At 35.7% G+C, this 144,179-nt stretch overlaps 5 protein-coding genes and 1 long non-coding RNA gene across 16 annotated transcripts; 3 read left to right on the top strand and 3 right to left on the bottom strand.

Moving 5' to 3' along the window:
* The first annotated feature begins 25,817 nt into the window (after positions 1 to 25,817).
* LOC129754984 (activin receptor type-1) lies at positions 25,818 to 32,967 on the top strand. Of its 2 annotated transcripts, XM_055751265.1 has the most exons (10): positions 25,818 to 25,941; positions 29,079 to 29,178; positions 29,281 to 29,316; positions 29,582 to 29,892; positions 29,964 to 30,187; positions 30,250 to 30,464; positions 30,529 to 30,751; positions 30,817 to 31,004; positions 31,064 to 31,289; positions 31,351 to 32,967. In XM_055751265.1, exons 1-10 carry the CDS (start codon positions 25,887 to 25,889, stop codon positions 31,501 to 31,503), a joined length of 1,731 nt encoding a protein of 576 aa, XP_055607240.1. In that variant the 5' UTR covers positions 25,818 to 25,886; the 3' UTR covers positions 31,504 to 32,967. The 2 variants fall into 2 exon arrangements, with proteins under 2 accessions (XP_055607240.1, XP_055607241.1); XM_055751266.1 differs by lacking the exon at positions 29,281 to 29,316.
* Positions 31,839 to 35,441, bottom strand: LOC129754985 (uncharacterized). 2 transcript variants are annotated; one of them, XM_055751268.1, is made up of 5 exons: positions 34,965 to 35,441; positions 33,951 to 34,904; positions 33,627 to 33,887; positions 33,272 to 33,561; positions 31,839 to 33,118 (listed from the first exon to the last, which is right to left on the bottom strand). In XM_055751268.1, exons 1-5 carry the CDS (start codon positions 35,013 to 35,015, stop codon positions 33,079 to 33,081), a joined length of 1,596 nt encoding a protein of 531 aa, XP_055607243.1. In that variant the 5' UTR covers positions 35,016 to 35,441; the 3' UTR covers positions 31,839 to 33,078. The 2 variants fall into 2 exon arrangements, with proteins under 2 accessions (XP_055607243.1, XP_055607244.1); XM_055751269.1 differs by having other exon boundaries at positions 31,839 to 33,166; positions 34,965 to 35,440.
* A 12,949-nt stretch (positions 35,442 to 48,390) lies between these two features.
* Positions 48,391 to 49,077, bottom strand: LOC129754282 (uncharacterized). The gene is made up of 3 exons (XR_008738995.1): positions 48,985 to 49,077; positions 48,761 to 48,925; positions 48,391 to 48,606 (listed from the first exon to the last, which is right to left on the bottom strand). It is a non-coding gene; the product is annotated as an uncharacterized LOC129754282 (long non-coding RNA).
* Positions 49,078 to 49,243: 166 nt separating this feature from the next.
* Positions 49,244 to 51,640, top strand: LOC129754281 (N6-adenosine-methyltransferase MT-A70-like protein). The gene is made up of 3 exons (XM_055750245.1): positions 49,244 to 49,647; positions 49,714 to 51,193; positions 51,262 to 51,640. Exons 1-3 carry the CDS (start codon positions 49,428 to 49,430, stop codon positions 51,374 to 51,376), a joined length of 1,815 nt encoding a protein of 604 aa, XP_055606220.1. The 5' UTR covers positions 49,244 to 49,427; the 3' UTR covers positions 51,377 to 51,640.
* A 410-nt stretch (positions 51,641 to 52,050) lies between these two features.
* On the bottom strand, positions 52,051 to 54,039 carry LOC129750551 (uncharacterized). Of its 3 annotated transcripts, XR_008738408.1 has the most exons (4): positions 53,051 to 53,654; positions 52,919 to 52,988; positions 52,644 to 52,703; positions 52,051 to 52,498 (listed from the first exon to the last, which is right to left on the bottom strand). XR_008738408.1 is itself a non-coding variant. In XM_055745521.1 (3 exons), the coding sequence occupies exons 1-3, from the start codon at positions 53,976 to 53,978 to the stop codon at positions 52,370 to 52,372; spliced, it is 384 nt and encodes a 127-aa protein (XP_055601496.1). In that variant the 5' UTR covers positions 53,979 to 54,039; the 3' UTR covers positions 52,051 to 52,369. The 3 variants fall into 3 exon arrangements, 1 of the variants encoding a protein (XP_055601496.1); XR_008738407.1 differs by having other exon boundaries at positions 52,919 to 53,654; XM_055745521.1 differs by lacking the exons at positions 52,644 to 52,703; positions 52,919 to 52,988; positions 53,051 to 53,654 and adding exons at positions 53,661 to 53,821; positions 53,885 to 54,039.
* On the top strand, positions 52,400 to 139,557 carry LOC129750547 (snake venom 5'-nucleotidase). Of its 7 annotated transcripts, none has more exons than XM_055745511.1 (7): positions 52,400 to 52,961; positions 118,102 to 118,301; positions 125,679 to 126,015; positions 126,119 to 126,205; positions 135,915 to 137,239; positions 137,588 to 137,683; positions 137,750 to 139,557. In XM_055745511.1, exons 2-7 carry the CDS (start codon positions 118,173 to 118,175, stop codon positions 137,828 to 137,830), a joined length of 2,055 nt encoding a protein of 684 aa, XP_055601486.1. In that variant the 5' UTR covers positions 52,400 to 52,961; positions 118,102 to 118,172; the 3' UTR covers positions 137,831 to 139,557. The 7 variants fall into 7 exon arrangements, with proteins under 7 accessions (XP_055601486.1, XP_055601484.1, XP_055601489.1 ...); XM_055745509.1 differs by having other exon boundaries at positions 52,401 to 52,961; positions 118,098 to 118,301; XM_055745510.1 differs by lacking the exon at positions 52,400 to 52,961 and adding an exon at positions 107,152 to 107,670.
* The last annotated feature ends 4,622 nt before the right edge of the window (positions 139,558 to 144,179 follow it).

Genomic DNA, 144,179 nt, shown 5'->3' with positions numbered 1-144,179 from the left:
GAAAGCTCTAGGCCTCAAAATTGAAGGGAATCGATAGGAGAAGTGATTTGGGGACACTTGGTCGTGACCATGGCTAATCTGGCCGGTTCCGGAACGAAATATGTAAAAGTTATCGGATTGAGACTTGCGACATATTTATAGAAAGCTTTTGGCCTCTCTTATCGACTCCCTTCATGTTGAGGCCAAGAGCTTTCTATCGATATGTCACAAGTCTCGATCCGATAACTTTGACATATTTCGTTCCGGAACCGGCCAGATTGGTCATGGCCCGACCAAGTGTCCCCAAATCGCTTCTCCTATCGATTCCCTTCATGTTGAGGCCAAGAGCTTTCTATCAATATGTAGCAAGTTTCCATCCGATAACTTTGACATATTTCATTCCGGAACCGGCCAGATTGGCCATGGTCACGATCAAGTGTCCCCAAATCGATTCTCCTATCGATTCCCTTCATTAAGAGGCCAAAATCTTTCTATCAATATGTCGCAAGTCTCAATCCGATAACTTTGATATATTTCATTCCGGAACCGCCTAGATAGGTCATGGCCACGACCAAGTGTCCCCAAATCACTTCTCCTATCGATTCATTTCATGAAGAGGCCAAGAGCTTTCCATCAATATGTCGCAAGTTTCAATCCGATAACTTTGACATATTTCGTTCCGGAACCGGCCAGATTGGCCATGGCCACGACTCAGTGTCCCTGAATCGATTCTCCTATCGATTTCCTTAATGAAGAGGCCAAGAGCTTTCTTCCAATATCTCCCAAGCTATGATCCGATGCGTTTTATTTGCTATTTTCGGAACCGTTTATCCTTATATGTTTCAATAGCAACAAACGAATGTTCTGAAAAAATATTATCGGAATCAATCAGCAAAGAAATTTGTTTTTATCGTTCCGAGCGTACGACAATGAAGAAGATTTTATTTTTTTGTCATGAAAAGTTCAAGTTTTGACAATGTCATTATCATTCGATAGTAGGCGATTTTTGATTCACTGCACAGTGGTCCAAAATGCGAAAAACGTGATCGTTGCTTATAACTTTTTTAGGTCACATTTTAGCATATCGGTGTCTTCGGAGAAGTTTGTCAGTGAAATCAGCTCTATAATAAAACACTATTATTTTTCTGATTAATCCCCCTACAAATGAGATAAAATTTCTAACTTCTCTGTTATAGGTTTTAGCTCTTTGATGTCTTCGACAAACTTGTTAAAAATCAAATTTTCTACAACTTTGTCTCAGATGCCAAGTTTCTGAAATAATTATTATCCGAGATATCGGCCAAATAAGAAACTTAACCTCTAAAAATCAGTTTTTTAATAATAACTTTTTTCAGTAAATTTTAAGTTTAATAAAATGTTCCACAAAGTTGTTTGTCTTACTAAAATACACCACTTTGTTGAAGATTTTAAGTTTGTAAAATGTGATACTGCAGAGCTATGTTAAAAAGATTACCGAAAATAGGGCTTTTTCACGCCTTATTTTACAAACACCGGGCAACATCGGGCAGCCCGCTTTAGATTCAAAATAAAGTCGAAGATTTCGTCTACAAGATGCAGGTACAATCGTCAGTATCCACTTGTATCCAAGCGAGATACATCAATTTAACTTTTCCATGTTTGCATTAAAAACAACGATTTCTATGAAAGCACATACAGTGCATTCTACTAGGTACGTGTGTTTTCTTTTAGCTTTTCCCTGCGCGATGTCAGAAGCAAAGGTTTGGAAGCGCATTTATATTATTAGCATCTCCAGCTTGTAGAGGATATCTATTTCAATTGAACAGACAATAACCTGTACTAATAATCTGCTTCTGACATCGCGCAGGGAAAAGCTAGAAGAAAACACACATACCTAGTAGAATGCACTGTATGTGCTTTCATAGAAATCGTTGTTTTTAATGCAAACATGGAAAAGTAAAATTGATGTATCTCGCTTGGATACAAGTGGATACTGACGATTGTACCTGCATCTTGTAGACGAAATCTTCGACTTTATTTTGCATTTAAAGCGGGCTGCCCGATGTTGCCCGGTGTTTGTAAAATAAGGCGTGAAAAAGCCCTATTTTCGGTAATCTTTTAAACATAGCTCTGCAGTATCACATTTTACAAACTTGAAATCTTCAACAAAGTGGTGTATTTTAGTAAGACAAACAACTTTGTGGAACATTTTATTAAACTTAAAATTTACTGAAAAAAGTTATTATTAAAAAACTGATTTTTAGAGGTTAAGTTTCTTATTTGGCCGATATCTCGGATAATAATTATTTTAGAAACTTGGCATCTGAGACAAAGTTGTAGAAAATTTGATTTTTAACAAGTTTGTCGAAGACATCAAAGAGCTAAAACCTATAACAGAGAAGTTAGAAATTTTATCTCATTTGTAGGGGGATTAATCAGAAAAATAATAGTGTTTTATTATAGAGCTGATTTCACTGACAAACTTCTCCGAAGACACCGATATGCTAAAATGTGACCTAAAAAAGTTATAAGCAACGATCACGTTTTTCGCATTTTGGACCACTGTGCACTGGTGCCATCTGTCCACTGGGTAAGCAATCTAAATTACCTTTTCCCAAGAATGGACACTGGGCGACTGAAGTGCTCGAAGTGGTGCACACCGACATCAGCGGTCCAATGGAAACGAACTCTCTTGGCGGAAATCGTTTTTATATAACGGTTATCGACGATAAAACGAGGCGCATTTTTGTTTATTTTTTGCAAACCAAAAACAAGTTTGAGGTGCTGAAGGTGTTCAAAGATTTCCTTACTTTGGCGGAGCGTCAAACTGGTGCCAAGTTGAGGACAATCCGGTCGGATAACGGTAAGGAATACACCAATAGAGGATTCCAGGAATTTTTGCGTCAGCCGGAATACGACACGAGACCACATGGGACTATACGCCCGAACAAAATGGTCTCGCGGAACGTGCGAATAGAACAATAGTCGAAAAAGCAAGGTACTTACTTTTCGATGCCAAACTGTCGAAAGGTTTCTGGGCGGAGGCGGTATCAACGGCGGTGTACCTGATAAACCGTTCACCGACTTGTGGACACGCGTTAACTCCAGAGGAAGCTTGTAGCGGCAGGAAGCCAAACTTTCCCACTTGCGGATTTTCGGAACCAAAGCGATGGTTAAAGTACCGAAGCAAAAACGGCGCAAGTGGGACCCCAAATCTCGTGAGTATATCCTGACGGGCTTTGACGAGGAAACGAAAGGATATCGCTTATACGATGCCGTGGAGAAGTCTACGATCACAAGTCGAGAGGTCATCTTTCCGAACGAAGGAGCAGCGATTGGAACTGTGGCGCCAACATCGAAAAGCAGCGAGCGCAAGGTTATCCGATTGGAAAACCGAGCAACCCGAAACCGACATCCGTAGGCCTGAAGGCGATGATGAAACAATCAACGACGGATGTGGTGCCTCCGATGGACAGTTCGATTACGAAACTGACGACGACGTGGTTCATGCAAAGCATCGAGCGAATTCCGAAGTTTTACTGACGATGACGATGGTTCTCAGGTAGCGATAGCATCACTTCAACTCGACACGATGGATGATCCAATCACGGTTCAGGAGGCCATATCACGGGACGATCGAGAATCCTGGAAGCGTGCGATGAAGGAGGAATTCGATGCGCTGGTGGAGAACAACACCTGGTCCCTGGTTGAATTACCTAGAGGAAAGAAAGCAATAAAGAATAAGTGGGTTTTTAAAACGAAACACGACGAGGATGGCAACGTACAACGGTACAAAGCGCGCCTTGTAATTAAAGGTTTCTCGCAGCGACAGGGGTGGATTATATCGAGACTTATGCCCCGGTCATTCGATATAGCTCGCTGCGATACTTGTTTGCTTTGGCAGCCAAACACGAACTGGTCATCAATCAAATGGATGCAGTAGCAGCCTTCCTTCAAGGGGAGCTGCAGGAAGACGTTTACCATGGAGCAACCTGCTTGCTTCGTGGACCAACGGAAGCAGTTACTTGCCTGCAAGCTCAACAAGGCACTTTACGAACTCAAACAATCAAGTCGAGTCTAGAACCATAAGCTTGATGGTTCTTTGAAGCGTTTCGGACTTAAACCCACGAAATTCGACCCTTGTGTCTACACTGCAATCAAAGGTGGTAAGATACTAATCGTTGCTACTTACGTAAATGATCTTATCATTCTTAGCAACGATGAGGCGTCGACGAAGAAGCTGAAGGAGCAACTCAGCTCGAACTTCCGGATGAAGGATCTTGGTCCCGCAAAATGCTGTCTGGGAATTCAGATTGAGAGGACGAGCGAAGGTGTAGCATTGGATCAACAGGCCTACACTGAATCACTACTAAAACGATTCCACATGGATCAATGCAAACCAACCAGTACTCCGATAAACGCATCCGAGAAGTTGACGAAACTGATGTGTCCCAATTCGGAGAAAGAAGCAGCAGAAATGAAAAACATCTCCTACCAAGAAGCCGTGGGTTGTCTGATGTACTTGGCCCAAAGTACACGTCCAAATATTTTGTTCGCTGTGAACATGCTCAGCCGATTCAACACAAATCCTGATCTCAAGCATTGGAATGCCGTGAAGCATGTTATGAGGTATTTGCGTGGTACTTCTATCTACAAGTTGCAATACCAGAAGAATGCCGAGTCAAAAATCAGCGGGTACTGCGATGCTGATTGGGCTTCGGACAGTGGAAACATCTTCATGGTACAAGGCGGTGCCATCTCTTGGGCATGCAAACGGCAAGCGACGGTGGCGTTATCGACATGCGAAGCGGAATATGTGTCCCTATCGGCAGCGGTTCAGGAGCTGCATAGCGGTAGCGAAGAACGGCGGTTACAATCCACGCAGCAAACACATAGACATACGGCATCACTACATACGGGACACCCTGGAACGAGGTATCGTGAAGCTGGACTGCATTGGAACGGAGGATCAAATAGTCGACGGACTGACGAAACCTTTGCAGAAGCAGAAGTTTGAAGCTAGTCGTAGATCAATGGGATTATCTGCGGCTTAAGGAGGCGCGTTGGAATCGAAGATTAGCAAGCCTTGAATATTTAGAGAATAAGTTTTTCTTGTTAATAAATTAGTTTTCTTAGTAACCACCATCAGAACAAGTAGTTCTTATAAAGCTCTGCTGATACAAACAACACCGAGTTTTAAGGAATAATGGAAATTTAAGAAAAAAAAATTAAAAATCATAACAATGAGAAAATATTTAGGTACATGTGAAGTGCAAGAACATTAAAACCTTCTACTCGTCAGTAATTCAAATTGAAGAAAATGCCAACACCTCCGGAGAAACCAAAAACAATTCCACCTCGAATAGAAAGTTATGCGAAACATTTATCCCGAGTTTCAAGAGTCGAAAGTTGGTTTTATTTGCCGAATAAAAAATTAAATCAACCAACCGAACTAGGAAAAGCGATGCCAAAATTTTCCCGGCACCATGAATGAGAGGTGCAATTTCTTAACTTTGTCTTCGTTTGCTACCCAGCCACCGGCAGCAGTTATGGTTTCTAATGCAGTTTGGTGAAGGAAGGTGTGCATCGTAAAGTGCATTCAGTATGTGACCTAGAGGAACTTCATCCCGAATGCACCCATGCACTCACTCACACGGTTAGGTTAGTTTTGCACCGTTCTTGGCGACTGGAGATTGAAATAACCAGGAAAGAAACTTAAATTGGATTGCTGGTAGCTTCGGGATCTATCCGGCACTTCCTGTGCTGGGAAATTGGGAGGAAGTTTTCTTCTTCGTTCCATTCTTCAGACGGGATCATCATCTGGTTTGCTGGTCGATATGCGGTCTGTTCCTCCGTCGTCGTTGGGCTGCAGCCAAATTTTCCACCCCATATCCATTAGGTCCCATCAGTGGAAATATTAAATTTTAATAGATTTTCACCGGATCCGGCCCTAGCATGGCTTCCGCTTTTGCATCCGAACGAGTGAGTGAGTGAGACGCTAACTGACATACCAGGCGGTTTGTTGAGACGTCGTCGTCGTCGCCGTCGTATACCCTAAAGGCGCCATTCCAGGATCCCACTATGTAGGTGAACGTGTTGAGGAATTTGATGACGTACCACATTTCGGAGAGCTCTCGAATGTCATCAGACGCGAGACTTTGCCACTTGAGCCGGATTCCATCCGGGCAGCTCGGAACTGAAGGGCATCATCACCAGCATTGTCATCTCGCCGGGCTGGAAAATATCAACAGCTACTGCTCTAGCTTGCATCGTTCTTTCCAACAGGTGAATACCTAGTCTGACTACCTATGTCGAGTAAACATGTGAACTGGCTGATAAATTTACATGATTTTTTGAGCTTTTTTTAAGATGTACGTGTCGTTTTGATTCATTCTTTCTAGCAACTTTATTTTTAACTCACTAAGGAACACATTTTTAAGTATTTAAATAACATTTCCCAATGCTAGTAAAATCTAAAGTCAATTAATCCGGCCATAGCTTTACTATTACAATGGGAAAGTTAAGCCACCCAACAACAGTTTCTAATTAATGGTATCACTCCAGTCGAAAGACAGAAGCATCTACGCGAGGAAGCTCCTGGAAAAGCTTTTGTGTTGCTCGCCCCATCTGTTGCTTTAACTCGAGCCAAGATATGATCCAACAAGAATGCAATTTTGTTGCAACCATTTGGAGGATGCTGCTTCCTTTACAAAGTTGTCGGTCAGGTGTTGTTGGTGGGTTAGCTGTAGGTAATGGCAAAACTAAATAATGTATCCTACTTGCTACACCAAAATATTGCTTGCAAAGATGTGCTCATCACCACTTGCTTTTATGCTCCAAGACAGGGAATGAAGATTTTTAAACAATGTAAAAAAATGACAAAAAATATAAGTTTTTAAGATAAGTTAACCACCATTAATTGATTTTTGTAAATTTATTTTTCCGCAAATCGGTAAAAGTTTATATTCTTTGAGAAAGAATATCAGAATTGAAAATTGATAAAGATGGATAGAAAAGTGAGGAGATAATTTTACAGATGTTGAAAAGAGCGAAAGAGCATTTTTTTTGCGAAGAAAACTTATTAACGTACACCATACTTTACCCCGCAACATTTCATTATTTAGGATAAGTAGGACCTGGATAGAGGTGGCACTATCTTAACCTATACAATGAAATCTGGTTGGTCCGAAGTTTACATGTGGTCAACACGTATGATCCGGATGTGCATCCTTATTTATCAATTTTCAATTCTGATATTCATTCTCCAAGAATTTAAACGTTCACCGATATGCCGAAAAATAAATTTATAAAATATATAAAAAAAAAATCCTGATTTTGCAGTGTGAAAAAAATAGGTTGTTCTTACATTGTTAAATCTTAATTGTTTTTAGAAATTGGCAGTTTTTTAAGTATTGCTTCATTTTTTCTAAATAACGGGTTTCCCACATAAAAATTTCATAATGGTAGAAACGCTATTGATAATTACTCATCATATATTTTTTCCTTAAAATTACAGGAAAGAAGGAGCTCTAAACAATAATAAGCATTGCCGTATGAAAAGAGAAAGGGGGCATTATCTGTTTGTGAATTATTTTTGTATAAGAACAAGCTTCAGTAAAAATTGGTTGGCTTTCTAGTCAAATCTAAACAAAAGCGATAAGTGGCTCCAGAGAGTAGAGGGAATTTTTAACCCTCATGCGTCCCAGAAATTTTTACCCGTTACTCCATGGAGTATCAATTTGACAATGCTGACTAAAATCAATATATCTCTCTTGTTTCTCAACCGAAGTTCACAAAATTTATAGTTATATAAACCTCCTAATGTAACTCAAATATGTTTCTCAGACATTATTCAGCTAAAACACTTCAGTATTCCGTTATTTCAAGCCTAAGAAATTAGATCCGGATTAACATGCTTCGGAAAAAAGACTGTAGATCAGCTACGAATTGTCCAAAAACAATTTCACTTAGTGAAAGCTGAAGTAATAAGCGATACGTTGCACATAAGTCTGTATTTTCATTTTAAATTTTTTTTAAAAAGACAATTTTTGGCATAACTTGAGAACCAATTAAGCAAATGGTATAAAATTTGGCATGGAGTAAGGTACCCATCCCTCCTCTCAGTGGGGTGATAGGAAGGGGGAGGGGGGCTACCTTACAATTTTTCATATAACTCGAAAACTTATCAAGATATTGTAACCAAATTTGGAATGGGAAGGTATATGGATACGAAAAATATTTCAATGTTTATTAGGGTATTTTGATACGAAAACTATTTCTATGATCATTTGAGAACCCTCCCTCTTTTCAGTAGGAAGATATAAAGGGAGGAGGGGCCTCTTATAATTTTTTACATAACTTAAAAACTAATTAAGCAAATGGAACCAAATTTGGCACGGGAGGGTATTTTGACCCTTAAAATATTTCTATGATTATTTCAGATCCCTCCCTCTTTCCAAATATATAAAGAGGAAAAGGACCTATTTATATTTTTTTAAATAAGGCTGAAACAAATATCAATTTCTTCTTTTATCACCCCCCCCCCCCCCTCCCTTCGAAATTTCCAAAAAAAAACCGAAGGAGAAAATAAATAAAGTTTGAAGTATTTTACGTAAATTTCGATAAAAAAAACTCAACTATCCGAAAGATTACAAGACCAAAAAACAAAATTTGGGATGATGAAAGTTATTTCACCTTTTGTATTTTTGATTTAATAGAATTTTTCGATAAAAGAATTACTTGATTTGTAGGTTTTGTGCAATGATATAGTATGCAATTTTGTTGCATACAAGATTTCATGTAATTTTTTCCAATTTATTTGTTTTCACAAAAGAAGGATTTGAAATTTGTTCCGGCCTAACTGGTGAACTTATTAAGCAAATGGAACCAAATTTGGCATGGAAGAGTATTTGGGAACGAGACATGTTCTAATGGATGTTTGAGACCTCTTCCTCCTTCCAGTGGGGTTCTTCCTAGAGAGAGAAGTGTTTCATACAATTTTTACTGCATAACTGGAGAACTACAACAGCAAATGGAACTAAATTTGGCATGGAACGATATTTGGGCACGAGAAAGGTTTCTATGAATATTTTGTATACCTCACTCTTTCAAAGAGGTGAATTAAAAGGGGCAGGAGGGGTCTCCCTTACAGTTTTCAGTATAACTGGGAGCTGATCGAGCAAATGGAACAAAATTTACCGGATACGAGAAATTTTTCTATGATAAATTGAAGTCCCACCTTTTTTTCAGCGGAAAGATATACATAGATACAGTGGGAAAGCGGAGCTTCCATACAAATGCATTTTTGCATAACTCGAAAATTATTCGACCAAATGAAACCAAATTTGGCATCAAAAAGTATTTGAGTACGTAAAATACTTCTATAAATATTAAGTTCTCACCCCTCCATTCAATGGGGAGGACGGAAGGAGGGATGGTGCTTCCTTTCAAGTTTATACATAAATCAAGAATTTACTATGCAAATAGAACCAAATTGGGCATGGGATGGTATTTCAAAACGAGAAATATTGATATGGACAAAACATAACATGGAAAAACATTTTGGTATGATTCTATGATTATTTGACACACAGTCCTCCTTCCAGTGAGTAGGTACATAGGAGGAGTGAGGGGGGTCCATATGGCATGGAAAGATATTTGGTTACGAGATATATTTCTACGATTGTTATAGACCCTCAAGTTTTACAGTGTAGAGAGGGGAAGAAAGGAGGAGGCTCCATATAAGTTTTGTTGTATAACTTGAAAACTTATCAACCGATAGAACTATAGTTGATATAAGAGGATTTTTGGGTACGAAAAACATGGGTATGATTATTAAAGACCACGACCTCCATTCAGCATGGGATGATAGGAAGGACAAGGTGGGCTTTCTTATCAGTTTCTTAGCATAAATCCAGAACATATCAATCAAAAATAACCATTTTTTATAAGTTAGATTGTTTGCGAATTTTAGACCCTCTTTGTTCAGGGCGAAACTTAAAAAAACAGATTAAAATTATCAGATCTTTAACACAAATTTATAGATCAAGATTCAAAAAATTAGTTTAAGTCATCTTTGTATTGCAACCAATGCAATGTGAATAAATTTGGCATTTAGAAAATATTGTTTAAGATGTTTCCAAATGATTATAGATCTTCATTTGAATCTTAGTTAAATTTCCTTTTCTCCGACACTACCTTTTTCGACTCAGATGTCAAAAGTTTACATACAATGAATAAAATTTTCATGAGTTTTCAAATTTTTAAAACAAATTTGAAATATATTTGTCATTCCACAAAGCTTTTTACGCGATAGATATAATATCCGCGTTTACATGTAGGACTTGAAATATTTTTGTCATACAACGTGTAAATTTGCGAGAACTGTGGAAAAAAACCTTGCTTATGGCAAAAAACCGTGAAAATAGAAGTCATGTAAGAAAAACTGAGCAAAATCAATCCGCGTTAAAGAAAATCCTAAGTGTACTTTCTATGAATTACTTTGGTTGATGGTTTAGGTAAAGTTTGGCAACACAATAACGCTTTTTTATGAGTTTTCCAAATGTCCCGCTTTTTTCGGCTGTGTCCCGCTTTTTTGTCGTTAAATGTCCCGCTTTTTTCTGAAAGTATCTGGCAAGCCTAGCATAGATGAAATCTTTTTTATTGACGAAACGTAATATTGGAGTTTTTTTTGTCCAGATTAAATTTTTCCAAGTTATTTGACTACCACTTCCATATTCAAATCCATGAAAGCGGATTGGGAGAGTTATCAAAAAATCGTTAGGCTACAGATTTCTGAATCCGTTTGTGAGATCAAATTTCCTTCGTTTCAAGCAAATATAAATTCTATGATGAATCTGCTTAGTAAATAACTTTTTTTTAAATTGTAATTTCATTTTATTCTGAAAAATGGCTTGTTCTGTAAGCACTAAAATACCGGTAATATAGAATAAAACGATAGACAAGTGATTTTTTTTTAAATTTTGAATAAGAAAGACTGGGAGAACGATTTCTTATCAACATGACTAAGCATCAAAGTCTCCGACAAAAATTCTAAATTCTCGACAAAAATAATATTTATAATTTTGTGATTCGACCCACAAATTTTTTGTCGATTTTCTCTGATGCTATTTCCAGAAATTTCATAAAAAAATCATACCGCAAATCAATAAATTGAGTCTATTATTTTTTCTTGAAAATAGACAATCGATATAACAACAGTCATAAGATTTTCATGAATCAACTGTAAAAAGCGTATTCATAAAAATCCATAAAATCTGTAAAAAAAATTTTAGAATCAAGGATGATAACTGTAACTTGGAACTGTAACTTTAAAATTCTGTGAAAATATGAGTGCAACAATGTAGTGATCTTATACGGAACAGTTTTTTCATCGACTGTAGAAAAAAATCTGACAATCGAGGAAAAAATTTAAATTGTGTAAAAACTTTTTGAAAATGGGCACAAGAAAGATTTCAAGTATCGATTCAACATCGAACGCTGGAAAGACAATGATTTACAAATATATTTTTCTCACTAAAAGATTTTGCTGTGATTTAGCTCCATATTTCCAGTGAAGTAATGACGAATAGTAGCATCAGTTCAAACAAAAAATAGTTTCTCCTAGAAAAGGGCTCAAACCTTTTTTAAAGCACAGAAAGTTGAAGGTCTTTCTGTGGTTCGAGAAAGGTTAGAATTTTAATTTCTTTTAAAAAAAAGGGAAACAAACGATGTTTTTGTTTGTAAGAAAGATCAGTGAAAAAGTTCAAATCGATTAAAAAATTAAAATTATTAAAAAATGATCAAGATTTTATTATGCAGGCTACTTGCTAATATAATTCAACTTGTATTAAAAAAAAAAACAGTGTTAAATTTTTGTTTTCTTTAAAAAAAATGAATTCGTTTTATTTTTACATTTTACCATCAAAAAATTTGACCTGACCGAAAACCTGAGATCTGATGCTTGAGACTTAAGACATGACACCTGAGACCAGAGACCTGAGATCTGAGATCTGAGACCTGAGACCTGAGACATGAGATCTAAGACATGAGACATGAGACTTAAGACATCAGACATGACACCTGAGACATAAGACATGAGACATGAAACTCTCAAGCCTCATGTCTCTTGTCTCAGGTCTCATGTCTCTTGTCTCAGGTCTCATGTTTCATGGCTCAGATCGCAGGTCTCATATGTCAGGTCTCTGGGCTCATGTCTCAGGTCGCATGTCTCACGTTCTTAGTCTTAGAGCTAAGATATTCCCAACTTCAAAAATTTCTGTGTTTCCCGTTCAAAAGGACTATTTTGTGCCAAAAACCGTGTTAATTCGCTAAATCCGAGTAAAAAACCGTGTTAATTCCCGAAAACCGTGTAAAAAAAGCCGCGTAAAAAAACCTTGGTTTATTCCAATAAATACAAGCCTATAAATGAGCGAACATCTTTTTTATATATGTACGTTAGATCAATTTTCCTGTTATACTCTTCTACAGTTTTTGAGATTTCATTATTATATAATGAAAGTAGTCAAAATAGCCGATAACCGTAACCAGGCGGGCTAAAGAGCATATTTATGTTATAGTTCAGTTCCCTGCAATATTTTCGTATATGTTAATTGAAAATTCCAGAAATTTATGTGAGTCATACGTTAAAGCTGAAATTTTGGCGAAATTTTAAGTATCACTAGCTCTTTTGCCTAAAACATATTCAGGAATGCTATACAATACATATAGCCATATTTCATGGTTATATTTTGTTCGTATCATATTTCTAACAGATCAGTTTTAAGCTCTTCAATTTTCACTGTACAGGGCGAACACGAAATTATTGCGATATATTCAACAGGGCATAACTTTTTTACCTTTGGAAAAAATCAACCAAATTTTGCACAATTTCTCATCGATGTGTATTGTTTATGTAAGTGCTGTCAAACTCGAAGTCGTGTTTTTCGATTCAACGAAAATGGAGGTGAACCAACGCGAGTCGAGGGAACAAATTCTTTCCGAACACCTGAAATTTTCTGACCGGAAAAATATTAAACATTCACCATTCAACCACCTCCAGAGTGTTGAAGCGGTTCCAGGAGCGGTTGAAGTTGGACCAAAGGAGCTGGAAGAAAACCGGAACCGGAAAACAAAAAGATGGAGGGAAAGGTGAAGCGGATGATTAAAGCAAATCCAACGTCTCAAGCCGTGATTTGGCATATCGCAGATCTACGTCCAGAATGCAAAGAAGAAAGCTGGAGTACATACATACAAGGTACAAAATATCCCAAACCGGGATGAACGGCAACAATTAACGGCCAAAACTCGAGCACGGAAGCTCTACGAGAAGATGCTGACAAAATATGACTGCTGTTTGATGGACTACGAAACGTATATAAAAGCCGATTTTAAGCAAATTGCTGAGGTGGAGTTTTTTACCGTCAAGAGCAAGTTCGATTAAAGGACGACAAATTTTAAAAGAAGAAAATCAGATCTACAAATCTAACTGTCTTTGCCGTTCTTGCAGCAGCTCGACAAAGTTCCGCTATTTTGGCCAGATTTGGCATCAGACCACTATTCTAAAAGTGTCCTGGAGTGGTATGAGGCCGATTCTGTCCATTTTGTTCCAAAGGACATGAACCCGCCGAACAGTCCGGAGCTGCGCCCGGTGGAGCAGTACTGGGCAATAATGAAGCGGGAAGAGCAAGAAGACAGTCAAACACGAGAAGGACATTCGCATTCGCATAAACAGTCGCCTTAAACTTTGGTTGGCGCTACTCGTCAACTCTCCGTTTTATAAAATAACAGTCTTTGCGAATTGCACCACCTACTTTACTAGAAAATGGTACACTTGTAATTTTAAAAGAAGCTAAGTCTTCCAATTCGTTGCCTCAGACTATAGAATCTCTTAAATTGGAAAATTTGCTCCCACAGAATGTTGAAGGTGCCCTGGCCGAACCCTGCGGACTATGTGGGGAAAGGGAAGGGTATATTAGTCGCTTTAAGTGACTCACGTTTACTTAAACGGTAGATGCAGAGATCTCTACGATCCACCCATAAACGTGGGAAGGTTTAAGAGAGGTAAAGTTGGGAAAGGCAAACCCTGGGAAATGCTAGGCCAGCATTACGGGTGATAAATTTGTCCTACACCTCCTATGCTCCTAAAGTTTCCTACTCAAGGCCGGATTAAGGGGGGGCAAAAGGGGCAATTGCCCCGGGCCCCCCAGCTCAGTGGGGCCCCCGAGGGGAAACAAAGTTTTAACATTCCTTTAATCATACTGCTTCAATTTCTACAAATCTATTAAATAAACTAGAAAATCGGAATAACAATTTGAAATATAACAACTAAAAGGGCCCCCGGGAAATTATATCTAGAATAGTTTTTCTCGTGCATAAGTTAAGAGGGCCCCCTAGAGTTAGCAGTGAAGAAGTTCTCCTGCATTTTGCGAGCCAAGAATATCAAAATCTCGGTATTGAATTGTAAAAATTTCAACTCAAAATCTGGACAAAAATAATGTGAACCGAATTCGAAACAAAAATTAAGAAGAATATGAGGCAAAACACCTCAAATTACAGAACAGGAAAAATTAAGAAAAACATCTCCTCATTTTCATTGCAAACAAACGTCTTGCACAATGATAATGTTTATTATTATTTTAACTTTCCAAGTAATGCTTTCAGCACTAAACTAGCAGCTAATTTCGCCAAAACTGGCTCACTGTGCTAAGAGGGAACAGAGAAACTTTATTATAAGTATCCGGGTGAATACCTGGTATTATTATTATAACTTTTCACTTTTCGATCATTATTGTTGAAATTTCCGTTTGTTTATAAATTCTCAGCCCTTTTCCCTCCCAATTTTTAAAAATAAAATCTTTAAAAAAAACTGTAGTTGTATAAATTAGACCAATCAACAGTACAAAGTTTCTTTATTGAATTTCCATCCCAGTTTCGGTCTTAGACTGAAATTCGCATTGAAACATTTTCAACTGATTTATCTAAAATTTTATCATCTACTGAAGTTAATATCCTGAAGTCAGCACATCATTTTCCAAATTATCAATCTCGAATTATTATAAAAACGATCTCATAGTTAAGTTGCAAATATGATTGAGTGATTATCTTAACATGAATATTAAAATTTTTTTAATCTTATCTATTTCCAGATTCAATCTATTGAGATTTTCAAGTCTTGTGTTGTTTCTTCAGTTACTGAGGTTCAGTTTCACGGTTTTTCTGAATTTTGAGAACTCAGGATCTTTTTAGAAGTACTTAACTCATTTGGATTCCTTATCTAACTTTTTCAATGATAGCTGATTATGTGTTTTAAATATTTAATCTCTAATCTGATTTTTTTTAATCGATCATTTTTGCAATTATACTGCTTGGGCATCGAATGAAACTTTTATCACATTTAGAATAACAATTTGGTAACAATTTTTTTATCTGATGAGAATCATATTCATAAACATTTCATGAAAACGTTTTTTTGTGTTCCAAAGATATAAAATTGAAATTCACATTTGGTGCAATTCCTGTTTTGGCACTGAATGTATCTTTAAATTTTTTTTAAAATTTAATCGATATTTTGTTTCTCAAAACTTGATTTGAAATTACGATTAAGATTTGAGACACTGAATTTTGGTTCTGAATATAACCTGATTAAAAGTTTTGAATGCTTAAACTCTTATACATATCTGTATCTCTATGGAATTTTAATTTAATTATTTTGTTTATTTTTTTTTTAATTTTGTATTCAATGTTCCAAATCTTCATGATACTTCCCATTTGTCATGAGGTAAATATTTCTCGATGAACCACAAACCAGATTATCAATGATGAAATGAAAATCATTTAAAATATCTGTTCGGTAATGTTTCTAAATCATAGAATTTTAGTTGGGATGAGGATATTTAAAAAAAGAGAATTAAATTCAGTATTTTGCAGCTCAAATCAAAGCTTTCATTGTTTAAAAATGTCTTAACTCTTCCGCAATGTTTGCACCTGATTAATTAACAATTTTGATTTGAAGGTACCAGAAACTATCTTCTGTGCAGACCATGTTGCCATGTTAATTTGAAGGCTGTAAACTGAGCTCATGTCCAGTTCTTTTACACGTTTAAAATGTTTTATATTCTCTGGAATAGCATTTGAAAAAAAAATCGAATCATAGGGGCCCCCCGAGAAAAATTGCCCCAGGCCCCCCGATGGCTTAATCCGGCCCTGTTCCTACTGAAACTCCTAGCGCTAGTGAGGCTCTTTTTCAAAAATCTTGAAAAATTTTAAATGGTTTTGTGAAATTAAGTAACATAGGAGTTTTTAAACAAACATAAAATAATAACGATCTTCAAAAACTTTTAAAAGGCTCCGAAAAAAAACGAAAATGTATGTATGTATAAAAGTTTATTACTATTTTCCCTTATTATTCCCATACCTTTAGATTTTCAAAACAACCATTATACATAATTTTATTAGGTTTTGAAAATTTATTCGAAAAAAAGAGAAAAAAGACAGTCAAACACGAGAGGGACATGTTGAGAAAATGAGAAAAAACTGAGAAACTGTACCGGATGACACTGAAAAGACTTTGATCGAGGACATCAAGCGAAAATGCGTTTAATTTTGCGTTGCAATGCCTTTAGTTTTCTATAAAACTACCCTAAAATTTTGATTTGATTCTAAAATTATAAGAAAATTGGTATGTCATTTTCGGTGTCGCAATAATTTCGTGTTCGTTCCTTAATAAGTGAGAGAACAGTGACAAGATGATATTCGTAGAAACTGCACATTTGTCAGAAGTCATGGTTCTACCCTTAGCTTTCCAGATATTTTTTTTTCAGAACGTATCCAGGCCGAGCAAATTCTGGACTCTTTTCCTAAAAACCAAGCAAAAACCAGGCATTGGATTTCAAAATTTTCAATTTAAAAACAGGGCAATATACGGGCAAACCCGACAAAAATCCAGACATTTCTCATAAAAATTCAAGAAAAATGGTGACAGACGAACACATGGAATTTTTTTTATCGAGATACACTCATCTAATCGATTTTCGAATTTTCTCATCATTTCAATCATAATTTGTATTTGTTTGATTTTCTTTACAAATTGATAAATATTTGAATTTTATTTTGTTTTTTTGGAATTTGAACTTTTGTTTCAATGTGTTGTTCGAAATATTAAAAAAATTTTGTTAAAGTTTGTTCTACAGAAAAATCCCGATACCCGACAATGTGTCTGGAATAAGAATTAATGTATTTGAAGATTTATTGTAAATGTTGACCCTACAGTCGATGAAGGCTTCAAAATTGTGATAGAAAATGGATCAGTGGAAATTGGCTGCCTCTCTTAAGAAGCCTTAACTCCAAGACGTAAACGACTATCGTGGCTCCAGAGAGTATAGAGTCGTTTCAAATATCTTATTCATGATTAATTTTTACAAACTTTTTTAATTTCTGACAGTAAACAGAAAATAAAACACCGATGGGCAACCTATTAACAAACAGAAATCGAGTACCGGCTGACTAGAAGCAGCTTCCCCTTTCTAGAAGAGCAAACCGACAGTCCTTGACAGTCCGAATGCTACGTGCGTGCTGAATTGATTTTATTGGAATCACAAAGCTAAAGCGAAAACGACCTGATGAACTGCACGCAATTCAGCTGGACTGACGGACATGCAAAAAGGCACCATCTGGGCTGAAGTATGTTTGCTTTAGGAAAGCTCCAAACAAAGACAAGTAGGTACTGTGTGTATTTAGCACTCGATTATTACTGGAAAAGTGGTTCGAATCGTTTTCTGAAGATTTTCGTATAATGACGTCAATTAGATCTGGATGCTGATGACCGGAAAAGTAATGATTCAGTTGTTTAAAGTTGAAGTTAAACTACGTACAATTAAAATAATAATAATTCAATAACTAGCTTGGAAGAAAATAGCTTTCTAAAAGTTTTTGATAAGAAATTTCATGCAATGGATTTGCAAAAATATTTAACTTGTCTGAAGTCCTTGAAAACGTCGGTTGAAGGCGATTGACTCGCAAAAGATTAAAAGGAAGAAAAAAAAGTGAAATTCTTTATCCCTTCAGCAGCATCAAGTAGTGCTCAAAAGAAATTATAGAATGAAATCGAACTTTCTTTCATGTTTTGCTTCCTCGTCCTTCCAGCGGAACTTTTTTTTTATTTTTTACTAGTTTCGTTAGAATGTCATTTACTGCGAGATCAATGTAGAATGCAAATTGAGACGCTTTTTAGCCGAAGGATAAAAGATATCTATAGATGCTTCAACTTTCGCTGATTATGCTGATTGGAAACTAATGGATTCGATCGGATTGTTAAGCAAAAACTTTTGGTTTGAGTGATTTTTTTTTTACCTTTTTTACATTTTTTATTCGAATGCAATTATAAAGCTATATTAACGTTCGAAGTCTTTTTTTTATAACCTACAGAATTTTGAGGTTTCATATTTAAAAATTTGTATTTCAAATTTCAGATTTCAGATTATAAGTTTAAGAATTTAGGTTTACAAGCGAATAAGATTCTATTTTGGAGCACATTGTTTATGAATGTGAAAGGTCAAATCATCATCCTTAGGGAACTCTCGTTCTTCGGCACTGTGCAGCTCCATTATTATTTGCAAAAACCTCAAATGACAACATTCAGTCCCCGAAATAAGGATACCGTTGATAAAACCCATCCACTTAAATGTCTCCTCGGGGGAAAAGTCCGGCCATGATTCATCCGGAAAGAGAGCATGGCACCGGTTTGAATTTTTTCAACTGTATCCGGACCCAGGAGAAATTTTCAAAGGAAACTTTTTCGTCGTAGCATACATTTGGGAGTTATTTTTGTTTGGCTTTGCTTTGGGTCGGGATGTCTGTTGTTCAAAAGTGTCTTTAATAATGAAAGCTAAACCGGAATCTCTCTTGGCTGCGGCTGCTCCTAGCTTAACCTATTCTGAGTCAACTGATGATGCTGAAAAATCGGGCGAATCATTATCATCGTCGTAATCATCAGCATCAGCATCATCGTCGTCCTATCATCGTCATTAGCGCCGACGACATGATGAGGCTCGGATGCTTCATTAAAAAGTAGGAAATGAGTTTATTACAGCGGAAAAATGAGCCACGCCGGCCTCTGGGGGACAACACCACACCAAAAGCGCTTCACTAATGCTTCTGCTGCTCGTGGCTCCATCAGGATGTAGGAATGTGGATGTGGTGAGGAAACTTGATCTTATCGCTTTTAGAAAGCGCACCTGGATCTAGGTTATGGTTGCTGCAAAATATGCTGCTGCAACCCAGGATAATCTGCTGGTTTATGTAAGCGAGAAGGTTGTAAAAATAATGTAAATAAGATAACACGCTTTCCAAAATTTTACTCCTACCTGTTGAGCTTTTAACAGACGTTGGCTATATAGAGTTATTTTAAAATTCAACTGATAAATAGAGTACGACCACTCAAATCCGAGATACTCGGGGAACCTCGGATCACACGAACTACATTGACAAACCCTATACTTTTGCTATGGTATTGCATATCATCCAGGCGCATGGCTCGGTAAATACTTGGATTTTGCCGTTTTTCTGCTAGTTTAAACTTTAAACACACGGAAACGTTGATTTAATAGCATAAAAAACATCTCGGTGATTAATCACTACTTTTCAGTGATTTTGTATGAAAATGGTGGTTCGGAATACGCGGAAGCTCGGATTATCGGAGCTAGGATGAAAGGGGCTCTACTGTACTTGCAGTTTTAACGAATTTTATCTAATCAGTAACCATCACTTGCCTTACTTAAATTTGGCTTATTTTTTCGAGTCAAACCATCTGAATGCTTCCGGCTAACTGTTGTGCGGCGGATGTGAATTTACATATATCCACGACGAAAAGTTTTCCATTTGGGGAAATTCGTTGCTGCAAGGAGTAACTTTTGATCGGTAAATCCTTTTTTGGTGGCAACTTTTGCCCCCAAAAAGCATCCAACAAGCCACCCAAATCCGGAATCCGGTATTTCGGTGTCAAGTGCAGGCAAACATGAAACCAGGTGAACAAACTTTTCACCGCTGCTTGACGGAGTTTTGTTTGATTTGATCTTTCAACGAGTTTTGAAAATATATTCATGGAGAGGAGGATTCATGGTCAAATTCTAATCTCTCTCTATTGAATTGTCCTCAATTCTTATCGAATGACAAAAATGACAAAATCGAAAAAAATGACAAAAAATTACAAAATTGAATAACATAACAAAAAGCGACCAAAATGACAAAAATGACAAAAATGACAAAAATGACAAAAATGACAAAAATGACAAAATGACAAAAATGACAAAAATGACAAAAATGACAAAAATGACAAAAATGACAAAAATGACAAAAATGACAAAAATGACAAAAATGACAAAAATGACAAAAATAACAAAAATGACAAAAATGACAAATGACAAAAATGACAAAAATGACAAAAATGACAAAAATGACAAAAATGACAAAAATGACAAAAATGACAAAAATGACAAAAATGACAAAAATGACAAAAATGACAAAAATGACAAAAATGACAAAAATGACAAAAATGACAAAAATGACAAAAATGACAAAAATGACAAAAATGACAAAAATGACAAAAATGACAAAAATGACAAAAATGACAAAAATGACAAAAATGACAAAAATGACAAAAATGACAAAAATGACAAAAATGACAAAAATGACAAAAATGACAAAAATGACAAAAATGACAAAAATGACAAAAATGACAAAAATGACAAAAATGACAAAAATGACAATATGACAAAAATGACAAAAATGATAAAAATTACATAAATGACAAAAATGACAAAAATGACATAAATGACAAAAATGACAAAAATGAAAAAAATGACGAAAATGACAAAAATGACAAAAATGACAAAAATGACAAAAATGACAAAAATGACAAAAATGACAAAAATGACAAAAATGACAAAAATGACAAAAATGACAAAAATGACAAAAATGACAAAAATGACAAAAATGACAAAAATGACAAAAATGACAAAAATGACAAAAATGACAAAAATGACAAAAATGACAAAAATGACAAAAATGACAAAAATGACAAAAATGACAAAAATGACAAAAATGACAAAAATGACAAAAATGACAAAAATGACAAAAATGACAAAAATGACAAAAATGACAAAAATGACAAAAATGACAAAAATGACAAAAATGACAAAAATGACAAAAATGACAAAAATGACAAAAATGACAAAAATGACAAAAATGACAAAAATGACAAAAATGACAAAAATGACAAAAATGACAAAAATGACAAAAATGACAAAAATGACAAAAATGACAAAAATGACAAAAATGACAAAAATGACAAAAATGACAAAAATGACAAAAATGACAAAAAGACAAAAATGACAAAAATGACAATATGACAAAAATGACAAAAATGATAAAAATTACATAAATGACAAAAATTACAAAAATGACATAAATGACAAAAATGACAAAAATGACAAAAATGACGAAAATGACAAAAATGACAAAAATGACAAAAATGACAAAAATGACAAAAATGACAAAAATGACAAAAATGACAAAAATGACAAAAATGACAAAAATGACAAAAATGACAAAAATGACAAAAATGACAAAAATGACAAAAATGACAAAAATGACAAAAATGACAAAAATGACAAAAATGACAAAAATGACAAAAATGACAAAAATGACAAAAATGACAAAAATGACAGAAATGACAAAAAGACAAAAATGACAAAAATGACAATATGACAAAAATGACAAAAATGATAAAAATTACATAAATGACAAAAATTACAAAAATGACATAAATGACAAAAATGACAAAAATGACAAAAATGACGAAAATGACAAAAATGACAAAAATGACAAAAATGACAAAAATGACAAAAATGACAAAAATGACAAAAATGACAAAAATGACAAAAATTACAAAAATGACAAAAATGACAAAAATGACAAAAATGACAAAAATGACAAAAATGACAAAAATGACAAAAATGACAAAAATGACAAAAATGACAAAAATGACAAAAATGACAAAAATGACAAAAATGACAAAAATGACAAAAAGACAAAAATGACAAAAATGACAATATGACAAAAATGACAAAAATGATAAAAATTACATAAATGACAAAAATTACAAAAATGATATAAATGACAAAAATGACAAAAATGACAAAAATGACGAAAATGACAAAAATGACAAAAATGACAAAGATGACAAAAATGACAAAAATGACAAAAATGACAAAAAGGCAAAAATGACAAAAATGACAATATGACAAAAATGACAAAAATGATAAAAATTACATAAATGACAAAAATTACAAAAATGACAAAAATGACGAAAATGACAAAAATGACAAAAATGACAAAAATGACAAAAATGACAAAAATGACAAAAATGGCAAAAATGGCAAAAATGGCAAAAATGGCAAAAATGACAAAAATGACAAAAATGACAAAAATGACAAAAATGACAAAAATGACAAAAATGACAAAAATGACAAAAATGACAAAAATGACAAAAATGACAAAAATGACAAAAATGACAAAAATGACAAAAATGACAAAAGTGACAAAAATGACAAAAATGACAAAAATGACAAAAATGACAAAAATGACAAAAATGACAAAAATGACAAAAATGACAAAAATGACAAAAATGACAAAAATGACAAAAATGACAAAAATGACAAAAATGACAAAAATGACAAAAATGACAAAAATGACAAAAATGACAAAAATGACAAAAATGACAAAAATGACAAAAGTGACAAAAGTGACAAAAGTGACAAAAATGACAAAAATGACAAAAGTGACAAAAATGACAAAAATGACAAAAATGACAAAAATGACAAAAATGACAAAAATGACAAAAATGACAAAAATGACAAAAATGACAAAAATGACAAAAATGACAAAAATAACAAAAATGACAAAAATGACAAAAATGACAAAAATGACAAAAATGACAAAAATGACAAAAATGACAAAAATGACAAAAATGACAAAAATGACAAAAATGACAAAAATGACAAAAATGACAAAAATGACAAAAATGACAAAAATGACAAAAATGACAAAAATGACAAAAATGACAAAAATGACAAAAATGACAAAAATGACAAAAATGACAAAAATGACAAAAATGACAAAAATGACAAAAATGACAAAAATGACAAAAATGACAAAAATGACAAAAATGACAAAAATGACAAAAATGACAAAAATGACAAAAATGACAAAAATGACAAAAATGACAAAAATGACAAAAATGACAAAAATGACAAAAATGACAAAAATGACAAAAATGACAAAAATGACAAAAATGACAAAAATGACAAAAATGACAAAAATGACAAAAATGACAAAAATGACAAAAATGACAAAAATAACAAAAATGACAAAAATGACAAAAATGACAAAAATGACAAAAATGACAAAAATGACAAAAATGACAAAAATGACAAAAATGACAAAAATGACAAAAATGACAAAAATGACAAAAATGACAAAAATGACAAAAATGACAAAAATGACAAAAATGACAAAAATGACAAAAATGACAAAAATGACAAAAATGACAAAAATGACAAAAATGACAAAAATGACAAAAATGACAAAAATGACAAAAATGACAAAAATGACAAAAATGACAAAAATGACAAAAATGACAAAAATGACAAAAATGACAAAAATGACAAAAATGACAAAAATGACAAAAATGACAAAAATGACAAAAATGACAAAAATGACAAAAATGACAAAAATGGTAAAAATGACAAAAATGACAAAAATGACAAAAATGACAAAAATGACAAAAATGACAAAAATGACAAAAATGACAAAAATGACAAAAATGACAAAAATGACAAAAATGACAAAAATGACAAAAATGACAAAAATGACAAAAATGACAAAAATGACAAAAATGACAAAAATGACAAAAATGACAAAAATGACAAAAATGACAAAAGTGACAAAAGTGACAAAAGTGACAAAAATGACAAAAATGACAAAAGTGACAAAAATGACAAAAATGACAAAAATGACAAAAATGACAAAAATGACAAAAATGACAAAAATGACAAAAATGACAAAAATGACAAAAATGACAAAAATGACAAAAATGACAAAAATGACAAAAATGACAAAAATGACAAAAATGACAAAAATGACAAAAATGACAAAAATGACAAAAATGACAAAAATGACAAAAATGACAAAAATGACAAAAATGACAAAAATGACAAAAATGACAAAAATGACAAAAATGACAAAAATGACAAAAATGACAAAAATGACAAAAATGACAAAAATGACAAAAATGACAAAAATGACAAAAATGACAAAAATGACAAAAATGACAAAAATGACAAAAATGACAAAAATGACAAAAATGACAAAAATGACAAAAATGACAAAAATGACAAAAATGACAAAAATGACAAAAATGACAAAAATGACAAAAATGACAAAAATGACAAAAATGACAAAAATGACAAAAATGACAAAAATGACAAAAATGACAAAAATGACAAAAATGACAAAAATGACAAAAATGACAAAAATGACAAAAATGACAAAAATGACAAAAATAACAAAAATGACAAAAATGACAAAAATGACAAAAATGACAAAAATGACAAAAATGACAAAAATGACAAAAATGACAAAAATGACAAAAATGACAAAAATGACAAAAATGACAAAAATGACAAAAATGACAAAAATGACAAAAATGACAAAAATGACAAAAATGACAAAAATGACAAAAATGACAAAAATGACAAAAATGACAAAAATGACAAAAATGACAAAAATGACAAAAATGACAAAAATGACAAAAATGACAAAAATGACAAAAATGACAAAAATGACAAAAATGACAAAAATGACAAAAATGACAAAAATGACAAAAATGACAAAAATGACAAAAATGACAAAAATGACAAAAATGACAAAAATGACAAAAATGGTAAAAATGACAAAAATGACAAAAATGACAAAAATGACAAAAATGACAAAAATGACAAAAATGGTAAAAATGACAAAAATGACAAAAATGACAAAAATGACAAAAATGACAAAAATGACAAAAATGACAAAAATGACAAAAATGACAAAAATGACAAAAATGACAAAAATGACAAAAATGACAAAAATGAAAAAAATGACAAAAATGACAAAAATGACAAAAATGACAAAAATGACAAAAATGACAAATATGACAAAAATGACTAAAATGACTAAAATGACTAAAATGACTAAAATGACTAAAATGACTAAAATGACTAAAATGACTAAAATGACTAAAATGACTAAAATGACAAAAATGACAAAAAAGACAAAAATGACAAAATTGATCACAATAGCAAAATGACATTGAAGAAATTTGCAATTCTAGCAAAATTGAAAACAATAACGTAAAATTACTTTAATTACAAAATCTTTAAAAATGTTGCAAATGACAAAATTGAAGTAAGTGATTCAAAGACAATTTTTATTTGCATGACTTTTTTTTATTTTGTCTTTTCACAATCTGTCATTTTTTCTGTTGATTGATTTCAAAATGAAAAAGTAAAGAAAATTTTAAAATTTGTAAGAAAGTTCCTTTATTATACTTTCACTATTCATCCCTTTGAAAAAAAAAATTAATTATCAGAAATTTTAGATTATTTCGATATTATTTTTTTCAATTTTTACGTGATTTCCGTGTTTAGCAACATGCACCATTTCGAAAAATTGAGAGATTTTCTTCAAACTTATCGGCTAGCAGCACTGCTGTCATTCGGAAAGAGACAGAAAAAAATCTCTGTAAACGCTCTCTCACTCAAACAGCACCAGCAAACCAAAAAGGAGACGACGAAGAACGAAAAATTCGAACGAGTGAACCGCACAGTTTCAAGATGGTGTTTTCGAAGTTTGGTTTTATTTTGCTAATGGCAGCCCATTTCGCGCAAGGTAAAGTCCCAATTCCGGCGACATCCGGTGTCCGAGGGTGCAAAGTATCGAATCCGGTCGGAGTACGGTCGAAAGTTGTGTTTTCTAGCCTGGAAAAGTGCTATCGAAAGTTCCATTTGGCTCTAGCGTTCATGGTGGTGGGATTCATTTTTCTTCCTCCGCTGCTGGAGGGTTCGTTTTCCTGGGATTTGCGTATTCCCTTGCGTGTGTGTATGTTCGGAAAGTGCGGGGGTGAGAAAGAGATGGAAGATATGGTTTTTTTTAGAGGGAGAAAAGGAGGCCGAGATTTATTTTCAAAGAAAGCTGATTCTGATTAGATTTTCGTAATTGTAATCCTATTGGAATATACGTACAAATTTGTGTATTTTAACTAAATAGGAACAATCATCAATTCTGGTTTAATCAATTCGAAGATTCGAAACGCTTTCAAAGGGTTCTGATGTCAAATTCGTTTGTTTTTATTGATTGAGGCGTATTTTCAACCTCCCAGTAATGTCAGCAATTCTGCCTTGAATTCATTATTCAATTTCAAAAATCCTACGAAATTTTGCAAAAACTCTAAGGAAGATTTGAATCTGTAATGTAACTATAATATAATTACCAATGTAATGCCTAGCGTTTTCGAATTTCTTATTTCAAAATCAATTGTTCAAAACTGCCTTAGATTAGTTGTTGGCAATCTCACACTTTAATGTATTTGTACCAGTTGAAAATCACAGAAAACATGTTTTAAAAACAGCTTTCTAATTTTTTTTTTCAAATTTAAAATAGAAATGAAACTTAAACGCTTTGCTCAAAAAAGTTTGAAGCTGTAAATGCTCAGCTGGAGGATCTTGAAGACCGACCGAGCGGCGCGACGCATCAAAACAAAACAGGCGAAAAGATGATCATCAACCCATCATCATGCACGCTTCTATATGCTTCGTTCGGATCCAACCAAGCGAACTGTTGCTGGTCTCTCCTTCTTTCTCTTGCTCTGGTCGATCCGTCCAGACATGACTCCTCAATGTCGCGACAGTATGGAATCCCGCACCGGTTCAGCCCAGCCACAGCTTGTTGCATTATTGTATACGAACATACAACGTTCTCTGTTGTGTGTAGCAATCAGAACGCGATCACCCGTTGTTTAGTGAATAACGCACGCCTGATGGCTAGCCTGAAGCTGGACTTCCATTGGCATCAGGCATGTATGGAGTTACTGCGTTTTAAGAGCTCGCTCCGTATGGCAGGCGTCGATCAGGCGGAGCTGTTTCCGCTTCTGGCGTCTTCAAATGAACCATGTTGGTCATTCATTAAAAAAAAATGATGGAAATGGTATTGGATAGAATATTTGAAAGTTTTTGAATGGGTAATCAAGAGTTTTTATAAATTAGCTACGGCAGTGAATTTAAAAATAATATTCAGTGTGTCAGACGAGCTAAATCATCTAAATTCTTAATTAGTTTCTTAAAGAATTGAAGAGCCTTGCGCTTTATCAATCTTTGCGTCACAATTTTTCTCAAGATCAAAATGGGTTTATGGAACGTAGAACTACGACCAACAACCTTATGACGTACGTTTCAAAATTGGTTACCAGCCTTGACAAACGTCAACAAATCGATGCAGTTTATGTAGACTCGAGTTGTAGATTAACAAATTAATCATAGATAAAATTCGTCGGATAGTCGTTCTGCAAATAAATCATCAATCAATAAATCGTATTTCATAGACCAGACTGCTTATACGACTGAGCAACGTGAATTCGACACCTTTTCAAATCACATCTGGATTTCCGGAAGAGAAGTCATCTAGGACCGTTGATCCCCCTTTTTTTTATCAACGATTTATGCGCCATCATTGAATCAGAAAAGTAAATCTAGATAAGAGGATTCTAGAGCTGGAGTTAGGCTAACTTGCGCAAATGGAGTCGAAAGAACAGTTCGTGCTCAATAAAATCTTGCGTATTATCACGAGAACAAGGATCGCTCGCATCGTTCCATTGCTAAAACGTTGAGAATCGCGAGTGATTAAGCGGTTTGAGGAACGATTGACCACCTATCGGAAGCCCAGAAGTGAAGAAAAATGTTTAACGTACAACACCAAATATCACAACCGTGTAGTTGGGGCCTTTCACCAGAACCCGAACGCCTCCGTTCGGAATGTGGCTAAGAAGCTGCCAAGGAGTTGTACCTCAACATGCAGACGAAAGTTGAATGCTGCATCATGGACGACGAAACATTTGTGAAGGCCGACTTCAAACAGATCCCCGGCAACCTGTTTTTCACGGTCAAGGATAAGTTCAGCGTTCCGGAGCATGTCCGCACTCGGAACATTTCCAAATTTGCAAATTAATTCCTGGTTTGGCAAGCCATCTGCACGTGTGGGAAGCTAAGTGCACCTTTCGTGACCCAGGACACGATGAACGGAAGGGTGTACATGAAAGAGTGTCTCCAGAAGCGGCTGCTTCCTCTCCTGAAAGGCCCACAACGTCCCAACAATCTTCTGGTCGGATTTGGCCTCATGCCACTACTCCAAGGACGTGCTGAAGTGGTATGCGGACGATAAGGTCAATTTCGTGCCGAAAATGTTCAATCCTCCCAACACTCCGGAGCTCCACCCCATCGAGAAGTACTGAGGTAGTGAAGACAGTCGAGGAACTGAAGAAAATATGGGTTTACATGCAAAAAACGGATGATTCACAGATTGTGCAGAATCTTGTGGCCGAGGTTAAGGCCAAGGTGCGGTCATTTGCGTATGGACTGTAAATAAAATATGAGTAAAATGGTAAAATGAAGTTAAATAGTTATTTTTCAATCCCTGAAAATTGGATGGCAATCGGATGAAAACTCGAATTTTGCGAATCAATTTTGTGCGCGGCAATTTCATCGTGGACACCCTTTACGACGACGAGCGTTGATAGCGAGGAAGTTAACACTAGAAATGAACTAAACACGGTTTCTTCCTGAAGAACACAAAAATATGACAAAGAAGTGGAATTTGAGGGTTTCGTGCACAATTTAGTCTGAAAAAGGTTTTGTTGAACTAAATTTTGAGACTTATCTTTTAATCTTTTTTAACATCTGGACGAGCCAATAGAATTCACCAAATTTGAATCGAAAAGAATTCTCATCCAACTTTTTCCAATGTTTATCTTACAGGCGACATCGGCAGCCTCATGTTGGACGAAACGATGGATCTGGAAGCCTATCAGCCAAATCGCGATCTTCCAATACAAAACTCGATCGAAACACATCCGAGGTAAGTTTCGCTGTGAAAGTGTTTTCTGATAATGTAGCGTAACTGTCAATCCATCGATGAATGACCCTCAAAATACTCTATCTATCTTATCACACTAACAAGGAGACATTCAAAATCTAAGAGAAGAATGAAACGGAGGTAAAGCTTTAGATTTTAACATAACGAAAGTAAATGCACGTTTGGCAATGTTCAATTTTCAGTTCCAGTTTAACTGTGAAATTTATTTTATTCAGCGAATATGCTTCAATTTTCAATTCATGGGTTCAATTTTTTTATGCGTGACCAATTCAAGTTTAATTTGTTATTATTTTGTATGTCAATCATATTATCATGTTCCATGTTTCTTCGTTTTTGGATCACGTTTCTGTTCCAAAATACTAACCACAAGCTCAATAATCCGCAGGTATAAATGCTACAGTTGCGAGCCGCCTGACTGTGCGGACACGACGGCCCATGCCCACCTGTGCCAGAACGCCATCCAGTGCTGGAAGTCTCGGACACGTGACAACTACGGTCGGGAGAGTGTTTCCCGGGGCTGTACCACAACCCACGAACAGTTGCCACTGTACTGCAACCAAAACCTGGTGACCAGCAGCAACGGCAATGGTGGGCCGAAGAAGCGTCACACCACCGGGACGTACAACATCGAATGCTGCACCGGGGATTACTGCAACGATGGGAACTTCCCAGAACTGCCAACGCTGCAACATCCAGGTAATTTGAGTGTTTTAAAGGATGTTGATAACTGGAATAAATATAAACGGAATTTGTACCGTTTATTTTAGAGGACGTCAAGAAGCTTGAAACGCAAACCTATTATTTGAAGCTGGCGGGAGCCATTCTTGGACCGATAGTGGTTCTTTTCATTCTATTATCGATTGGTGTGCTGTTTCTCAGGAGGAATCATCACAAGAGGCTTATGGCATCCCGAAGCAAACATGATCCGGAAACGTACTATTCCAGTGATGAAATTTTGAGGGCAACCAGCGCCGGGGACAGTACACTGAGGGTGAGAATTTTAACATTATCGTAAAAGTGGGGTAGCTAATTTGAGGTACTTGATCTCTATAGGAATATCTTCAACACTCGGTGACGTCCGGTTCCGGTAGTGGTCTGCCTTTGCTGATTCAGCGAACGTTGGCGAAACAGGTGTCGCTTTGCGAATGCATCGGTCGGGGTCGCTACGGTGAAGTGTGGCGTGGCACGTGGCATGGCGAGAGTGTTGCTGTCAAGATTTTCTTCTCCCGCGATGAGGATTCCTGGAAGCGGGAAACCGAAATCTACAGGTACCTATTATTTTTTACATCTATCTATCGATAAAAGATAAATAATTTTAACATTCTCTTTCAGCACTGTCCTATTGCGCCACGAAAACATCCTTGGCTATATCGGCTCCGATATGACTTCCCGAAACTCCTGCACCCAGCTGTGGCTTATCACACACTACTACCCGCTGGGATCGCTTTTCGATCATCTGAACCGAACTGCCTTAACCCATCACCAGATGGCAACCATTTGCCTGTCGATCGCCAACGGATTGGTGCATCTACACACCGAGATCTTCGGAACTGAGGTTCGTTATCCATCAGTAGTGCCTTTTTTGTCTTATGAACTAAATTGAAAATCATCTTTCATCAGGGCAAACCAGCAATCGCTCATCGGGACCTGAAAACGAAAAACATTCTCGTGCGTATTAATGGTACCTGTGTAATCGCCGACTTTGGACTGGCCGTCACTCACAGTCAAACGACGAATCGAATCGATGTCGGTAATACTGCCAAGGTTGGAACCAAGCGATACATGGCACCGGAAGTGTTGGATGATAGGTTCGTTATACTTTCCTTATTTCTTCATCAACATTACTCTCATCTTTCAATGCTTTCAGCATCAACATGGAGTGTTTCGAATCTCTCCGCAAAGCGGACATCTACGCGATTGGTTTGATGTTCTGGGAAATATGTCGCCGAACACTGTCCAACGGAATTGCCGAGGACTACAAGGTACCGTACTACGATTGCGTCACGTCCGATCCGAGCTTCGAAGAGATGAGAAAGGTAGTCTGTGGCGATAATTATCGGCCGTCGATCCCGAACCGATGGGTTTCCGATACGGTAAGTTAGGCTTTTTTGGATAAGAGTAAAATTCATCTACCAACGATTTCCATTCTTGTAGCTCCTATCCGGTATGTCCAAGCTAATGCGCGAGTGCTGGCACGCGAATTCCAACGTCCGACTGCCGGCGCTTCGAATCAAGAAAACGCTACTGAAACTGGCCACCTCGGATGAAACGGTCAAGCTCAACTACGATGGTGAAATTTGTGTTTGATGGCAGTTACGATCAACGATATTCATCGTTTGCGTTCAATCATCATTCTCAACACTAACCATCACCATCCTCATGTTCATCGCAAGCTGAGGTCCAACATAAGGAACCCTTGTAGTGTTAATGACCAGAGATCGACCATAAATGGTAAAAGGTATATCATACTCACATCGTCATCATAATATCAATCAATGTTGGTGTTTCACGAAGCATGTGCGGTGAGTTCCAAATTCGGAATCAAGATTGCTCGCGACTAGCGCGACATGATGAGAGGCTGTTAGAGAGAAAACTTTTGGACAAGACATCGAGGTATGAACGGATTGAATGAGTGATTCCTTAGTGGTTCCAGTGAATTTATTACTGTACATATTTATACAACCGTTAAAATTAGTTATTTAGAGCAGTTGATGCTAAAATATCGATTGCAGATTTTTTTTAGACAGACTGACTTCTCTGCAAAGTGTCTAACATTGCAATAGTCTTAATTTTATGTTTTTTTAAACTCCTTCGAAATTAGTATTAAGTGGGATTTTCGGCATCTTCCTTCTGTCCGAGTTGTTCGCGTGTTTAACCGATAGACGGAGACAATTAATCATGAAAAAAAAATCAAACAAGTTAGTTTAGACTTTCATTCCCCCAAAGCCATACAAATCTGTCTTGTAGTTTAAGCGTAGCACCTAGTTTAGAGTATAGAAGAGCGACAGCAAAACTGGAATTCGTGTTTCATAATAAATCATCAGTTCAGTATTATTAACTGAATGCGTATAGGGATTATAATCAGAGCATACACAATGAAGTGATAGGTATTTACAGAACAAGATTAAAAAAAACAAACAATAAAACGAAAGCAGTCGATATTAGTACGCAGAAAAGACTCATGTCGTTTCAAAGATAACTATTACAGAGGATGGTACTAAACGAGAAACGTGATAAAGTCGCTCATGTTGATTGGTGACAAAGCCTACATAATAATGGCCTTATTTTGGATGCATTTTTTTCTTTGCAAAAAGATTCAAATGACTTTTTAAATTAAAAACATTCTTTACTGAATTTGGCTATGGAAAAACAAAATTGACAGCTTTAGAGTAATTCTCCAAGGAACCCAATTTCTACTCATAGTTTCTGAATCAAGCTGTATCGAAAAAGTAGAAATCTAACACAACCTTCGCCTCTATTTGTTCAACTGCGTGCAACTGGTTATCAGTTTTAGTGTTTATAGATTTAACATTTGACTAGCCCGTAAGCGATATATTTATACAATATTGAAATATCCAACAAAACACAGAAAAGCAAATCATTAAAGTATATTGTAGTCGTAGAAGTTATACGATAGATTGAAATGTTGTTTCTCGTTCGGTTATCAGAATCGTATCATGTGGATGAAAACATAAAGAAAAAGATTTCCTTTTTTTCGTTCTTTTAAGCAATTATAACAATAATAGACATATATTTTAGTTAATGATTTGAGATTTGTCGGGAGCGAAAACTTCTTTATCCGAACTGTCCATAGTTTCCCAGAAAGCATCGAAAGAACTTGAATTCCTGAAAAATTCCTCCGTTAGGGCCAGGGAGCTTCTATCATGAAGATGTCTGTGTTAGTGAAAATCCCTTCGAAGCCCTTGAGAAAATTCGATGTATGAAATGAAACATTTGCTCGAAATGTCAACTGAAACCAACATTTATATCTGTATTTGAAATTTTCCCAGGGTACTCAATTCGGCTGGGAAATAAGCAAAATTAAACTTGAAGCATTGAACTTTTTAGAACCTACACATCACAAATAACTTTGCAGCAGGGAATCCGCTCCCTGAATCCCTGAACTCCACTAGCCGTTATGTGCGAGCATTTTTCAATCTCAAGCTGCCGAAGTTTAGGACAATTGGTGGTCAGTATCACCAGATTAGTATCGGTCAGGGTTTTGCAATCCTCCAAACGAACACTCTTCAAGTGGGATGCATCCTGCAGCCAGCCTTGGATTCCATGTTTTATTATGACCCGACGGAGGCAATACCTTTCTAGCTGGTTCATCGTTCTAAGAAGTCCTGAAGGATGACAGGAAGGCTTTGTTGGAAGAAGTTAAAAAAAATTAAATAACGACACAGTGATAAGATCTTTCTTCTGCTTACAGGTCTTTCAAAGCCCTCCGTATAGCCCATCTCAAGATGGACAATCCCGCTCACCAGTCGTGGTATGGTGCGAAACATTTCCTCCGGATTTTCGACATCCTCAAGCGCCAAACTCTCCAACATCGGCGCGATATCTGCAATGAACTCAAGCAAACTGATCGGAAATCGACTGCCGGCAATTTTCACCTGCCGCAGCGTGGGGATTTGTATCGGCCAGCTCGGTGACTCCCGAAAGTAGCAGGTGCCTTGCAGGGTAAGATTCTACGATTGCAGAGCAAAACCTGTTCAAATTAGTGATAGGAAGCAGGGAAGCAATTTCCAAACCTCCAGAAGCCGTAGATTGGTAATGTCCTTGAGCGCGTCGCCATCCATGTAATCCAAACTGAGCGAAAGACTTCGTAAATTTGAACAATGGTCACATATCGTTGAAAACATCGGGGTCCTGACCATAAACTTGGGATGGAAGATCAGTTCCCGAAACGATCGGCAATGGTTGGGATTCCGGAAGAAGGACACACATTTGGTAAGTATTCTTTGATCATGTAGCTCCATCCGGTCTAACGTCAGGTGGAACAACTTCGGAAAACTTAAGTCACCCATAGTGAGGAACATCTCCGGAAAGGGTGACTCAATGGCTAAATTAGTCAGTTGATTTGAGTAGCTGTGAAGGAGTTCGCATGCTCTTTCATTTCTGACCGTGATTTGTAGGAGTCTAACGTTCGGAAATTTTGACTTAAGTCGCTCGAAGGCTTGAGTTTTAGAAGATGTGATTAGACAAAGGCATTCCAAGTTCGAGAGTACAACCGGCGTGTCTTCTGAGAACCAATCATTCGCAAGGTTTTGATCGACATGTACTGATCCATTATTCGTCCTAACGCATGGAAATGTCCACGTTTCTTTTCCGGCTTTCCAATTCAAAATGATTAATTTCTTCAAGTTCCTCACGCTACTGAGCAAAAGATTCATTTCTTGTGGCTCCATTCGCTCAACACCTGTCAGTAGCAAACTTTCAAGTCTATCGTTAGATTCGAGTAACGGAACCAAGAGACTCAAATCAATTTCGCAATTGTCGAACTGGAGTGAGATGTGACGGTAGCATCGAAGGTTTTGGCCCAATGTGTAGAACAGCTCCGGCTGATTGTGTGTCGTTACATTGAGGCTCAAGTAGATTCTGTCCATGAACAGTCCGGTGAAAGTCAGGTGATTCCACAGACGGCATACCTGAGACGCAATCAGTCGCGTTCGGAAGTCCAAATGATCAAACACGTACAGCAATAGCTGAAAGGAATATTCGGTTCGAAAGATTCTCCTGTTTTCAAGTTATTAGAGTTCGCTTACCTCATTTGGAAGATCCAAAATATTTAGAAGCTCACTATTTTCCCTAAGCATTTTCCTTTATTGCGCCCTAATCAAAAGCTTCCGAATGACTGTCAATGCTCGAAATTGTTCAAGATCAAGATGAATTTGACTACCGATTCACTACATAGCCATATCAGCTGAAGCTGTTTTGTATACGTCTTACTAAACATTATAGGCTAGACTAGACAGATGTACTCTGGATGGCGAGTACCTATACATTTTTGTTATGCTTTGAATGCGCATGGCTTGTAAACATGAGAGGAAGCATGTAGTAGGTATGTAGGTATATAACGGTGAACTATGAATGAAAAAGGAATGAATATTGCGTGTGATTTTCGCGTGCTTTCAGACCTAAGTCATCGAGTCAACGATGATCAAATGATTTCATTGTTAAATCGGTATCATTCCTTGGAGAAATTCGGTCTGCCTTATGAATCAAAAGTGCCAAAGCTCGTCATAATTGTCTACTGTAAGATATCTCCAAATGCATCATCGAAGTTCCTCGTAACCGTCAGATTTCAACAGCTTGCACCACATGGAGAAAGAGTTTCCTCGTTCCTCCTCCGTGTTTCCTCGTTCTATTGATTATTTACAGGACTTTAAAACTTTGAAATGACTTGAATGTGTAATAATTCTTCAACTAAGGTAGTCAGAAAACAATATTTATTACACGACGGTTAAATTACATGTTGTCGGTTCTTCACTTCTAAATTGACTGACGCAGCAACTCCATGAGCTTTACATAAGGTGTGGATGAACTCGGTTTGCCGTGGTATAGGTGATCGAAAAAACGTAAACATTGTGTGTATTACAGTGATGACGTCATAACATCATCGGGGCTGCAGTTCGTAATATAGTTTACTAGAAAAGTTGTCAAATTAACATGATTAAAGTACTATAATACTGAAAATAGTGAACGCTCGTATAAAAGGTGAAACATATATCCTTGTTGAGTGAATTTCCCATCTCAAAATGAGTATTGAATGGCTTTTTTCAGCGTTATTCGGTTGTTACAGAACGCGTTTTTTTACCGTGGATTGTTCCCTTGTCGTGGAATAACCATCTTAGAAGATATTGTTATCGAGGGCGATGACTTCAACTGATCCCCAAGTTTGCATTTCTCTGTAGAAATTCTTCGACTACTTGCTTCCGGTTCCTCACTTTAGCTCTGATGGATCGAGCAGACTCAGTTGGAGGGCAACGAACGGATGGCAAAGCTGAGAGAAAAAACGAAACTTAAAGAATATTGCGATAATGGCCTAAGTTAGAAATACTTACCAGATTTTATAAGAACCCTCCTTGCGTTTTCCATATAAACATTGACCAACTCCGTCAATTCTATATGCTGGGAGCACACGTATATGCCGGATCCATCCTTACGGCCACAGAACGCGAGCCATTTTTTGCGTACCGCGGGTTCCTTCGGTAGCTGATGAAAACTCACTGCTCTATTTTGCTTCTTAGCATCGACCTGCGAAATTTTGCAGGATTTTATTCAGCACTTGGTCATTTTTTCATTTAAAAAAATTTATCTAAATCAAAAACTCTTCCGTAATTGCAACCCAAACAACTGTTATGACGTCATTGATGCGAATCAGACCGCATTGCATGCACACCAGTCTGAAGATACTGATGTATTTGTGACAGCATCAAAATATCTCCGCACCTTATGTAAAGCTCATGGGCAGCAACTCACTTTCTAGCTGTACAAAGGTGTCCCTACAATAATGCATGTATGTGTGATGGGAAAGGTAGGAACAGAGAATAGAAACACTGAACAAATAATTCACATTTATTACACGTATTCTTTTTTTTTTTTTTTTTTTTTTTTGTTAGTAAGAAAGTTATAGGAAATGTTAGGGATAGTATAGACGCAGTAGTTAGTACTGCCATTGGCCATAACGTTTTGGTGGCACAACAATCCTTCCACTTCGAGTCATTTGAGGTGCATTTGATGGCGAGTCTGATGACTGACTAGAGAACGAGTGGAATGAATCATCCTCAGATTCGAAGTCACTAAACCCCAGGAAATCAGGATCATCAGTATCAGTAGGTGGAGGAGAATAAGAGATATTTTCAGGGATTATTTCATTGCGTACGTACGGAAGACTTACAACCTTTTGAGATGGAGAATCAACTGTTTTTGGGGATACATTTTCATCAAGTATTATTTCTTCCAAATTTACTTCGCTGTTAACCGTAGGCGATAAGAAACGACGATTTCGACGAAAATGATTTCCAAAGTCATCTTTGACAACATATGATCGATTGTTCACGTTTCTAGTTATAACACCATAGCGCAACTCTCTAGAGTTCTTCCGAAACATGACCTTCTTGTGGTGGATATAGAAAGATATTGAGATAAATAAAATCAAAATAAAAAAAAAAAAAAAAAAAATATATATATATATATATATATATATATATATATATATATATATATATATATATATATATATATATATATATATATATATATATATATATATATATATATATATATATATATATATATATATATATATATATATATATATATATATATATATATATATATATATATATATATATATATATATATATATATATATATATATATATATATATATATATATATATATATATATATATATATATATATATATATATATATATATATATATATATATATATATATATATATATATATATATATATATATATATATATATATATATATATATATATATATATATATATATATATATATATATATATATATATATATATATATATATATATATATATATATATATATATATATATATATATAATATAATATATATATATATATATATATATATATATATATATATATATATATATATATATATATATATATATATATATCACGAATGATATTGATGGATATATTCTATGACAAAAACATTAAACATTATTTGACGTGTAGCAATCAAAAGAACTTAACGAAAGAGCGTTAGGATTCCATAGAGAATACATTTGAAAGAAAGAGAGCGGAAACAAAAAGTGCGCACGAAGGAAAAGAATGTCGTGTTACGCGTCATTCTGTTAACGAAATTTACGAAGAACAGTGGTGTCGTGTTCGCGTTCTGGAAATTATCCGAAAATGAAAGCTCCGAGTACGACAATGGCGCATCTGGTGAAACCTACGTTTGGTAAGTTGGGGAAACTAGTGAAATAGTGAATATATTGTACAAAAGACCATGCAAAAAAAGATTTTCCGCAGCACCATTTCGGTTAAAGATTCGAAACAATCGGAACGAGTGCAATTTGAAAGCCGATGAAAGACTCGCGCTGGATGTTAAATGAATGATACCGATGAAAGACTCGGGGTGATTAACTGTTGATTCGATGAAAGACTCGAATTAAATGGCGTGTGATAATTTCGATGAAAGACTCGGAATAGTTACTTATGGATTGTAGAATTACACCGATGAAAGACTCGGGTAGTTGAATCAAGAATTGATAGAGTGGTCATCCGATGGAAGACTCGGAATTATTAAAGACGAATTCTGCCGATGAAAGACTCGGGCTGATAAACTGATAATTCGATGAAAGACTCGAAAGAATTTTTTCCGATGAAAGACTCGGGCTGATAAAATTATGATTCGATGAAAGACTCGAAAGAAATTTTTCCGATGAAAGACTCGGGCTGATAAACTGATAATTCGATGAAAGACTCGAAAGGAATTTTTCCGATGAAAGACTCGGGCTGATAAATTGACGATTCGATGAAAGACTCGAAAGAAATTTCTCCAATGAATTTTCCAATGAAAGAGTTGGAAATTGTAAAATCCCGCCAGACAGAACTTTTTTTTATTTGATTAGTTTATCAACGAATCGAGGAGATATTTGTAGGTTATCTGATGAAATATTCGGAACATTTACTGACTCATGGAAATATAATTCTGATTTTGTGGATTTATGAATTAATCAAAGTCTCGGGCTGAGACTACTGTTATTTCATGGCTGATCCTATGAAAGACTTGGAATGAATTAAGATCAACCAAAGTATTTTTTTTTTTCAGATGAAAGAGTCTGAACTGTAGAAGCTCGTAACTTAAAGATTACCATCATAAAATCAAACCAAGAAATAATATTCATTCTTGATTTGACTATAATATGCAAATGGAAGCTATTACATAATGATAGAATAGTTCGAAGAAAATGAATACCAATTGAAGAAATTTAGAGGAAAGACGGAGAACATATAACAGAATATATTCCAATAGTAGAGGATGGAAAAAAAAGAAGAAACAGTAAAAATAAATCAAAAGATAAAGAGGAGGAAAAAAAACAAAAGGAAAAGAGAAGAGAAAAGTCTCAAAAGATGTGAGGAAAAGGAAGAGAAAACAAAATTGAACATAAATAATATTCGTTATCGATAGAACTATTTGAGCTAAATAGATCTGATAGTAGATTTTACATGGAAAAGAAAAAAGAGAAAAAAACTGAGAAAAAAAAGGAAATGCCTTGGAATAAGAGGAGAGAAATGGTGCCGATAAATAATAGAAAGTGGAAATAGAAAAAAGAGAAAGAAAAAAAGGAGACACATAGAATAATAGTTCTATAACTGAGCAACAAAATTTAAAATAGAAAATCAGATAAGAATGAGATCTAATAGTTAAGAGGAAAGACGGTGAACATAAAAGTGAATATAATAATAATAGAGGATGAAAAAAAGAAAACAATAGTGAAAATAGAAGAAGATCGGAAAAGAGAAGCAACGAAAATACTGAAGAAATTAGATTCATACCTTCTAATTTCTTCACTAAAAAAAAAGAGAAAATAACAATAAAAAAAAGATAAAAAGGAAAAAAAAAAAATTTAACAAAATTAATATTTGATATTGATAAGAAAGAATAATCAACTTATGAATACAGTATAAATTTACTAATGAAATGTTTATATGAAAGAATTCGATTAATATTGTAACACCGATGAAAGATTCGGATCTTCTGGTCATCCTGTAGTATTGTCTTATATAAACTACAGCAAATGCTGTTTGTTTTGAGAAGAAGACGTATTTGAAAGATTTTAAGTTCCTCACGCAGAATTCAAATTGAGACTAAAGTTTTTTTTTCTGTGTCAGTAGGTTAATTTTGTAAATGAAAAAAGCGGGACATTTTGAGGAAAAAGCGGGACAGCGGGACATTCAACAAAAAAGCGGGACATGTCCCGCTTTTGCGGGACGGATGGCAACCCTATGATAACCTATTTGGCTTCACTTGAGTGGAAGACTGATTGAAGAAAGATAAAAAAAAATTTAAAAGAATAAAAAAACAAATTGAAATAAGAGAAAAGACAGAAAAAAAAATAAAAATAAATGGAAAGAAAAAAATATCATTTGAATATGAAATAGATTTGTAAATAGATATTTGAGAATCGATTTGATTACCAAATAAATAAAGTTTAAGAATCTTTACGAATATTGATATTAGAATAGGTAAAAAAATCATTGATGAAAGATTTAAAAATTTTGGCATATAATAACACAAGAATCTGACGAAATAAGAATATTGATTCAATGATTCAATGAAATTATCAATTCCGATGAAAGATTTCGAGAATGAAAGACTTGGATAAAAAGTTAGATGAAAGGCTCGAATGATATTTATTCTTGATTTGATTAAAATTTTTAAATTTAAGCTATAACATATTGATAGAATAGTTTAAAAAAAATAAATACCAATGAAAGACTCAGAAAATGGATGAGTTTGATTCAAGATTCGCATCATATATAAAAAAAGAAGAACAAGAAAGCTGAATCAATATCTAATTTGACAAGATTATTGTTAGAATGATTAAAAAAAACTCTCAGAGTAGAGGCGGGTAGTATTGTGGTGGATATAGAAAGATATTGAGATAAATAAAATCAAAATAAAATATATATATATATATATATATATATATATATATATATATATATATATATATATATATATATATATATATATATATATATATATATATATATATATATATATATATATATATATATATATATATATATATCACGAATGATATTGATGGATATATTCTATGACAAAAACATTAAACATTATTTGACGTGTAGCAATCAAAAGAACTTAACGAAAGAGCGTTAGGATTCCATAGAGAAAACATTTGAAAGAAAGAGAGCGGAAACAAAAAGTGCGCACGAAGGAAAAGAATGTCGTGTTACGCGTCATTCTGTTAACGAAATTTACGAAGAACAGTGGTGTCGTGTTCGCGTTCTGGAAATTATCCGAAAATGAAAGCTCCGAGTACGACACTTCTGTCCCACTATCAACAGTGACAAAGGCTTTGCATTTCTATCATAGTACTTCTTCTGGTTCTCACGCTTTTTTTTGTGTTTACGACTTATTAATGTATTATTAACATCAAGCTTGACCAACAGCGACTCATCAATCGGTAAACGGGTTTTCAACTGCCTTCCAAAGAACAGTTGGGAGGGAGACATCTGCATGCTAGCTACTGGCGTTGTATTGTATTCCAGAAGACGATATTGGTATTGTTCTACATCATCGGCCTCATAACACCTTTTTAGTATATTCTTGGCGATTGCAACTGCTTTCTCGGCAAGACCATTGCTCTGAGGATAACGAGGACTCGAAAACTTCAATGATATGTTGTTCCTGTTTGCATAAATACTTATCGCATTCCAATGAATTGAACGGCACGTTATCACTGCGAATTTCTGTAGGGTAACCATAATGATCAAACATTTTATCAAATATCTTACATACACTGGACATTGTTTTATCTGGCAGTTTATCACAACAAATCCAGCCTGAATAAGCATCAATAACCACTAACCAGTCGTGACCACCATATTCGAAGATGTCAGTGGAAACTTTTTGAAAAGGATAGTCTGGAAGTGAGTCTTGTTCGAGGGGCTCTTTCTGGTTGTTTCGTTTGAATTTTTCACAAATTATACATGTTTCTACTAATTCTTTCGGATCATTCGTCATACATGGCCAGAAGAACTGCATTCTGGCTCTGGCAAGTGTTTTTTCGATCCCGAGATGTGGTGCATGAAGCCATTTGCAGATAAGCGCTTGCAATTCGGTTGGAATAACTAGTCTATGGTTTTTGAAAAGTAATCCGTTTTCATAATGCAACTCTTGACGAAATTTATAGAAGAGTTGACCTAAGTCATCCAGAGCGTGAAACGAAGGCCATCCACATCGGACATATGTAACGATCCGCATGTACCGTTCATCCTTACTCAGAGTCTCTATATAGCGGTTATAATTCTCTTCGGACATGCATGCACGTTTAGTTAAACTGTGTACCATTCCTTCAAGCTGCGGGTCACTTTCTTCAGTAGTTTTTAAAGCAGCTCTTGATAAGCAATCTGCTACTAGCATATTTTTTCCTGGTAAATACACCAGAGATAATCCTGGATATTTGAGCAAAGCTAAAAACATTCGTTGCAATCGTGGAGTGACGTCATCTATATCCCGCTTAATAAGGCTCTCGAGTGGTTTATGATCAGATTCTACCACGAATTCTCTTCCGTATAAGAAATTATGAAACCGAGTGCACGCGAAAACGACAGCGAGCAACTCTTTCTCAATTTGAGCCCATTTCTGCTCACTTTGGGTCAACGTACGAGATGCAAACGCAACAGGACCATTATCTTGCAAAAGTACACATCCTAGACCATCTTTTGAGCTGTCTGTTTGCACCTTACATGGTTTTGTGGGATCAAAAATTGCTAGCACCGGTGCCTTCCCTAATGACTCGCATTTATCGCTGAACTCTTCATCATGTTTAGCTGTCCAGTTCCATTCGACTCCATTGTGAGTTAGGTTACGTAGATTGGCAGTACGCTTAGACAAATTTGGGATAAATTTTGCCAAATATTTTAGCAATCCAAGAAGTCTGGAAACATCTGTCACGTTAGTTGGTTTAGGCATGTGCGTAACTGCTTTAACATCCTTGTCTAAGGGAGATATTTCTCCTTCGCCAATTGTATGGCCCATAAATTTTACCCGTTTCTGACGGTACTGTAATTTATCTGGGTTAAATTTAACATTATTTTGCAAAGCTCTATCTACAACTCGAGACAAAATCAGATCATGTTCATGCTCATCAATTCCTGCAATCGCCATGTCGTCAAAATAGATCTCTACACCAGCTATGTCACCAAATATTTGCACCATCCGTCGTTGGAACATTTCAGGTGCGCTATTCAATCCAAATGGAACTCTATTCCATCTGAATCTCCCAAAAGGGGTCATAAATGTTGTCAAATTTGAACTTTGCTCATCTAGTTTCATTTGCCAAAACCCGCTACTCAAGTCCAATACAGAAAATACACTTTTACCTGACAAACGACTGAACAGATCTTCTTGCGTAGGAATCAAATAATGTTCTCGCTTAATACACAGGTTAAGGGGTTTGGGATCTAGACATATACGCAACATGCCGTTAGGCTTTTCAACCACCTGCATATTACTTACCCAATCTGTGGGGTAATCGACCGGAGAAATTATATTTTGCTTAACCATGTGATCCAACTCTTCCTTAACTCGGTCATACAACGCCAGAGGTATTCGTTTTTTATAATGTAATGTTGGGATAGAATTAGGTTTCATCGAAATGGAGTTTGTCCCGGGAAACTCTCCCAAACCCTCGAAGAGATCGATAAAACGGTTCACAAAATCATTCTTATTATTTGGAATATCTAAATTTTTATTAATATTACACAACCGTCTAATTAAACCAAATTCACTACAAGTATTAAGTCCAAGAAGGGGTTCGAATCCATCATCAACAATCAAGAACTGAGCAGACTGGGGAACGTTTGTTAAGGGGTCGAGACAAGTCAGTTGTGCTTTTCCATGGATGTTTATTCTATTACTACTATAATCATATACGGGACCATCTTCAAAGCACTTAATAGGACCACCTAGTTTCTTAAAGATGTTTAAAGGGACGCAATTCACATCTGAGCCGGTGTCCAATTTAAAATCGATGGGTAAATTATTAATATGATAAGTCTTTTTCCATCTTTTCACGGGGGTACATTCATGGACACTAGAGCTTACTCTGTAGGGGATAGGGGAATCATTTTTCACACTACATGCATTATAGACCTCATTTATCTTACCTGCGTCAGTCCAGTTAATTGATTGCACAGAATTTCTCCATCCACCGGGTGGAGTCGCCTGGTTGACCCTGTTGTGGTTTCCTCCAGATGAGAGTGCCTGGTTGGCACGGTTGCTCCTTCCTCCGGTTGGGGTCGCCTGGTTGACCCGGTTTCCATTCGTTTCCTCCTTCTTGCGACAGAACGCTTTAAAATGCCCGAGTGCTCCACAAGAATGGCACACGGCTTTTGATGCTGCACAAGTTTGACGATGATAACGAGTGTACGGCTTTCCACAATTATAACAAGTTTTTCGAGTAATCGAATCTACAGATTCCTGGTTGTTCACTTCTGCCTGGTTCTGCTGTACTGCCTTCACTTCTAACGGCCCAGCTTTTCGATCGAGTAGCTGCCTGTTTTCTGATGCCGCCTCAAAAATTTTACAAATTTCGATTACTTTCGGCAAGGGATCATCCTTTCCATCCAGTAATTTTAGCTGCAGTTTCTTGTTTTGGACGCCTATTATAATCCTGTCACGAATCATTCGGTCTGAATATGGCATCTGGCAACCAGTGCACTTAAAATCGCAAAACTGCACCTGTGTGCGTAACTCCGTTTCAAAGTCACCGAACGACTGTTTTTCTTTTTGTGTCACTAGATTAAACTTAAAGGCTTCCATTGCCACATTCCTACGTGGCAAACAGTAGTTGTCAAACGCCGAAATTACTTCTGTTAGCGTACGTGTTGCATTTCGATTACGATCGTCTATTTCACCAACACCATCATTATCACCAGCAACAGCAAGCCCAACACCAACACCCGCAACAGCGGCACCTCCATCATCAGCGTCTTCTCTAAACATGTCTTCCACATTTCCATCATTCGGATACAAAGTATTTTAAATCTCCACTCCTCGATGCCCAATCAGCCATAAGAATGTTGCAATCTTGTTTGCTTCACTTTCTCCCATTTTGTTGTTTGCTCTCAGGTAGATAGCAAACGACTGCTTCCAGCGGGGCCATTCTTTCGCGAGATTCGCCGTGTCCAGTGGCTGAGGCAAACGCATGTCGATTCCAGACGCCATCTTGAACACCAACGCGAACTTTTATTCCGCTCCCGAAACTAATTGCGTAATTCGAAAAACTTTTAACTGCACGAGTGAGATTGCGATTATTACGACTTCCGCATCCCACTTCTGACACCATGTAATAATTCTTCAACTAAGGTAGTCAGAAAACAATATTTATTACACGTCGGTTAAATTACATGTTGTCGGTTCTTCACTTCTAAATTGACTGACGCAGCAACTCACTTTCTAGCTGTACAAAGGTGTCCCTACAATAATGCATGTATGTGTGATGGGAAAGGTAGGAACAGAGAATAGAAACACTGAACAAATAATTCACATTTATTACAGAATGACTTGTAAGATGACCTGTACCCTTGGAGACCTTGGTTCTGCCTTATGATTCCTTCTTCCATCACGACAATAAGCCCTAGCTCATGCCCTAGCTGCGGGCCTTGCAAGCCCGTGACTACAAAAAACACAAGCAACGAACAACAAATTTCGGATGGAACACGCGACGAAAAGGGACTAGCAATTGGAAACTTGGCCAACAAATTGAAGAGCCGCAAATTCGACATCGTAGCGCTGTAGGAGGTATGCTGGAAGGGCTCCACGGTACGAACGTACCCAGGCAACACACACGAGCTTGGAACAGCTTTTATAGTGATGGGAAAGAAGCAAAAGCGCGTGATCTGGTGGTGGCCGATCAACCCACGAATGTGGTTGAGAATCAGGGCCTCGTCTTCAACATCAGCTTCATCAACGTGCACAGCCCTCACCTAGGAAGTACCGGTGACGACAAAGATGAATTCTATGCTCAGCTGGAGCGTGCATACGACCGCTGCTCAAAACAAATTGACAATTGAAAGGTTCAGTGCGCACCAGCTGATCAACGGAAACGGCCTCAGACTTATAGCTTTCGCCGCCTCCAAACGAATGTCCGTATGTAGCACCTTTTTCCAGCATCGCCTCCTACACAAGTCCACCTGGAGATCACCATATCAAACGCAATCACAGATCGACCACGTTTTGATAGACAGCCGGATTTGATAGACTTCTCGGACATTATCGATCCTGTCGAGGCGCCAACATCGAGTCCGACCACTATCTGGTGATGGTGAAGATGCGCCCAAAACTCTCCGTAGTGAACAACATACGAAACCGAAGACTGAAGCAACCTGAGGTCGCGGCAGACTACGCGCAATCGCTCGAAGCAGCGCTGCCGGCAGAGGGCGAGCTTCATGAAGCCCCTCTCGATTACTGTTGAGATCCCATCAAGACAGGCATCACAGTGCTTCGAAGAACGTCATTGGTCATGTGCAACGAACTCGACGGAACGACTGGTTCGACGGGGAGTGTAGGAGGACGATGGGCGAAGAGAATGCCGCGCGGGCGGCAGTAGTGCAAACAGGCACCTGTCGAAATGTGGAAAATCATCGATAGCGGAAGAGGCAGCGAGTCCGAACTTTCCAGGAGAAAAAGCGCCGGATGAGAAAGAAGAAAAAGGGCCGCTCCTTCACGCTCGAGGAGCTGGAGCAGCTGTATCGTTCTCAAGAAACACGAAAGTTCTATCAGAAACTCAACGCATCCCGCAAAGGCTTCGTGCCGCAAGCCGAAATGTGCCGGGATAAGGACGGTGGCATCCTGACGAACAATCGTGAGGTGATCAAACAGCACTACGATGAACACCTGAACGGCGCGCATGCGGGAGATCAAGACGGTGGGGGAAGGTACATCACCGACGTAGCCAACGTCGCGACGTACAGGAGCCACTTCCAACGATGAGTGAAGTTAAGCAAGCCATTCACCAGCTGAATAGCAACAAATCGGCCGGGAAGGATAGCATCGCAGCTGAACTCATTAAAATGGGCCCGGACAAGTTGGCCGATTGCCTAAACCGGTTGATGGTAGGGATCTGGGACACAGAACAGCTACCGGAGGAGTGGAAGGAGGGGGTAATATACCCCATCTAAAAGGAAAGCAACAAATTGGACTGTGAGAACGACCACGATCACTGAGCGATCACTGTCCTGAATGCCGCCTACAAAGTGCTGTCCTGAATCCTACTCCGTCGCCTAACGCCACAAGCAAACAGATTCGTGGGAAGTAACCAGGCCGGCTTCATGGAGGGACGGTCAACGACGGACCAGATCTTCACATTACGGAAAATCCTCCAAAAATGCCGTGAACACCATGTCCCTACGCACCATCTATTCATCGACTTCAAAGCCGCTTACGACACGATCGACCGAGCTATGGAAAACCATGGATGAAAACAGCTTTTCCGGGAAGCTGACAAGATTGATCAAGGCGACGATTTCTAAATTAATAACACCTTTGCTTTTAAATGTACCCGTAATATTTAATCTTACCTGTACAAAAAAGTCTGTAAACGGTGATAGATAAACAATATGAATAATTTTTACCTGGAAAATTTATGTTTTAAACCGCAAAGCGTTCATAATCAAAGTCGAACTACTGAAAGTGCACCACACAAGTCACCTAAAAAGTCGATCGCGAGATCGACGCTAGTCAAATTTTCCTACTGGGTTGGACGTGCAATATTTTCTGCTTTAAAATTTACTGGCAACATTCGATGCTCCACGCTCACGCAGGGCCATGTTAAACCATTAACGCTTGAAAAATAACCATAATCGAAGTTTTGTGGGTTAAGTCGTTTTATGAGTTTTCAGTGAAAACTCATAAAATGGGATTTCAAAGAGAACTTGAATAATGGTTATTTTTCAAACGTAATACCAAATCTGAATAATGGTTAAAAAACAACCGTTTTGGGGAAAGGGAACGTGATTCTTTCTTATCAGAATTAGAAAAAAGGATTTACTTAATAAATTTAGTAATTTGAAACGTATTACGATAAATAGATTTTTATTGTTATTTATTTAATTGGAATAAGTTGATTTAGAATAACAATTGTTATTAATTTAACAATTTACATCTGACTAGAAAATTATTCTTAAAATGGTACTGAAACTGGGGGACCAAACGAGTGGCAAACAGCCACTTGCCTTTCAACAGGAACGTCCATCGGTTCTTGAAGCTGATTCCAATTTGTTCTTGTGAGTATCCAGACCCAATATAACCTGATGCTTTTACCCATAGCTTGGATTATATCGAAACGGGTAACCTGAAAAAAAACGAAAAAAAAAATTACTGTAAAAACTGAAAACGCAATGAGGACATACGATTGTACATTTACAAAGTTATTCTGGGCCCCAGCTGTGTTTCAGACTCTCCAACATTCGTACACCAACATCCGATCGGGAAGTTGTACTGTTTTTAGTGGATCCTCCGATAAGAACTGGGCAATTCCGGTAGTGTTTTTGGGTTTCGGAAGAAGCACAAAATCGATTTCCAATTTTCTGTGGACCAAACATCACTGTGTTCAAATCGATTTTTGGTGGAGCTGATTCATATCCCTGGGGAGAAGCATTTACTAATTTAATTGAATCGGATACAATTCAGTAATCATTAATTTTTTAGGTTATAATATCTATCAGTCCTCTCAACCCATTTCCTAATTAATAAAATTTCCTACTTACATATGACTAAAAGTATAGAAAATAAACTCACCTTTTACGCTTTGAATATCTCTTCAAACTTGAGTTCCAAATCCGGATCTTTTTTGTTCTTATCGGGTGGTCTTTTCGGTACATTTTTCCGCTGCTGTTGATGATAGATATTCTCCGCATATCTCTCGATGGTTCCGCGTTCAAACAACGATTGTATAAAATGAAACTAAAATGTGAATCGTAAAAATTATGATGAACACAATGCTATAATAGAAAATAATTTACCTTTGGAACTTTGTTGCGAAATTATAGGAAGAAAAACGGAGCCCGATCATTTGAGTCACTAAAAAAACAATGGCGGAACGAAAATGTTCGCTTGTATATTGAAATTTTAACCATTTTTTCGGTTTTCCACCCAAACTTCGAATATGCTTGAAATTTAACAATTCATTCTGGTTGAAAAATAACAATTTTTGACGTTTTCAGAAGAAAACCATAAAACGGTTAAATAAAACTCGGAAATGGTTATAAAAAAACGAGCGTGCTGTCAAAATCAAAACGGCATTTTTTGTTTACCATAATCGGTCGCGTTTCTTGCGTCTTTTTGCGTATAAACAAACTGTTAATTCGGATTAATTTGGGCAAATTCGGGGGCCATTACCTTCGGGGTTACTTATGCTAACCGGCGGGACCATACCCCACTATCAACGGCAGCAGCAACACCAAACATGTCCTCCTGGGAAGACATCCAAGCGGTGAAGGTGAAGCGCAATACGCTTCGGGAGCGGCTGGAGAAGCGCAAGAAGGAACGCCAGGATTTGATGCTTGGCGGGGGAAGCAGCCCCGGTCCCAGTGTGGTGGGTGGTCTCATCAAAACGGAAGCTGGTGCCAGTGGTCTGGTGGACGACAAGAGCAAGGTGCTGCTGGCGGCAATTAAACTGGAACAAGGTAATTTCTCTTCATACTTATCGGTGTGTTATGTAGATTAATGCGATATTTTTTTGTTTTTTTTAGCTGACATCGACAACGAAATTGAAAAAACCTTGGTGCGAGTTCTGTCGGATCGGACTTTGATATTGCCCACCAACTCGTCTCAGATTGCACAGCGAGTTGAAAAGCTGATACTGAAACCGACGCCCAGCGATTCGGTTCTGTACTATTTGCAGAAATTGGCCGGACAAAATTTGGTCAGCATCAAGGAAGTTAGTATCGGAGCTAGCACCGGATATGAGATTATATCCGCTGAACATGCTAGTCTGCAGGTTCTGTACGATGATTTGCTTTCGAACCACAGCGATAGGGAAAGTATTAAGAGAAAGGCCATCAAGGATGAGCCCGATGGGGAAAGTAAGATGGCCAAGTTGAGTTGTACTTCTAGCACCGGGAAGGACGATTCCCAAAAGAAGCCAGGCGAATCGAGTGCTTTAACGTCCGATATTATGTCGCTACTGTCGCTGCCTTCGACAAGAGAAAAACAGAGCAAACAGGTGGGAGAAGAAATTTTGGAACTGCTGACAAAACCAACGGCCAAGGAACGATCGTTGGCGGAAAAGTTCAAATCTCAGGGTGGAGCTCAGGTGATGGAATTTTGTCCCCATGGAACGAGGATCGAATGCCTAAGGTCCCTGGAAGCCGCAAACGATGCTCATCTCAAGGCGAAAGATGAAGACGATGATGATGACGTTATCATAAGCGATGATAACAACGGTTTCGAACTTGTTGAAATTAAGAAGGAGCCTCAAGAGAACAAGTTCCAATGCAACAAATTGCACTTCAAAAAGATCATTCAATCTCACACGGATGAATCGCTGGGAGACTGTAGTTTCTTAAACACGTGCTTTCACATGGACACGTGCAAATACGTTCACTATGAGGTGGACACCTTCATTGGGCAAAACACGGGTTCCAAATTTGAAACTGAAGGCCCCCTGGCAGGCAAACGTACTGTCGATCCATGTGCGACCCTCTATCCTCCTCAGTGGATTCAATGTGATCTGCGATATCTGGATATGACTGTCCTGGGAAAATTTGCAGTAGTCATGGCCGATCCTCCCTGGGACATCCACATGGAACTACCATATGGAACGATGTCCGATGACGAGATGAGACAGCTGGGAGTTCCGGCACTGCAAGACGATGGGTTGATATTCCTGTGGGTCACGGGACGCGCCATGGAACTGGGACGCGAGTGCCTCAAACTTTGGGGCTACGAGCGCGTTGACGAGTTGATTTGGGTTAAAACTAACCAGTTGCAGCGAATAATCCGCACCGGACGCACCGGCCATTGGTTGAACCATGGAAAAGAGCACTGCCTTGTGGGGATGAAAGGCAATCCGCCGAATCTGAACCGTGGACTGGATTGCGATGTCATTGTGGCCGAAGTTCGTGCCACCAGTCACAAACCGGACGAAATCTATGGCATCATCGAGCGGCTGAGTCCCGGAACGCGGAAGATCGAACTGTTTGGCCGGCCCCATAATGTGCAGCCGAATTGGTACGTATTTTTTTCTAAAATTTTTGAAGGAAATCTTTTCTAGTAGGTATTATTCTTTCTTCCGACAGGATAACCCTCGGCAACCAGTTGGACGGTATTCGACTGGTGGATCCGGAGTTGATAAGTTCTTTTCAGAAGCGCTATCCCGACGGAAACTGCATGACACCGGGCAAAAATCCCTGACTTTTTGTGGATGAGCAAACGATTATTGCTGTTTTTTGATTTATGGTTTACAATTTATATAACTGCGCGCAGATGAAGGTGGGGCATCAGCGGGCCATGCGAGGAGATAATGGTGGATCAAAATTTGTCTTTGGACCAGAACTATTGTTACGTGTGCATGGACGCATGACGAGTATAATAAATCCTCTATTCTCTACGCTGTTTTTTTTTTAAAGTAAGTTTAAAACCAGAATGCTTCAATAAAGTATTGATTTGTACTTTCAACCAATGGTAGTTGTTTGTTTCTCTAAGTAATCAGGATCCTCAACTGTATACAAATTCTGATTCGAATGAACAACTATCGAGGCAAACTCTATTGGCATCCAACCATAAAATTTATGACGAAAAACGAGTTTTTGAATAGTTTTGAATTTTAAAATGGTGTGAAACATTAATTTAATTTTTAGAAATGTTGTTGGGTTCTATAATTGGTCACTTTTTTCATGCCTTCCAATTGTTTGTTGATGTTTAACAATGAATTGACATAATCTAAAAAAATATAAAAATAACTATAGAACCAGGCAGCGTAAGCATGGCAGTTTTGGTTCAAATATTTCAATCTCTGGTTATAATCGGATGAATGATTGGAATTTGTTGATAACTCGACGTTTCTAGTCAGTTTCTAGTTGCTCTGTAATTTCTTAATAATGTTGTGTAGTTGACATTATAGACTTACATATTTTTTAAATACGTAGTTTAAATGCTAATCCAATTAATTTAAACAAAACAAAAATTAACTTACCATTCATGTCCATGTATCAAAAATAATCGAACCACCCTAATCAGTCGCAGATTTTCCGCACCCACCGCTTTGCTCTGGAATGAACGTGGAAAATAGCGCTCATTTTTCCTCCACGCACGCTTTGAATGCTTTTTTCCATGCTGAGTTCCATGAAGATGAATCCCTTCGGTTGCTTTTTCCCAAAGGATACATCAATGTCAATGGTTTTCCTCCTAACCAACTGGACTGACTCTGGCTGCGAAACCAGTCTGGCTTTGGCCGTCGGTCGTCGAGGTTTTCGGTTCCGAAATTTTCTGTTTCCTCATCCGTGATACGCGTGCTCCGTTCGGTGCCTCATCATACTGGAAAAAGTAAAGAAAAAGTTAGTTTTTTTCATCTGGGTGTTGTGAATGACTTTTCGCCCCCCATCAGCATTTTTTTCCTTGTTCATAGGAAAAAGGAAGCCCTCATAATCCGATTCGAGTGCATTTTCGATTACTTGCTCACATTCTTTATAAGGTCGGAGGATTGTTTTGCCCCATCACCTCACCAGGGTTTCGGACCAGACTGGAAAAAGAATGTTTTGTTACTTAATACAATGTCAGGAGATGGTGAAAGCAAATTCAAATAATAATAGATAAAGTGCAATCTAGTGTTTCCGAGCTGCTAGGGCTTTTCCCGGAAATAACTCTCGACGGAGTTGGAGTTGCTGTTGTGCATATTAATAGGATTTGCGTTCGAGTTATCAGCCCATGGTGGAGGAGTTGTGAGGATTCGTTTACCTGTGTGGAAATAACAAAAATAGCGAAAACAGCTGTGTTGCAGGTATTTTAATAACCATTCTTTCCAAATCTGTGAATGCAACAAAGATTACGCTGACGTACATCGTTCAACATTGAAGCCCGGGAGTATACTTTTAATAGATTGTAAATTCCAGTACAGATTATTATTAGAAGAAAAAAGTGCAGAGAAATGTTTTCTTAAGTTTTGAATCTGCCTTGAAATTAGAGAAGTTTTCAGAACTGGTACATAAGGTTGTTACTAACATATCCACATTTTTAGTTCAAGTAGTTGGTGTAAAACCAGTCTCTTCCTTGTCTTATTACGAACTCATTAAAAACAGATTAAATTAAAATACAAATTAATAAATTAAATTAACGGTAACATCAATCAATGACGGCGGTACACATTTCAAATGCCCTGCGAGGTATGTCTCAGATACATTGCCAGGTTCATGTCCTTCGGCTGTAAAGTAACGCGATCCCGATGAGTAGTGCATCGGTAGGAATCCTCGAACAGTTGGACGACATAAATTTCGGCGGCTTCCTGTAGACAGTACAGCGCATCCAGGGAAACTCGCATGTTATGGTTTCCATGCTTCAATAGAATTTCCCTTATGACACGACCGAACGGCAGTCTGGGGATCAGGCTATGGGTAGTAGTTTGCAGTTGTCTGATTTCTTCCAGGGCCCGCGAGGGGTTCGAGAACGATCTTCCCCGGCCAAGTGTGTTATCCGTACGTACCACCGCTCTACCGGAGGATCGGGAACGACGGCTCGTTCTCTGTTCCGGGCTTGATTCAGAGCTGGAGTAATCCGAAGATCTTTCGGGAACTGGTGCCCTATGACTGGGACCAGCGACTGGCTCACTAGTATTAATGGAAGGTCGATTCCGAGATTGGTCCGCTGGGAGTTAGAAAAAAAAAGTTTAACTTACAGTGATATTTTCACCAGTGGATAGCAGCTTACGCCTCGATGTTCTTGAACTGCTCGAAGAATCCTGAGGACCCGGTTGTGCGCCGGATCCTGTGCGGGATGGTTGTTTGTTGAATCTTCTGTTCATATTTCTTACATAAATTAATTAAAATTCAAATTATTTTCTCACTTCCTCAACAAAATGGTCGACTAGTCGGGTTGTTTACAATGCTACACTCTAAATATTTGTTAGTAAATATTAACCCAAACCAAACCCTAAAAATGAGTTTGAACAAGTTAGAACCCTATAGGAAATTATTAAACGAATAAGTAGGACAGCTCGCAGTAGGACATTTCGCAGCTGATTAGTCGAATCGATCTCCTATAACGGATTCAACTTGAAGCTCGTTTCGAAGATTTGTGGAGGCGTTTTGAACATAATACGCTTAATTGTGGACAAGAGATTCCAAAATCATGCTTTATGACTTAAAACTCATAAAAAAAGTTTGTCTTAATTGCCGGTACAGACTTCGATTCTGTCGGATTGGTCTAAAAATGATTCTCCTTGAACCCAACATAATGCAGCTAAACCATCAAAATATAATAGCGCTATAAATTTTATTAATTGATGTCGGATGCTTCCTACACTCGATAGGAACAAAATATATGTAACCAAAAATCATTTGAATTTAAAAATGTAACACAAAAAATGTGCGAACATGACATGAATCAAACCAAAATTAGTTTGAAAAAAAATGCCAAAAAATCACAAATATTTTAATTTTCAAAGGACAAGAATTGCAAAATAAAATTTTTGAATTTTATCATATTTGCATTATTTGATAATTTAACAGTTTTTGTATTTATTTTTAAGAATACTTATATAATTGGATATTTATACAACTAAATTGACTAAATGAGAAGTTTTCTCAATAAAATCAATTTTCTTTAATTTATAAAGTTTCTGCATTTTTTTTTAATTAGTAAATTTTGATTGCTGTAACTTTTTGTGTTTTTATCAATTTTTGACAATTTGTAAGAATTTTTTTTTAACAGTTTTGTCAATTGATTTAAATTGATTTTTTTAACATTTTTGTAAAACTTGTAATTGTTATTGTATTTTGTTATTTCATTATATAAGTAATTTTTGCATGTTTTTTTTTTATTTTTTACCCTTTTTTCATTTTTATCATTTTTGCGATTACTGCCAATTTATCATTCTCCTCACTGTTTGAATTTTGTCAAATTTTGCCATTTTTGTCATAATTATAATTTTTTTCAGTTTTGTAATTTTCTGCATTCTTGTTATTTTTGTCGTTTTTTCATTTGTGTCTAAATGGCATCTTTTTGTAGTTTTTGTGTTTTTTGTCTTTTTTTCATTTTTATCATTTCCACCTTTGTGTGGGTCAAGCTCAATATGAGAACCGCAGTGCATATTGTATGACGCCAGAGATGCCAATGTGCCTGATTTTTCAGGCATTGCCTGATTTTTCGAGGCTCTGCCTGACAACCTGATAAGCCATTGAATTTCCCTGATTTTTTAAAATATGCCTGAATTTTCCTGATTTTTGCGAATGTCATGAAAAATGGGTAGTAAGGAACAGGAGTAGGTACTATAGCTGAAGTGAAAAAGTAAAAAAGTGGCCGAATCAAAGCAATCGAAAGGTTCTCGTTAGTTCTTATTTAAAAAAAAGGGATTTTAATGGAATCTTTCGATTGCTTGATGCAGTAGAATTATTCAGCCAAGTAGGCTCACAACACATATTAGAGTAAAAATGTGTAGCGATGACCAAAAAAAAAAGAGGTCATCACTTTGACCGAAATTTCCGTTACTTTAACGTTGCCTGATTTTGCCTGAATTTTATTTCGCAAGCTCCCTGATTTTTGAAAAAAAAATGTTGGCAACCCTGTATGACGCATCTACGGGCACGGGCACTCGTCATGAGTTCGTCGCTAGCTATCGCTATCGTAATGAACCTCTCCTGTACCTATACACCGCGGACGTTCCTCAATCGTCACTTTGGCATTATGTGGTTTCCACATTTGGCGATCCTTCCAGGAGCCGATTTTTGGGCCAAAATTGAGTTGCAAATTTTTTTCTTTTAACTACTTTGTTAAGTTGAACCAAGATGATATTTGACAAAGGGCGAGCCGAAATGGCTGCGCCGAATTGCGAGCTGCTGGAAAAGCTGCGCATGCGAGCTAACTGTGCTGCGCCGAATTGCGAGCTGGAAAAGCTGCTCTTGCGAGCCGAAATGGCTGCGCCAAGCTGCGAGCTGGAAAAGCTGCGCCTGCGAGCAAACTGTGCTGCGCCTGCGAGCAAACTGTGCTGCGCCGAATTGCGAGCCGGATTCGCTGCGCCAAATTGCGAGCGGGAAGAGCTGCGCCGTATTGCGTGCTGGATGAGTTGCATCTGCGAGCCAAATAAGCTGCACCTGAATGCAAGCTATGTGCTGCACGGGCTGCACCGTATGCGAGCCAAAAAGGCTACGTTTGAATGAGAGTTGTGAATTAGCCAGAGCGAGCTATGTGCTGCGCAAAAAAAAAGCAAGCCAAATGGGCTGCGCCTAAATGAGAGCTATGTAATGCGTCTGAATGCGTGCTGTAAGCTGCATCTAGTTAATGTTAATGCGATGCTGTGCTGTAAGTGCTGTGAGCTAAATGCACCAAATGCAAATTAAGTGTGGTGCGAAATAAAGCATTGATAGCCATTTATTGCGACTTCTCTTGAATGTGAATTCAATTATGTTGCGTCTGTTTAATTTTAACAAAATATACAAGTTAAGTGTGTTGCGCGATGCGAGAGCTTTTGTTAAGTGTTCAGATATTTGTGGATTTGTCCTATGCAACCTTACTTAACTACATCACGTGCTAGTTAACCAGATTGGAAAACATACTATAGATTTGCTGTGACTGAAATTTCGCTTGGTTGATCAAGTATTAGTAGTTGCGTATGCAATCAAGAGGAAGTTGTTGCTCATCAACGCGAGTTTAACCAAAATGAAACAATAAAAAAAAACAACCAAGCCAGATAACATTGTGATTTAAAAACGTTGCCCAAATTACCCGGACAGAATAATCAAAAATCTGTTAAAAATCTATGAAAATTAATTGCAATGCCAGAACTCAAAGTCAAATGAAAGTGAATGTTTTGCTTTTCGGAGAGAACATTTAGATCCTGTTAAGACGACAAGATATGTCAACTTAAATTGTTAATTTTTTAGTTATTGTTCATAACTTAACCGAATCGATGAAATTTTAAAGCACTGGCAACTCTAAATGTCTTCCATTGTGTCGTTTAGTTGAGGTGTAATTATCGTAGTTTGAAAAATCAAGCAGTGATAGTCATTCAATTTGAATGATCAATGCAACATACACATCTCATAAATCGCATGTTTGAGCGGAAAACCCTATGCTTGGAAACCAGTGAGAATGCGTGTAAAATATCTATCTGATTTATTTTTTCTTCATTTTTTCGGAGAGAAGGGTGAATGTGTGGGTCAAGCTCAATATGAGAACCGCAGTGCATGCTATATGACGCATCTACGGGCACGGGCACTCGTCATGAGTTCGTCGCTAGCTATCGCTATCGTACACAGTAAACGAAAATTATCGAGTTCGGTAATTTTTTTTACCGAAATCCTAACATGTGTAAATCGTTAAACTGTTCGGTAATTTTTTCGGTAAAAAATAAACGAACATCGGTAAATCAATCCTTCATTTACCGATGTTCGTTTATTTTTTACCGAAAAAATTACCGAACAGTTTACCGATTTACACATGTTAGGATTTCGGTAAAAAAATTACCGAACTCGGTAATTTTCGTTTACTGTGTAATGGACCTCTCCTGTACCTATACACCGCGGACGTTCCTCAATCGTCACTTTGGCATTATGTGGTTTCCACAACCTTTTGTTGTCATTTTTTCCATTTTTGTCGATCTTGTCATGTTTCTGATTTTGGTCATTTGTTTTTTGCCAAGTTTGTTACTTTTGGTATTTTCGTCATTTTAGTCATTTTTATCACTGGTTGTTGTTATCGTCAATTTTGCCAATATTGCCACTTTTGTATTTTCTATCATTTGCAACATTTTTTTTGTGATTTTTTGAATTTTTCATATAACTGCGGTGTTTGTTAATTTAATAAATTTTATATTTTCGGTAAATTGGTAATGTTAGATATGTTATAAAACTAATAGTAAATCTAAGAAATTTTTTCAATTTAATCAATTATAGAGTCTCTGTGTTTATTTTTTGAATTTGTAAATTTCTGATTACTGTAACTTTTGTCAATTTTCGACATTTTTGTAAGACTTTGTTTTTTTGTGCTATTTTTTCAATTAATTATTACTTTTATTACATTTTTGGCAGTAGGTACTTGGTATTGTATTTTATTTCCATTATTTTTGTATTTTTTTTTTTTTGGCAATTTTTGATATTTATCATATTTGCCATTCCGATCATTTTGTCATTCTCCTCATTATCCTCAATGTTGTAACTTTGTAGTCACTTTTATTCTGTTTTTGTCATCTTTGTAATTTTTTTTCAGTTTTGTAATTTTCCTATTTTTCTCAACGTTGACAATGTTATTTTTGTCGTTTTTGTCATTTCTGTCTATTCGTCATCTTTTTTAGTTTTTGCGTTTTTGTCATTTTAATCATTTTTATTATTTGAACAATTTTTTTTTGTCAATTTTCCCATACTTGACTTGTCATATTTCTAATTTTATTACTTTTGGTATTTTCGTCATTTTTGCTAATTGTTTCCATTTTGTCATTCTGGTAAATTTTCACTTTCTGTATTTTCGTGATTTTCGTGATTTTTGTCATTGTTGTCGTGTTTGTCAATTTTGCCATTTTTGTTTTTTTTTTTTGTAATTTTTTTTATTTTTTTGCCATTTTTGACATTCTTAATTTTCTCACTCTTGTCATTTTGGTCATATTTATTTTTTGTTATTACATATATCCATTTTGCCAATTGTGTCACTTTTGCTATTTTGGATTTTTTTCAAATGTGTCAATTTTGCCATTTTCGCATATTTTCGTCTTTTATTTCGTTTTCATCATTGTTGTCATTTTTAAATTTTTTTAATTTTTTAATTTTTCCAATTTTGTCATTTTTTTTATCACTTGTACCTTTTTTTGTCATTTTTGACATTCTCCTCGTTTTTCTCACTGTTGCCATTTTTGTCATGTTTGTTAGTTTTGTTACTTTGTCTTATTGCCAATTTTGTTACTTTTGGTATTCTCGACATTTTAATAATTTTTATATTTTTTTACTTTTTAGTCATTATTGTCATTATTGCCTTTTTTTTTAAATTATTTGTCACTTTAGGTATTTTTGTTTTTTTTTTTTCATTTTTGTTTATTTTAACCTTTTTAGTTATTTTTGGTATTATCTATGACTTTGGCATTTTATTGTTTATTTTTTTCATCATTTTTGATATAGTTTTGCTTTTAAATTTTCTTTTTTTTTTGTTTCATTTTGTTATTTATATTATTTTTGTTTGTTTTAAATATTTTCGTTCTTTTTATCATTTTAAGGTTTTTAAAATTGTTTTTATTTCTATATCTGTTGTTTTTGTTATTTTATCATTTTTAAATGCTTGTCTACCCAGTTTTTAAGACAGTAAATTTTCGTTATTTTTGTGAAAGTTTTTTTTTTTAATTTTTGCAGTTGCAGTAATATTTGTCTTTTGACCAATGAACCAAAATGTCACATGTGGTCGCTTTTCGAAATTCGATATACGAGCATTTTTACGGCCACTGTAAAACTAACATTGAAATTCTAAATTGCAACGTTAACTTTACATGTGCATTTCATTAAAAGAAAAAAAAATTGGTATTGAATCCTCGTTATAAACTTTCTTATTCAACTGCATTTACGTGCAAGCTTCGAAAAGATTTTTTTCTAACATTGAAAAAAAAACTTTATTGGCTATAACTTTATCTTGGAAATTACTCAACCACACTGATAACCTAATTAGGTACCCAATCCGTAAATTTGCATTTCTCCCGTCCTTCCGGGAAATTATTAGCTCGGGTATACGAGATAAGCATTGGAGGATGAAAAAAAAGTTCGGAAAAAGGATTCAACAAGCAGACAATTTTTGTGATCGGGTTTGAGTCAACATAATAAAAGAGAAAATGAAAAAATAACAGAAAGTTTTCTGTCGACAACGAAAACAAAAGCCTGATGGGCTGATGAAGTTTCCTTTAACCAACTTGATGATGGAAGATGCGAAATGGCGAATAATCCACTTTCAGGACAAAGACCGGACAAAGACCGGACGAACATTTTTTACCCTTGGCTTACGCAGGAAGTATAAATTTGATTCGAAGTTTTACTTAAACTTTTAGATGATACTTGTTTGTTCACATCCGTAATGTTCCTAATAAACAACGAAGACAAAACAGTTCAGTGCAAGAACTTCAGAAAATTGTTTGCTTTTCATCAAGTTGAAGAAAGTATAAACACGTATACATTTGAAATGATTTCCCATTAGGAAGGTTTCTGAATGCATAATGATGATTGTGGAAAACATGTTTTCCCTTATGTTGTTATTCAGGGGGAGGGAGGGGGGGGGGGGGAGCGAAAAATGCATATCCTTTTCAGTCGGTTTGTTGAAGGTTCAGCAAATTTGAAATTACAGATGTCCGGGTATGTTTTGTAATTCTCGATCAGAATTCTTAATAGAATTGAGAACCAACATTTTATTAAATTAAATTCAGGATCACATTTCGATTGGAAAATCAAACTAAGAATAAAAACTTTAAAATCTTCAAAAATGTGTCATCCTAAGTTAAAAAAATTATAACAATAAAAAGTCAACCCACGCTTTTACTATATTTTACTATCCTGAAACGCTTTTAATGGATTCTGTTTCGAAGGTTTCGAAGTAAAGTTATCCGACTAAGCCGACAATAAGCTATTGACCGACAACCTAACTAGGTAGTGCCACCATATTCAATATTCAGCACGTGTTTATTGAACATGTTGCCTCCATCTTTTTTTTTTATCCCTATACAATGTGGTGTGGCGACACTTGTCAAAAGGCTTCATCTGCTGATGTGATTCACTAGGTACCTAGGTACCCGAAAAGTGCGGATATCGAAAAGCCATCGGCCATGTAGTTGGGCGCATGGAAGGGTTGGGCGGAAATAGGACAAAATTTAATAATTGGGAGTGATCTATTTTCGGATCCATGCAAGTGACGATGACGATATTACTAAGCCATAGAGTGGGGTATAGGGTTTAGGTGTGTTAGGAGTAATTCAATAATCGATTATTTACCAATATGTGATGTATTTATTATCGATGGTTATATGTTAAATGAAATCTATTCGAAATCATCTAAATTTTGGTTGAAGAAATCTTTTAAGACAGTTACCTTATTTTGAGTTCACCAGAAATGCTGTATAAGGGATCCATAGAATGGTTACAGGAAGAAGGAGCAAATTTTGTGTCGTTTTCAACAATTACCAACACATGTTATAAGCGGTATCCGCTCGAGAAGCTTTTGGGGCGATAACAACACCAACAATTTTGTGACTACATCATATCATAAACTTACCGGCAATCATGTGAAGTTTGTGTTCCGTAGATTGGATGCGGGTGATATTATTCGATCGGGCTTAATTTAATATTTGCTCAGTAATCGATAAAGCAATTTTGGATACTGTCATTTCTATATATGTTGTTACCGAACGAGTAACATTGATTTGATTTTTTTGAATAAAGTAACTGATGGGTTGGAGTTAGGGTAAGATATTATAAATAGCTAGCATAAATCCAACGGTGAGTTCGAATTCAAACACGTGGTGGTCAGCGAGAAGTAGGCGAAACCGAAAACGCACATGCGTTGAACTGAGGCGTTGCTTACGCTTGAACGCAACGACCACAACCACGCGTTCTGGAAGAACGCAAATCAGCGAGGGAGCATCAAGACGTTTCTTCGTGAGGCAAAGCGAGTCACCAAGTCTCTTGGTTCCCGGCAGTGATCGAAGGCAGACGTACCCAGCAAACGATCCGTGGTGCGACAACAACCTTAGTGTGTCTGTTTTGTGGTGTGTGCCTAACGAAGCTGAAACGACTCCGAAACCAGCACGTGTGTCCATCAGCAAGAAAAGCACGCAAACCGCTTGAGTAGTTCGGACCGATCATCGCCGCAGCCAGAGACCAGCTTGGACCGAATCCCTTCTCCATGGTGTGGGTGGTCATTTTGGTCAGCATCCTATCGAAGCCCGAGGTGCGCGCCAAGCCAGCGCGCCTAGCTAGCAGTGTCCACCAGACCATCGACAGCCAGCCTGGTGTGCGTAAAACAGCACTACGCGTGGCTTAGTCAGTCTGGTTGGCCAGTCCAAGTCGAGAGAGAGATCGTATCATCCAGCTGGTAGTGCGTGGTACCGCACTACCTCTCCCGTCCCATCAACACGTCTCGTCCGAGTGAGGCGACTGTGGAGTCGAAGACCGAGGTGCGCGCATAGCCTATAGCGCGTGGTTGGTCTACCCAAGCCGAGGAGAGAGACCGAACTAGCCGTGAGTGTGGTGCGTGGTACCGCGCCGTTCCTCCCGTTCCATCCAGGCGTCGCCCAGTGCGTGCGACCAAGACGACCCGACCGAGTGAGACGATTGTCCCGTTATCATCCCGACCCCATGTACTTTTCATCGAGAATTCGCCGAATACATCTGATTTGAAACCAAGGTATTTATCTTTTAGGAATCCACCCATCCGAAAACTCCCCCAGCCTAACAAACGCCCTGAGACCCAGGAACAAAAGAGGCCTTGAGCGCCCAAACCCATTAGTCCCCGTGGCTCTAGACCAGGGACTGGGTGTTGCTGGGCAGCCCCTTCTGGGCTGAACCCGTTCCTGGGGAAAAAGCAAAGTTTCACCTGGCGCCCAACGTGGGGCCCGACTCCACAGTCGCCTCACTCGGACGAGACGTGTTGATGGGACGGGAGAGGTAGTGCGGTACCACGCACTACCAGCTGGATGATACGATCTCTCTCTCGACTTGGACTGGCCAACCAGACTGACTAAGCCACGCGTAGTGCTGTTTTACGCACACCAGGCTGGCTGTCGATGGTCTGGTGGACACTGCTAGCTAGGCGCGCTGGCTTGGCGCGCACCTCGGGCTTCGATAGGATGCTGACCAAAATGACCACCCACACCATGGAGAAGGGATTCGGTCCAAGCTGGTCTCTGGCTGCGGCGATGATCGGTCCGAACTACTCAAGCGGTTTGCGTGCTTTTCTTGCTGATGGACACACGTGCTGGTTTCGGAGTCGTTTCAGCTTCGTTAGGCACACACCACAAAACAGACACACTAAGGTTGTTGTCGCACCACGGATCGTTTGCTGGGTACGTCTGCCTTCGATCACTGCCGGGAACCAAGAGACTTGGTGACTCGCTTTGCCTCACGAAGAAACGTCTTGATGCTCCCTCGCTGATTTGCGTTCTTCCAGAACGCGTGGTTGTGGTCGTTGCGTTCAAGCGTAAGCAACGCCTCAGTTCAACGCATGTGCGTTTTCGGTTTCGCCTACTTCTCGCTGACCACCACGTGTTTGAATTCGAACTCACCGTTGGATTTATGCTAGCTATTTATAATATCTTACCCTAACTCCAACCCATCAGTTACTTTATTCAAAAAAATCAAATCAATGTTACTCGTTCGGTAACAATGTAAGAAGTACCTTGTGGCTTGTTGATTTCGAAAATTCAGCCCAAGCAACTAGAAGCCTTTTCAAAAGATTTCTCAAAAGCTTAACCAGCACAAAATTTACATTATGCATTAGTATTAAAATTTGAGTCTCATAAATGATTTTTTTTTTTACAAAAGCCACGTGAAACACACTTCTATTTATCTATTTATCTTTAAATGTTTGATATCAAGTTGTTGAAATGCAAACTAGAACAATTTTAAGATATTTGAAGAGAATTGGAAGAACTTCTGCTGCTTGCGTTCAATTGTTCAAGTATTGCATTTTCTTGGGTATACCCTACACAGAAAAAAATACTGAGCTTTACATTTCATGTAAAATTTTATTTCATGTAAAATTCGGTCAGATGTGTTGTATACTATAACGCAGCCCTGAAAAAAATCATGCGTTTCCTCATTCGTGTCAATTTGTTGTAATTTTACATGAATTTTGCATGAAACAATGTTTGGAATCGAACACGTTGCAGTCTCGCACAGGGTGTGTCTTATTATTTGCAAATATACATAAATGTAAAAAAGTGAAATCCTTTGTTCATAAAAAACATATTTTTGTTCATAAAAAACATATTTTTGTTGCTTTTATAAAAAAAAAACTCAAGTATAGTTTATTACTCGATAAAAGTTTATACATTATTGGATAGAAAAGATATTTTGTTCAAAGGTACAGTTCACCTCTTGCCCCTAATTTTAAATATTTTTTAATATAAGAATAACTCAAACCGATAAGGTTGAAATAAAATCTTGCGGGATTTCTGGTGAAATAACGAAGAAACAAACTCCACTAAGTTTCATTCTTTATTTCATTATTCAAGCAGTAATGCTAATAAATGTTATTTTCCATAAGGTGGTGGAGTCTTGATTAGTCGTAAGTTCTCCAAAAATAAAGTTCAAAAATAAATATACAAAAAAAATGTAGCGAACTAACAAGCGAATGGCGTTTTAATGCCGACCTCTGCAAGTTTAATTACCCCTTTCCTTTCTAACATTCTATCATTTTGCAAAGAACATTTCAATGTACAACGAACAAATAACAAGTCTGATATAACAAGAAAAACTTAGTGCTACCTTTTTTGAAAAGTAATGACAATTTTTTTTCAACATCATCCATCCAAAAAGTATTGACGAAACTCAAACAAAAATTCAGATACACCCTATAAGGGTATATACGGACGATAGTAGGGGAAAGGTTTCCTAAATGGGCCTATCTGGTTAAATGACCCTACGGCTGTATGGCGAAATGGTTGACTAGACAGCTTATCTGACCAATGCATTTTGAGGGTGATATGCTTAGAACATAAGGCAAGAAAGAATTTTATGAATTTATAAACTCAAAAAAATTTAAAAAATCATACAAGGTTTTGATACATTTTGATGTAATATTTCGACTTTTAAAAATTATACGTAAAGAAGCTTAAAACAAAAACTAGGATGGTTTTTGTTTCTTACCCAAATGAACTTAAGGAATTAAACATATTTCAGCTTTTGTGGACGTTTAATAATGATTATTTAGTGGAATAATAGAGTGTTTTTGTATGCCCCCATCATGTTTGTAAAATGCCTCCATCCTAAAATAACAGGTTAAATAGAATAAATAAATGATTTTTATCACTGAACCTTCAAATCTAAGCTCTGAATGACATCTTAAGAATGAATTGAAGATATAAAGACAGATTTGATAAAGTTTTTCTCATGGATGAATTGCCTCCATAGTATGGCAACCCTAACTTTTGTTTTATTCCACAAAATTATAATATACATAGATTTTTATAAAACTTCAGCTTTGTCGTACGGAAATTATTACTTTCTAGCAGTTTCAATGAAATTATACGGAAATATTGCCCAGAAAACAGAAATTTTGTTCAAACATAAATAGGCGCATTTAGCCCGCACGGTTTGAGGTTCGGCATTTTAGACAACACTTACAATAAAATCGTTTTCTTGGAAACAGAAGAAAATTTTAACATTAAAATTACTCCATTATATAGAAAACAGATGCCTGCACACGTGTATATAGTTTTTGTACACATATCCGATGTGATATTTGATTAAATCAGTGTTCTGCTTAATAGGCGCATATAGCCCGCTCCTCCCCTATTGGCGAAAGATTGGCCTCAGCCATAACCTCAAACTTTGATTTGCTGGCGGCCTCACCAGTGATGCTAGGTGCGTTACTAAAATCAGTATTTGTTTGATTTCAACTAATTATAATATTTCTGAATTGATTAAATTTTTTAAATGTCAACAGCTAAACGTTTGAATTCACTATGAGGCGTCCCAAAATTGATGAGGATAAGCCATATTTTTCTAATGAATTTTCAAGGTGAATTTAAAACATCTGAAATATGTTTTCATATACTGCTTGATAGATTCAAAATTTGTTTCTATCTTCTAAACGAATGCCAAATCATTAACTGTTACAAGAAAAGTAATTTAATGAAAGCCCGTCTATGTTGACTTTGAAAATAATCTCCTGCATGCTCTGATTATTATAAACAAATCCACATAATTCGCTACATCGTTTAAGTGTGCGATACAGGCAGTTGTTATTCCGTTCAGATAAATGTTGCAATCAATTTCTACGCATTAAATTGCATTTCATTTTTTTTTCTAGAAATCTACGGGAATATTGCAAATTCTCAGTACTTATGAAAAGGTTTTTCAATAACAATGCAATTAAAAAATATAATCATTTTCCAAAAATCAATGCACTTGGCAACCCTGAACGCCCAAAAAAATCAAAACACGAACACCGTGTATCGTTTTTCCACAGGGCGAATTTGTCGATATGAGTACCGGAAAAACGCGTTTATCGTGCGCCCTTTTCAAAAAACGATTCTGTTCTCCCATGGTTTGAGGTTAGGGCTGAGGCCTCCTGCTAAGGTGGTGTTCGTGTAAAACTGTCAATATATCCTAATAGCAGGATCGTTTCACAATCAAACACCGAACGGCCGACCGGTAAGCAGCAAGTTCGATTTGATGCGCAAAGAAAATGCTGTTTCAAATCTGGAGCTTGCGGATTTCGAGTAAACATGAACATTATGAATATCTATTTAATCAATGTCATGCTTTGTTATAAGGCTGATGGCTAGCAGTTGATAAATTATGATTCAAAAACTAGAAAGGAATAATAACCGGAACGGTTTCATTGTTATTGTCATGTAAATTCACAATGGCATTTTATTCTTTTCTGGAATTTACCTTACGTCATAAGTCATGTAAATTTAGTAAGAATAACTTGTTCCAATTATTTGCAGCTTAAAACATGTAAGTGTACATAATTATTTAAAACTGTGTATAGATACCTCAACCTGTTTGTGGGAATGCAAGTTTCAATGTTCTGAATTGAACAAAATTTCTGAATTTAAAAAAAAACTTCAATGCTGATACAACACGCAAGTTGATCGCAATTTCATCGAATTTGGAACGGTTAATTAACATTATGTTTATTGGCTCAAACGTTATCTTGATATAAATTCCTCATACACAGCAAATTTTTCTTTTGGAAATCACCAAAATTTTGCTTGTTTTTGGTCTCGCTGCCTGTTCGCGCCAAAACAGTAGCGCGAACCGAGCGCAATAACATCCTGATCAACCCAAAAACACCATCAATTGATTTATCCGCGCCACACGCATCTGCAGTGATAATAGCTAGATAGCAGTGCGTGTGTGCAGCAAGATGTTCCTAATAGGTACCTATGTATAGCTATAGCCAGTACCGTAGGAAAAGGAATGGGCGATAATCGAACGGACTCGATCCGCTATTGTGAACGATAGGTAGAAGAAAGTTGGTACCTACTCAGATCAGAGCCAATAAATCACCCGTGTCGGTCGGTAGTTTTAAGATACAGTCCACTATTGTTTAATTTTTGTTGTATTTTGAGCGCTCGTTTCGAATGTAATAAACATTCCCGTGATCGTATCACTTGTGTCGTGTTATCTATTTACGTTCGAATTCCCATACGTCTGAAACTGTCGCGGTAATTCCGAACCAGCGAGAATTTTGGGAATTGGCCCTAACACTGCCTTTTCAGCGAAATTTCCAGCAATTTGAATTGCCTAGAACGATCAGCAAACTCAATTGCTGGAAATGCAGCAATCTCAATTGATGGAAATCAGCATTTTTTTCAAGAAAAAAAAACGAAAATTTTTGGATTCTAAATTAGATTTTAAATTTAAATATCAATTTTAAACCCTCATGGCAGTCATGTTTATAATAAGAAATTGGTTTGATTATTTTACTTGAGCTAAATTTATTGAAATTTTTAAAACTAAACAAAATAATATCTGCCAGTGACTTGGTCGCTTTTCGCCAAGTTTAGGACATTATGCTCCATGGGGAATTAAAAATTGTTATCTCTGAATCTCTTTAAAAAAAATCACCTTTGGTTTAAACTCTTCATCGCTGGAATATAGAAAGAAATAAAAAACGATGTCTCCACCGTTGCATACACGAGAAACAAACCAACACTTTTCGCTCTCAACGAAAAATTACTAGCAAAAACAACAAAAAATCTAAGTTTTACAATTCTACTGCTTGTTTTTCAGCAATGTAGATGAAGTGCTGGAAAAATCACCATGACGGAGAATGTTTGCTGGTTTTCAGCCAAATTTTGGATTGCTGGACTTTTCCAGCAATTTTTTTTGCTGGAAATCGAAGCAAAAATTTACTGTGTAGGGATGGTTTATTTATTTTTCACTTCAAATGTCCCAAAACCTTTTGAAAAATTGAGAGGCATAAAAAATCCGTAAACGAAAAAAAAAATTAACAAAAATACATAACCCACCAGCAACAAAAAATTACGAAAATTACATTAATGATAGAAATGACAAATATCCCAAGTAACCAAAAGTCGTATAGTAACATAATCGTGTGCATTCAAAGTTCACATTTGGCTGAATAAAAGGTACTCGAGAGGAAAAACAACAATTTTTCGTAAATGCTCCATTTAGACTTTTTTACGAACCTGGAAAGTTCATAGAAGTATCATGGAACATTTTTGTGCGTTCTAAGCGACTTACAAAATTTTAAAATTATATTTAAATAACGTGCTTTCTAATGAACCTTTAACGAAATTTTTAGTTCCATGTGGAAGTTCCAACGAACTTTTAAGTTCCATGTGGAACTTCTAATGAACTTTTTAGTTCCATGCAGAACTTTTATAGAGTTTGTGTGTTGTCCGAGTTGAGTCCATATTTTTCGCATTCACTTAGGATTTTTTTCAAAGCCTGTCATCAAGTTCAATGTATCGTGTTCATTAAGATGTTTTCCCAAAAAATAAAAAAATATTTTCTAATACGTCGATGGTGAATTGGACAATGAGTGCAGGGGTAAACATAAAAAAAGTTAAAATTATTTTGGAAATATATATTTATCAGCAATATTCAATGCTTTTAAATTTTAATTACTTATAAGTATTCATCTCATAGTTTTGACGCTTTCCGCAAAAGTAGAAACTAAGTTATTCCGACTCCGACTCATCTTATTTTCCTTCTCGATGAAAGCAACTCTCACAGCAACAGCATCGACACATCCTAGTACATTACACCATACAGTTGGTATCAATGGCAGGTTATCGCGACGGGAAATCCGTCGATGGAAACACAAAATGTGGGTCGATTGAACTCATATTATTCAATGTTGAATTGGAGGATTTCCCGATAAAGCATGAAATTCTGATAATTTTCTATGTTTTGTTTTTTTTGATTTCAGCCAATCTAAAATGTACAGATATGTTATGTTTGAAAACATAAAAAAACTAGAAACAAATTATAACTTCCTCCTATTGAATCCGTTTCTGCAGCTCTTCGAAATTGGATTGTAAAGGAAATTGCAGCGGCATGTTGACGGCCCTCATATTTATGTACATTCCTTTTTTGAATTGGCAAATGAACGTTGTACAATGAGATACAAATGTCACAAAAAAGCAAAAATTCAGTTTGCGCGCTTACGTTTAATTGCAGATATTACGGATTCGACACGGGGAAAATTGATTACTCACACGGTGATCATCGATTCATGGTAGGCAAACTTTTGGTTGTTTACTGTTTTTCATCCCGCCTACTTTTAAAAGGATAACCCGTAAATTATTTCAATTAGAAAACAGCCGTGGTACAAAGGTGAGATGCTCAGTTTTCATCCCGCAAGGTTCAAGTTCAAATCTATATGCAGGAAAATTTTTCAAGTTTGTTTAAAATAGTTGAAAATAGAAACAAATATAAATAATAATAAAGATTAAAGCAAATTAGAATTCAAGGTCAGCAAAATGGCTTAAAAATGGCTTTAATTTTTTTTTTTAAAGTTTCATTCAAAGCTGAATAGCCTTCTACTCAGCTTTGTTTATGGGACTTGAAAGTATCAATAAGAACTTAAATTTTCAGCTGAGTAGAACGCTATAAAGCCTTCAATCAGGGCTGAGTAAGCTTCTAAGAGACTGTTCTATGGAACTTTTGGTTACTTGGGATGATAGAAATTAGGACAATGACAAAATTTACTGAAAAAACAAAAATTTGAAGAATAACATAAAAATGGAAAAAATGACAAAAATGATTATATGACGAAAACAACCAAAACACAAAAATGATAAAAAAAATTTCCAAAGTATAAAAAATGCTCTATAATGGATTGAAATTTAAAAAAGGTTGAAATAGAGAATTTAAAAAAGTACAAATGTGATAAGGATAAACAAATGACAAATTGTAAAAAAAATTTAATGCATTCAAAAAATGGCATAAACAACAATAAACACAACAATTCATTTAAAATGACAATTTGACGAAAATGATACAAATGAAAAGAAAGTCAAAAATGATATAAAATTTATTTATGTAATAACAAAAACGACAAACTTTCAAATACAAAATATCAGAATAGGTATGGTGAAATGGTGGAATGACAAAAACGTTCCATTCAGAATAAAAATATGTGTTTTTGGACTCTAGGGATAGATTAAACCCATACCATACATTTTGGAAAACTTTTTCCTAAAAAAAATCAAAGTAAACTAAATATTGCTCTGAAAATATGGCACTATGAAGTACATATTTTACTCTAACGATTGCAAAAAATATGTTTATAATATTTTTTTTATGTGGGAAACATTTTAAAGCGACAAAACGATCTTCAAATCACATTTTGTTAAACTTTTTAAACAAAGTTCATTAACTTGACATTTTTTTTATATGTTGAGATAAAAGCATTGTTTTTTTGTTCTTTTGGGCACATTTTTCTAGAACATTTGATATTTGTAACAAGACATTCCGGTTTCAAGATATAGCGAAGGCATCAAACATGGTTTGGTATAAGGGTACGAATTTTTTTCGCATAATTGGAGAACTTATCGAGCAAATGAAACCAAATTTGGCATGGGAGGATATTTGGGAACGATAAATGTTTATCATTATTTGGAACTCCTCCCTCCTTCCAATGCACAGTGCGGTGATCCCATAGAGCCGATGGACAAAAGTCGTAAAATGTTTTAATTCGATAAAATATTTGTTCCAATGTTCAATTATTGAAAATACACCACAAAAACTGTGTTTTGAAGTTTTTGTCTCAATTTTGATTCTTTCTGATTTGATTACTGATTTTCATCCTTGAAATCCATGTCTCATAAATCCAAAATTTCGAAGATTTTCTATCTTTTTTTTTTTAAAGATCCGTTGTATCTGTCAAATATTTGCTTTCATGAACGAATATGTTTGCTACTGATAATGTAACACATAGAAAATTACTGAATACTCTGAATTTCCCTTCAAGAGACCTGGTTGTATGCTTTATCTGATATATCTGATGTATGCTTTATCTTACTTAGGTCAAAATATTTCAAAATTTCAATCACATACATAGCTTCATATAACTTTTAATGAGATTTCGAAGTCACAACCATACAAAAAATCTTTTTTCATTCAAAATCTTTTTTAAAATAAAATACTTATAACTTCAAGGAAAAAAATATACTTGATTTCTGATTTCGTTTTACCACAGCGTTCCTTTTTCGAAATTTTTCCATTCCTGTGGTGTAAAAATGACCCTCCGTAAATTGCTGATATCTCTGTTAGCGCAAAAAAACGCAATTCAGCATGCATAGTGGGTGTTCAGGATAAAATTCCCTAGCATTTGAATATAAAATGATAGTGACGTCTTGTGACGCAAATTTGTTCTGACTAGCTGAATTTGAGTATTTTTTGTTGATTAAATTTACAGAAATAACGATAGATACAGAGGTAGCTGTAATGACCAAAAACGAATTTTTCTTGCACAAAAAATACAATACGACACGCATTGAGTTTAAATCTTCAACTTGTAGAACAAAAAATTTGAATAGAGTGCGAAACTTGTCAACAGTAGACAAAAGTTTCAAAAAAAGTTTAGGTTTTCGAAAAAAAAAATTGTTTTGTTCTTTCTTCATGCATCGACTTTGAACCAATCCTGTAGGAAGCAAAATTATGTCAAAAGCATGTTCGTTTATGAAACTCAAACCTCTTTCCAATCGATTGGTAAAGTTGGATTTAAGGTTTGATAAACTAATATTTTTGACTTTTGTCCACTGGTCACCGCACTGTGGAATGGGGAAATAGGAGAGGGGGAGGGAGTTTCCATACAATTTTTTTTGTAACTGAAGAACAAATCGAACAAATGAAAACAAATTTGGTAGGGGATGGTATTAGAGTATGAAAAATGTTTCCCTGAATCTTCGGTATTCCTTAATCCTTTCAGTGGGGTGATAGGGAGAGGGAAAGGGCCTTCTGTATTTTTTTACATAACTGGGGCACTATTCAAGCAAAAGAAAAAAAGAAGAACATTACTGATTATTTGAGATTCCTCCCTCCTTCCTGTGACAGTGAGGGGTCTCGAAATAAAGTAGGAAACTTCCATGGCCTCCAAGTTTTCCTGCCAAGTTTCATGCAAATCGGCTCCAAAGTAAATCAATGCAGGAGCCGACAAAGTTCGAACAATTCTAGAAAAAATGTTTGAAAATTTATCATAAAAATATGATTATTTTTTTTTTTGCGAAAGAGTACGAGCGAGAATTAAATTTAAAGACACATACTACTTCCAAAACGGAATTGGTCCCATGTAGAACAATTTTAAAATACGGAATCAATTAAATAATTGACATTATCTAAATTCAACTAATCGATAGAAACGAAGTCTACCGCGGCAGCTAGTTTAGCATGAAAAGATCACCAAAATCGTCATACATAATGCATTATTTCGATTTCTCCTCAAAAACATCTTCCTATTTCTTAGTTGGAAAATGGAAGATCACACCAGGCAGCAAGGTTATTTGATAGTAAATATTTTCAGCTTTGCCGTCCGGTTTAGAACGATGGAATAAATCACTTTTCTAGCACCTTTGTATTTAGAATTTAGAATGCGCTACTACGTGTTTTGGAAGTATTTTAAAATAGATAAATAGGCCTAGACAAAAAACAGTCCAACTTTCTTGATACTTAGAGATCATTGCCTAGACTCATATTTTAGGTTAACAAAACAGCAGGATTGAGAAGAAGTATTTTTGGCAATAAATATCTTGAGGATTGGCTTCAAAACCTTTATCCTTTTCTATCGGTGTATTCGAATGGATGTTTAATCAGCTAAGTGGCGATCGTTCCTGGCACGCGACTCGATTTTGTAATCGATTCAGTCAATTGGTGGTTTGAATTCTAAATATATCAGTGTTCTTTCAGATTGTTTAGAACGGTGTACATGTATAAATATTTTAAATATGTAGATTCTATTTAAGAACACATTCTTGTCTCTTTGGCAGAAAGACCAGGACGATGAGTAAAATTAAAATTATGACTTTTTTTGGTAGTGTTCTTGACGACGAGTTCGATTGTCTATAGTACATAAATACAAAGGTGATTTCATTTTTTCACAAAGCAAAGTTTTTAATAAACTTTATCATCAATTCTGGGTTTCTTAAAATAGATTTGCAATTAAAAAAATATTACGTGAAGATGTAAACTTTTACCAACTGATAGACTTATAGAGCAATCCACCACGTTCAATCGATTTCAACCTAAGCCGTTTAATTTTTTTTTTTCGAGTTTAGTAACGTGCCGAATTTTTCCCCGGTAGGATCGTTTGGCAAATCTCGCGGGAGGCCTAGACGAATTTTGCGTGCAGTTTCGATTTCGGCAGCTAATGTGGCGGAAAGCCAAGTGAAAATAGAGGGCAGAAGCTGCGAGAATAAATAGTTAGTTCATGCTCCGCGGCTGTTGTTGGTGGGAAAAAGTTGACCGAGAGCAACCTCGAAGGAACGGAAGAGGGTAGGAATTTTTGGGAGGGTGTAGAAAACGTTGTCGTACGTGTGTTGACATCGGCAAATTTTTCATCATTTCACTTTCCTTCGACGTATTCGAGGTGATTTAACGCGAATGGTGACGAGACGACTGACGTATAATGCGAGTTTTATCTGTGAAAACACTGTTTTGATGTTCTAGGCTTAGGGGATTTGATGGGTATCTAAAAACTTTTTGAAGGAAAATGCTTGTGGTGTGTTGAGAAAAATAATTTCAGTTTATTTTTAAACAAGGGCCTATTTGGAGAGTTCTAGTTTAACACCTTAAACTCGGAAAAAAGACCAAAAATTTCCGTTGTTCAATCTATGAAAGCTACAGGTTAAATGTTGCTACTTAAAGAGGATTTTTTTTGCCCCCATCAAGCAATGTAAGTAAGATCCATCAAGAGGAGGACGCTTTACATTTTTCTCGTTATTTTCAACAATCGAGTTTCGTGAAACGTGAAGCAGCTCCTATGCGTGATACCCGTATAATGTCGTTAACGCATGGATGCTTTTCCAGATTCCTCCAGTATTAGCGAAGATGGGCAGCCAAAAGTTCGTTATGATCAAAAGATTGTCATCATTATATCCATGTTGAACATCACATTTCAGTCACGAAAACAATCATAATGAAGATAATTACTGTTGTTGAAGTTCCGGAGTTTGTATTTGAAGGATTGAGGGTGCTTGGGGTGATTTGGCGATGGGTAATACATTGGGGAATACAACTTGGAAATTTTATAATACCTCATCAATAATTTGAAAAATCTAAATTAAACTTTAAATTTAGAAGCATCGGTTTGAAACTCTAAATATATTAACAAACTACTTTGAAATCTGAAACCACCTCTCAAAATGTATACTCTCATCCATTTTGAAATGCAAAAAGAATCGCTAGACAGTTGTAGTATTTACTGGATCCTGTTATTGAGACGATATTAATTGAATCAGTTATTCTGACTGCTCGAATGAACTTTCTTTCTTCTGTTTGATCGTATATGAAAAAGTAAACAGAAATCATATTTAATTAAGCATCATTTCTAACATTTTTTAACATAACAATTTTTAAAAACCCAGTTGAAAATCGTTCAAAATCAATCTTCCACAGTTACCCCATTGAAGATTACAGGGGACAAATTATTGGTCAGTTTGGCAGCATCTCCTCGATATTATTGAAAGATTTGCCGTGCCAGTGACATATGTATATCGAACGAAGATGGTTGATGATGGCAGCTGAGGTCGAAACCTTGACATGCCTTCGCCACCGCTTTGAGCAAAACTTATTCTCTTGTATGGCGGCTGCTTTTGACAAATTGGCACAGCCTTCATCTTCGCTAAACGATTTTGCAACATCTTCAGTATGTCAGCAAAGATATCGTTTGCGTCTCAGATTGGAGAAAATTTTCTATCGAAGGGTGGAATGATGCATTATTTTTTTATGAGTTTCAGAGAAATTGGACACGCTTGTTAATCGGACATTTTTGGAAGCTGATTTCACAGCCTGTTTCACTCCAAAATCGAAAGTTTTGTTAAAATTATTCAAAAAATCTAGCTTTTTTTATTATTTCAATAAAATAACGTTTTCCTGATCAGTACTCAATGGGTTTTTATGCTTCGCTATGTTAACAAGCAGTACTGCTGTTTCCATATATTTGTTACCAAAAGTTTGATGCTTTTGAAAATCATTTAAGTAGTTTTCTCACTACATTTTACTCAACTTTCAATAAAGTATCAATTATTGTGATGAAAAGAAGGTTTTTTGAGACAAAACTTTTGATCAAAATAATGTTTCTGTCAAGGCACCCTCGGAAATCGGACGTTTTTGGTTATCGGAAGCATCTTTCGGTCCCAACAGCGTCCGATTAACGAGCGAGTACTGTAATAATAAAGCTAATTAGAGTTTAAAAGATAATACAGATGTTATCAAATTTCTTCTTCCATCTTTTAATTTAGCAACTTGAAACTTGATGAGATTTATTTTCGACAGGAACTTAAAGTATACGAAAAGTTCCAGTCGAAAATCGATCTAATCAAGTTTTAAGTTACCAAATTACAAGATGGAAGAAGAAATTTGATAAGATCTCTATTAACTTTTAAACTCAAATTAGTTTTATTATTACAGTACTCACTCGTTAATCGGACGCTGTAGGGACCGAAGAATGCATCGAGACATTGCACTTCCACATCAAAATTGTTAAAAGAATATTATATAAGATATTTTTTAGCTTTGAACTGTGTACAAGCCACTCTCTTGAGCCGCAAAGTTATAAAAAAAATCACCCAAATATGTGGCGACCGAATATCAACTAGAATAGGTAAATTTTTTATTTAAAATAAAATAAATCACAAAAACTTAAACTAACAAGAAGAACACACAAATAATAAAAAAATACATTAATGACTAAAAAAACCAAAGCGTCAAAAATAGCACAGGAGGCCCAAAGATAAAAAACGACACAAAGGAAAAAGAAACAAAAACGCCAAAAATTAAAACAAAAAAGAAAAAAATGACAAAACTGACGAAAATAGCAAGAACAAAAAACAAAGATAACAAGACTGACTCACAAAAAAAAAATTAAATTGAACAAAATAGACAATAAAAATAAATAACGACAAAAAAGAAGACAATACCAAAAATGACAAAAATGACAAAAATGACAGAAATGACAAAAATGACAAAAATGACAAAAATGACAAAAAATGACAAAAATGACAAAAATGACAAAAATGACAAAAATGACAAAAATGACAAAAATGACAAAAATGACAAAAATGACAAAAACGACAAAAATGAAAAAAATGTCAAAACCGACAAAAATGACAAAAATGACAAATAGAACAAAAATGACAAAAAGACCAAAAATGACAAAAAAGACAAAAATGACAAAAATGACAAAAATGACAAAAATGACAAAAATGACAAAAATGACAAAAATGACAAAAATGACAAAAATGACAAAAATGACAAAAATGACAAAAATGACAAAAATGACAAAAATGACAAAAATGACAAAAATGACAAAAATGACAAAAATGACAAAAATGACAAAAATGACAAAAATGACAAAAATGACAAAAATGACAAAAATGACAAAAATGACAAAAATGACAAAAATGACAAAAAAGACAAAAATGACAAAAATGACAAAAATGACAACAATGACAAAAATGACAAAAATGACAAAAATGACAAAAATGACAAAAATGACAAAAATGACAAAAATGACAAAAATGACAAAAATGACAAAAATGACAAAAATGACAAAAATGACAAAAATGACAAAAATGACAAAAATGACAAAAATGACAAAAATGACAAAAATGACAAAAATGACAAAAATGACAAAAATGACAAAAATGACAAAAATGACAAAAATGACAAAAATGACAAAAATGACAAAAATGACAAAAATGACAGAAATGACAAAAATGACAAAAATGACAAAAATGACAAAAATGACAAAAATGACAAAAATGACAAAAATGACAAAAATGACAAAAATTACAAAAATGAAAAAAAAATGACAAAAATGACAAAATGAAAAAAAATTTACAAAAATGACAAAAATGACAAAAATGGCAAAAATTACAAAAATGACAAAAATGACAAAAATGACAAAAATGACAAAAATGACAAAAATGACAAAAATGACAAAAATGAAAAAAAAATGACAAAAATGACAGAAAATGACAAAAATGAAAAAAATGACAGAAAATGACAAAAATGACAAAAATAACAAAAAATGACAAAAATGACAAAAATGACAAAAATGAAAAAAATGACAAAAATGACAAAAATGACAAAAATGACAAAAATGACAAAAATGACAAAAATGACAAAAAAGACAAAAATGACAAAAATGACAAAAATGACAAAAATGATAAAAATGATAAAAATAATGTAAATTACAAAAATGACAAAAATTACAAAAATTACAAAAATGACAAAAATGACAAAAATGACAAAAATGACAAAAATGACAAAAATGACAAAAAGGACAAAAATGACAAAAATGACAAAAATTACAAAAATGACAAAAATTACAAAAATTACAAAAATTACAAAAATTACAAAAATTACAAAAATTACAAAAATGACAAAAATGACAAAAATGAAAAAAATGACAAAAATGACAGAAATGACAAAAATGACAAAAATGACAAAAATGAAAAAAAAATGACAAAAATGACAACATGAAAAAAAATTTACAAAAATGACAAAAATGACAAAAATGACAAAAATGGAAAAAATGACAAAAATGACAAAAATGACAAATATGACAAAAATGACAAAAATGACAAAAATGACAAAAATGACAAAAATGACAAAAATGACAAAAATGACAAAAATGACAAAAATGACAAAAATGACAAAAATGACAAAAATGACAAAAATGACAAAAATGACAAAAATGACAAAAATGACAAAAATGACAAAAATGACAAAAATGACAAAAATGACAAAAATGACAAAAATGACAAAAATGACAAAAATGACAAAAATGACAAAAATGACAAAAATGACAAAAATGACAAAAATGACAAAAATGAAAAAATGACAAAAATGACAAAAATGACAAAAATGACAAAAATAACAAAAATGACAAAAATGACAAAAATGACAAAAATGACAACAATGACAACAATGATAAAAATGACAAAAATGACAAAAATGACAAAAATGACAAAAATGACAAAAATGACAAAAATGACAAAAATGACTAAAATGACAGAAATGACAAAAATGACAGAAATGACAAAAATGACAAAAATGACAAAAATGACAAAAATGACAAAAAATGAAAAAAATGACAAAAATGACAAAAATGACAAAAATGACAAAAATTACAAAAATGACAAAAATGACAAAAATGACAAAAATGACAAAAATGACAAAAATGAAAAAAATTACAAAAATGACAGAAATAACAAAAATGACAAAAATGACAAAAATGACAGAAATGAAAAAAAAATGACAAAAATGACAACATGAAAAAAAATTTACAAAAATGACAAAAATGACAAAAATGACAAAAATTACAAAAATGACAAAAATGACAAAAATGACAAAAATGACAAAAATGACTAAAATGACAAAAAAGACAAAAATGACAAAAATGACAAAAATGACAAAAATGACAAAAATGACAAAAATGACAAAAATGACAAAAATGACAAAAATGACAAAAATGAAAAAATGACAAAAATGACAAAAATGACAAAAATGACAAAAATGACAAAAATGACAAAAATGACAAAAATGACAAAAATGACAAAAATGAAAAAATGACAAAAATGACAAAAATGACAAAAATGACAAAAATGACAAAAATGACAAAAATAACAAAAATGACAAAAATGACAAAAATGACAACAATGACAACAATGATAAAAATGACAAAAATGACAAAAATGACAAAAATGACAAAAATGAAAAAAATTACAAAAATGACAGAAATAACAAAAATGACAAAAATGACAAAAATGACAGAAATGAAAAAAAAATGACAAAAATGACAACATGAAAAAAAATTTACAAAAATGACAAAAATGACAAAAATGACAAAAATTACAAAAATGACAAAAAAGACAAAAATGACAAAAATGACAAAAATGACAAAAATGACAAAAATGACAAAAATGACAAAAATGACAAAAATGACAAAAATGACAAAAATGACAAAAACTACAAAAATTACAAAAATGAAAAAAAAATGACAAAAATGACAACATGAAAAAAATTTACAAAAATGACAAAAATGACAAAAATGGCAAAAATGACAAAAATGACAAAAATGACAAAAATGACAAAAATGACAAAAATGACAAAAATGACAAAAATGACAAAAATGACAAAAATGACAAAAATGACAAAAATGACAAAAATGACAAAAATGACAAAAATGACAAAAATGACAAAAATGACAAAAATGACAAAAATGACAGAAAATGACAAAAATGACAGAAAATGACAAAAATGACAAAAATGACAAAAATAACAAAAAATGACAAAAATGACAAAAATGACAAAAATGAAAAAAATGACAAAAATGACAAAAATGACAAAAATGACAAAAATGACAAAAATGACAAAAATGCAAAAAATGACAAAAATGACAAAAATGACAAAAATGACAAAAATGATAAAAATGATAAAAATAATGTAAATTACAAAAATGACAAAAATTACAAAAATGACAAAAATGACAAAAATGACAAAAATGACAAAAATGACAAAAATGACAAAAATGACAAAAATGACAAAAATGACAAAAATGACAAAAATGACAAAAATGACAAAAATGACAAAAATGACAAAAATGACAAAAATGACAAAAATGACAAAAATGACAAAAATGACAAAAATGACAAAAATGACAAAAATGACAAAAATGACAAAAATGAAAAAAATGACAAAAATGACAAAAATGACAAAAATGACAAAAATGATCAAAATGATTAAAATGACAAAAATGACAAAAATGACGAAAAGACAAAAATGACAAAAATGACAAAAATGACAAAAATGACAAAAATGACAAAAATGACAAAAATGACAAAAATGACAAAAATGACAAAAATGACAAAAATGACAAAAATGACAAAAATGATAAAAATGATAAAAATAATGTAAATTATAAAAATGACAAAAATAACAAAAAATACAAAAATGACAAAAATGACAAAAATGACAAAAATGACAAAAATAACAAAAATGACAAAAATGACAAAAATGACAAAAATGACAAAAATGACAAAAATGACAAAAATGACAAAAATGACTAATATGACAAAAATGACAAAAATGACAAAAATGACAAAAATGACAAAAACGACAAAAATGACAAAAATGATAAAAATTACAAAAATGACAAAAATGACAAAAATGACATAAATGACAAAAATGACAAAAATGACAAAAATGACAAAAATGACAAAAATGACCAAAATGTTAAAAATGACAAAAATGACAAAAATGAAAGAAATGACAAAAATGACAAAATGACAAAAATGACAAAAATGATAAAAATGACTAAAATGACAAAAATGACAAAAATGACATAAATGACAAAAATGACAAAAATGACAAAAATGACAAAAATTACAAAAATGACAAAAATGACAAAAATGACAAAAATGACAAAAATGACAAAAATGACAAAAATGACAAAAATGACAAAAATGACAAAAATGACAAAAATAACAAAAATGAAATGAAATGTAAATTTTAGTTGTCATTTTTCTCGTTTTTTGTCATTTTTGTCATTTTTGTCATTTTTGTCATTTTTGTCATTTTTGTCATTTTTGTCATTTTTGTCATTTTTGTCATTTTTGTCATTTTTATCATTTTTGTCATTTTTGTCATGTCATTTTTGTTATTTTTGTCATTTTTGTCATTTTTGTCATTTTTGTCATTTTTGTCATTTTTGTCATTTTTGTCATTTTTGTCATTTTTGTCATTTTTGTCATTTTTGTCATTTTTGTCATTTTTGTCTTTTTTGTCATTTTTGTCATTTTTGTCATTTTTGTCATTTTTGTCATTTTTGTCATTTTTGTCATTTTTGTCATTTTTGTCATTTTTGTCATTTTTGTCATTTTTGTCATTTTTGTCATTTTTGTCATTTTTGTCATTTTTGTCATTTTTGTCATTTTTGTCATTTTTGTCATTTTTGTCATTTTTGTCATTTTTGTCATTTTTGTCATTTTTGTCATTTTTGTCATTTTTGTCATTTTTGTCATTTTTGTCATTTTTGTCATTTTTGTCATTTTTGTCATTTTTGTCATTTTTGTCATTTTTGTCATTTTTGTCATTTTTGTCATTTTTGACATTTTTGACATTTTTCGTCATTTTTGTCATTTTTGTCATCTTTGTTATTTTTTATGTTTATTTCATTTTTTTTTTCATTATTAATGTTTCTGATATATTTTAATTTTTTCATTTTTGTCCAATTTGTTAAATTTAGATTTTCTTAAAATTTTTGATTTCTTTTTTTTTTGTTATTTTTGGAATTTTTTTTAATTGTTTTTCAGATTTGAATTTTATTGTTATTCCTGTCAATTTCGTCATGTTTGTCATATTTATCATTGTGTCATTTTCATCAGTTTTTTCCATTTTTTTTTGTAATTTTTAACATTTAGCTGTCATTTAGTCATTTAGGCCGATTTTTAAAATGTTTTGAAGTTTTTTTTTATGGGTTTGTAGAGCAGCTTTAAGGAAAAGTACTGACCGTAATGCATGTAAATGAAGTCTCATATGCCTTTGAAATGTTGAAAAGGGATCAAAATGAGTTATTTTTTAAACCAATTCTAACATATTCCATGGAATGCCTTTGGATGTTCTAAAAAAACGTCAAGCTTCTAGAACGTTAATTTTTCCTCATTTCTCCAGAAAATGGATGAAAAAGTGAATTTCAAATTATTTTTTGTGTTAATCACCAAAAAGTATTTCGATTTTTGAAATTCGGCGATCTATCGCCTTCCAAGTGTTTATGCTTCTCTCTGGAGCCACAAAATTCAAGAAAACTTCTTAAACAGGATCACACAAATAACAAACTGAAAATGGAAAAACAATGGAAGGTAGAATTTAAATTTCAGATTTCAATCAAAACATAATAATTCAAGTACCACACAACTTCACAGCTCTCTGGAGCCACCATCGTATAACAATAAACCTGAATTTTTTTTCTTGAGAATCTGTACCTACTCAAAAACTTCTGTACCTTGACATTACCAAAACGAGCATAGCACAACGTCTGTCAAATAAATTAACCATAGCATCGTAGAACAGCTCATTCATTAGATGGTAGTGCCCAATTCCGAGAACACCAATCACAACCACTCAATGGTGTGCTTTTTGCTGTGAATGTATGTGTATGAGGTACTTGTATGTAAATTGTCACTGTACCTTCTATCACTTGACTATCTTTCAGTACTCGTCCGGATTTCGTAAGTAGGATTAGCGTACGAAAGCCGGCACGTGGAGAGGCAAACGTCGTTGGATAAATTCATCTAAATCTGTGATCATCTGTTTGAGTGGATGACAAACCAGGGCACAGATTTCGGTGTCTAGACCTAGCTATTAGTCATTCACGGAATTTAACCAATGGAAAGGTTTATGTTTCGATATTTGGACCCTTTCGCATTTGACGTTTGCTTGTTACATGGCAGATTTTGAGCTCAAAACTATGTTAAAACCATGTCTTTTTGTTCCTTCTAGTTCCAATTTATATGCTTGAAATTAAAAAAAAAGTTTTTCTTTTAGATCACATGCTGTATTTTGAATTTCTTTTGCTCCCCAAAATGAAATCGAGTGAAATCTTGTTGTACAAATAATTGAATAAAATTTAAGAAATTTTTTCAGTTGTTTTGAGGAACACATCTAAGCTCCAACAACGTGGTTCCGGCATTGCTTTGAAGTTTATCAAACGCATGAATCTCCGAGAGAGCAAAGACAGTAATTATCAAAATGTGAACAAACACAAACCGAGCGCACGAGGAGCGTTGGAATAACTTAATTTGCATCTCTATTCGGCATGAGCAATACCAACTTGCTGCTGTTGCTGACAATTGGTTTGAGTTGAGTTGAAACGAATTCAATTGAGTGTGAGGTTGTTTGTCAAATTTGATTGGGCTGGTTTAGCCTTTGGGGCCAGCTGGCTCGCTGCACGTGCAGAACCACGATCGAATTTAGAAGATGCGTACGCCCCCATCCGCCCATTTTCTGATGAATTCATGATTATGCTAATATTTGAGCTTTCATTTGCTCACGTCGTCGTCGTACGGATTGCGTTTGTTAGAAAGTCCGGAGATAAATTTAATTTAGCCGAGGAAGTACCACAAACTTTGCTGGGGGCTATTTTACATGTGTGGTGCTTGTTCTTTGCTCGTGTTTATAATCAAACGCGAGATTTTAGATTGAACAAAAGCATTAAGGTATTTTCCAAACAAGTGATTGCGTTTTCAAGTCTCTTTCGAAAGCAATAATTTTTGATAGTATAATTCTTTAAACAAAATTTTACTGGACCTTACATCGGTCTAGTCGATTTTTTCTTCAAAGTTTGTTAAATTCTCTGAGCCATAAAATTTCTCCAAAACCAAGTACCTTCCTAGATTATTAAAATTTTCATTCATGACATAATTTCGAGTACAAATCTGCCATGTGCCACGTGTAACAAACGACTTTCATTGGATGAGCAAGGGTCCGCATGTCAAACTATCATATCGTTCCAAAGTTCAATTCCAAGAATGTGGTGGAGCTTTAGAAAGCAAATTCAGCGTTCTCTTGCTTTGCCATAAGCTCGCAACCAGAAGATGATCACAGATTTGGAAGAATTTATTCAACGACAAAGACGATTTGCGTCTCGCTTCACGTGCTGCGCCGTACGATGCAAATCCTGCTCTCGGAATCTGGTTGAAGACCGAAGGAGTTTCAAATCACAGAAGGTACAGAGACAATCTACTAGAACAAATACATATGTAGGTATGTATGTACACAAGCATTGTTCTACAAGAAAAGGCTTATCATTGAGTGGTTGTGATTGGTGTCCTCAGAATTCGGTAGTACACAATGGTATGGTTAATTTATTTGACAGAAGTTTTCCCATGCTATCCTTGGCGATAGGATTGGTCCTAGATAGAGATGTGTTTGAGTACACTTTAGGAAATAACATGCTGATGCTTATTATTCAACGAAACTCATGGTGGCTCCAGAGAGCGATGATCTGCTCTTGAGTGTCCATATGACAGTATGGGAAGTTTGGCGGCTTGTAACTTTATTTGGGTGCATTCATATAAAAAAAATTTCTAAAGGAGCCTCAATGGATTCTTGGACTCTTCAAATTTGCATCATTACTTATTTTATGGACGCACCCAGTAAGCCCAGGAAAAAAACTCCCTAATCAGACCTTGAGTGTCAATTGGACACTCCTCGCTTAAAACCGCTGTGTCTCTCTTGTTACTTAACCGATTTTTTTTTAAATTTACAGTTTTGGAAACCTCGTAAACTCAAATATGTTTCTCAGACTTTATTCGCCAACAATACTCAAGTTTTCCGTTATTCAAAGTCTAAGCTTAAAAATTCCGAAAAAAGACTGTAGATTTGATCGAAAAGTTGACGTAATTTGGTACATTTTTGCATTTTTATTTATTAAAATTTATTATCTGTTTAAGAGAGGTATGTCTTTTCTCATTGATAAATAATAAATTCAATTGACATCACTACTGGAGCCTCGCGAAATATTGCAAGAAAAGTAGTCATGATAGGCCTCGCTAGGCACCCTGCAGGGATGTTAATTGAATTTATTGTTTATCAATACGAAAAGACATACCTCTGTTAAACAGCTAATAACTTTTTTGTCTAATGAGATACGAAGTTGTGGTCTTCGACAAAGCTGATCAGCGGAAAATTTCCTTAAAGAATTTTATAAATTGGCACACAAACTGTCAGCTGGCTCGGTTCCACAGAAGAAACAAAAATTATGTTGATTTTTCAGTACAAAATATTCAATTTTCCCATACAAACCTAAAAGTTTAAATTTACTCATGTAAACGTCACTTAAAAACTCTACAAAAAATTATGGATGAGTTTTGGACCAAGACGAAGCTTTTTAGACCACAGGGTTTGAGAAATTCAAAAATTACCCCAAATCGACTCAGTCTACTAAGACAGTATGCAGTTTAGTGCCTATCTAACCATAAATGTTATTGTTTTTTTGCATCCATCGAATCAATTAACAAAATATTTTCAATACTACACGAAAGTGATTGTTGTAGCACATTATCCACCCACCTTTTGACCTCTTCAGTTATTCAGAACCATATTTCAGTTTCTCTTATCAATTTCGTAAGATTTGAAAAACATATAACAAATGAAATTCGAATATAAATTGGAGAATCAAAGTTACAATCACTGCCACAGCAGGACTTGTAAAATTTATTATTAATATTTGAAATGTTCATTTCAATTTAATATCTTAAAAACAGTTCAGTACCCCAAACAAAGATCTCAAGTTTTCATAGACATAATGTAACTTAATGAAAACATAAGAATTGAAAACCTCATTGAATTAAATTTCAAAACCTGGAGTAAGATAAGATTAAAAACATAGAATTATTCATGTTTAGAGAATCATTCAAAGAAATTCGCAATCCAACTATGAGAATATTTATATGATGAAAATAATTTGAGAATTGTGAATTGGAATATGCTGAATTCAGAATGTTTTATGTTTCAGTAGAGGATTAATTAGAAAAGCTTACATATATTCGAATTTCAAATCTAAGACTGAAAGTGGTATGGAAAATGTATAGAGAAACTCAGTATGGCGAATTGGTCTAAGCAACTACAGTAGTTTTTTTCAATTTTGTTATTTTTTTTTCAAAGTTGATTTTCAGAAAAAGTGTGTAGAATTTTTAAAGTAACATAAATTCCTTCAATGATCGAAAAATTCATTTAAGATTGCCGGTTTTTTCATTTCAATAATATCCGGCGTACACCTGGATATTGTTTAAAAAAAACAAATTTATTTGATTTTTTAGTTAATTTATAATATTCCTCACAAACATGTAAAAGCTTAAAGTAACAGCGACATACCTTTGTTCTTAATGCGAGAAATTTGTGCTCAATGAAAATGGGATATGTTTTTTTCTATTCCATCTTTTCTGAACTGCAAATGTTCTTCTAAAAAGTGATAATAACTTTTATTCATTCAAATTTTGACAAAACTGAGAAAAAGTTATTTCAGCTGCCACTAAAAAGCGTTTACGTTTTTATTCCAATGTGAAGAAACTTATCATATTCAAAAAATAACGTTTGATTGACTTCGTAAAATATGATCTTTATTGAATTTTTAAGAGAAAATAATATATTATTTATTGTAGGGTGAGCATTCCAGATTCTCCGAATTTATTCGAAAAGTTCAGATTTTCAGAGTAAAGAACAAGTAATGCCAACTACGGTTGGGCCCCCAGATTGTCAGAATATTAAAAAAAAAGTCCGTATTAATTCAATTTGGGCTTATTTTTTAGGTTAGTTTTAGCTAAAGATTTTGAACCATAACCATGATTTGAACGCTGCTGAGGTGTTTTGATAAAAAAAAATGTAGGCGGTTTTCCTCACTTTCTTGTCGACTTTTTGAAATAATCACTGGATTCTGCGTCGTCCGGAATTTGTGTTAAAAAATTCCAAATTCCCCGATCTTGGCAGGTTTTGGGAAAAAAATATTCTGATTTGCCTCAGTCGCGAAAATGCGTAAAAAATCTACAATGTATACTCTAGAGACCCCCCCCCCCTCTTAACTTGTGTTAAAGTGAAACAATTTGAGATTGAGGGGGGGGGGGCTAGCTGGTTTATTTTTCATTTTAATACCGAATTTCTGGTTTTTACTTTCTTTCCCAGACTCCTATAACGTAAAACAGTATGATTAAAATAATGTTAAATTTTCGTTTTCTTTGGGAGCCCTCTGAGGGGGGCGGTCAATTACCTCCATTGGATGAATGCTACTGAATTAAAGCAATCGAAGGATTCCCTTTAATATAACCACGGTATAAGAAAAGTTCAGATACCGGTATTTCGAAAGCAACTTACTATCTTCTTCAGTGAGCTTTTTCAGGGCTAGAAGTGACCATGAGGCAAAAAAGTAGGGAAAAATGACCATACCAAAAATTTCATCAATAGGGGCTTCAAAAATATCAACCAATAGATTAAATAATCAATTTGTAATTAGAGATAGGGGAGAGTGGGGTAACGTGGGTAACTCTGAATATCTCAGTTGTGTGTCTAGATAAAAATCTCAATCCAACTGTCATCGTCGTCGCTTTACGTAAGCATATTTTTCTATATGTTGTTGACTTAAATTCTCATCATGTGCTTCTTTTATTTATCAAGCCTAAAAAAAGTTAAAAAAAAAAAAATAACATAATAAAACAAGCACCCGCTATTTGCATCGATGAAAACCTAAAGTTCATAACAAAAATAAGCACATACGCTTATGATCTTAGTTCTGTCATGTTCTTTCACGTGGAAAAAGAGTTTTTGATGAAACATCAATAAGTCACACAAACGAAAGCAATTTGCAAATCATAGCTAGTGGGGAATCGTGGGCCACATTTTGTCAGTGATTGAATTTTGCTGAGCATGAGTTGATCAACCATCTCTCGCTCAACGCTCTACTCGGAAGCAAAGGTTGCTTTGAGGCAGCGAATACGACAAAACCGATGATGTATACGCTCTCAACATGGCACGCCTTCATGAAGCTATATATTATGTGTATAGCACCAAACCGAATAGCGACAGTTTTACTAGCGACACTTTTTACTAGCGAGATTCCTGTCATTCGCTGGTTTGTTTTTAATTTTCAGTCCAGTAGGCGATTTCCATGTAGTGCACAAACATTGTTTTTTTTTATTTACTGTTGATTTCCTTATATAGGCCATCAATAACATACTGCAAGTCTCCTAGGAAACTCACGATACGTCGTTATTATTTTCAACGTCGCGACGTATACGTCGTGTCGCTAGTAGGCAAAGCTGCTATGATTACACTAGTTTACAAAATTTTAAAAAAATCGTGAACTTGATTAACTGACCAACATTTTTAATGTAAAATCGAGCGCTGAATCCGAAAATGAAATTCAAAAAAATCTCAGTAGAACCGTTTTTGAGTTATGCTCCAAATATGAAATTTCGAAAAAATTAAAAAAGTTCTTGTACTTAGATTAAAATATCTCGGACGGCATAACAGTAATTTGAAATCCCTCTTTTGCATATTGAAGGTGAATAAGTTTTCTATCGATCATCTGAACATTGTTTTTGCGTTTGACCAACAGTATTGCTAATATTAGTGACTTTATGAGAAAAAAAATTATAAAAAACGCATTTTTTTAGAGAAAATTTTGTTTCAACGAAAGTTTTAGACTCGATGGTAACATTTAAAAAATCTGATTTTCTTTTGCGCTTAAATGTCAATTTAAAACAAAGATTTTTAGTGGTTATTTATCAAAATCGGTTGAAAATTGAAGAAGTTATGGCTACTTTACCATAACTGAAATTTTTGGATTTTTTAATAATTTAACGAACCGCAGTACACTTATCATAGTATAGGAAGAAGGAAACATGATAAATCTCACTCGTTTCGAGTCAAAATTATTTATTAGCTTACCAGAAGTTCACATGCCAAGTTTCAGGAAGATCTGACCATAGGGAGGGGTTGCTTAAGTCTCAAACGTGAATAAAATTTTGAGGTATTTTGCCCGGAAGGAACGAAAAATACTGGTTTTTCATCAATAACTTTTTTCATCACTAGCTGATTGTTTTTTATGGTTGATTTTCTTAAAGCCTAAAATGCGACAAATATTTCACCCGAAGGCTGTAACTCGATTGGATTTGAAACAGAAAAGTTATTGCGGTTCAAAGGCCGCAAATTTTGTCCAACTCGCAATGAGTACTTTTTACCCATTGCGTTTTATACGACAATTTTCGACCAAAATACAATCTTTGAACCGCAATAACTTTTCTGTTTCAAATCCAATCGAGTTACAGTCTTCGGGTGAAATATTTGTCGCAACTTAGGCTTCAAGAAAATCAACCATAAAAAACAATCAGCTAGTGATGAAAAAAGTTATTGATGAAAAACCAGTATTTTTCGTTCCTTCCGGGCAAAATACCTCAAAATTTTATTCACGTTTGAGACTTAAGCAACCCCTCCCTATGGTCAGATCTTCCTGAAACTTGGAATGTGACCTTCTGGTAAGCTAATAAATAATTTTGACTTGAAACGAGTGAGATTTATCATGTTTCCTTCTTCCTATACTATGATAAGTGTACTGCGATTCGTTAAATTATTAAAAACTCCAAAAATTTCAGTTATGGTAAAGTAGCCATAACTTCTTCAATTTTCAACCGATTTTGATAAATAACCACTAAAAATCTTTGTTTTAAATTGACATTTAAGCGCAAAAGAAAATCAGATTTTTTAAATGTTACCATCGAGTCTAAAACTTTCGTTGAAACAAAATTTTCTCTAAAAAAATGCGTTTTTTATAATTTTTTTTCTCATAAAGTCACTAATATCAACAATACTGTTGGTCAAACGCAAAAACAATGTTCAGATGATCGATAGAAAACTTATTCACCTTCAATATGCAAAAGAGGGATTTCAAATTACTGTTATGCCGTCCGAGATATTTTAATCTAAGTACAAGAACTTTTTTAATTTTTTCGAAATTTCATATTTGGAGCATAACTCAAAAACGGTTCTACTGAGATTTTTTTGAATTTCATTTTCGGATTCAGCGCCCGATTTCACATTGGAAATGACCTTCAGTTTATTGAGTTCAAAAATGCTGTAAACTAGTGTTATTAGCGCTCATAATTTGGTTTATATCTGCATGTATAATACATTCGAGGCAGCGAATCCAATAAACCAAACGAATGGCTCTCACTCATCTCCTGTTACAATCTTGATGAAACTGAATTCAAAAGGCAGAGCAAACCCGAGTCTCCTCGTTTGTGCCTGGATCGAATGCGTGAGGTTTTTCTGCTATTGCTATTATTGCACAGCAACCGCACACAGGCAGCTAGTTTTTTCGTTTCTTTTTCCTCCCCCCTCTTTGCACCATACGTTGCGGGCCTGTGCAATGCAATAAGTTCGGTTGTTTTTGTTGTTACCTCAACCTTTGCGGCGAGGTTGAAGATGTTCTCCTCAACGATAGCTATCGGCTGGAGTTATTCAAATTCAACAACGTAAATGTGCCTCGTCTTCTTCATGCATCATGTAGCAACCGAACGTTGAGAGAGTTCGTTCGGGGCAGCAAACGAATAGTATCTCTCAGAGCAGATCCTCCTCATGGGGGGAGGTTTGAATGAATGTATATCTATCGTCTCCTGTATAGCTATGCGAAGCCTCAGAGCGTGTATTTTGAATGCCTCTGATGAGAAAATTGGTGAGGATTTCAATCACTGCTTTTTGTGGAGTATCTTGGGCCCCCTATATTTAGGTTTTTTTATACACATTCAGAACTTAAAACAAGTTTTTCCTATCTGCAAGTTTTTTTTATGCCAAACAAAAATTTGTGAAAAATATTTTGTCCATTTTTTCCAATGCGATAGAGACGAACATAAATCCTATATAATCTTCATATAAATATATAAATCCTCATCTAAAATTGCTTTAAAATAACTTGAATTATGAAATTTCAGTTTTGGGTCAACTCATAAGCTTTGCACGTTATGCAGTCTATGTGGGTTTGGTGGCCCACGTTTCCCCACAGTTTTTCAAAATTCAAAAAAAAATTTTTTTAAAACAGTCACAACTCGGGAAACTAATGTATTTAAAAAAAAGCATAATGATACTGTAAAAATGTAGAAAACCTTTCCATTATTTTTTTCTTTTTATCTTTCATAATAAAGAAGTTATGAAGCAAAGAAAAAAGTAGCCCATGATACCCCACTCTCCCCTACATAATTTTTTTTTAATTCACGAGCGCTCTAAAGGCAAGGCGTAAGGCTATAAATTCTCATACCTCTGTTGAAATGTACACTTTTTTACGATATTTCGAACAGAGTTTATGATTTTTTTTCAAAAACTTAACCTTTTTCTTAAAAAAAAACAGGTGTGCATTTTTTTTGTGAACACTTCTCCCTAGTATACATGAACATTTGAATCAGTGCAATCACAAAGTAACTGAAATTTTTTGGATCTTTAATTATCATTCTTCAGGGTCCATTTCAAAACAACAAAAATCATAAACTGATGTTTTGCCTCTTTTACGCTTCAACAAAAATGTGTTATTTTTAACAAATATTTTACATTTCGCTTGAATGTTGATCGATTTTCCACTGAAATTGATATTTAGTTTCAATCGCCGATGATATGATTTATAATGATTGGAGTTGGAGTTGTGATTGGAGTTGGATTGAATAAAATACATAGCAGAAGACAATGCCTAAATGTATGTATCATAAGTGTAGCCACAGGGAAAAGACGTACAAACTAGCCCACGAAACTTGTGTAAAAATTCCAACACTTTTTTTGAACCATTTTATGTTTTTTTTTCTGGGTCACCAGATGTCTTCAAACACACCAAAGAGAACTGTCAAAACAAAGCTTAAAAATGACTAAGTTTCAGTCAGTTTTCTATTTGTCGTATGAGCTGCTTAGCATGCTTCAAGAAAATCGCTGTTGAAGTTTCGTAATTCGTTCATCATGTTGCATAAAAACAAATCATAACAATTTTTTTTTTCCTTCAAATTGGTTAGAAAAACAAAGTTTGAAACAGCTGGATGCTAAAGTGATATGTGAAAGTAACCCGCTTTGAGATGCCTAGAATCAGTCTGGGTGAGACTGATCGTTAAGAATGTTCTTGTGTTTGACTGGACATAGGTGATGCATTTTCTAATATTAATTACTGTTCAAGAAGTGCGAAAACTTATACCGGAACTGTTAGTTATCTTAACTGTCATAGAAGTGCAAAAATAAAGAAAGTGAAATTTCACCCAGTTAAAAGTAAATCTGATTTCATTTATTTAGCAATAAATTTAAGCCGTCCATTTTACTGAGACATTGGATTGATTTTTTTTGAGTTCATATACGATTACGCCTTTTCGAAAACTGGGCACTTTAAAGTTGATTTGTAACTTTTGAACGGCGCAATAGATGGCACTGTTTTTAGTCAATTTCTAACGTATTTTTTTGGTGCAGCATTTGAAATTTTACACACTTTTTGACGATTTTTCGTTCGAGCTTGTACGTCTGTTCTCTGTGGTGTAGCTTCAGTTGTCAATCGCGCGGGAGTCCGAACGGAACACTGATTAAGGGCCAGTTCTGGACTTTACATTTCATCATAAAAAAGTAATGATTCTCCTTTTTTTCTATTTTCTGATTCTGATTTTAGCTGCTCTAAAATAAAATGCATAAAGGTAATTCCATATTAAGTGACCATGAAAATGCAACGACTTTCTCCGTTTTGGCCCAAAATCAGTATGATGGCTTTAAAGAAAAATCTAAACATTTTGGGTGAATCGGATCACGCCTCTCCCGATGGAAGGTCCTCTCCCTTTTTAATTCAATTTTGTCATTTTCACCGAAAAAAAAAAGGAATTTTTGTTTTCAAATATCTTAGAGACCATTTTAACTGAAGATGAGGTAAAACCCTCATTTTAAAGATCATGTTATTGGCAATCGAATGTCAACATTCAAGTTTGGGAGCAGTGCAATCCAAACCTAATTCCTCATGAATAGGTTCAATGATTCTTGTTAAATGTCTTTCGTAAAGTTTTTTTATATTCGGTAATGTTATACAACACAAGTTGTACTTGAATTGATTTTATGCATTTTCCTAGACCTATTGACAGTGAAATTTCACGAACTTTCGATCTCAAAATTTAATATTTCCGAAAAGGCGTAAATTGTCTTCGGTGAATAGATGGGTGAATTTTCAAATACAACACCGAAACCAAATTTAATGATGACATTTCGATTGAATGAACATTATCTTGAAAAGAGGGTCTTACCTCATGTGTAGCCAAAATGGTTTCTGAGATTAAAGAAATCAAAAAATATTGATTGTCGAAAAAAATGATGAATTTTTCGAGAAAGGAGGGCTCCCAATCACCCCGAACTTTGGATTTTTCTTTTTTACATTACAATAAGCCATCCTATTGATTTTGAGCCATATCGGAGATGGTCGTTACATTTTCATGGTCACTTGGAATGGAATGACTCATATTTAATTTGATGATTGACGTACAGGTCAAAATTCCACATTGAACAATTTGCACAATTTCCAAATGACAAATTTTGATAAATTTTCACGTTCAAGTTATTCCATAACGCTGCCTTTTATCGCCTCGGAATTAGGTTCGGAAACTTTACCTTTTCCAAATTAACGACATCATGATGTCAGCCATTCGCACTTGTTTTATGCTCGCACCCAAAACGAACAATTTACGCCCCTCAATCAAAAGAAGCCCAGGTGGTCTAGGTTCAGGTGGGTAATAAATGAATGATACGGCTGGCTCGACTCTAGCTCGGTGTCTGCTAGAGACGGTTAATATCTAACTGAGAGGGACATCATTTAGATATTTCGTTGCCCGCCGCCGGGACCAAATTGCCCAAATTGATTGGGTCCCTAAAATAATGATATTAATAATAAAATCTAATTAGAAGGTTGTACTCATAAATTGTTGAAAGTTCAATGTGGAATATTGACCAAGTTTGAAAATTATTTTAGACCGGACTCAATTGAGAGTAGAACGTTGAGAGGTCATTTTTATTTAAGGTACACCGGGGTAAGTGTGGACGGGTTTTCGTATAGTTCAACTTTAAAAAATCATTAAAAAATCAGCAGTGGAGCAATTTTGATAAATTGACGTTCAATGTGATGCAGAATATGTTGTTTACAAAAGCTGAAGAGATGAGCTCGATAGAAGCAAAGCGAAAAAAGTTATCACGTAAATCGTTATGCACGGCTGGTGTCTTCACTTACCCCGCTTTATGGGGTAAGTGTGGACGGTAGATTTTCCCTTTGATTTTTCAGGAAATTTTCAAAAAAAATGTATTTTCTTGGTTGAATACGTTACTTTATTGCTCGAACCGTCCAAAATTTTGAAAAAAGTTCATGATACTATAATTATAGTGTGTAATTTATGTTACAACACACGAGATCCGATTTTATCAAAAACACAGAACAAATAAGTACTTTACTCAAATTTTCATGATCCGAATGCTAAATATAGCTAAATAATACAACTCATAAAGGATGAAGGACAGAAAATTGAAAAAATGTGTAAACATCAAGTCTTTTTAAAGCCGTCCACACTTACCCCAGGTAGGGGTTGGAGACAAAATTTTGATTTTTTGGAAACAAACTCTTTTTTCTTAATTTTTAACCGCCGTTTCTTTTCCTAACTGGTTGTTTGGAATGTAAGGATTGTTTCAATGTAGAGTTTTTCATCGAGAGCCAGCTAGTTTAGGAGAAATTTGCAATTGAAAAAGATGCACATCAACTCGACATCGTAGTTGAAAATAGAAAATTCCGAAAAAGTTGCTGTAAACATCCATTATTGTCTGAATCGAATCTTTTTCACAGTTATTGGATAGATTACAAGTAAATTGAACATTCTGCATCAAAAGTTTGAAAAAATAGTGCACAGTATTGTTTTTATAGCCATCGTCCACACTTACCCCGCGTCCACACTTACCCCGGTGTACCTTACATCATTTTTAAATCAGATAACATTAAAAGCTAGACTAAGTCTATCAGAGCATTGATAAACTTAATCAACGAGAAAATATTGTTCCCGCTTAAGGCTCGAAACCACTTACCCGGTCAGGGGAAAAATACGGTTGACTGCCTGGTGAATAATGGTACCACTGATTGATCACAAGGAACTGAATGGCGGCAGCTCAGGTATTTTATGGAACGATAACAGACTTCCCGCTTAAAAGATGGACGAGAACCCTATTTAGTTAGGTCCTTTATGTTGGTTGGCGTCAACGACAGAAACTGAGTGACGAGGATGATTTGAAAAGTGATGCCTCTTTCAAGTACCGTCAAGTCGAATCCAGGCAGAAGCTCCATCAATTATGAGCATGGACGTTATACTTTAATTGTGACAGCGAGCGACATTTTCCGATTCAGTTTGCTGCATTTTTATTGAAGCAATTTTTAAAGTTTGTCGACAGTTACTGCAATCAAGAATAATTAAATTAAAAATAACATACAATTTGAATACTGCGTTTCTAAAATTTACTTGGACTCCAACTAATAAATTGGTTTTCTATCAATAGATTTTCATTTTTATTGCTTCGTTCATCGCATGATTTGAACTTTAATTCTTGTTCAACAAATTAGCGAGAAGCCTCTGAAAGCTGTTTATCAATTATGGGCCTCCGAAGGCTAATTACCTTCCAATTTGACACAGAAAAATGATCCAAGTTTTCAATCGTTTGACTAATGCTCGACGTCCGACCATTCATTCCGACATGGGGAAAAAGTTTATCTAATTTTCCTAACCGGCATCCGCTGGCACCTTCTCCGTTTTTCGATTTTCCTCGATTCAACCTGTTGGAAAACGGAGAAGTTTTCCGACCGGCATCGTTTTCGATATTCCGCAGCGAGTGATATGAAGAAGACGATGGCGGACTTCGAGGAACAAATCAACTTTATCTCTTATGTATTTGAGTTTTCCGGTGTGTAGTTGCCTTTTTCCTTTTTCTTTGCTTTCATTGCTACCTACTTTTTTTTTTAAAGAAATCAATGGCAAAAGTCAGCCATAACAAACTCGCACCGAATGGGAAAAGTGCTTGAACAAGTTTATGATGAATTTATTTTTCCTTTGCTGCCCCAAACGAAGTGAAGTTAGATATCTTCTCGTCGGTATCGTTGAGCAAAAGTCTCCCAAGGTGGATGCGGGAAGCGTGAAAAATTTTCCCAGCAGAGGACGAAGTTGATTGACCTAAAAATAGCGAATGAAATCCAATCTATTTGCTTGATAAAATTCTAGCGCGTGAAAAGCGTTGGGAAACAATTACTTAGATAACAACGTTGATTGTTATTAAGAACGGAACACGGCCGTGGATTGTTGTGGATGAACATAAAAATGTATGATTGACGGGAAGGCCAAATTGTTTCATTTTCTTTCCGAGCGAGTTTATGGTGCGCAAAATTTTCCGAATGCAATTTTCGTTTAGCAATCCGTATTCTAATAAGGATTTTGATCCTTATCAACATTGTCGTTTTTTTTAGATTGAGAGAGAGTTAAGAATCCTAAGATCATCCAATACAATCCAATACAATCAATACATAAAATTTCAAATTTGAGCCAGTTAAAAGCTTGACGGTTGTCCAGTATAAGCAAAACTTTCCAAAACTTCAAATTTAGCAAGCCTTCTAAGGAATTAAGCTAAAGAGTATTCGTGGGTTCTATCAGCGTAGTATGAAAAAAAGAGGTCCCAAGCAACTGCCCTAAGGAACCCCCTTAGGAAAAAATCATTCTTTACCTAGAAAAAGGTTAAATCGGAGACAAGTGATGTTGACTAAATAACAGAAAAATCACTCTATTGAAGGATATTGAATTGATTCGGCTTTCATCTTTTGACTGAAGTAGTCAAAATCATGTTTTTAAGATTTCATTAATCTACCAGAACTAAAGACCATTACCCTTGTTAAAACTCATCATTAAAGCCGACTCAGCTATAGAAGAGCAAGTCAACTCTCTGAGAACAATCATTTTCTCACCTTGAGTTTCTCTCTATAGCCGGCGGGGTAAGCAAGCAAAATGCTTCCGACTTTCCCAGATTTGAAGCAAAAAACGATCAAAACAAAAAAAAACCCTGCCCCCTCGTCAATTCATCCTTCATTCATACACATAGCACAAAGTATGGCGAGCGAGCAGCATGATTGAATGTGTTTTTCTGCCGACGCCCGCCCGCCAAATAGCGTCGTCATTCAGTCGGGTCGATTGGTTTTTATGCTGCTCTTCTCCGAGACTCTCTGGCTCAATGAAAATCGCGATTGTGCGGCGGGCGGCTGTTGTCGGTTGATGATGGTGATGTTGTTTTTGCCCATATTTTGTTGAACTTCGACGCATCAATATAGAGCTTAGTGGTACCTAGTATACATGCTGACTAAACATAGTTAGAAGCAAACCAACGACGACGTCAGACAAGGCAACGGCTAACCGCATATTGTGGTGTGATCTACACTAGGTTAGGGCGTGTTGAGCGTTAATGTGCAGAAATATGACAAGAACTGCAAAGTAGCTCAGATGTCAAATTGAGAACATAAAAAAATACACTTGTAAACACAATCGAAATCATGCCTACTGAAACATGAGACATGAGCTATAAGACATGAGACATCAAACATGTCTAAGGTTTCTTGATGTAGATCTCAGGTCTAAAAACTAATCCAATGAAATTTTTCGTGTTTTCGGAACAACATATCAGGGTTTTTCGCAAGGAGCACCATTATACAGTGTCGGACAATAGAATAGGACCACAGCTCAATCCAAAACAGAATGTGACAAAACTCTGAGAAAAAAATTTCCATTTAAGTGCATCAAACCATTTGTTACAAATTGTAGATTCCATTCTTCGAAGAAAATAAAATCATCCGTAGTTAAAACAATTGTCCTTTATTTAAAAATGCGTTTTAAGCATACTTACTGACTAAAATAACGCGACATAAAATAGGACCGCTATAGAATTCATGGTAAAAAAAAAGGAAATTCATACCGTGATCGGTTTCCAGGGTTAGTACTTGGTGGTATAACCCTTATTACGCATCACTTCTCGCACCCGGTTCGGCACCGACTCCACCAGCTTTGGGCACGTTCTCACCGGGATAGCGTACCACACCGCCTGGATTCTCTCCTACAGCTGCTGCTTGTTTTTTGATTTTTCGGTGTGCACCTTACGTTTAACCATTTCCCATAGGTTCTCTATGGGATTGAGATCAGGGAACTGTGCTGACCATTCCATAACTTCTACCTTATTATCCTGGAACCACTTTTTAACCGTTTTAGCGGTATGTTTGGGGTCGTTGTCCTGCTGGAACTGCCACTTTAGGGGCATCTCCCACTCGGCGTGTGGCAGCATTACTTCCCGAAGTATCGGGGCGTAGAGATGCTGGTCCATAATCCGGTCGATCCAGTACAAGGGACCCACCCCGTACCAAGAAAAGCACCCCACACCATGATGCTACCTCTTCCATGTTTGAATGTTTTATTTGTATACTGGGGCATATACGCACAGCCGAGTGGGCGATGGACCCAACTCTTTTTGTCCGAGCCGATGAGGTTCACTTTGGTCTTGTACGACCACAGCACATTTCTCCATAGTGTCTCCTTTTCCGGACCGACCCAATCGAAGTGGTCCTTCGCATACTTCAGCCGCGCCTTCAAGTGCTTCGGCGTCGGCATCGGCACCTTCCGGGGACTTTTTCCTCCTAGTCCCTTCTCCGCCAACCGTCGCTGAACCGTCCGGGAACTCACAGATAAGTTCAGCTCGTCTCTGATCTGCTTGGACGCTTTGAAAGGGTCCTTTGGCGAGGCCCTCTTGATCGCCGAATCGTCCTTCGGTGTCGTTTTGCGGGGGCGGCTGGTCAGTTCCCGTTTGCCGGTGCTGTGAAGCGCATTGAAAACGAAAGTTTTCAACCTTCCTAAGTAGTCGGCAATCTCGCGTTGGCTTTTGCCAGCCTTGTACAGATTCCGGATGATCGCTCGCTGGACCTCCGTGCAGTGCTATACCCGACCCATCGCTTTTTCGCTGAGAACAGAGTAGGAGGAAGGAAATCTTTATTTTTTGTTTGTTTTCATGATTTACATGATTAATTTTATGGGAAATACTTAATAAAGACATACACCGTCTTAGCCGATTTAGGCTTTACAGACTGAATAATTGACGTGGACAACTTAAGATTAACATTTAACACCCAGTACCGAGGTGGGAATCGAACCCGTGCCATCAGCGGACCAGTGATTACCGTCTTACCACGCTAACCACTCGACCACCGAGACGTACAACTTAACACCGAAAATGGACAAACAACACCTTTTCTTCAAATCTAGAGCGCTGAAAATGCCAGAACAGCCGAACCGATGAGCTGGTCTTATTTTATGACGCGACTTTTTTCACCCTCTGACAGCTTTCTGGTCGAGTAGAACAAACGGGTTGCTTTGATTGCAACAAACGTGCAGTATACAAAGTTCTCATACTACAATAAGTGCTTGCCGCTAGGTGTCGCATATTATTATATTTGAGTTGGCAGTTTAAAGGTGATTTGAATATTTTGCATAAGAGCGGTCCTATTCTATTGTACGACACTGTATATATATATATATATATATATATATATATATATATATATATATATATATATATATATATATATATATATATATATATATATATATATATATATATATATATATATATATATATATATATATATATATATATATATATATATATATATATATATATATATATATATATATATATATATATATATATATATATATATATATATATATATATATATATATATATATATATATATATATATATATATATATATATATATATATATATATATATATATATATATATATATATATATATATATATATATATATATATATATTTGTAAAAAAGCTTAGCTACATTATTACATTTTTTATGATGCTCCCTGGAATTCTAGACATAAAAAGTGTCAATATAAAACTACCCGATTTCCCGATTTTTTTTTTTTTTCTTGGACATAGAAAAACGTAAAATGGATTGTTGTAGCTGAATATTGTCTGAGAACTATATTCGAGTTACATTACAAATTTTGTACAAATCGGTTGAGAAACATGCGTGATACATGTACATTAGACTGAGTCAATTTGGGGTCATTTTTAAATTTTTCAAACCCTGGGATCTTAAAAGCTTCGTTTTGGTTTAAAATTCAAACATAATTTTTTGCAGAATTTTTTAGTAACGTTTACTTGAGTAAATTTGAACTTTTAGATTTGTATGGGAAAATTGAATATTTTGTACTGAAAAATTAACATAATTTTCGTTTCTTCTGTGGAATCGAGCCTGCTCATGCTTTTTGTGCCAAATTTATAAATTCTATTTAGGAAATTTTCTGCTGAACAACTTTGTTGAAGACCGTAACTTCGTATCTTATTAGACAAAAAATTATTAGCTATTTAACAGGGGTATCCCAAGCAACCAAAAGTCACGTTCTTACTTAAAGATGGAACTCCGAAGTTCACATTTGGCTGAGAAAATGTTTTACGGGAACTTCAGGTGGCTCATGTCACGTAGAAGTTATTCAGGAAAATCCATCGCCTTTTGAAAGGTTGAAATATCGATAACGGAACTTATAAGCGCTTTTAATGGAACTTCTTTGAAGAAGGTCGGTAGCGTTCGCTAATCACATCTTGATGAACCATTCAAGATCCTTCTTGGTATTGAGAAGAACTTATTTGGAACTTTCAAGCGACATGTAAAATATTTCTGTCAAAACTGTCAAATATTTCTGTTCTGCGTTGATTGTTTACATCAGCAGAAACACGAAAACGAAGCAAAAACGAAAAAAGTAAACATTAAAATCAATGATATAAACTTAGATAGACCGACAGTCTGTCATCTATTGTCAGAGCAATCTGTCAACCGGATTATTTTATGGCGCGTAGAAGTTTTTTGACGATCTCTTAGAGGCTAAATAGAATTCTCTACAGCCACTTAAACGAACTTGAAAGTAGCTTTAAGAACTTGAATTTTGGGCTGATTAGCATTCTCTTCAGACAGAAACGATAGCTGATTAAGCTTCTATAGAGCCTTTTTAAGGGAATCTGGTTGCTTGGGATGTCTTTTTGCATTGATAAACAACAAATTCAATTGACATCACTGTTAGATGCCTAGAAAGGTATTGCATAACTACTTTCCATGCAATAATCGACTCAGCGTATTACACCAATTCAAATACAGCAAGCAAAACAATGGTAACACTACCTGCCTTGGTAGAGATGTTCGTCGCCAGTATGATCCTTTGTCATATTCCCACTCAGTGGAAAAAGGTGCGCGTTATCTTCATCCCAAAACCAGGGAAAAAAGTTTAAGCTCAACCAAAAGCATTCAGACCTATCAGCCTGACATCCATTATCTTAAAAATAATGGAGAAAATACTTGCCGAGCACATTAAATCGCAGTATCTCAGCTCAAGTAAGCTAAACAATTTTCAGTTTGCTTACAAAAAAGGTATGTCAACGGTCACGGCTTTACATATTTTATCACAAAGGCTAGAAACGATCCTAGAGGCAAAGGAAATAGCACTCGCTTCATTTCTAGACATTGAAGGGGCATTAGACGGGGAAGTGCTAAACTTCGAATTACAGGTGAAGTATTTAGGCATCATACTGAATTCGAAGCTATCATGGAATCTGGAGATAGAGCATACATGCTCTGGAACGCTGAACTTATCCTTGGCCGTGAAAAACAGGTTGCCGTGGATCTGTTTGAAGTCGGCCTTTACATATGTATCCTTGTCCATGATGCAGCATTCAACTTTCGTCAGCATATTGAGCTACAACTTCCCGGCACGGGTTTTGGCGGACTTGTTCTGCTTCTCGTCGCGATTAGGGGCCTTTTGTACGTTGAACATTCGAAGCCCAGCCTTAGTTTTGGCATTCTGGACAAAAATTCGGCTTAGGTTCAGCTTCTTAGCCAGGAGGCGTTCAAGTTTCGGTTAAAGGCCCCAACTATGCGGTTGCTGGGCTTCCGATCGGTAATCAATCGTTTCTCGAATCGCTTAATAACTCACGACACCGTGGAATTCGCGATTCCCAACGTTTTAGCGATGTAACGATGCGAGAGATCCTTGTTCTCGTGATGAATGCACAAGATTTTATCACGCACGAGCTGTTCTTTCGACTTCATTTCCGCGAGTTTTGATCACAGGACTTTAAAACATGCAGGATGTAAACAATGCACTATGAAATGAAACCACTCAAATTTTTATTAAATTCTACCCAACGGTTAAAAAGTTAGAGCAATTTCATAGTGTGGCAATTTGATCGTGGACACCCTTTAAACTACAATCTACTGTCAAAATCGCCGGGGTCTCTTTCGAGAAACTATTAGGGACACTTATACCGTATTTGTTTTCACCACCCGAAAGTGTTGCACCTTCCACGCTGAAAACGAGCATGAATCGAGTTTCGCACCCACCTTTGTTGGTGTACGTGAAATCGGCAGTGTCAACAGAAAACATCAAGCTGTCAAAAATCCATTACAGCTGGTATTTGTTTTCGTTTGACTTCGAAAATTGAAATGAAATTTACTTTAGTTGATCATTATCTTTCAAATAATATGAAAATTTTAGCATGAATTTATATACTATGTTGAATTGTGAAGATTTCAGATTTATTTTGCTTGGTAGATTCGCCTCTGGCTCTGATGATAACTGCAATACCAGCTGATTCTGGGTGGTCTATGTTTGCTGCTGCTAGACTGCAGTTACCCCAGCTTGAAGGTTCCGGTATTTTGAACGTTTATTCCTCGCAAATACCTCGAGTAGGGTAAATGTACCCGACCTTGGCACCTAAGGCATGGTTTACCCTTTTTTTCAACATTCCAACCTTCCTGTTGAGTGCATCTTAGAACATCCTTTGAAGAATTTACTTGCTAACTTGCTTAGAGTTCAACAAAAATATGTTTTCTTTATGGAACTTTCATTAATGTGAGCAAAATGCATGCAAAGTACTCACTGCGGTGCTCCAATTACTTGGCCGCCGTACCAACTGTTTGCCGTTTCGATGATCCGATTCTTGACCACCAGCAAAGTGCAATAGATCTTTACCAACAATGCTCAATTGACAGTTAACAGAATCGTTGGCTATTCTGAATATAAGGCCACTGACAGAATAACGTCAGCTGAGGGTAAAGTTCTATGCGACGATGGAACACCGGGCTTCACTCATACAACAGAAAGGCTTTTGAAAACATTGATGAAATTTGGTCGGAAGGGAAACACAAAATAAGCTTTCATTTCAAAAAGTCGGAAGTCCAGAATTTCTGCAATTTTTTTTTCTAATTTTTAAAACTTTAATCTTTTTACTCATTTAAACAAAGTGATGATGGTTGTTTCAGAATATTTGTGTATAAACAAGAATCATTGGTTTATGAATGACAACCAAACCTTCATCAGGGGGACCGATTCAGAAACGAATTATGTCCGCGAGTGGATTGAACTTTCTCTTTTTTATGAACATTAAATCCCTTTGATGAAATCTAAACTTACATGTTTTGTAAGCAAACTTTCTAAACTGAACACTTCAAAAAGTTTCTCCAATATGTATACAGTTAGTAACTCATGAGGACTGATAAAATCTGAATAAAGCCAATCAATCTAGGAAAAGTATTTCAGATGTCATGGGCTTATCTATGTAGACTAGCCCAGGTTTTCAACGTAGAGTTTAAAAAAAATAGTCGGTGTGGTCCAGCTGCCAGAATATTGAGGTAAAATATCCGTATCTGGTCCCGATTGATTCACATTCCTCGAAATTTTTCAAAGGGATTTCACATTTCATCATTTTTGCGAAGTTTTTTGAGACAATTTCATAAAAAAAAATCAAATACGACTTGAACGGGAGTAATACTGAAAGGTTTGAGCTGTGTCAAATAAACGAATAATAAAAAAAAAACTACTTGAACGTGGTTGTTGTGAAAGTGGTATTGTAACGTTGAATTGAAATATCTTATTTTGAACTATTCTCATCGATTAGATTTTTCCAAATATTGGAAAAATTGCTTGGATTTTCTCAGTTTTTTTTAATTTCCTGACTTGAATGCTAACTGGACAAATTCAGGAATGCTAAGCCTAACGACAGATTCATTTACGAAATTTATATCGTTCTGTGCATCATGATGTGTTGTCATTTATAAATCATTGTTTAAATTTTTCCTTTTGATTTTTTATAGACCATAAGTTGATAGTAAAATACTCTAAGAGGCTTGCGATTGCAACACATAGGGTTATTTTCACTACGTTTGGTTTCATAAAATAAGAAATTGAAAAATTCCTTGACTGGTATTTTAAAATTTAGCCCTTTTGAATTTATTAGCTGAGATTATGAGCTTCTAGCAAGAGCCATCTCGAATGCCCGGGGCGTTGCGCAGTGGTTTGCCACGCCAAAAAGATGTTAGAATGTAAACCTTGCTAAAACATTTTTTTTAATTCGACTCACATCTAATGTTATAAAGAATAATTGGAAAGAAAACGATATTTTCCTGAACTTCCAACTTCTGTTTCCAGGAAAAAATCCGAACAAAAATCCAAAAAATTAAATCTGAGTATTTATATGGTTCCCAAGCAATAGAAAACGATTCCAAAACTCAATGAATTATGTATTTTATATACTAAAGTCATAAATTGCCATTGATCTAACAGTTTTTAGGTAAGCAAAACATCTTAAGTCTTGTGAGTTGCTTAATTTCACTTATTTTTTTTTATTTCGAACCACCGTGTTCTGAAGGAGACCACGTGGCTTTTGCTCGGCAGACTGCAATTCAAATGCTGTTCGCACGCACACCAATGTACCTTCGATTCATGGTTCCCAAATAGCGATTTTTGCATTTTCAATGCTTGGATATGACTTTTAGTTAGTCGAATCTTTTATGTTCTCCAACTTATTTCGAAGCTTAAGTTGATAGAAACGGTCTTATCATACAACCCAATTAGTATGAAAACATTTGTGCGTAGTTTTAAACGAATTTTTAGGGAAAACATCAGCCCAAAAATACCTCTTTAATGAACATGATTTTTTTCCAGCTTCCAACACTGGTGGTGTATTTCGATTGAAGTTGCATGCCAAGAAAAGGAACAAAATTAGTATTAAATTTTTATTCAAAACCTAAATAAATATTCATTCTTTTGTCTTTCTAGTATTTTTAGATTTTTTGCCAAGTTAAACTGGAGGCATGAGTATTTATTGCAAATTTTTCAAATGAATGTCCGCATTTGAAATCGCATGTGAATTTAACAGTTGCACTAGAAAAGTGAGTTCATCTGATTTTCATTCGGTGATTTCCAACATGATTGCCTCGGATGCAGATCGAAAAAAATTAACTACTTTAATAAGGTACAAACAATCGAAAATTTCGATATGCACAGATTTGAAACAGATTATTTTCTTCGCAATGAAAACATATTCAAATTTTTTTTAGCTCAATTTGGACTCGAAAAACAAGAAAAGACATGTTGGCATGCCAAGAAAAGGACCATGCCAAAATAGGGCTCACTTACCCTACCTATTTCCGTTTTCAGATGACAAAAGAAAAATTCTTGGAAGTCAAATTGTCGAACTCAGAAAATTTTGCTAACAGACCGAAACGAAATTCAAGCTCCCAATGCGGGTGTTGTCTCGAACTACCGTTTTTGAAGGTGGGAATCCGAGACTTGGCGCAACCGAGCATCGTCACCCTAAGGCACAGCTCGAAGCAGAGCAGCTTCGATGCAGCTGAACGCTTCTTGCTGTGGAGACCAACTTATAGGACCCTCCCAAACAAGAAAACTTTTCGATTAGGGCGATTCCACCAGATCTTTGGGTTGGCCTTTTTGCACTCGGATTTGCTGCTCTTTTTCGGCATCGCCTGGAACTGATTGCAGCAAGCCTTCTGGGCACATTTCTTCTTGGAAGCGTTGTTTGCTTTGGAACGTGCCATCCAGGTGAAATTCTCCGCCTCTGTTGGAAACGGCACTGGTATTGAATCCGGAACAAGTTTCCGTTCTTCGGGAAAATAAAGAGAAAAAAACAGCTCGAACGCAATTTATACGGTATAGAAATAAACCAACCAGCTGATATTTGTTTACATCGGGAAGCATGTGCTGTCAAAATTCATGAATCATTATCTATATAAAAATTCCTTTACAATATTGTAATTCCGCAATTGGTAGTATTTTTTAAATCAGAATTTTATTTGTTTTTGACACTGGCAAATCGCCCAACAAGCAATCCAAATACACAAAATTTTTCCAATCATACATAAAATGCTTTGAACCGACGCCGTCAACTTGCTTGACGACCGTCGTTTGAAAAATAACATCCGTCCCTGAACAGAAATTCATGACGATAGTCAAGCTTTTCCAGTCCCTTGAAGCTTGACTAGTAGTCAAATGAGATTTGAAACGTGACGATGAAGGAAAATCAGCAACCATGTCAACTATGATGCTTGAAAAATGTCTGCTCTGTAATCATGATAGTATTGATGAGAGCGCAAGCAACACCGAATATTTTCAGAGTGTTCCACCGTCCACTTTATGGTGCTTTACCAGTGGACTACTCATCCTGAAAACGAGCATGAAAACAGCAAAAAGTGCACTACCGGTAGTGCCCCGGTGCACCACCACACGAAAACGAATTCTCTATTACACTACATGGTGTGTTTTCTAGCTGTTTAAGTTGTTTTTAAATAAAATTGTCAATAAATCTTTCAGAATGCATGCGATTGAGGGGAAGCTTCTATAAACCCTGCAAGTTTTTAGAGCTTCTTTCAAGTGAACAAATTTCGGTTTCTTAGGTTTTTTATTGGATTTAAAAAAAACTCGTCATGTGGCGACTGAGGGTAATGTGAAAATATAACCTACATACATAATTCTACAATTCAACACGTGTTTACATTTCAATCTAGCATATAAACTCATGTCAGGCAGGACAATGCGGCGAGCGAACGGAACAAGGTTAGGTTGTTTCCTCTCAGCAGAATTTAACTGAGCAAGCCGAGCGGGTTCGTTCGTTCCGTACACGTCGCGGTAATTTTACTTTGTAGTTTCGCGTGAACTTCGGTCAAGGTAGGACGTTCTCTTTCGATTCGGCTGCCGTTGGTTAGCATGGTCCGGTTTTTTTTTTGCGCGTGCGATAAAAGAGCAGCAAAAAGATTAATAAAACGGCAAAGATAAAAGTTTAAAATAATTTTTCGGTGACTTTAATTCCTTCTGTCGTGTCGTCCGTGGGTGCTTGCTCATCGGTTGTTGGCACATGGCACTGTTTTGGTGAACGAAAGCGCTATAAGTGAGCCGATTGTGAATTTTGTCAACGGAGGGATTCACACTGAAGCTATTGTTCTGGAGAACGATTTCCATTCATTACAGTAGATCGCGCACAGTAGAAAGACAGAAGAAAAGTATCAAACCAACGAAAACGTTTTCGGGTCGAATGTAAACAGAAACGCATTAATCGGATTTCTCGACGATTGTCTACGCGTCCGTCTGTACGCATTAATTCAGCAGAAGTCGTCGTCGCGTCGTCGTCAGAACGACGCAGCAGTGAGATATTTGTTGAAGTGAGTGTCCCTTTTTGTGGAAGGTAAACATCGAGTTCTGTTGTTCTTGAGGCGTACAGTTTGAGTTGGGCTGTGTTTAATCAATATATTGGGCTATTGATAAGAAGCGGAACGGAACGGCTTAGCCGTTTTGAGGGTACTGAGAAGAAAATTGAAACATAAAAGTGGCTGTTCGCTAGTGCTATCCAGAAGTGCAAGACCACGTGCTAAATATCTCAAGGTTACGTTCTCGGAAGTCATGTGCATCGGGTGATTCAAAAGTTGCTCGAGGGCTGGGGGATCCAGTCGATGGAGCTGAATGGCGCTTTATTAAGTTAGAGCCCCAAAGAAAATCGATACGCTTGTGTTGGTGGGAGAAGGTTGATCCATAATGATGTAGAATAGGGCTTGTGATTAATGAGAGAATAAAAACAAAGGCTTTCGAGTGCATCCGGTGAATGCCTTGTACGAAAAAGTGCTAAAGCAAAATGTGTCCATACTTGGATCTGATTTTTATGGGTTTACCTTCAAAGCGAGCCATCTGGAAGGGCGTCACTGAGCATTTGTAGGCTTGGATAGGTATATCTCTAGAAAGAGTCAACTGGGTGAGAAAAGAACGTTTCATATAAATCCTGACCCGAATGAAATGACCTCGACCTAGAACGAAGCAAAAGAAGACATCTGTCAGATGACGGCTGCCATAAAACTACAAATTTATGTTGCATTACATCCAGAAAATGTAGGTCAAGGCTTCCCGAGTGCCATTACTAGAACAACGTGGTGTGATGTGCTATTGCTTGTCAAATTCGAAGAAACACATTGCAGCAGGTGCTTTCGTGCCGAATTGTTAGGACGATGTTTTTTTTATCTGAAAATAAGCGACTTTTGGGTCCGTTCCAGTTGCAAAAAAGTAATTGCCGAGGATTTCCGCTTATGTAAGGATTAAAAATTGAACTGTTCCTTGCAGTATTTTTTTTTCGTTAGCGTGTCCAAGTTTCCGATTATTTGTTTTTATTGAAGGCAAATTCCAAACCGATCCACGAAACGGCCTTGAATGACCTTCACAGAATCCGCTGATTCATTGCGGCTAGCACGCAGCACGCCAAAAACCGGTTTCACTGGTAAAGCCATATTTCAATTTGGGAAGAAGGTTTAGGGTAGAGACATCCGTGATCGGCTTTCAGTGCTGCTGTTTTGGCAGTGTTTTATAACAGATTTCTGATCTTCAGGCGTATTGTTCCTGATTCGTGGATCCCGACTATGATTGATTTTGAAAATTGCTATCGGAAGTGATCTATGTTCAGTATTTGAACCAGAAAAGCTACCAGTAATAAATCACCTTCTGTCGGAAGCACCTTTTTCAACAGGTTAACCGAATGACAGCTCAGATTGAAACCGGTTTAGTCAGGTACAATGTATGGTGGGAACGTGGAGATTTTTCATCAACCACCGAGTGACATCGCTCGCTAGTTATCAATGAATGGGAACGAGGAACGCGACGTGAATGGCATTTAATCTCACCAAACGCGTCGTTCGTACATTGAAGTAGGTACGACGACGGGTTAAACGAAATTAAAACTAGCCGCGTCTAGCACACATCCATCAGACGTCGTCTTATCGATAGCGAAATCGCCGTCCGTCGCCCGGCGCTTCAAACAACCAACTCGTGTTTGTGTTGCTTAGCGGAGACGCTTCAATTAGTTACGCTCTGCGCCACACGTTTTTAACTACTAGCTGTGAAAACTGTGTCAGTTGTCAGTACTTTATGGGAATGGATTATTGGAAGGGAATATCGACGTTGATGTGGTTGTTGTAAGCGATTTGAACAGAAGAATTGCAACTGATACCTAGTTTTCTAAATCTTTGTATAATATATTTTTAGTTGCTTGAAGAAAAAGTTGCTAATTTTATCTCACAGTGTATAACTTTAGATAATGATGATAAGATCTTTGTTTTATGCCCCAATCAACTTCACCATACAGTAACCATTTGTTGAAATCAGCCAGTTCAATAAACATTCTAGCTCTAACCCGTATACATACTTTATTTGGACTCTCCGTTTTACCTACTCCAGCAACTCGCATCACTGAACGTGTTTCCACCACTATTGATCTCCTTATTACCGACCAACCCCATCGCATACTCAAATCGAAAACAGCGACTGCAAACACCATATCTGACCACGAAATCATCTATCTTATCGCCGATGTCAGAGTGACCAAATCAGCTCCACAACATCGTATCATTCGTAATATGAGCAATATCAATCAACATGATCTTCAAGTTGACTATCAAGCGATAGATCTCCAAAGTATTTACGAAGCAGATGATGTTGATACTAAGACTAGACTATTGTCATCTTCATTGCTTTCGCTCCTAGATCGTCATGCACCTGAACGACGCATAATTGTTAATGACAAAAGAATACCATGGCTGACAAGAAACATTGAACAAGCTTTAAAACTACGCGACTTGGCCTTTGCGTTATACTCCCGTAATCCGTATAGATTCAAAGGTGATGTTAATTGGACCGAGTACACTAGAAAAAGAAACAGGGCAAACTCGCTTATCCATCAGTCAAAAAAAGCATATGCCCAGAAAAACTTTTCTCCTGACTTACCATCGAAGCAGCTCTGGAACAACCTTCGCAGGGAAGGAATCCACAACAACTCGAAAAAATCTTCAGGTAGCGAAGATTGTGTTCCAGACTCTCTGAACGAATTCTTTACGGATGGCCATCGCACTCTTTCAAATTTTCAATCAAACCCGTATCACCAACAACCAACAACAGCTACTTTGCACGAACAGCTACATTTTCAACCTACAGATGTCGCGTGTGTTGCCAGAAAAATATACGAAATTCAGTCTAATGCCACGGGAAGCGATGACTTACCTATCTGTTTGATCAAACAACTTTGTCCATTCATACTACCAATTCTCACACACGTTTTCAATGCCATTATCGAAACCAACACCTTTCCACTTACATGGAAAAGAGCGGTTGTTACCCCTATTCCGAAGTCTTCAACTCCAGTCGAACCCAAAGACTTCCGACCGATCAGTGTGCTTCCTGCTCTATCAAAAATTTTAGAGAAGATTCTTCTCGACCAGATAACTGAACATCTAAACAGTGAACCACTCATGCTCGCACCAAATCAATCAGGATACCGTAAAAGATATAGCACCACAACAGCTCTAACAAGAGTGACTCACGATATCTACAATAACCTAGATGGTAACAAGTGCACCGTTATGGTCCTGATTGATTTTTCACTCGCCTTCAATAGTGTTCAACACCATCTTCTACGATCAAAACTTCTTCATGAATTCGGGTTTTCCACTGATGCCTGTGATTTAATTTCGTCGTTTCTAAGTCACCGATCACAAGTGGTTAAATGTGGACAACAATATTCATCCGAGCGAAGATTGATCGATGGGACACCACAAGGTTCGTGCCTGAGTGCCTTGTTATTCAGCCTCTACATCAACAGTATTGTCAAAGATCTTAAGTGTCAATATCACCTATATGCAGATGATCTGCAAATCTATACATCAGGTTCCATCAACAACTTGAATAACATGGTTACTTTGGTTAATGAAGATCTAGCCTACATTGAGCTCTGGAGCAGGCGGAATTCTCTTCATCCCAATCCGAAGAAGACTCAAGCTATCATTTTTTCCAAGACTGGTTCACTAACCACGAGCAATGATATAGTTTTCTGTGGAGAAATTATTCCGACCCAAAAACACATCAAAAACCTTGGCTTGGCGATGGACGAACAACTGAGTTGGAATAGACAGGTGAACGAAGTGGTCTCCAAGGTATACCTGACCCTCCGGACTTTCACAGGTTTCAAGGCAGTTCTTCCTATAGCGACACGTATTAAGCTGGTGCAAGCAGTAATCATCCCGATTTATTCATATTGCGACGTAGTGTACTATCCCGGTCTGTCATCTCAGCAAAAGAATCAACTACTTCGCAGCTATAAATCGGCAGTACGATTTGTTTACGGTCTACGTCGCAGAGACAGTACTACAAATCTAAGGAACAGCATCCTGGGCCATGATCTACCAGAGAACTATCACCAACGCATCAGTTGTTTTATGCGTAACTTGTACTACGAGGGCGCCCCAGAATATCTGCAAAGTGAAATGCAAAGAACGCGGAGTGATAGATCCAAATCCTTCGTTGTACCTCAACAAACCACAACATCTAGGAAAAGTATCCTGATTTACGGCGTGTCTCACTGGAACCAACTCCCAATACAAACCAGATCAGCGGAATCCATGGCAATCTTCAAACGGAAACTCAGACAGTGACTTTTGAACCTACAGAACCAGAGTTTTGTATTATTCAATCTCTCCTAAATTGTATTTCCTTGACCTTGTGCAATAGTTACATATAACTTTAAGGCTACCGTAATTTCAATGAATAAATTATTATTATTATTATTATTATTATTATTCCAAACATTCCGAGAATTGGTCAGGAAAAGGCTTTACTGATCTCATCGATAGATACTGGAATAGTCAGTTGAGCTAGCGATTGTTATCCGTGCATTGCTTCGTTGAGCTAGTCTCTCATGTAAGGACTATATCGAAAACTCTTTAGCAACATTTTTCTGTGAATAAAAATGAAATAAGTTTATTATTTAAATTTTTCTATTCGGTATATTGAGGATCAGTATGAGTAGAAACAATATCATGATAAACATAAATCAAAAAAATATGTTTTAAAGAATGATTTACTTACGATGAAATGCCTTCCATCAGGTTCTGCACAGTAGCTTTTGTGCGTTTCCTGGATGCTGCTTTTCAATTTTTCTCGAACTCTTCCATGCTTTGAGAAACTGTCCCCTCCTTCCTCAAGATCCTCATCACAATCGCCCAGTATCGTTCAATCGGTCGGAGATCTGGACAATTTGGTGCATTGATGTTTTTATCGACGAATTGGATGTTATTGTCTGAAAGCCACTGCAGTTCAGGCTTGGCGTAATGTGCCGATGCCAAATCCTGCCAGAATAGATGCTTTTTAAAGAGGGGCAGCAACCTTTTTTCAAGCATTCATCTTTGTAAACTAGAGCATTTTTTGTACATTTTGCGAAGAAAATAATTGTACGCAAACAACAAGTACAAATAGCTTGCCATACTAGAGCCTCTTGCCAAATTTTCCCATCGCAATCGTGCAGTCGGCATCATACACCTCCTCGTCCGTCGATTTCGCGTAGAATTGTGGCCCAGGAAGCGATCCTAAATCCCATTTAACGTAGATTTCGTCGTCCATTAAGATGCACTTGTTGCTGTTGTCTAGAATCCGTTCGTAAAGGTTCCGTGCCCTGGTTTTTGCTCGAGGTTGTTGCTCTACTGATTTCTTAGGTACCTTCCGTTTCTTGTACGTCTTCAAGGAGTTTCTGGCCTTGATTCTATGAATCATCCCAATGCTGCACACTTAGAAAAATCCACGTAACATTACATGCAATAGCATGGGTAGAAGGGAATCGGGTATTTACATGCAACAATACTGCATGTTTCATGTAAACTTCCCATCGCATTCAACTGCTTTGTTTACTGTAGGTTTACATTTCCCGTATCATCCTTAGGTATATGGCTATTTATCCAATAAGAAAAATATCGGGCTTTCTTTTATAATATGTACTTTTATTTTCGTAAACAACATCTACATCTAATAAAACAAACATACATTTTAGTCGAATTTAACACTAAACATTGCACACTACTCACTTTCACAAAACGCTGGTTGATGTTTTTCGATTCCCTCAGCGACGGAAACCACGACAGGTGCCGGAGGACATCGAAGCCCTATCGAACTTCTGCAAAAAACAAATGGTACAAGTTAATCAACATTGTAAATATTTCTTTAAACGATATTTTAATATATTTTCACTCACCTTACTCAATAACTTTGTGCCAACTACCTCCGGGAGGAGGCTCCAACTCGAAAAAAAAAAACAAACAGCATACGAACAGGTACAACGAAATTAGAACGAAGGTTGCGACACTGAGATTTACATGAAATTGCAAGTTAATTTCATCGCAAATGCCAAGGTGCTATACTCTTTTTCATATTTTCTGTGACGAGGATGCAAAATAGTGTAATGTAAGTTTACATTTTTCTTTCTGTGTGGTTTTAAACTTTTTAGCCAGATCACGCATTCATACCGATCAGTTGATATGAGTGACTACTTTAGCATCCAATTGGGGCTGACTAGAATCAGGTTTTCTTCCGGATCTAGGCAGATCCTCCAAGGACGACTCGTTGCCGTATTTGTCGATGATATTTCCAACCTACATAAATTTTTGTTCCTAGATATGAAACAGTTACCCAGTTGAATGGAGTTCTAGTAGGCGTTGATTCGGGCGGACGTCAAAAATGTTCGATCCATGAAAAATCGTTCTAACTGAAGAAGAAAAAGTTTAAATAAGGAAGAACCAGCATCGAATCTAGTTGAAAATAACCGTAAAGATGTACAAAATTACGAAGTGTGTTGCAGCAACAAAAAACCTACAGGAATGTGGGAAGGAACAAATTAGATATTCCAGTTGCAGAAGGGTCCGATATCAAAATAACATCAGCCCCTGGCTCCAGCCAAATTTAGATTTAGGTTCCAAATTAGCAAAGAATATGCCCTGGCGACAATAACCGATTTGGTGAGATCCATTTGTTTTACTCGTGAATTGTTTAGTTTTCAAATATAGTTACTGTACAAAAATTTAAGAAGGTATATCGAAGAACTACAGACTATATTCAAACAAATATACCAGATGAAAAAATAGCATTTATACGAAAGTGGAGGCGATATATCTACAATGACAAGATTCCAACGATGCGATTTCCCCACAAAAAGCAAAATAAACGATTCCAACGCATTTGAGAAAAACGAGAAAAAAAATCCTCGACCGAGATTCGAACTCTAGTCCTTCGAGTTCGCTGTCCGAAATCTTACCACAATGCTAACTCAATACTTGATATGATCCACGCTATAGCTCTATAGGTGAGATTTTCTTTCTACGAACCGGTCAAAAGAAGAAAGGGAGAGACCGAATAGAGTGTCAATGGAAGGGCCGTTAATTTATCGTGAAAAAGTTTACTTTTAGATAGCTCAAATCGTTAATGTCGACTTAGCATATTCTCAACTTTTTTAAGACATATGTATTTACGAGTTGACTAAACTGCTATCCGATTCAACTTTTTTTGAGCAAAGTTTGTCGTAAATGAATGATAGAAAATCATTCAATACCAACGTGTTTTCGGTGGTTAATGAAAATGTTTTTATAGTCGGTTTGGATTATAATTTCTATTACGATTTCATGTTGGCAGTGTCTCCTTGTTCCATGAGGCCATGAAAAATAGGTTGCCGGGGATCTGTTTGAAGTCGGCCTTCATATATGTTTCGTCGTCCATGATGAAACGTTCAACTTTCGGCCGCATGTTGAGGTACAACTTCATGGCACGGGTTTTGGCGTACCTTGAACGTTTGTCCAACCTTAGTTTTGACCTTCTGGACAAAACTTCGGCTTAGGTGCAGCTTCTTAGCAACATCCCGAACGCAGGCGTTCGGGTTTCGGTTGAAGGCCCCAACTACGCGGTTGTGATTTTTGGTGTCGTACGGAATACTTTTTCCTTCACTTCTGGGCATTCGATCAGTGGTTCGAACGATCGTTCCTCGAACCGCTTAATCATTCGTGACACCGTGGAATTTCGCGATGGAACGATGCCAGAAATCCTTGTTCTAGTGATGAATGCGCAAGATTTTCTCACGCAAGAGTTATTCTTTCGACTCCGTTTCCACAAGTTTTGATCACAGGACTTTAAAACATGCAGGATGTAAACAATGCACTATGAACTAAATTCACCCAATTTTCTATTAAATTCTACCCAACGATTAAAAAGTTAGATTAATTTCATAGTGTGGCAATTTCATCGTGGACACCCTTTATTCATGATGCTGTTCAATGTGTTTGGAAGCATCAATAAGAACCAAAGTCGATATTAAAGTACCTCTGTTTAGATTTCTAAAACTTTATCCCCGAAGTCAGAGAATCAATTGATGAGATCTTGTAGTTTCAGTGCCTGCTGCCGAACTTTTTGATTGCGAGCAGCTTGATGTATTTGTTGAATATAAAGTCTGTTTCACATAGAATCTGGTCGCATCTTTTCATTTAATGCAGCGCCCCTAGTTGTCACATCGCGAATCTATTGACAGTGTTTTGATCCGGATGGTTTGTTTACTTAATGGTGAAAATTTCATCAAGATTGAAACAGTCAGTCAAAAGTTATCGACGATGGAACGCGAAAGGTGAGAGAAAATTCTGCACACTCACGTAGAGAAACCGACGCGGTCAGGGTAAAGATCGCGAATTTCCTGAAATATACAAAATCGACTGTAAATTCGGTGCTGCAACGTTACCGGGAGACCCTTACGGTGGATCGAGCAAAACAAACCAGGCGTAAAAGTGGAACATATGACCGGAAGCTGCGAGCAAAGGTTATTCGATCAGTTCACAATAATCCTGGAATCTCCTTGCGTGATTTGGCGAAAAAGTTCAAGACGAACCACAGTACAGCTCGACGAATTTGTTTGCGAGAAGGCTTGAGGTCGTATCATGCAAGCAAACACCCCAACAGGACGCTGAAACAAAATCTGGTTGCCAAAACTAGGGCAAGGAAGTTGTACGAGAAAGTGTTGACCAAGTACAACGGATGCATTTTGATGGACGGCGAAACTTACGTCAAAATGGATTTTGGACAAATACCCGGTAACAAATTTTACCTTGCGAAGCGTAAAGGGAATGTTGCGGGTAGATTCAAGTTTGTTTTCGCAGATAAATTTGCTCGTAATTTGATGATTTGGCAAGGGATCTGTAGTTGTGGGAAGAAGACTTAGATTTTCGTCACTGGGGACACAATGAATGGAAAGGTTTACAAAGAAGAATGTCTCCTGAAGAGGGTTTTGCCATTCATTCGGTCCCACAAAGGTCCGGTGAAGTTCTGGCCGGACCTGACAAGCTGCCACTACAGCCGGGACGTCGTTAAGTGGTATAAGGAGAACAAGATGGATTTGGTTGAAAAAAGTGTCAATCCACCAAACTGTCCGGATTTTCGTCCCATCGAAAAATATTGGGCAATAGTTAACGGCAAACTGAAGAAATGTGGCAGAAACATGAAAAAACCTGCTCAAATGGAAAAGTGGTGGAACAAGATGGCGAATGAGTTCACCCGCAGTACTGTGCAGAAAATGATGGGTGGTATTACAAAAAAGTTTGAAAATTCATCCGAAAAGCTGACGAATGAATTTTATGTATTTTCCTTAAAATTCAATAAAAACCCTACAAAATTACATTTTTACTTTTGTTGTACGTTATTTCTTTGCGGAGAAATGATGAATTTTATCCGGCCAGATGCTATGTGAAACAGACTTTACTCTCATTGCGCCTTGAATTTTTCAAAATTCCATCAACGTACTCATGTTGGGATCAGTTTTAGAAAAAGCATGACCGGGACAATGTACAAGAAAAATAAGATCAAACTCACCAGCCACGAGTTAAGCACAGTCTTGTGAAATCCATTCGATACTTATGCGGAAAAGAAGAAGAACTCCCTCGATTCTATATATTCGATTCCTCATTTTCTCAATTGCAGTATTTAAGTAAAGCGGCAGTTTGGTGAAAGGGGAGATTAAACATTCCTGAAAAAGATAAGAAATAAGAACATTCAGAGAAAAAAAAGCATTATACACACAAATTAAGACAAACTTAACAATTTTGTTCCAACTAGATGCTGATTCCTTCCTTCTATTTTTTGTCATCTTATATATAAAAATGGAGGCGTTTTCTTCGTGACACCATCACGTATAAACGGACGGTCGAAATGAAGTGAAATTTGGCATTGGGTTTTTCGGGTCAGAGATGGTTTGTATAATAGTTTCAAGAATCTCACTTTTCATGGAAGGCTCCCATACAAAATCTACTTAAATCATTAAACATTTTCTAATGAATTATAACGTAAAAGGTAAAACGAAGTTTACCGGGTCAGCTAGTTACTGCTAAAAATAAGATAAAATAAAATAAAATATTATTTCGGAGCTATCATTTTTTCAACTTGATCGATGTACGTCAGCACGTTGTCTGCGAAAATCACGAACCAATTTTTCGTCGGTCTGGGATAAAGGGATTAACATAGCGACATCGTTACCAGTATCATATTTTCCTTCCCTGAATCAAATCACAAAATATATTCCTCAATAAAATCATCCCAAAACTGCCGTCAGCTCGGGTGAAATGAAAATGTCGCCTAAGTTGTTCTCAACTCGTCAATTTCGCCAAAAAACATGGCCAATTCCGAAGCCGTTCATAATCATTTTTCTATTATTCTCATTCCACATTGCTTCTTCTTCTTCTCTCAACGTTCATCATATCTCATCACCAAGATAGTCCGGGCGACAAGGACTAAGGAGCCTTCGAGGGACAAGTTGGGGCGGATCCGTGTTTAGGGGCCGTCGAAGATGGCCGGATTTGCGTCCCAGGCTGCCCTTCGCTCGAAGTGGGGCGATCTGGTCGACAGTGGCTCGGCCAGCATTGAATCGTCGGAAGTTTCCCAGGGTTTGAAAAACGTCGTCGGATGGATCAAACAGGTGCCCGGGAAATAATTTTTGCTCCCTGGGGAATCATCGATGGGATGATGTTACTACTGTTGGGACTTGATTTGATGTCAAATGTTGCGTGTGTGTTTGTTTGTTTTTTTTTTTTCAATTTTCGTTTCCAAGATTGATTTGGGGAGGTAGAAAACAAATTTGGTTTCAACTTTCTTTTTTTTGTCACAGACAAGAGGGCTCGATAGGTCAAAGAAAGAATCGATAGAGAAAAAATCTACAAAAAAAATTAACAAAATTCAGAACACAAGAATCATATGTACATTCAGAAATTGAAATATGTTATTAACTTCTAGTTTTGGTTATTTGAATTTTACCAGTCAAACATGGGATTTCAATGAGGATCAGATTTGGTTTTTGAATAAGAAATCACAACTCCAATTTACAATTTACACCAACTTAAATATATATAACACGACGTAAAAGCACCTCACAAAAACATCAAATTATTAGGATATTGGTTGACTTGTTTCTGAAGTATGACGATTTCCAAATTTCTAGGTTTATACTTAGGGTGGCAAGGATGTATGGGAAAAATTTCATGATCGAATTTTGAAAATTGGCCATAAATATACATTTTGTACATTGGTTCAAACCCCTGACATGTGCAAAATTTCAGCTCAATCGGACGTGGTTTAGGAGTTCCTCAAAGCGTTTCGCCTCATAGTTTCGGTTTTCGAACCTAAAAAATCATCAAAGAGGGGGCCCGGAATCGGAAATTTTGGTTTTGATGCCAAATGACTTAGAAATGCAATAAACTTCGAAATCTAGTGTTATCTTGAATTTTTTTTGGCAAAAATCGACACTAAAATTTCAATAATCACAAAAATCACAAAGGAAATCCACAAAATCCAAACATTAATTTTAATGCCAAATTATTTAGAAATGCATGAACGTCCCAGAAAGTCGATTTTTGATCAAAACATTTTTTTTTCCTAAATCGACCAGATATCTACGTTTTATGCATTTCTAAGTCATTTGGCATTGAAATACAAATTTCTATTCTCCAGACTTCCTTAGAATTTTCTTCATACGTGATTTTTAAAATTCTAAAGTCGATTTTTGGAAAAAAAAATTGTTTCAAGGTAAAACTTGATTTCAACTTTTTATGCACTTCTAAGTCATTTGTCATCAAAATTAAAATTTTTATTTTTCAGATTTCCTTTGGTCCCCCTGAAGTGATTTTCGAGGGTCAAACAAGCGAAACTTTAAGCGATTTGAGGCACCCCTAAACCAAGTCCGATTGAGTTAAAATTTGGCACAGATCAGAGTTTTGGGCCAATCTACAAAATGTATTTGATCGACTTACGAAATTGGATATGACCCATTTGGCCACCACTCAAATATTTATGCATAGGTAAGTCGGCTTTTCAAAAAAACTTCGCCATCGAAGGCCAAAACCGACTTTTGTTCCAATTGCTTCTTGGATAATATGGGCAATTTAAAATAAAAAGTTTCCTAAATAAAATCTCCGATATAGAAACAATATTTAGTAGTGTATTATAGTACAATAATTGTATAAGACTGCGCAGCAAAAAAAAGTTTTGCGATATTACTGCGGAAAAGATGTTACATTAGACTAGCGATTTTGAGCCATTTTTGAATTGCTCAAGCCTTGAAGTCTGAAAGCTTTGTTTTGGTTCAAAACTCAATTATGGCTTTTTGCAAAGTTTTCAAGTAACATTTACATGAGTAAATTTTAATTATATGTTTATTTGGGAAATTCCAACACTTTGTTCTTAAAAAGAAAATCATTTTCTTTCTTTTGTGGAATTGAGCCTGCTAATGGTAACTTCGTATATTATTGAGCAAAAAAGTTATTAACTGTTGACTATCTTGGGATATATTTTGAGTTTCGAGTCAAAAAGCTTTTGAAATCCACAGGGTTTGAGAAATTCGAAAATGACCTCAAATCGACTCTAGTGTCTAATGTACATAGGAGAATTTTAATGTGCTAGATATAGCAGGAGGACTTTAACATTTAACCCTTCGTTCCATAAAGTAACAAATTTGCAACAATTAATGTATGGAAAAAGTGAAAAATCGTATTTTATTTTAATTTTTTTTTCTCAATGTACACATAATTTCCGACTGTTTAAAATAATTTTTGAGGAAAAATAAAAAATCATGAAATGAAGGGTTAACGTATCAGAAAACGTTCGGGTTAGGGTTGCCATCCATTCCTCAAAAGCAGAACATGTCCGTTTTTTTAGTAAACGTCAGGCCGTCTCGCTTTTTCCTGAGAAATTTTTTGTGGTAGACTCAACCTTCTCCGATTCCACCTTTTCAAAATAGTTGGTCCGTGCTTGATGAAAACGTTTCTTATAAAATCTCTTCTCGATCATTTTCAACTTCTATCATTTTTTTTAATCTTCTAAATGGATAAATTTATGATTTTAAAAACTAGAAATGTTCTTACTTCAAGAACATGACATTCACCGATTAGGCTGTAAAAATGGAATAGATGACACTGAATTTGCACTGACTTACACTGGAAATTCAAATTCATTGGTTCAACACAGAAAATCATTCAAATTTAAGATTTTTTTTGTGTTTTTTTCCTCAAAATTTGCAGCAATTTTTCAAAGTATATGTAAGACCAGGTTACATAACTCGTTGAGTTCTTAACATTTAAGGTTGCCAGAATATTTTCCAGTCATATGTGGACCGGGCGGATCCAGGAAATTTCATCTAAAAACCTGGCAAAATCCGGGCATCTGATTTCAAAAATTTCAACTCAAAATCCGGGCAATATTCGGGCGAATTTGGTCAGAACCACGGAATTATTCAGTAAAAATCAAGAAGAAAACACTTGAAATATTTTTTTTTTCATCAAAACACATCAGCAGATTTTAAATCGTATTTTAGGCTTAAAAAAAACTTTTATAGACGCATCAATAAAAAATAAATTTTTAATTCAAGTTATTTGTTCAATTTTGAAAATAAAGTGAATTCAACGATCTGTGCAAAACCCAGGCTTTTTTACGTAATCCGGACAACCGAGCCTAACTGAGCTTTCCTAAATTTTGTGCCAACGATTCGGGCATGTCTGGGTAAGATCGGGTAATCTGTCAAGCTTATCTTAGCATCACCATGAAAATTTGGTTCAATTAAGCGTTCTTTGAGCACGTTCCAGCTATGCTAATATTTTTTTTATTGAAGAAAATATTTTTTAAGTTGCTTCCAAATGATGATAACACAAGATTTTTTTCCAACAGAATCTCTTGAATGTAAAGTTTAAGGAAAAAGTCAAATTCAGGACAAAATAGAACGGGACTAAACTAGACTATTTTCGACCAAACAATGAATGAATGAACGAGTAAAACTTAACAAACTTGGTAGATGCTCAAAAATGGCTGTTTAAAAAATAAAAATTTTCTTCGAATTTCGGATTTTAAATTACTCTGAACTACAAATTAATTATGCAAACTTAAGTGTTCGCAGTTTACAAAGATGGAAGTTTTCTTGAGAATTCATTTTTTTTAAACAAATTTCATTTATTCATATTTTATTACTTTCTATGAACTAGCTGAAGGAACATACTCATATGTATACTTAAGTAGGTATGGTCATAAAAATTGGGATTTTGAGAGTTTCCAAAATGTCCCGCTTTTTTCGGCGATGTCTTGCTTTTTTCGTGAAATATCCCGCTTTTTTTAAAGAAACTGGTAAGCCACAAGCCAAGGTTAGGCGTTTGTGTTTTTTTCTTGCCTGTAAAGTATTACTTTGAAATTTAACAAAACTGAATACACGTATTCCGTGTAAAATAAAGAATTTTAGCTGTTGATTGAGAAAAAACCATGAATAACTGCCAGTTCCATGATAATGTATGTCTAATGCGGAATGATGAATATATTGAATTCCTCGAAGGTTTACTAAGAATTTTCGGTAAAAGAAAACAAATTCTTATATGAATCTTTTCATTTTTAACACATCTTAAAACCAGTTTTCTTGTGTTTTTGACAAAAAAAATATCTTGAATTTTGGGATTTAACCCGAAAACTTTGTGACGGTTTCCTGTGATACTGTTTTCTATAATTTTCATGTAAAATTGATATAATATAATTAAAAATAGGGTTTTATTTACAATTTTGATTGATAAAAGCAATTTACATTAAGAGTGTTACAATAGACCGCTGCAAAAAATGACTTTTTGCTCCTATATGTTTTTTCGATGCCTTTTAGGTCACCAAGCATCAGTGTAAAATTTGGGATGATTTGGTTGAATCCTGAGTTTGCGCAACGCGATTCATTTTTGTATGGAAGAAGAAGTTTTTGAACATTAAATCATCCAGAAAATTCAAATCAGCTTGAAATGAAGTCGGTCTTTGATTTTTGATTTTGACTATTCTTAAGCTTCTTGTTTTGCTTGCAAGACAAGCAGCTAAGAAGTTCATGAAAAAAGTTATGTTCATTTCAAAATATAAAATCTGAATCCATTGAAAAGTATTCAAAAATGGCAGACTTTGCTGGTTAGAGCTGTTAATAATTGCATGAAGTGGTTTTGCAAAGGTTATTGAATCAATAAATTCTCTGGCAATGTAAAGCAGTTTTTTGAGATTTTTTATTCCCATCCTACTGTTACACAGCTTTCAAATAAGCAGTCAAAATCGATAAAATTTAAAAAAATTATTTTGAAAACAAAAACTGCATATAACATTCAATATCTTTTTTGGGGTACAATTTAGGTTTGCGCTTTGTTGACATGAAATGTACTGCAAGAATCAAGGAACATTTTTCATCTAAAGTTATATTTTTTAGAACTTTCAGAACATCTCTGGCGATTCTTGAATGAAAAATTTTGTTTTCTCATACTAATTTCCATACAAAATAAAAACTCGTTGCGCAAATTCAGAGTTGGATGGATAGCTTCCAAAATTTTTGTTGCTATTTCTGGCAGCAAAAATAACCAAAAAAAGATATGAGAGGTGTAATAGTTTAAGAATTTGAAATTTCCATACAAAGCTTGCAGCGGTCTAGTGTTACAACATGTTCATGAGTTTGAGTAAAAAATCCTAAGTTTAAAATCAGTTAAATCTGCAAAATCTATAAACAAAATACACATATTTCTGATCTGTTACACAGATCGCATGACGAAATTTTGCTCAAAATCCTGTGATTTCGACAACCTTGCTTTTAAAACGAAGTTTTAATATCTGTTGAAATATTTTGAATCAGTAAAATCTTCTGGAGCTTCAATTGTTGCCTGGGATATTACTTGAAATTTAACAAAACAATGAACTTTCTGTTTAATGACATAGTCTTTTAAGGTCATTTAAAGTAATATTGAATACTGAACATGACAAGGGACTTAATTTGTGGATTCACATAGAGATTTGCGGATTTCGAAATGTAAAATCTCGTTTTAACTAAAAATTTAAAAATCAATTAAATTTTTTTTTTATTGGCATATCATTCCAATATTTTTTAAAAAAAGTTCAATTACAAGCAACACGAGATATCGTTTCAAAAACAATTGTGGAGAATGGGAATACCTGATCCCCCTATTTTTTTGGGATTTTAAACTTGTTTGTTCATTCATCCCGTAGATTTAGCCGTTTCACGTTGTTAGTTAGCAGTTTTTTTCTTTTTCAGTTGACCTGATCCCCTTTTCTTATGTTTATCTTTTTGAAAAAAAAAATTGCAACTTGCCGTCTTTTGCATTTTCTGACAGCTTGTAATTTCAAGTTTATATGCTCCAAAGTTGAAATGATATATAAGCCCATAGATGAACTAGAAGCATTTTCATGAGACGAAAAAAATTGTGATTTTTTTTTTAAGTTAAAGCAGACTTGATCCTTTTTTTCAAGAGCCCTAAGCCTTGGCCAAAATCAAACAAAAACAAAAGATAAAAGTCAAAGGGCCGACTATTTTGACCACTTCACCGTTTGTAAGTGTCTGACAAAATTAATTCTAGAACTTTGTCTTCTACGCTGTAGTCATTGCATACTTAAAGGCGCAATTTTCAAATTTTTATATAAAAACAGTTATTTGAGTCCTTTTTTGTCAGCTTTTTAAATTACTTGCGGGCTTCTTTTTAATATGAAAATTAAGAGGAAGTCTGCTAAACAGTGCCAAAACCGTTAAAAAAAAATTTTTAAATTCAACCTTTTTTGAATTTCTGATGTACTTACTAGTGATATACTAAGGACCATTTTTCAGACAAATTTGGTGAAGCCCTTGAAAATTGTTTGCTAGTTTATTTTAACACAGCTTATTTAGCTCATTACATTTCCCAAAAGACTCAAATTATCATAAGTGCCCGTGACAAAATAGAAACCAAATTTGTATCACCTTCTCATTTACATATATGGATAATATACGTATACACATGTGTACCTCCTTTCCGTATGCTTAATTTGTCGTACGTGCTCGCATGTTTCGATATTTCCTTCCCATTCCCATCAGCCCCTTCTGACAGGGGCAAAAAAAAACTTTCCCGTGAACAGGTGGATATGACAATATGTGGGTCCGTCTCCCCTTTATCTTCACTTTTCCCCAAAATTGACCCCCTTAGCCCAAGTTTTGTGATAGGTACATGATTTAATTTTGATCGACCGCGTATAGCGTACCTCGTAGAAAGCCACACACATACCTATAGTAGTAGTTTGTGTCATAATCAACTCCGAAGTTTGTTTCACTTTTTCACTTTCTCCCTACTAAGGTCTGAAAAGGCTTCTATCATTAAGCTTTTTTTTGTATATTATTTATGAAGACTTCATCGTTCAATGTTTGGTGTGGTGGAATATTGATGTTAAAGTGTTCCACTAATTCGGGTTCGGGAAAAGTCCTCAAGGTATGAATCAGGACAGAACACAATTAGAAATTGAGAATAATGTAACAAGTCTGAAATAAAACAAATTAACAAGAGAAAAATTAAAAAAAAAAACATAATATTGAAAATCTCAGTGTAACCGAAAAAAAATCCCCTACAACACAAATGAATGTACCCCAAAAACGTTTAATCTTTGTTTTAATCGTCAACCTCTATGAGAATCTCTTTACTGCGGGGTTAGTTCAAGTGTCTACGCATGAGAATTCCCACTATCTTCTTTCTGTTAGTGAAGGTCTAGAACTATATGAATGAGTATGTAACAAATTACTTTCCCCAATGTGTTTGTTGATTTAAATAGCTCGGATTACCCATGTAAATATAAGTAATTAGTTTTCGTCGTAAAACTGTTCGTACGTTAAATCCGGTTTTTCTCCAGAGCACTTTCCCGCTGTAAACTCCCCTCAGCCCACAGCACCGGATATCGATGTCAATAAAATGCCACGCCGGAAATTGTTTCTATTTTCTAACCGTGCCCCAATGCGGGGGTTTCCGTTTATTTGTATTTTTCCTCGTGCAAACCACAGGCATCGGTAGAAGTCCGGGAGGCAGGCAAACGAGCCGTGACCCAGCTTCAGACGACGACCCCCAAGAACCTGCTGCACCTGGCCCCGGGAACGCTGATCAAACAACACGTGAATGACCGAGGCGTCGCGGAGGACGGAATGAGTGGAACCAATAGCAGTGCCGGAGCAGCCGGCCCAGCACTTACCATACTGCACTACAACGATGTGTACAACATCGACGCCACCTGTAAGCAGGAACCGATTGGCGGGGCCGCCCGATTCTGCACCGCCATCCGGTCCTTCAGCCATCTGAATCCGTTGGTCCTGTTCAGTGGCGACGCTTTCTCGCCCAGCATGCGTGAGTGAACCTTCTATTTTTTCCACCTCAGAAAGATAGATACTTATGTGACAGATCCCTTGATTGTTTACGTGTCCTTTCTTTCTTTCGTTATTTTCCACAGTCAGCACCTTCACTCGGGGGGAGCAGATGGTTCCGGTGCTGAACTCCGTTGGGACACACTGTGCCGTGTTTGGCAATCATGATTTCGGTAAGTTTTGTATGAGGCGTGGGAATTTAACCGTGGGGCGATGAAATTGCCGATGACAAGTGTCTTGAAAGTTTTCTCTTAATGATGGGAACTTTAACCTAATGGGGTAAATGATGCATATACAGTTTTTGTTGGCGAAATAAAATAAAATAGATAAAAATGGAAGGAAAATGAGAACTATAATAATGATGAACGTTGAAATCAGAATGAAAAGCACAGAATTCAAAAAATAATAAAAAAAAAAAAGAAGGTACATGATGATCACCTAAAGCCTCGTCCACACTCGGCAACCTGAAATGCGATTCCAGTTGTTGAGACTCGTTTATGTTTACATCTAATGGAAATGTCCTTGGTTGCAGTAGGTTTCCCAAACTTGTCGGGAGACTTGAGACATGCAGCTCATCGTCTAGTTCTAAATGTAAGCATAAGTCTCAGCAACCGAAATCGCAGTCCAAATTGCCTAGTGTGGACTAGGCTTAAAATTCATTTCCACCAGCATTTAGCCCCCAATAGTCAAAGACTCCAGAAATAAAATAAACAAATCTGGTGACAATCTGTCAAGTAATGATATGTTCGAATTTCTTCCACTCGAACTATGGACTGTCATCAACTTACGACTGGCACACTTGATGTCTGAGTTCCGATTTGATTTTATTAATAAGACTTTAAAAACCAACAAGGTTCCTACTTGGAGATACTTGAAATCATGTACAAAAGCTTTATGTGTGCGATCACCAATAAGTGATCGATACAGCTGAGAATGAGTAAGAACAGACAGCGAGAAAGAGATGATATCCTACTATTGTGTGGGAAAGGCTATTCACGCTGAGCGCGCCTGACGACAACGCGCAAAGTATGCTAGCCATAATGTGTGAAATATGAGCAGGACACGTTTTGTGGCTTTTCAATTATCATCACCAACTAAAGTCATCGACCATGCGCTTATGCACGCATTTAAATTCGTCGCATTAGCAGTTCGATTGGAAGGGAATAGTTTGATTCCCAAAAAGTGGTTCCACTAGTATGGTACTTTAAGGAATGTACTGTTGCTACGGGTATGGTCAACAGGAGGCATGTACATGTACATGAGATAGCGTTCAATGCAGAAGCTACCAGAGCTTCCAGAATGCACTCAGAAAAAAACCCCAAAATTGCACTTCTCAACAATTGTATATTTATTTAACGCTGGCATTGCACCGATCTATTACTGAAAGGTACGATACCTGAAGGGCCGAGCCCTTGTGGATGCTGCCAACTCCTAGTCGGTAAGGCTGACGTCGTAACCAAGGTTGCCGAAAAAAAAATTCTGTGTTTTTGAGAAAAATAAATCTGACTTTTTGTGATTTTACCCAACAATTCTTTGATGGTTTTCTGTGATGCTATTTCCATTAATTTCATTGAAAATTTATGATAAATTTGGTCTTTTTTACATTTTAGTTGGGAAAAATCTATTAACATTACCAATGTCATCATACTTTTCTAATTCAAAGTGAGAAATCTAAATTTTGTATAATCCAAAAAATACAATTTTGGAAAACCATTCAAAATTCTGAAACTCTGTGAAATCTGAGAATATTTCAAAATACTGTATTCTGTGACACAGATTCCGTGATGAAAATTTGTTTAAAAATCTGTGAAATTACAGATTTTTCTATCATTTAAGCAATCTTGGTCATAACTGAATCAGCTTCCGCTGGCAGCAGTCGCTGGAGGCACCTCAGATACGTGTTCCATCACGATTGGTGTTGGCAGAGGCCTTCAACTGGTGCCTGGTCCACTTTGCCGGTCGATTCGTAGGGTTCAGGATGGACGACCGACCGAGACCCTTGATAATGGGTTAACTGATGTTCGGTGGCCGTGATTTCCGTCGCAGTTGGAGGGAAAGGTTATTCCAATCACAGTATTTTGTCCCGAACAAAAGGGTCCTGTAGTAAGGAGACACTGGCATTAGAACACGTCCTTTTTGGCGAGAACAAAATGGGGGATGAGCGATGGTTGGCTTACCTGGTGTCTGCCTGCTATTTGCACTAACAAAATTTCTAGTTGCTTATGTGTACACTGCGGTGGTTTTTTAGCAAAGTGAGCCAGCACCAGGAAGCCGCGTTTCACCGGCCTTGAACCGCGAGTTTCGGTCGTTTTTTGTGCTTCGCGATCGCTCTCCGTTCGTCGTATCGTCGGAGCGTCGCTGCCGATCGTGTGATTACCCGGAAGCATCGACTATCCAAGTTGGCCCTCTGGTTGTGAGATGACGAAGCATTCTGGCTGCATACTGTTGACGTTGTTGCGCAGTCGTTCGTTGCTTCGAAGGGGAGGGGAGGGGGGGGGGGGGGGGTGGGTTGGGGAAAAACTTCACACACACTAGTCACTCACTGCGATATTCTACAAATTTTTGAAAATATCGTTATCGTTTTCAAAATTCCCAACCGTTATACGGCTTTGTTCCAAAATCATGCAAATTTGAAACAGGATTAAAAAAACCGACAAACCGATTTTGGCGTTTGGGGTTCACGGTGAGAAAATTTTAGCCAACGATGATTATTTTCACACATGTTTGGTTAACATTGGGTGTAATAGTTGTTTCTTTTTGAGAAATTATTTGAATGTTTTTTCCGTCAAAACCGGTTTATACGTAACATAAATTGAGAAAAGATGTAAATGAAAACCGTATCAAGTATAAAAAATGTATGTCATACTATTCTTGACTTCATATTTTAACGAATAGCTTTTGGCCTCAAAGAATTAGTGAGCCCAGTCAGCGTTTCTCGAGTTCAAACGTTATATGAATAAAAATAGGGAAATAACAGAAGTATCCTATTGAAATTACCGCAACACAACAATAAACTTTTTTTTTTAAATTAAATATCAGTGAAATGGACGATTTTTGTCAAAAGATGTTAATAATATAATCTACACGAACAATATATCATAACGAAATTTCACGTTTATTATATTAAAACATTGACTACACTGACATGGTTCTTAGAAAAAAAAATCCTTTCAATTTCTGGCTTAAAAATCTGTCTGATACATTACAAACTACTGATAATCATGAAAATTTGACTTAAGAATACTTAAAAGTAGCATATTTGCCAATGCTAAAGCTTCTAGTTTTCTCGTTATCCAGCATGAAAGAAAAAATCCGAAAAAAACATGCCTCAGGAAAACTGCTGTAGTTCATATATTACACGTCTAAAAAAATATTTGTCTTATGCATATGAAAGTTGAAGTAAATGTCTACATCATGAAGCCAAGAAATATTTTTTTAAATTTTTTTTAATGAAATGGTCAAAAAAGTTCAAGAAAGAGGTCTGAAAAACCTTCTTTTCATTCGATTGCTTGTAAATACTGTTTGAGCGATGGTAGAGTTTTTAAAAAAATATGACCACAAAATCTATTAGAATTTTAACATTTAGCTGTTTTTAGATTTTCCATGCAACAAAAATTGAATTTACTGGAATTTTTCAAAGTTCACTACTTGGCGCGATTTTTTACAAATTGAAATTTCATCTGTTTTTGTCGTGACAAGCAAACGTGAACTACTATCAATAGAAAATTTCAAACCAAAAAACGTACGACACGCATCATTATTTCGTCTGTCGGCTTCGCTCTCTGAACAAATCACCACCCACCGTACCTACTCGGAGAGCAAACAAACACGTTTTGCTGGACGCGCTGCTTGTGGTTCTATAAATTCAGAAATGATTTTACGTTTATAATTTTAATATTTTTGTGAAATCTTACAGCGTGAATTGTTGCACCTCACTAGAATGTAGATTAAATTAGCTTTCCAACAAATATACTTTTGATTGGTCCAAACAAAGTAAAAGCACTGAAAATCCGGGTACAACCTGACGGTGGACCACAAAAACAGATGAAATTTCAATTTGTAAAAAATCGCGCCAAGTAGTGAACTTTGAAAAATTCCAGTAAATTCAATTTTTGTTGCATGGAAAATTTAAAAACAGCAAAATGTTAGAATTCTAATAGATTTTGTAGTCATATTTTTTTTTTTTAAACTCTACCATCGCTTAAACAGTATTTACAAGCAATCGAATGAAAAGTAGGTTTTTCTGACCACTTTCTTGAACTTTTTGTGACCATTTCATTAAAAAAAATTTAAAAAAATATTTCTTGGCTTCATGATGTAGACATTATTAACTTCAGCTTTCATATGCATAAGACAAATATTTTTTTAGACGTGAACGTATGAACTACAGCAGTTTTCCTGAGGCATGTTCTTTCGGTTTTTTTTTCTTTCATGCTGAATAACGAGAAAACTAGAAGCTTTAGCTATATATAATGTTCTAAACATATATTACTGACATTACAAGGTTTCTATTGATATAAGTTTTATATGAAATTCATAATAATTCAAACGACTTAGATAGATTTTACTTTTGGAGTGTCAAAATGACACTCTAAGTCGGAAAAGGAAGTTTTTTTTGTCCAGGCTTGCAGGGTTCGTCCATTAAAAAAGTAAAGATGCAATATTAAAGAACTTTTAAATTCATTTAGAGTCCCCGAAGAAATTTGTGTATTTTGAAGCTTCTGGAAAAAGTTACAAGCCTTCAAACTTGCAATAGTGTCAAAATGACACTCTAATGCGGATGAGGGTTAATGAATTTTTACCTATTTTCAAAAGGTATCTGGAAAACAAGAGTTGGTAAACTAAATAAATATTAGAAATCAGCACCCCAAAATGAGTCAATTTTTAAAAGAAAAATGTTTTTTTTGTTTCAATTAAGCTTTTTTCTCGCTGTGTATAGTCATTTTGGCTTTTAAAGCTTCGTTCAATTATAGATAAAAATCAGTTTCAACTGGTTTCTGCCATTTGGTAATTGTTCAATGAGCCAATGTTTTGTTCGAAATAGTCAGGTCGTTGTCAATGAAGCAAGTTGAAACTAGTCGAAACGGTCAAAACCGATCCAGCTCGACAGGGGGTTTCGTTTCGGCCTGGTAGAATTCGGTCGAAGTCAATTGGAGAAAGACAGGTATTATATCGTCAATCCATTTCTACTTGTTTCGACCTATTTCGACCAAACTAAGAAGACTTTAAGTTAATGAAATCCTGGTAGAATAATGACGGTGTAAAACTCTAAATTTAGCAATTTTTCTAATAAAATGAGTTCTTTCTTCTCAATTATTGAGTGTCTGCAATAAAAGTGTATCCGTTTTAAATTCGCTATCACACCGATGTGGAGCGCGTGTTTTAGCCGATTCCAATATTTACGCCTGTACCGTTGCAGGTGCTCTAAGAGTATAAAGAGCAAGCTTTATTCTTTTTAGCAGGCCCAAAGATTTTCTAGCGAAAAGAAGAGGGTTGCCCATCTTGCTTCAGTCTGTTAACGAGTCTTGGAAAGGAAGGATGGGTTTGAAAGAAGATAAAAAAAAAGTTAAAATTGGAATAAAGTGAAAAAGTACGACAATGGCGTGGCTGGTAGAGCTAACAACAACTAAGCTTCCAAATGGCGTGAAAAATATATTTAAATAAATGTTTATTTCCTGCAAAAATTTTGCCAAGTAAGCTGTTTTGTTGTGCAAGTTATGTGAGAGTTTTTCGATGGAAAAATTTAACTCGGCTGAACAAACATGATTGGCGATGGGCAGACCTAAGCCCAATGGGCGATGGAATCGAAAAGTTATTCTTTCTCTCCTCAAGAAAAACCTATTAAGATCTGTCAAAAGTTGGGTGAAATTTTAGCTGCATCCCACTTGCACTAATGCAAAACCATCACCCAAATTCTGCAGCGCTTCCATCGCCTATTGATTGTGTTGTGGTTGTGGAGAGTGGTGTTGCGAGTTTAGAATTCTTTGAAACAACATTAACACTGTGTATTGTTTAAACTTTGAAATATTTCCGACTTTCTCAAGATTCCGATAAAAGACTCGGATTGAATCATAAGGTAATTTCGATGAAAGACTCTGTAGAGGATATAGATGAAAAAGAAGAAGAAAAGAAATTAAAAAAGAACTGAGCATCCACATGCATGCAAAACAGAAAAAGTTCTGAACGGAAAATCTTCTCTTTATCCAGAGAGTAAAAACTCATCGATTTGGCTCCGCCCATTTCTCTGAAGCTCGGGTATTTGACGCTATAAAAAGAGCGTACCCAGCGCAGTTGGGCTCATTCGTTTAACTAATCTCAAAGTGAAAGCATCGGTTCCTGCAATATTCACCAAGAAGATGGTTCCTCCAAATCCTCCAAGATGACGGTCCACCCATTCTCTAAGAAGAAGGCAACCAATGGATAAAAAAATTAGTCATGTTTGGTTCAGCAGTTTTCACTGCTGCCAACAATTTAAGAGTTAATCTTGAAGTTCATTTCAAAATAATCGTAAAATTACGACAATGGCACAGTCGGTACGGTGAAGTGACCGTGTGAATTATTTCTTTGAGGAAGAATACAGAAGTAGATGCGCTAGTCACCGATGAGAATGCGGTTGACTTGAATGCGCTGGTTGAACTTATGAGTTCATGTAGCCAAAGTTGCACTAGTCACCGATGGGAAGGCGGATGACTTGAAAGTGCTGGAAAAAGCTGGTTCCCGATGCGAAGGCGGATAACCTGATAGCAAAGAAGTAAAGAAATAGATGCGTTAGTCTCCGATAAGACGGCGGATGACTTGTATGCGCTGTTAAAAAAAATGGATATTTTGAATGCGGATGGATCAAATGAAAGAAGGCCAAAAAGAATCATCAGGATTTGATTTAGTAGATCGATTCTATGAGCTGCCATGGTTAAATCTCTCTGCCGTTCGCCCGTTCGAAACTGGAGTGTATAATGGGAGTTGTGAGCACTGTAACACATAAAAACTAAAGGTCTTACCTCAGCAATAGAAATAAGTCGAATCTAATGGGAAATCTTAAGAAACATTTAAAAAAGCAACCTGCAGTGAAATTTTAGGAAACCAAGCAGGCATGCTTGCCTCCAAAGGAAACGCAGATGATTTGAAGCTGTGGAAGAGAACTGAAAAAAATGCTTGGTTTAAAGGTTCTGTAAATTAAAAGTTTCCGATGATAACGCGGATAACCTGAAATCTTTCGAAAGATTACTGTATTATAGACGCTCTATGAAGTCGTTCAAGCAAACCAAGTTGGTTTAAGTAAAGGTTCCTCAAAGTAATAAAATTCAAAGTATGAATTTTAATCTTCATTACCTCAAGCACGGAACAAAGATTTGAAGAAAATATTTTCCTATCGAGTTGAAATATGAAACACGGGCCAGAAATTGCTAGGAATGCTAAAGATATAATTGAAAACAAGCGGTTTCTATGAATATATTCCATACCTGAATAAAGAGTAGAGGTAAATAGTAATGTAGAGGATATAGATGAAAAAGAAGAAGAAAAGAAATTAAAAAAGAACTGAGCATCCACATGCATGCAAAACAGAAAAAGTTCTGAACGGAAAATCTTCTCTTTATCCAGAGAGTAAAAACTCATCGATTTGGCTCCGCCCATTTCTCTGAAGCTCGGGTATTTGACGCTATAAAAAGAGCGTACCCAGCGCAGTTGGGCTCATTCGTTTAACTAATCTCAAAGTGAAAGCATCGGTTCCTGCAATATTCACCAAGAAGATGGTTCCTCCAAATCCTCCAAGATGACGGTCCACCCATTCTCTAAGAAGAAGGCAACCAATGGAGAAAAAAATTAGTCATGTTTGGTTCAGCAGTTTTCACTGCTGCCAACAATTTAAGAGTTAATCTTGAAGTTCATTTCAAAATAATCGTAAAATTACGACAGACTCGAAATAATTCTAATGAAAAATTTGAATTGAAAAAAGAAGCCATTCTTACTTTATTTATTTGTGAATTCGGTGAAAGACTCGGATTCAAACAACAGATTAAATATTGTGGGCGTCATTCGATGAAAGACTCGAAACTTAAAAAATAAATATTCTTCTCAGCATAATTTATCCGATGAAAGATTTGAGTTGACTTGTTTTAATTATCTGATGGAAGTTTTGTATTATTTTAGAAATTCCGATGAAAGATTCGGATTTGTTAAGCTATTCCGATGCAAGAGTCGGATTATTACAGAACTACGATGAAAGACTCAGATGATTATTGAAATTCCGGTGAAAGACTCGGATGATTTATCAAATTTCGATGAAAGACTCATCGGACTATTTTTTAAATTCCGATGATAGACTCAGGTAAACAGGTAAACTGTTCCGATGAAAGACTCGGATTATTTCACAATTCGATGACAGGCTCGGATGATTGTTGAAATTCCGATGAAAGACTCGGATGATTTTTCAAATTTCGAATAAAGATTCGGATTAATGTTGCTATTGAAATAACTGGCTCTTTAAATTTTTGATGGAAGATTCGGATCACTATTGGACATCGCAATAATGAACTCGCAAAATCCGAAAGAAGATTAGATTCAACTTGGTCATTGGTTTACATTCCAATAGAATACTCGGAAATGTTGTGCTGTTGTGCCACCGATCAAAGAATCGGAATATTCATTATTTCATCATCAAATTCAATGAGAGATTCGGACAAGTATTTTCTTTGTTTGTTTTGACAAATAAAGTGAATAAATCCGGGCTATTTTCAATGAAATCCGGGCAACTGGGCCGGGCCGGACTTTGGTCAAATTTCGAATCAATTATCCGGGCTAACCCGGATAAAACCGTGCAATCTGGCAACCTTAATCATGACGCTGTTTTTTAAACGCCCATGTAGTTTTTTTCCGTGTGGGTATAAACTTATCTGGTGTCTGCGATTTTTGGCTCTAATTTTCCGTTTGTTGTAGGAAATGACTTTTTTTTTCTGCAGAAAAGTAAAAGGATTAACTTGAACTGTTCACTAAGAAAAAACTGTCAGTGATTTTAGTTTGAGAGAAAAAAATGGAAATATAGCTGAAATTTCAATCGGGTTTTTCTCGTTTGCATGTTTTTTCACATTGGACAATTTTGCTTGTAACGGCAGTTAGGTAAGGAATGTGAGAATTTTGTCAAGTGCAATTCGAAAATTTCAATAGGGGAGGGGATAAGAAAAGATCTTTTTTTTTCTGACTGGTTCGTCTAGCTGACTAATAAATTGGCCTGACTTAACTTCTACAAGGTATAAAAAATTGCCTTCCGGTGACTTAAACAAATACGGTGGTCAAATCGTGCGCAGAATATTTGAACCACTAACGTCAAGAAATTTTGAAAAAAAAATCGTATGGACGGCAAAACGAACTCTTTAGCGGGCTCTTGGTAGGTTTCCAGCCAAAAACTTTTCGTTGACAAGCTTGCCTGGATTTTCCGGGGATAGACAAGGAGAAAAAATTGAAAAATTTAATGTCTAGTACCTACTTGAGGAGGCTAACGATCTGTTGAAGCTGCTATTCAGTCAGTGTTTCAAGCAATCTCATCTTAATGCTCATCGTTGTGGCTTTTTTGTCCCAGATCACATAGAAAGCTTTCTGAAAAAAGGCGAAGACTATCGAAAATTATGAATAAAACCGGAACGGTTCTTTTTTTTCTTTCCGTCATTTTTTTTAAATTTGTTTTGAAGTAAAGTTAACTTTTTTTTTCGTAAGTCTAATTCATTATGAGAACCTCACAGAATCCCAGAATCAGAATCAGGACTCTAAATCGAAATTAATAACTAAAATAAGTTAATAGTTGTTTTAATTTGGCTTGTACATCAAATTCTAAATCATTCATAAACTATATTGTGAGCATAATCGAATCATATTTATCCATTTCCGTAGATCATGGCCTGGACGTCCTCGCCGAGTGGGTCGAAAAAACCACGTTCCCCTGGTTGATGTCCAATGTGGTGGATAATGAAACCGGACGACCGCTAGGCGGAGGCAAAATAACCCACATCCTGCACCACAGTGACGTGAAAATCGGTCTGATCGGTTTGGTGGAGAAGGAATGGCTGGACACTCTGCCAACGATAGATCCCAACGAGGTCACCTACATAGACTTCATCAAAGCCGGCAACCAACTGGCCGACGAGCTGCACAATCAGGGCTGTGATGTGATCATTGCCCTTACCCATATGAGGACTCCGAACGATATCGAGCTTGCCAAGCACAGTGGGCACATTGATCTTATTTTGGGAGGTCACGATCACGTGTTTGAAATTTTGAACATTGAGGATACGCATGTTATCAAATCGGGAACCGATTTCCGGCAGTTCTCTCGTATCGGTGTTAACACTGAGAGGAACGAACACGGTAAGATCAGTATCACGGTTGAAAAAATCGATGTCAACTCGACGAAATACAACGAAGATCCAGTGCTCAAGGAGGAACTGAAAAAGTATTCCGAAACGATCGAATCAAAAATGGATGAGGTGTTGGGAACATTTTCGGTCGAGCTTGATGGACGGTTTTCTTCCATCCGAACATCGGAAACGAATTTAGGCAATTGGATCTGTGATGTTGCACTGGCAGCAACGGGAGCTGATGCGGTGATGATCAACTCAGGGACATTCCGATCGGATCAAATCCATCAAGCCGGACCGTTTACTATGCGTGATCTGGTCAACATTATTCCGATGCAGGATCCTCTGATAGTGCTCGAGGTAACCGGAAAAACACTACACGAAGCATTGGAAAACTCAGTGTGCACCTATCCAAAGCTGGAAGGTCGGTTTCCTCAGATCGCGGGAATGTCGTTTGCCTTCGATCCGTCACAACCACCGGGCAAACGAGTGGAAGCTAAGCTGGTCCGCATTGGAGATGAGTGGCTAAACCTGGAGCAGAACTACACGCTGTGCATTAAAAGCTACATCTACGGGGGTTGTGATGGGTACACCATGTTCAAGGGATGCCGGGTGCTGATGGACGATGACGCTGCACCGGAACTGGGCCTGGCCATCCAGAACCATTTCAAGGCGATCGATGTACGGCTGGGCAAAACGCACCACACCAAACATCGACAGTCGCTGGTCACACTTTCCCGCCGGCATAGTATGATCCAGATGTTGGAGAATCTGGAACTGGACGGACCGACGCCGATCCGGAGGAAATCCTGCATAAACCAGCCGCGGTACGCGAGCATGGAGCATGTCAAACGAGGGACGGTGAGTAATCTACAGAACTTTTTTTGTTGAGTAGAACAAAAAATTTAAACTCAAAGGCCTTAAGACAGTAAATTTTAGTTCTGCGTGGCTCCAGAGAGAGTTTTTACGCAACCACCAAAATTATCTAGCCAACCGATAAAAAATGGTTTGATCGATTATGGCGCCCTAGTTTTTAGAATTGACTTTGACTTCTAGTTGATGTGTTGATTAGCTTCCACGAAAAAAGATATTTTTAGTGGCTCCAGAGAGTGAACACCCGATAAGAAAATCTATTCAAAACAACACTGGATTAGTCTATAACAAGTTGATAATAATAATTAATATAAATTATTATCTATTCATTTCTAGCTTATGCGTCGAGCGTCCTTGGACGATTTGGAACAGAACAGCTGTCAGCTTGCTCCTTCGATCCAACACAGGATAATCATCGTCCAAAATCAGGATGTAAGATTTCTTTATTTCACTGAAACGCTCCGACGATCTGACTAATCATATTCTTTTTTTTTTCAGCACATGCACGAAATGATTCTCCGGCGAGAAACTATGGAGAAAAATTCCGTAATCAAAGAAACGGACGAACTTACGCCGTAAGTCTACTCGATCTGCACACCTTTTGTTTGGCTACAACTATTAAACCAGATCATCGAGTTGCTTCACCAGACTACAGCTATTCAAATGTTACGTTATGATTCTGCGATCGTTTTCTCTTGTTTGTTTTTAACCTTTCAACTATCTTGATCATCTAAGCATTCTAAGCCATCGATTTCACTTTCATTCAAACTGATTTTGATGAAAACAGAATCAGAGACAACAAGATATTTTAGTGTTTAAGAAATGCTCAAGATCTACACAATCGACAAAATGTTTTCCGTACTCGAACAGTAAGGGTGCTGTATATCTACATGTTCATAAATCATGACATGAGTTCACGTAAAATATTGAAGAACAATACATAAGCTTTGTACATATTTATTTTTCTAAGCATATTTTAAACAAAGGTAAAACCAACGCAATGTAACAATAGTCCGCCCTTTCGTTCGCAACAAAATAGTGAAACTTTGTAACGTAATGCAAAATCGAAACAATGAGTTAACAATGTGTTCCTGATTCGCTGAAACATGATTTAAAAAATATCTCACCAAAATCTTCCCATCCATCCACAGCAGAGGCGTCACCAGAAACGGGTTCTATAGCTACCATGGATCCTCCAATGGGGAATGATGATGATGATGATGATGATGATGATGATTGGTGTGAAATGTTTGACTCCTCGTCCTAGAATGTAGAACGGTGTACTTCCCCTGGTCATTTCCCACCAACCAAACCAGTTTTTCGTTATGGATGAAGTGATTATTTGTCGTTTAAATTTTTTTTATTTCTCTCTATTATTTTTTCTAATAAATTATTCAATATGCTGTTACCCTCCCAGGAATAGCTCTTTATCGACGTTGCCTGAACCAGTGCATTACATGTCAACATTTTAACAAATTTTATCCCTCAGATCAATAATTTTCTTGCAACCTTATCCAATAATTAAGAGAATATTTACAGCTTGTTAAGTTATCAAATTACGCAACCTAATCTGTACTTATTGAGAAGAATAAAACACTACCAAACCATGACAGTTTAATGTCATTTTCATTATCTTGAAAACTATTTAAACAGTAGAGTAACCATTTTCTGCCATTGTTGTCAGGATCTATTAAAAAAACTGTTAACCCAAACGCTATTTATTCAATCCTAAATGTTATTTTACAGCAAACGTCCTCCGGAACACGGCTGATAAATAGTTTATATACCTACATATACCAATAATAGTCGTTATAAATGATTGTTGTGACAAAGCTATCCGTTACTCTCTTTATACAAACTTATGAGTAGTTTATGCTGTCATGCCACCAATTCTCACTTTCCGAACAAAGAAGAGCATTGTTATACGTGCATTGCTGTGCAACTTAGATATGTGTATTTAAATTACTCAACATCCAACAACCAATAAAATTATTGAAAGTAGAGCGTCCCAAAAGTTCTGATCTTACAGAACCAAAAGAAAGATATTAAATTAAAACTGGCACTGAAAAGATATTAATCAATACAAAACAAACTCCGGTAACCTATTTTGAATGCACTGAAACCATAGGACACGTGTTTGATTGATAACCTTATTGGAAGAAGCAAAAACTTAAAAACTAAGGGATATTTGAGATTTAAAAAATAATAAACATTAATGTTACTAGCAATCAGAGATAGCAAGAAAACCAATTGTGAACATTTTAGAAGTATAGAAAATCAATAAATTTTAGTGATTAAAGTATAAAGTTGTTTAATTTGTTATATCCGAAACCGAGATGAAGTTTGCTCTTAGGTTGTGAACAAACAAGCCTACAAAATACCAACATACCCTCAACAATACAGCATGAGATAAGATTAAAAAAGAATGAATAATATCAATGCTTCTCTAAATATGAAAACCGAAACATAAAAAATTGAATCTATTCATAACCGTTTTTCTACGTTATGATGGTAGATTTAAAAATCGCGTTGATTTAGAACAAAAAAACCATTTGAGTATCGAGAGATAAAGAGATTCTGCAAACGATTAATAATATTAATGCATATCCCTGATAATTATTTTTTTAATCATGTACCCCTTTTTTCAGAATTTGTGTTAAGTATTTTTAAGTTAACCATCAAACTCAGAGCTCATCGTTCATCCACCATCTGTGGTTTGGTTCAAGCAATGATCACATACCGGATAAAACTCTAGGGGAGAATTGGGATTCTTGATCCCTTTTTCTTATTTTTATCATATCTTTTCGGAAACAATTAGTAATTCGCCGTCTTTTGCATTTTCTGACAGCGAGTAACATTAAGTTTATATGTTACAAAAAATAGAACGATACATGAACCCGTAGATGAACTAGAAGCATTTTCGTGAGACGAAATAATTTGTGATATTTTTTAAGTTAAAGGATACTTGTTGATCCTTTACTCAAGGAGACTTGATTTTGAACTCAGGGTGCCCAGACTCTAGGTAAAAATTTAGCCAAATCCAAAGATAAAATGTCCGTTGATTATTTTTTGCCATATAAGTTCTCATTTCACAGTTTGTAAGGATCAAAGTGAATTCCAAAAGTTGGTCTACTATCTTATAATCATTGCATACTTTAAGGCGCAATTTTCTAGTTTTAATCAATGATCATGATCCATTCAGAAAAGAAATACATCTTCCTGGACTCTAGCGATCAACTAAACCCATAACATACATTTTGGAAAACTTGTTCTTAGAAAAAATTGAGAGTTTACTATAGCTTTAAAAATATGGCATAATTAAGTTCACTTTATACTCTAACGATTGACGTATAATAAATATTTTTATTATATTTTTTCATGGGGAAACATTTTAAAGGGATAAAAAAAGTTTTTCAAAGCACATTTTGTTAAATTATTCAACAAAGTTCAATAACTCGAAAAATAATATTTTTGAAATTTTTTGAGATAATAGCATTATTGTTTTGTTTGGAAAATTTGATAGGAGTAGGCGTGTGCTTCGAGACGGACGGACGAAAAAAATCGGGCTCTTAAAGTTTTTTTTTGAAATTGGATTTGTGGAAATGTGGATTTTCATCGAAAATGGCTCCAGTGTTTATTTTAAAATTGAGTTTCAAGCGTCTTTATCTCAGATTACGTAAGTTGAACCCAGTCTTAGTGTTCTACATCAAGAAACAACCCCGGCCGGTCATTAGCACTACTTTGTTCGACGTACGGACGGAGTTCGAGCGACAATGGATTGCAAGCAGGATTGATACCGGACGTCTGAAAATCCGAATCATTCTACAACTTACCGAAGCTAAGTATCTTTTGATTAGTGTTCTCATAATTTCCTATTCACAACATGGGAATAAGATTCCGATTATGGTACCAAGAAGTATGTTTTTTTAACTTCGTTCCTCAAAAAAGAGGTGCTTTAAGCAAATTTTGAATTTTCATAAGAAAAATTGTAGTTCAACCATCCGAGCAAATTATAAGACCTTTTTGGTCTTTCTGATCATAATTTAGCAGTTTTGGTCGAGTTAAGTTTTAAACAAACTAAAGCATTGATTACTCAAATAAGATTTGAAGATTGCGTGTTGATGTAAATTGTTTACCCGGGTATGGGGCACTCAATTCGAACTTTTGAAAGTTAGCAACTACTTGCGTTCTAATCAACCATGATAAGAATTTATCTGAGGCACTTGCCAAAAATAAAAATTTCTAACACTGTTCCACAATCCAAGGAAATTTTCCACAATCCAAGGAAATTTCATTTTTGTTAAAAAAAACAGTGAATTGTGTTACGAAAATACAATGTTGCATATATGTAAACATGAAAATAAAGTTGCTGTAGAAATATCTCAAATAGAGTATTGAAAAACTCGAAGCTAACGTAAGATTTTTGAGGAAATAGTACGCGGTTTCTCAACCTAGATAGAAAATTTCGTTCATCTGTGTAAGACAGATTATTAGACTAAAACGAAACTTTAGCATCATCAGCATATGATGTGAAATTTCGTAAAATGTAATTTTAATCCTATAATTTTCAAACGTGAAACATCCACACAATTCACTGGTCAACAAATGTAAAACGAAGGAATTCTTAATTATATTAATTCTTGAAAAAGCTTATCAATAATTTCTAGATCAATGTTTTTTTTTTTTTTTTTTAAATAACGAAGTGATAAGAAAGCAAACATAACTCAACTTTTCTAAAGAATGGAAAGATGGTAGAACAGAAAATGATAAATCATTTCTTAGGTCTAATCAATAAATTAATGTAAATTGTAGTGTAGTCAATCAGTAAATCAATGTTTAAAAATTGTGAAACAGAACTTTCCCAGATAAACATTTTGTATTGTCCTCTAAAAAGGCTTGTAATCGCTTAAAGCATTGTTCCTTTCATGTTACAGTTTATATGGAACGGTTTATGTGTATTATTCTATAGTTGATAAAAAAAACAAGGCTCCAATGAATTTTAGCTTGATATTTTGAATTGTGTGTGTGAATTAAAAAGTTTTTTATAAAAGGAAGTAAATGTTAATTCATTGATTTTGTTATTTAAAAAAATATTCCTAGTTCAACTGAAAATTTTTTATAAATATATCAAGTAACTTCCTTTATTGATCAGATAATATAGATCATTTTACAGTAAATTTTAAAATTTTACCAGGAAACATAGAAAACTTAAATCGTTACACTTGTCAAAAGTGTCTCCTGATCATATCCTTTCACCCAACCCCCTGGCAACTTGACGTTTTCCATACAAATCGCGTGTGCCAGTTTTTCTGGTTCTCTGGTTCTGTCAAATCCAAAATCAAGCAACTTAACATGTCGGAAGGGCGCATTTAAAAAAAACGAACACAAACACATACAGGATCTCAATGAAACTTGATGTTTCCTCGAAGAGATTCCTTTTTTCTTAACTCTAAGCGTACATTTTTCGAGGATATAATGGCTAGCATCTCACAGATGCTAAAACCACCAACTCACAGAAAGTGTACTATGTGTGCCGTGACCGGGATTCGATCTCATGCCCGCTGGCTTAGAAGACTTGAAGGCTATCCTCTACACCACGGGCTGCGGCAGCATTTTCTTTTGATTGATTCAATAAATGGAAAAAAACGTTACGAATTTGAAGTTTATAGCTTAGTTTTATGTAAAGTTTATCTGTTTTCAAATGTTCAGTCCAAGGAAACTAATAGAACGTCAATCTGTGTGTTCTTCATGTGTTCTGAAACTTCTGAACTGATTAAAATATTTGACTGATATCTAGTAGTTTTCTAGGACAAGGACCCCCCATCGAAACCATAGAAGGCAATCGTCGTCAATACATGTAAAATACAACGTCACCACGTCAATCATCAAGTGATTTTCATAAACTACGATGCATAAGAATACTTTGGAATGGCAAAAAAGCCACATTTTAGCTAAACATTAACCGTTAAATGGAAGCTATGCAAAAAGTAAAAAGATATAATATTGAATGAGAATAATAATTTCGGTTGAAACATCCTTTCCTTAATTCGAAAGTTATGAATTTGCCTGATTCGCACCACATTTGATGATATGCCCTTTCCATGTTCATGACTCGAAAAGTATGTAAACAAGCGGTACACATGCGACATCTGCGATTTTGAAACAGACACACGAAACTCGGCCGAACTGTCAAGTTGCCAGGGGGTTGCTTTCACCCAACGCTCCAACCCCAATTTTTTTTTTGCTAGGATGCAGAGGTGACCTCGATCCTAAAGCGCAAAATTGTTCTTTCATCCCTTTCTCTCTTTTCCAATCTATCTATTGACTACTAGGACGTGGCCGGCGCCGTTATTGATGATTAAAGAGAGAGCATCAGTTTTGGGCATTGTGAATGTGCTGTCAGTCCCAGACACCTTTCATTTGACCTTTGAACAAAATTGGTGGCCTCGGTCAATCACGGAGTAGCAACCATTGGCGATGTGGAATTCGTTCTACTGAGCCACGCCTGCGATCATGGGATTCGAAATGCATTTAACCAACGAAGAGTTAAAAAGCCTATTGATGAAATTGAACGGAATTGTTCATTATTAACTTATTACTATGAAATTTTAATAAAGCATTTCGGGTTCAATGTTTAAAGGTGGATGTGAGTAGTCAATCAAGCTAAGCTAAGCTATTGTTTTGTTTGGAAAATTTGATATTTGTATGACATTCCGGTTCCGAGATATAGAGAAGGAATCAAGTATCCCCAGGGATCAAGTATCCTCATTCTCCCCTATAGTTTCACATCTTGGGAATGCATATTTTCATTCGAGGAATTATTTCTCCGAAATACAGAAATATTGTTCTCCAGTTATTGACGGGATTGGTTTTAAGAATAGACACATTTTTTTTTATTTTGAGTTAACAGCTTCAATTTCGGATATAT

Source organism: Uranotaenia lowii, chromosome 3 (assembly GCF_029784155.1).
Source record: "Uranotaenia lowii strain MFRU-FL chromosome 3, ASM2978415v1, whole genome shotgun sequence".
NCBI lineage: Eukaryota > Metazoa > Arthropoda > Insecta > Diptera > Culicidae > Uranotaenia > Uranotaenia lowii.
Note: the sequence above shows the minus strand (reverse complement) of the source record. Positions and strands in the feature narration are given on the sequence as shown.

What these genes read in the sequence shown, in the direction of transcription:
- LOC129754984 (XM_055751265.1), top strand. Translation starts at nt 25,887, where the DNA reads ATGGTGTTTTCGAAGTTTGGTTTTATTTTGCTAATGGCAGCCCATTTC. An exon ending in GGCAGCCCATTTCGCGCAAG is followed by an intron (nt 25,942 to 29,078) that starts GTAAAGTCCCAA and finishes TTTATCTTACAG; the next exon opens with GCGACATCGGCAGCCTCATG. An exon ending in CCGAGATCTTCGGAACTGAG is followed by an intron (nt 30,752 to 30,816) that starts GTTCGTTATCCA and finishes ATCTTTCATCAG; the next exon opens with GGCAAACCAGCAATCGCTCA.
- LOC129754985 (XM_055751268.1), bottom strand. Translation starts at nt 35,015, where the DNA reads ATGCTTAGGGAAAATAGTGAGCTTCTAAATATTTTGGATCTTCCAAAT. An exon ending in CCAATCTACGGCTTCTGGAG is followed by an intron (nt 33,888 to 33,950) that starts GTTTGGAAATTG and finishes CTGCAATCGTAG; the next exon opens with AATCTTACCCTGCAAGGCAC. An exon ending in CGGAGGGCTTTGAAAGACCT is followed by an intron (nt 33,562 to 33,626) that starts GTAAGCAGAAGA and finishes CTTCCAACAAAG; the next exon opens with CCTTCCTGTCATCCTTCAGG.
- LOC129754281 (XM_055750245.1), top strand. Translation starts at nt 49,428, where the DNA reads ATGTCCTCCTGGGAAGACATCCAAGCGGTGAAGGTGAAGCGCAATACG. An exon ending in GGCAATTAAACTGGAACAAG is followed by an intron (nt 49,648 to 49,713) that starts GTAATTTCTCTT and finishes TGTTTTTTTTAG; the next exon opens with CTGACATCGACAACGAAATT. An exon ending in CATAATGTGCAGCCGAATTG is followed by an intron (nt 51,194 to 51,261) that starts GTACGTATTTTT and finishes TTCTTCCGACAG; the next exon opens with GATAACCCTCGGCAACCAGT.
- LOC129750551 (XM_055745521.1), bottom strand. Translation starts at nt 53,978, where the DNA reads ATGAACAGAAGATTCAACAAACAACCATCCCGCACAGGATCCGGCGCA. An exon ending in CAGTTCAAGAACATCGAGGC is followed by an intron (nt 53,822 to 53,884) that starts GTAAGCTGCTAT and finishes TCTAACTCCCAG; the next exon opens with CGGACCAATCTCGGAATCGA. An exon ending in GATCCTCCGGTAGAGCGGTG is followed by an intron (nt 52,499 to 53,660) that starts GTACGTACGGAT and finishes TACTTTTTCCAG; the next exon opens with TATGATGAGGCACCGAACGG.
- LOC129750547 (XM_055745511.1), top strand. Translation starts at nt 118,173, where the DNA reads ATGGCCGGATTTGCGTCCCAGGCTGCCCTTCGCTCGAAGTGGGGCGAT. An exon ending in CGCTTTCTCGCCCAGCATGC is followed by an intron (nt 126,016 to 126,118) that starts GTGAGTGAACCT and finishes TATTTTCCACAG; the next exon opens with TCAGCACCTTCACTCGGGGG. An exon ending in GTTTGGCAATCATGATTTCG is followed by an intron (nt 126,206 to 135,914) that starts GTAAGTTTTGTA and finishes CCATTTCCGTAG; the next exon opens with ATCATGGCCTGGACGTCCTC.